The 137,123-nt window shown below is 43.5% G+C and overlaps 3 protein-coding genes and 1 pseudogene across 3 annotated transcripts; all 4 read right to left on the bottom strand.

Moving 5' to 3' along the window:
- Positions 1–12,933: 12,933 nt before the first annotated feature.
- LOC124014329 (amphoterin-induced protein 2-like) lies at positions 12,934–16,373 on the bottom strand. Its single transcript, XM_046329187.1, has 2 exons — positions 15,924–16,373; positions 12,934–15,141 (listed from the first exon to the last, which is right to left on the bottom strand). Exon 2 carries the CDS (start codon positions 15,050–15,052, stop codon positions 13,508–13,510), a length of 1,545 nt encoding a protein of 514 aa, XP_046185143.1. The 5' UTR covers positions 15,053–15,141; positions 15,924–16,373; the 3' UTR covers positions 12,934–13,507.
- A 20,819-nt stretch (positions 16,374–37,192) lies between these two features.
- On the bottom strand, positions 37,193–105,243 carry LOC124014226 (anoctamin-4-like). The gene is made up of 29 exons (XM_046329022.1): positions 104,760–105,243; positions 103,397–103,477; positions 92,590–92,827; positions 69,517–69,712; positions 63,207–63,343; positions 62,738–62,890; positions 61,663–61,763; positions 61,016–61,060; positions 60,780–60,911; positions 60,220–60,326; positions 59,827–59,882; positions 59,223–59,344; positions 58,847–58,981; positions 58,448–58,544; positions 57,480–57,540; positions 50,459–50,541; positions 47,715–47,855; positions 47,268–47,432; positions 45,961–45,997; positions 45,646–45,757; positions 45,494–45,551; positions 44,858–44,955; positions 44,617–44,759; positions 41,103–41,255; positions 40,574–40,730; positions 40,356–40,475; positions 40,149–40,257; positions 39,841–40,044; positions 37,193–39,465 (listed from the first exon to the last, which is right to left on the bottom strand). The coding sequence occupies exons 4-28, from the start codon at positions 69,692–69,694 to the stop codon at positions 39,853–39,855; spliced, it is 2,892 nt and encodes a 963-aa protein (XP_046184978.1). The 5' UTR covers positions 69,695–69,712; positions 92,590–92,827; positions 103,397–103,477; positions 104,760–105,243; the 3' UTR covers positions 37,193–39,465; positions 39,841–39,852.
- Positions 105,244–113,376: 8,133 nt separating this feature from the next.
- On the bottom strand, positions 113,377–114,999 carry LOC124013793 (annotated as a pseudogene).
- Positions 115,000–123,979: 8,980 nt separating this feature from the next.
- On the bottom strand, positions 123,980–127,487 carry LOC124014377 (normal mucosa of esophagus-specific gene 1 protein-like). The gene is made up of 4 exons (XM_046329281.1): positions 127,261–127,487; positions 126,884–126,972; positions 126,576–126,636; positions 123,980–125,283 (listed from the first exon to the last, which is right to left on the bottom strand). Exons 1-4 carry the CDS (start codon positions 127,300–127,302, stop codon positions 125,215–125,217), a joined length of 261 nt encoding a protein of 86 aa, XP_046185237.1. The 5' UTR covers positions 127,303–127,487; the 3' UTR covers positions 123,980–125,214.
- Between the last annotated feature and the right edge of the window lie 9,636 nt (positions 127,488–137,123).

Here is a 137,123-nt window from a genome sequence, read left to right as displayed (position 1 = left end):
AACTAATTCCACTCGTAGTGACGAGGACAGACTGGAGACTCGACCATAAACTGTAGGTTGCCTCGGGAAGGCACCGACCGTAGCAGACTCAGACACCTGCTCACACGCAGCATCTGAGGGAAACACGACACGACAGGGCGAGACAAAGACACAGCACGGTGAACAATATACAAGGATCCGACAGGACAGAAACGGAAGACAAGGGGAGAAATAGGGACTCTAATCAGAGGGCAAGATACGGAACAGGTGTGAAAAGATTAGATGATTGATTAGGGGAATAGGAACAGCTGGGAGCAGGAACGGAACGATAGAGAGAAGCGAGAGAGGGAGGGAGAGAGAAAAAGGGAACGAACCTAAAAAGACCAGCAGGGGAAAACGAACAGAAGGGAAAGCAAAATGACAAGACAATATAAGACAAAACATGACAGTACCCCCCCACTCACCGAGCGCCTCCTGGCGCACTCGAGGAGGAATCCTGGCGGCTACGGAGGAAATCATCAATCAGCGAACGGTCCAGCACGTCCCGAGACGGAACCCAACTCCTCTCCTCAGGACCGTAACCCTCCCAATCCACTAAGTATTGGTGACCCCGCCCCCGAGAACGCATGTCCATGATCCTACGTACCTTGTAAATAGGTGCGCTCGACAAGGACGGGGGGGGGGACGAACTGGGGTGCGAAGAAAGTGCTTGACACAGGAGACATGGAAGACAGGATGGACGCGACGAAGATGTCGCGGAAGAAGCAGTCGCACAGCGACAGGATTGACGACCTGGGAGACACGGAACGGACCAATGAACCGCGGAGTCAACTTACGAGAAGCTGTCGTAAGGGGAAGGTTGCGAGTGGAAAGCCACACTCTCTGGCCGCAACAATACCTAGGACTCTTAATCCTACGTTTATTGGCGGCTCTCACAGTCTGTGCCCTGTAACGGCAAAGTGCAGACCTCACCCTCCTCCAGGTGCGCTCACAACGTTGGACAAACGCTTGAGCGGAGGGAACGCTGGACTCGGCAAGCTGGGATGAGAACAGAGGAGGCTGGTAACCCAGACTACTCTGAAACGGAGATAACCCGGTAGCAGACGAAGGAAGCGAGTTGTGAGCGTATTCTGCCCAGGGGAGCTGTTCTGCCCAAGACGCAGGGTTTCTAAAAGAAAGGCTGCGTAGTATGCGACCAATCGTCTGATTGGCCCTTTCTGCTTGACCGTTAGACTGGGGATGAAACCCGGAAGTGAGACTGACGGACGCACCAATCAAACGACAGAACTCCCTCCAAAACTGTGACGTGAATTGCGGGCCTCTGTCTGAAACGGCGTCTAACGGGAGGCCATGAATTCTGAACACATTCTCGATGATGATTTGTGCCGTCTCCTTAGCGGAAGGAAGTTTAGCGAGGGGAATGAAATGTGCCGCCTTAGAGAACCTATCGACAACCGTAAGAATCACAGTCTTCCCCGCAGACAAAGGCAGACCGGTAATGAAGTCTAAGGCGATGTGAGACCATGGTCGAGAAGGAATGGGAAGCGGTCTGAGACGACCGGCAGGAGGAGAGTTACCTGACTTAGTCTGCGCGCAGTCCGAACAAGCAGCCACGAAACGGCGCGTGTCACGCTCCTGAGTAGGCCACCAAAAGCGCTGGCGAATAGAAGCAAGAGTACCTCGAACGCCGGGATGACCAGCTAACTTGGCAGAGTGAGCCCACTGAAGAACAGCCAGACGAGTAGAAACAGGAACGAAAAGAAGGTTACTAGGACAAGCGCGCGGCGACGCAGTGTGCGTGAGTGCTTGCTTAACCTGTCTTTCAATTCCCCAGACTGTCAACCCGACAACACGCCCATAAGGAAGAATCCCCTCGGGATCAGTAGAAGCCACAGAAGAACTAAAAAGACGGGATAAGGCATCAGGCTTGGTGTTCTTACTACCCGGACGGTAAGAAATCACAAACTCGAAACGAGCGAAAAACAACGCCCAACGAGCTTGACGTGCATTAAGTCGTTTGGCAGAACGGATGTACTCAAGGTTCTTATGGTCTGTCCAAACGACAAAAGGAACGGTCGCCCCCTCCAACCACTGTCGCCATTCGCCTAGGGCTAAGCGGATGGCGAGCAGTTCGCGGTTACCCACATCATAGTTGCGTTCCGATGCCGACAGGCGATGAGAAAATAAGCGCAAGGATGAACCTTATCGTCAGACTGGAAGCGCTGGGATAGAATGGCTCCCACGCCTACCTCTGAAGGCCAACCTCGACAATGAATTGTCTAGTGACGTCAGGAGTAACGAGGATAGGAGCGGACGTAAAACGTTCTTTGAGAAGATCAAAAGCTCCCTGGGCGGAACCGGACCACTTAAAACACGTCTTGACAGAAGTAAGAGCTGTGAGAGGGGCAGCAACTTGACCGAAATTACGAATGAAACGCCGATAGAAATTAGCGAAACCTAGAAAGCGCTGCAACTCGACACGTGACCTTGGAACGGGCCACTCACTGACAGCTTGGACCTTAGCGGGATCCATCTGAATGCCTTCAGCGGAAATAACAGAACCGAGAAAAGTAACGGAGGAGACATGAAAAGAGCACTTCTCAGCCTTCACGTAGAGACAATTCTCTAAAAGGCGCTGGAGTACACGTCGAACGTGCTGAACATGAATCTCGAGTGACGGTGAAAAAATCAGGATATCGTCAAGGTAGACAAAAACAAAGATGTTCAGCATGTCTCTCAGAACATCATTAACTAATGCCTGAAAAACAGCTGGCGCATTGGCGAGACCAAACGGCAGAACCCGGTACTCAAAATGCCCTAACGGAGTGTTAAACGCCGTTTTCCACTCGTCCCCCTCTCTGATGCGCACGAGATGGTAAGCGTTACGAAGGTCCAACTTAGTAAAGCACCTGGCTCCCTGCAGAATCTCGAAGGCTGATGACATAAGGGGAAGCGGATAACGATTCTTAACCGTTATATCATTCAGCCCTCGATAATCCACGCAGGGGCGCAGAGTACCGTCCCTTCTTAACAAAAAAACCCCGCCCCGGCCGGAGAGGAAGAAGGCACTACGGTACCGGCGTCAAGAGACACAGACAAATAATCCTCGAGAGCCTTACGTTCGGGAGCCGACAGAGAGTATAGTCTACCCCGAGGAGGAGTGGTCCCCGGAAGGAGATCAATACTACAATCATACGACCGGTGAGGAGGAAGGGAGTTGGCTCGGGACCGACTGAAGACCGTGCGCAGATCATGATATTCCTCCGGCACTCCTGTCAAATCGCCAGGTTCCTCCTGAGAAGTGGGGACAGAAGAAACGGGAGGGATAGCAGACATTAAACACTTCACATGACAAGAAACGTTCCAGGATAGGATAGAATTACTAGACCAATTAATAGAAGGATTATGACATACTAGCCAGGGATGACCCAAAACAACAGGTGTAAAAGGTGAACGAAAAATCAAAAAGGAAATAGTCTCACTGTGGTTACCAGATACTGTGAGGGTTAAAGGTAGTGTCTCATATCTGATACTGGGGAGATGACTACCATCTAAGGCGAACATGGGCGTAGGCTTCTCTAACTGTCTGAAAGGAATGTCATGTTTCCGAGCCCATGCTTCGTCCATAAAACAACCCTCAGCCCCAGAGTCTATCAAGGCACTGCATGTAGCACCCGAACCGGTCCAGCGTAGATGGACCGACATAGTAGTACAGGATCTTGATGGAGAGACCTGAGTAGTAGCGCTCACCAGTAGCCCTCCGCTTACTGATGAGCTCTGGCTTTTACTGGACATGAATTGACAAAATGTCCAGCAAGTCCGCAATAGAGACACAGGCGGTTGGTGATCCTCCGTTCCCTCTCCTTAGTCGAGATGCGAATACCTCCCAGCTGCATGGGCTCAGTCTCTGAGCCAGAGGAGGGAGATGGTTGCGATGCGGAGCAGGGAAACACCGTTAACGCGAGCTCTCTTCCACGAGCTTGGTGACGAAGATCTACCCGTCGTTCTATGCGGATGGCGAGAGCAATCAAAGAGTCCACACTGGAAGGAACCTCCCGGGAGAGAATCTCATCTTTAACCACTGCGTGGAGTCCCTCCAGAAAACGAGCGAGCAGCGCCGGCTCGTTCCAGTCACTAGAGGCAGCAAGAGTGCGAAACTCTATAGAGTAATCCGTTATGGATCGATCACCTTGACATAGGGAAGCCAGGGCCCTAGAAGCCTCCCTACCAAAAACTGAACGGTCAAAAACCCGAATCATCTCCTCTTTAAAGTTCTGGTAATTGTTAGAACAATCAGCCCTTGCCTCCCAGATAGCTGTGCCCCACTCTCGAGCCCGGCCAGTAAGGAGTGATATGACGTAAGCAACCCGAGCTCTCTCTCTAGAGTATGTGTTGGGTTGGAGAGAGAACACAATATCACACTGGGTGAGAAAGGAGCGGCACTCCGTGGGCTGCCCGGAGTAACAAGGTGGGTTATTAACCCTAGGTTCCGGAGGCTCGGCAGACCAGGAAGTAACAGGTGGCACGAGACGAAGACTCTGGAACTGTCCAGAGAGGTCGGAAACCTGAGCGGCCAGGTTCTCCACGGCATGACGAGCAGCAGACAATTCCTGCTCGTGTCTGCCGAGCATGGCTCCTTGGATCTCGACGGCAGTGTTACGAGCGTCTGTAGTCGCTGGGTCCATTCTTTGGTCGGATCCTTCTGTTATGCAGGTGAATGAGGACCCAAAAGCGACTTGGCGAAAACAGAGTCTTTATTCCAGTAAAGGAAATATGCAATACTCCTAGACAAATCGGAGCGGTAAACAAAGCATAAAAACTAATTCCACTCGTAGTGACGAGGACAGACTGGAGACTCGACCATAAACTGTAGGTTGCCTCGGGAAGGCACCGACCGTAGCAGACTCAGACACCTGCTCACACGCAGCATCTGAGGGAAACACGACACGACAGGGCGAGACAAAGACACAGCACGGTGAACAATATACAAGGATCCGACAGGACAGAAACGGAAGACAAGGGGAGAAATAGGGACTCTAATCAGAGGGCAAGATACGGAACAGGTGTGAAAAGATTAGATGATTGATTAGGGGAATAGGAACAGCTGGGAGCAGGAACGGAACGATAGAGAGAAGAGAGAGAGGGAGGGAGAGAGAAAAAAGGGAACGAACCTAAAAAGACCAGCAGGGGGAAAACGAACAGAAGGGAAAGCAAAATGACAAGACAATATAAGACAAAACATGACATTATTACCTTCCAGGGCAGCCGGTAGCATAGCGGTTACGAGTGTTGGGCCAGTAACCGAAATCTGTTGATGTGCCCTTGAGCAAGGCACTTAACCCTAATTGCTCCTGCAAGTGGCTCTGGATAAGAGCGTCTGCTAAACAACAAAAATGTGGTTAGTGTCAGCACTGAGATTGACAAGGTCACAGAGTTGGTATACAGAATGGACTCATCGTGTATCTGTGTCAATTCTCAGAATGTGAATACATTGGGAGTATATTCTTGTGTTACGGACGTCCTTATATTTTTCCTTTCACAACTTTGTCCAGCTCTTATCATTTGATCCATGTCCATTTCTTAGTATTTTCTGTGTCATGTAGATAGCAACAGACAACATGAGTAAAAAAAGTTATACATAAACATTTTGAGAACATGTTACACGTAGCAGGATGTTGGATGTATGCTGATTTGGTGTTTGGCGGTAAAGTTTACGGTCGCGGTGAATGATTTGGTTTCCGTGATGGCAATCATTAGCAACCATGAACAGAGATGATCACAATTATGGACTGTCTTGTGATGCTGTAACTGGCTTGCATCTCAATATGTACAACCTCCTCTTGGCCCCAAAATAGCAATCTGTAATAGTGTTACTAATGTAGCACTGAATTGGTAAGGCATCTGACTTCTTGTAAATGCTTGTTTAGGTCTCCGGCTTACAGTTGGCTACATTAATATTTGGAATCTGAAATGTTGACACAAATAACCATTTTTAACCTGATTAACTGTGCTAGGCTGGACCATTTACTGGAAGCGTGCATGTCACAGGTGAGTGAAGTTGTAGATCAGAAAGCTTGTCAGTCATTCTTGATTGTACAGTATAGAGTATAAAAGCTTGCTCCCATTCAAAGTAGTGTACACACATCCAACCAATTCCACTTACACCGGCGCAGAGTACAAAACAAGGCCTTGGAAAATATGCTTGACATTTAATTATTAGAATTAGAAAGCTACTTCTGAAGAAAATAATGGCTCCTTAGTTCTTGTCAAGCAAACAACCTTCTGAGAGAGACAGGGAACCCATTATAAATGCCATGGAAATCACTTGCCGCATTGACAAGAACGCTCATGTTCTCCAACTCAACACGTTTGATCTCCTAATGATTCATATTTTATTTTATTTGACCTTTATTTAACTAGGCAAGTCAGTTAAGAACAAATTGTTATTTTCAATGACAGCCTAGGAACAGTGGGTTAACTGCCTGTTCAGGGGCAGAACGACAGATTTGTACCTTGTCAGCTCGGGGATTTGAACTTGCAACCTTCCGGTTACTAGTCCAACACTCTAACCACTAGGCTACCCATGCCTAATGAAAACTAAATCAATGAATATTAAATGATCACTGACGTATGGGCACTATGTCACCGTCACAGCCTGCGCTTGAACTGCACATAAAAACACTGACATCTACTGTAGCAAACCCCTGATTTCTACAATGTGCAGAGTGTGATAGATCTAGGAAGTTTACTAGCTCCATCCAGTGGCTACTCACAACCGTTACACAGAGGGCCCTATTCTAATGAAGCTGCTGCGCTGCCTATCTTGTGTTATGATAATGATCATTTAGAATCAAATCAATAAAACAGTGTTTTGATGTTGAAATAAAACTGATGTTTTATAAAACACATTCTCTTTCTGCACAGAATGTGGTTTAAGTGCACACAGTAAATGTCAAAATACCAATTGGGATCCAACAGGGCTTTCACCCTGGTCCTGAAGAAAGGTGGTAGGATGACAAACCATTACCATCTCATTCATTTAAGTTAGGAATTGAAATGTATTTGATGTTACCCTCTGGCCTGGACTGAATCGACTTGAAATAGAATGCTCTTCAATTTTCATAAAGTTGGTATACAAATATATTTACAGTACATATGGAATTGTATTGCCATTACCCAATTGCTATTCATTATTACCCAATAATAGCTGTAACTCAAACCCTAATGTTGTTGTGGTGTGTAGCCTACTATTTAGTGTGCTTGTTGCATTTATATGTTGTAAGGAATAAGCATAACAGTACATCTCTCAGTCAGAACGTGTGGCACAATCAGTTAAAGCACGAGGGCACCATTTCTCTACTGTACTAGGCTATGAACAAAACGCATGCCACCAGAGGTGTAAAGTACCAGAAAATACCCAATGTTACCACATGATTTCCTATCAAATACCAGGTAAATACCAGGAAAAACAGCAGTGGTGGATAAAGTACTCAATTGTCATACTTGAATAAATGTCAAGCTAAGCCGCCTGCCATCCAGGACCTCTACCTACACCAGGCGGTGTAAAAATTGTAAAAGACCCCAGCCACCCCAGTCATAGACTGCTCTCTCTACCACTGCATGGCAAGCGGTACCGGAGTGCCAAGTCTAGGACAAAAAGGCTTGTCAACAGTTTTTACCCCCAAGCCATAAGACTCCTGAACAGGTAATCAAATGGCCCCCCCAACCCCTCTTTTTACGCTGCTGCTCCGCTCTGTTTGTCATATATGCACAGTCACTTTAACTATACATTCATGTACATACTACCTCAATTGGCCCGACCAACCAGTGCTCCTGCACATTGGCTAACCGGGCTATCTGCATTGTGTCCCACCCACCACCCGCCAACCACTCTTTTACACTACTGCTACTCTCTGTTCATCATATATACATAGTCACTTTAACCATATCTACATGTACATACTACCTCAATCAGCCTGACTAACCGGTGTCTGTATGTAGCCTTGCAACTTTTACAGCCTCGCTACTGTATATAGCCTGTCTTTTTACTGTTGTTTTATTTTTTTTTAACCTACCTATTGTTCACCTAATACCTTTTTTGCACTATTGGCTAGAGCCTGTAAGTAAGCATTTCACTGTAAGGTCTACACAGGTTCTATTCAGCGCATGTCACAAATCAACTTTGATTCGATATAGCTTAATAGAAAATGACTCAAGAAAAAAAGGGAAAGTCACTTGAGTAAACATATTTGGTTTTAAATATACGTAAGTATCAAAAGTGAATGTAATTGCTAAAATATACTTAAGTATCAAAAGTAAAAGTATAAATAATGTAAAATTCCTTATATTATGCAAACCAAACTGTACCTTGTGTTTTTTTAAATGTACTTACAGAGAGCCAGGGGCACACTCCAACACTCAGACATAATTTACAAACAAAGCATGTGTGTTTAGTGAGTCCGCCAGAGGCAGAAGGATGACCAGGGATGTTCTCTTGATAAGTGAGTGAATTGGACCATTTTCCTGTTCTGTTAAACATTCAAAATGTAACAAGTACTTTTGGGTTTCAGGGAAAATATATGGAGTAAAAGTGGAAATAGTCAAAAATATAAATAGTAAAATACAGATACCCCCAAAAACTACTAAAGTAGAACTTTACACAACTGTAAAACAGTACTGTTCATTTTTTGTGCTACAGAGAAAATATGCCTACTGTACACATACAGAAGGTAGAATCATTGAGATATGATGCACTCATTACTCAAGTGCTAATAATTCATTGATATCAACAGGAAATGTGTCATTTCAGATTTGCATATCTCAAATTGGGATTGAATAGTACACTAAACAGTGTGACATGACAGAGTTACACAGGAGTGTAAAACCTTCCCAGTTTGAACAAAACAGAGGGAGAGAGCAAACCACCCACAGGGCATACACTGGTTGAATCAATGTTGTTTCCACGTCATTTCAATGAAATTAGGTTGAACCAACGTGGAATAGACGATGAATTGATGTCTGTGCCCAGTGGGCATTGTAAAGGGCAAACTTTCATGTAGTAGACATCAAGAAACCCAGTTCTGTTAAGAGGAGCTCAGGTAGGTCACACCACAGACATGCATTAGCTGAAAATAGAGAAAGAGGGAGTGTTCTATGAAATGGAATGTACTGGATATTCGGAAGTGTTGTCAATTCCCTCTTTGTAGTGCTTTAATAGAATGGAAATTCAGTGGTGGTTATTTTCATGGGCCACAATAAAAAAAAAAAATCCAGTCAGACACACTCTCCAAACAGCCTACCCGACCGCTCGCAGGTGTCCGCATGGTCTTAAAGCACACCATTGCCTCTTTTTGTATCGCATTCCAATGACAAACCTGGGGGGGGGGACAAAAATGCAATTTCAGACTGTGGGGGAAAAATGTCCCCCATACCCCTCCCCAGTGAAAGTTGCACCCCTGGATATTTTGAATGATACATTTTTTTTTAAATTGCCTTGAAATGAAACATAGGTATTCTGGAATAACTACCTTCTCTGTTATATGCATTTGGGCTCCAGATCCACCTAGACCCAAGTAAGCTTTATGCAGAAACAGCACTCAAATTATTTTCAGTTTCTGCAAATGGAAATTACATCACTTGTAATTCTTAGAAATACACCACTAATATATTTAGATTACATGACATCAGTGTTTTCCCAGGAAGATTGCATCAAATGGGCATCAAACAACTATTTCAATAATTGTTTTATTTATTTAACTAGGCAAGTCAGTTAAGAACAAATTCTTATTTACAGTGACGACTCACGAATGGCGCGCTGCATCTCAGTGCTAGAGGCGTCACTACAGACCCTGGTTTGATTCCAGGCTGCATCACAACCGGACCACGCTGGGCCAATTGCGTGCCACCTTATAGGACTCCCGATCATGGCCAGTTGTGATACAGCCTGGGATCAAACCTGGGTCTGTAGTGATGCCTCTAGCACTGCGATGCAGGGCCTTAGGCTGCTGTGCCACTCGGGAGGCCATTCATACTTTTCCTATGGAAATATTTCCTCCTTCACAATATAATATTTCTGTTTTCTATCAATTACTTTATAAAGGACATTTACTCCAAGCATATGAAGTGTCAGTGACTCAATGCGTCAGTTTTCAATTTCCTGTTCACTTACTTATAGCCAATGTGCTGCTACACTGCTAATGTTGAGAACCTTAACATTGGACTGACTGAGGGAAAAGTTGGCTTCAACAGTTACACGTATTACTTAGTTATTACATATTAACACTTACATGTCAACATGCCAATTTAACACATGTACATGTTTAACAAAACTTGCCTTTTGTGTGTGTGATTGTAGTATATCATACAAATATGCTAATAAACCTAACAGGCTCATCATAGCATCCAGTCATTGACCAATGGGCACACATACTAAACATCTCTGAGTTGTCATTATTACATAAGCCAGGCCTATAGTCCGTGTGGTGGTAGCTCCCTGCCATTGCTGGGAAAATGTTTCCTTTTCTTCTGAGGAGAAGACATGAATTGCCATTTTCACATCAGTTTGTGGGCTATGTGTGTTTTAGGGAGGACTTCAAAAACAAAAAACGACACAGTTCAGAATATAGTACCCTATGGCCATACTGTGCACTAATCTAAACTATGTAATTGCATGAGAAAAATATTTTTTGAGTTGCTGTACACAAATGCTCGCCTTGTCTTGCCCCTTCATCAATGATATAACTGTCATGGAGGCGGAGTTTCATCCTACGTGTTCCTCTAACTCCCGTACAGTTATGGTAATGACAGCAAAGAGATCTGTTGTTGACATGGATTTCCTGTTAGTTAGTAAGACAGCACAATCTGAAATCAGATACAGCTCTGGGATCCCTGTGGTTTCAAGCATCAAATCAAGAATCGTCTGTTCCGTTCCTACAGTACAAACAAACTACAACACATAAAAGCATGAATGTCATTTTTATAAAGATCCTCTTTTCCTTTGTTGGCTGAAAGGACTTTTGAAAGCGTTGTTAAAGGATACATTGGGTGTAGCCTCATTTTTTAATGGGACCACATTTCCATATAATAACTTGTCTTTTCATCTACTTTATGGGTGGTTTGTGGCGTAGCTTATTGATGACCATTCCCCTGTCACATGGATGGCAAATGAGCTGAGGTTTACTTAACGTGGCAATGTCAATGACCAAACAAACACTTTGCATTTAGTGAGCAGGAAATCCTCACAACTCTCTCAAATGTTGTTCTATTCCATGATTTCATATTTAATAAATTCATACCTCTAAATATTGCAATATATTTGATAACATTTTGCCATGTTAGGAGAATGACAACTTTTGTATACATTCTGTGACAAATGAGAACAGCGTTACTAAGATTAATTAAACAAAAATCCTTCAGGTACATAGACAGCTTTCATGACAAGTTTGATTCAAAACCTTTCTATATAATGCAAGCCTGGCAGCATTGCTTGCATGGGAATGAGCTTGGAAATGGCAAAACATACTTAGCACACAGGAAATGCAACTAACAATATTCATACCTGGAGAGTCAAGGACAAGAACATTGGTGAAAGGGCTCAGGTCATGGTTGTAAAAACTAGGGCTCAGATACTGTAGCTACTAGCTGGAGGTGAGAAAATACCCAGGACATAATTAAAGGGGAGGACTGAGTCTTGGGAAATGGTAGTTAACATTCCATTTGACAAAACATTCTATAAAAAACTGAATGAAATACTATGAGTAGACTGAAAACAGCTCCTAGACCATCATTGTTTGCAGATCCCATGAAACCGGATAGGTGTTAACAATATGGCGGAAGCTCTCCTAGCCTTTTCAATGGGCTTTGATGGTGCCGTCACCATTATTGCTTACATATATCCAGCTCATTCAGATCTGTAAACACAGAAGGAATAGGGGTTAGGGGCTCAGATCAAACTTGTACAGTTGAAGTCGGAAGTTGACATACACCGTAGCCAAATATTTTTCAACTCAGTTTCATAATTCCTGACATTTAATCCTAGTAAGAATTACCCTGTTTTAGGGCAGTTAGGATCACCACTTTATAAAAAGAATGTGAAATGTCAGAATAATAGTAGAGAGAATGGATTTAATTCAGCTTTTATTTCTTTCATCACATTCTCAGTGGGTCAGAAGTTTACATACACTCAATTAGTATTTGGTAGAATTGCCTTTAAATGATTTAACTTGGGTCAAGGTTTCAGGTAGCCTTCCACAAGCTTCCCAGAATAAGTTGGGTGAATTTTGTCCCATTCCTCCTGACAGAGCTGGTGTAACAGAGTCAGGTTTGTAGGCCTCCTTGCTCGCACACACTTTTTCAGTTCTGCCCACAAATGTTCTATAGGATTGAGGTCAGGGATTTGTGATGGCCACTCCAATACCTTGCCTTTGTTGCCCTTAAGCCATTTTGCCACAACTTTGAAAGTATGCTTGGGATCATTGTCCATTTGGAAGACCCATTTGCGACCAAGCTTTAACTTCCTGACTGATGTCTTGAGATGTTGCTTCAATATCCACATAATTTTCCTGCTTCATGATGCCATCTATTTTGTGAAGTGCACCAGTCCCTCCTGCAGCAAAGCACCCCCACAACATGATGCTGGGGGGGCGGGGATCTCAGCAATCAATTCATGTCCACTCCATCACCTCTAAGGACGTGAAAATGCTTTATTCCATTACGGCCTAACGCTAATATACAATTAAGTGATTTCTTTCTATTAAAATGGTGTATAAAAGCAGGTCTCTTGCACCGTTTCGAGATCATTGTCAGATAAAAAAAAGCCTACTCATCTGAAATGCATATATACTTAAATGAAGACAACATTGAGACAATGGAATTTAGTTATTCTAAATGAATGTCAATTTCCAAGTTAGTTCAATATATTAATACCAGCAGTAACATATCAGTCCCTTCCTCACCTTGAAAAACTCTATTCACGGTCACACCTGCAAAAATAACTGAGAACAACAATAGTATGTAGGTCATGGGAGGCTTGGGGCTAGAGCTGGCTAGTCCCCAGACACTGATCAGGGTTGACTGACATCGTTGTCTGAATGCATCCATTCAACCTGCATATAATACATTAAGAATACATTTACAGTGTTCGCCCTGTTATGATCATTCATAATAGCGCATGGCACCTTATGACAGACTAGGAACCTGCAAGTAATTATTTGGATGGACAGTGTATACCATGTGTATCCTGAAATAACATTATAGATCCATGAATGCCTACATAAAGCATTTCACACTGTTGTTCCACAGAATGGATTTTGTTTGGAACCATTTCTTTATCTGCAAGTTCATGTGTATAAAACTTTGACAAAGAAACCAACTACTGTTTCCATATCTGTCCACACAGTAGGTATAACATAAAACAGCAGTCTGATCACTGTTGTGAAATAAAAGGTGTTAAAACTACTTTCATGTATGGATTCTCAAAGCGAGGTTTCAATATTTTACATTTTGAGAACCATGAAAGCCCGGTGGGGCTTTAAGGACAGACCCTGAATGCTACACAACGTGTTCTTCGTGGACCTGCTCCAAGGCCCTGCTTCCGTTCTTCAATATGCCATCTGTGGCTGCAGTGTCCATTACTGGGTGCTTGGCACTGCATTTGTGGGGGATGCTCGCCCCCCGTTTCGAGGAAGGCCACCCTCTTTCCACCGGTGACCCTTCGGTCTGCGAGCTCCGCCTCTCTGGGGTCTGCACAGAGGAGCATGGCTCTCCCGCCACACCCACCAACAGCCCCGGCCTTTCCACCATGGCAACGGCAGGGAGTGAGGTACAGGTAGAGGAGCACCAGGACGATGCTGACCACACAGGATGCCAGCGTGGTAAATGCCGTGTTAAAATGCTCCCCACCGCTGCTACGTACCTCCCCGCTCTTGCCTGGTCCGCTGGGGTTACCTACAGCGATGGTGACCTCCAAAGTCTCGTTGGAGCTCCGGTGTCGACCACGGACTGCCACGCATGAGTAAGTCCCTGAATCCCCACGGAGAGCCCCTCGGATCTCCAGCGTACCATTGGCGAGGACCGTGAGGCGGCTGCTCTGATCGTCTGTTACGCCCAGTGCCGGGGATCCATCGCCTGGGGTCACCCAGAACACAACCACCTCTTCCTGGAAGGGGAGAGAAATGCCAGGGCACGGCACCATAAGCCAATCACCAGGCTCTGCCTGGTAAGACACTTCTACAGTTCCATGGAACCCACCCTGAGGGTTGCCAGAACAATTCAGCCACTCCTCCTGACCGAGACTGCATGGATACTCCTCCCTGAAGTCTAGTAGGGGACAGTACTGCCTCCTCTCCCAGTACTCCAGCATGGCGCGCAAGGCACAGTCACACACCAACGGGTTACCCTGCAAATAGATGCCACCCTGCTGCCAGGTGGCCAGAGAGAGTAGGCTCTGTACGGGCACCTGCCTCACCATGTTCGTCGACAGATCCAGGAAACGCAGGCGTGGCAGAGCCCCATTTCGCTGGTAGAGCTCCAGGGGGAAGGCAGTCAGTCGGTTCCCGCCCAGATACAGCCTTTCCAGGCTGCTCAGCCCCTCGAAGGCTCCTGCCATGGTCTGACAGATGCGGTTTCCAAACAGAAGCAGCACTTCCAGTTCCCCGAGCCCATGGAAGGCAGATGCATTGAGCCGAGACAGTCCATTGGACGAGAGGTCCAGGTGGCGAAGGTGAGGGGTGGGGGCAAAGGCGTCCGGTGCCAGATGGATAATGGCATTTTGGCTGAGGACCAGTACGGTCAGCCTGTCCAGACGCCGGTCTGACCAATCCAAGAGCAGAGCAGTGAGGACATTGTGGCCGAGGTCCAATCGGGTGACATAGCCAGGGAGGTCAGGGGGAACGGTTGACAGATTGCGACCACTGCAGGAGACGATGTCGCTGGCACACAGGCAGGGTGGTGGGCAGGCGGCCGTGAACGTCATACGGGACAGACACATGGACAGGAGGAATGCCAAGGTAACCCTAAAGCCATGTAAGTGCCCGTCAATAGACACGCACAGTGGTCGTGGCACAACGGGACACATTCTACTGTTTGACGGCTGAGTCTCAGGTTGTTGGTGAAGAAGTTGCAAACAGCTTATGAGCCACTCTTAAGCGTCCCATTCAAAAAGAGCTGAGAGAGGAGACACACACACAGAAAGAGAGTTAAAGATGGGTACTGGCATCCAATACTGTCATATGACAGTTAAGGTTATTTTGCAGAGAAAACAAGTGAAGAGTCCTTAATTAAAACAATAAAGAAGCAGCCATCCCACCTCTTTTGATAAAAAAAACTGAGGGATGGACATGGAGAAATGTAACCACTCAAATTCATAGACATAATGGAGTCAGTCCTTGCATCCACAGCTCTATCATAATGATAGTTTTAACCACGTTGAGGCTTTACAACAGGGCTGCCCAACCCTCTTCCTGGAGATCTACCTTCCTGTGGGTTCTCAGTCCAACCATAAATGAACACACCTGATTCTACTAAATTAGCTGCTCAACAAGACCTTAACTAGCTGAATCAGATATGCTAAATTAGGGTTGGACTGAAAACCTACAGGACAGTTGATCTCCAGGAAAAGGGTTAGGCAGCCCTGCTTTACAGTTCTTGTTTACATTTACAAACATAAAATATATGTTGACATTTTGGATTCTTATGTTGTTTGTTGAACTAAACTCATGAGGCATTAGCTATTCAATTAGATAACCCATCTGGATTTTGGTCGTTTAGTGGTCTACTTACAGTGGAATAGCTTGAACCACCATGTAGTTTAGAACTACCAGTGAAACTGTTATTTTACCAGCTGAAAATGAGGCTAAAAGGGAATAGATTGAGTCTCATTGAAAAGACTCCCAGAGAGCTGCCAAACAAAAGGTCCATGCAATAGAACGTTTAACATAACCACTTACATTTCCAAACGATGAAGATCCTCAAAATAATGCGACATCGTTTTCTTCGTATTGTGACCAAAACCAATGAACGTATTTCGCTCTCTGGAACTGTTTTCATCTCACACAAGATGCGTAGGCTATATTCCGTAAAAAAAATTATAACCAATACTTCATACAATAAAATACAATTTCAAGCAGAATGCCACATGATTGCGCAGTTCAAAAGCGGCGTTGTCATCTCTAAACAGACTTCAAAAGCGTCCGAATGAAAGCAGAGCTTTCAGGACTCATGAAGCGTGTTGTTCAGTTCACCTTTTTGTGGTAGCGGTTGCGCACAAAATACGTATGGCACATCGATAGTAGGCTATTAAACCAATTAGGCGACTTGTTTCCTCGTGTCCCCAACAAATACAAGCGTTGCTTTTTTCTCTCAAATGTTGTGCTCCAATTTGTTTACATCCCTGTAAGTGAGCATTTCTCATTTGCTAAAATAATCTATCCCCCTGACAGGTGTGGCATATCAAGACGCTGATTAAACAGCACGATCATTAAACAGGTGCACCTTGTGCTAGGGACAGTAAAAGGCCACTAAAAATGTTTTGTCACACAACACAATGCCACAGATGTCTCAAGTTGAAGGAGCATGCTCACTGTAGGAATGTCCAATAGAGCTGTTGCCAGAGAATTGGATGTTCATTTCCCTACCATAAGACACCCAGTCATTTTAGAGCATTTGGCAGTACATCCAAAAGGCCTCACAACCGCAGACCACGTGTAACCCAAAAACCCATTCTGATTGGCTGCGCCTGGCTTCCCTGTGGGTGGACATGGCCCTCAAGTGGGTGGGCCTATGCCCTCCCAGGCCCATCCATGGCTGTGTCCCTGCCCAGTTAGGTGAAATCCATAGATTAGGGCCTAATTTATTTATTTCAATTGACTGATCTCATTCTATGAACTGTAACTCAGTAAAATGTGGTGTTTATATTTTTGGTCAATATAGATAGGCTAACCTACCCCGGTAGAAGATTATGGCATAGGGTTTCACACAAGTGTGTTAAAATCCATTTAATCAGTTTTATTTAGAAATTATTTAGTAAGTAATACTGAAAAGCTAAGTCTAGTTGTCTTATTTTAATTATTTTAATTAAATATGAGGGGATGATGTTGCACATGTCACCATTAATACCTGCACTATGAGGATATTTGATGTAAAGTCCCTCTTTTTAGCTCACCCGCACATTCCTTTTATTTGTTCTTTCTTTGTTGTTCCCTTTCCATACAATCCATTATGTACCATTACACTAAATATGATTTGAATAATGCAAGATCTTAAATCCCAGCAGTCTTTAAAATGACATTCGGGAGCAAAAGTTTTTCAATAGTGTTTTTAATTAATTAAAAAAATATTCATTGGAATATAATATTATAATGAAATATAAATAACATTGGAATATAACATTTAATAACAGTAACTTAACTAATTAACTCAGTGTAACAATGTGGCAACTCTCTTATGTTCTGCTATTGCACAATTCTAATTAGAACATGTAGGTCACAAATACAGCTATCCCTAGTAAAATTGGAGCACAACTCATGAGCCCACCTCCTGCACTGCTTGCACCTAAATCCCCACCTGTGACTGAAAACAGGGGGAGAGATACAAATTGAAAAGCTCTCTCTTAGCTATCTACGTTTTTTTCTAGCTATATGACATAAAAAGCTGCGTAAAATAGCTAAAAGGCTATAAGGTTGAATTAACAGTAAAGCTATCAGTCACTAGCATTTAGAACTGAAATTAAGCTATTGTCACATCTGCTCCTGCCACGCCCTCTACTGCTCATCCTGTGTCTCCTTGACCTGCCGCCACTCCTCCAGTACTCTCTCCCACTCCCTCTCTCTCTCTGTGTGTGTGTGTGATTGTGTGGGCGGAGACAGGTGTGCTGGATTCAGAGCAGATCCCCACCAGCTGCAACCTATTCCACAATCAAGACTTTTACAAATACTCAGCCCTGCCACTGCCAGATTGTAATATCTGCTCAGTCAGTCTACACGACTAGCTATTTGTTACTATTCAGCTCCTGGTTTCCTTGCCTGATGCTATTTTCCTCTCTGCTACAATTCTGCCCGCTCTGACTCTGGTGCCTGTCCCACGTCTGGTCATCCTACTACTCTGTCCTGGAGTCCCCACTCTATTACTCTCTTGGATTCCCCTCCTGACCTGCTTACCCTGTCTCAACCCTTCTCACTCCAGCCACAGCCTCCGCACCTGGTTTCCAGCAACCCGCACAAGCTTTCCCTGACCTACACTCCATCTCCCCCCTGGGTTTCAATAAATACCTTGGTTACTTCATCCCACTCTCCTTGTCTGAGTCTGCTCTTGGGTTCCCCTGTTCCACTCCGCATAACAGTTATGTTATCTTTTTAAATATATATTTTTTTACCTCAAACGATCTGGTAGTGAGATTGCTAGCTAGCACTCCTAGCAGCTTATGCTAACTAGCTAGCTGGCAAGCATTTAATGCTAGTGAAGTTGCTAGCTAGCATAAACTAGCACTAACTAGGCTAGTCATTGTCTAACTGACAGGAATAAACACATTCATAACCATAAAGGGGTAACAAGCCCCCAGAGGTCAGTTACCCCCTAGTAGGGGGGAGAGTTGCCCCAACACACTCATCAAACATACTCAAACTCTCAACATGTTTCTCTCTAAACAAGTTGTTTATTTCTAAGGCTTTCCTACTTGAATTTTTAACAAAAATATATAGATCTAACATCATTGGAATATATCTACAACTTTTTCTAAATGTAAAAAAATTAGATCAACTTACCACAAAATCGTTTTGTTGAAATATCTCAAGGTTGTAATGACACAGGACATTTTTTGTTCAGCAAGAACAGTGACAGCCAGGGAAAGTGTTGGAAAAATAATTTGACATCTTGTGGTCTTTATGTGAATTACAGGGGGGCAGTTACCCCAGGTGGCTACTACTACCCTATTTACAATTATTGTTGCTAAAGGCTAATCAAATTCCATTTGTAATATACAAGTCTAATCAAGAAATGTAGGCTATGAAAGCGAAGAGAAATCACGGATATTGATAAAATCCATAATCAGTAAGTGCAATCAAAGGTTTTTTCTTGAATTATGTAGGCTACATTCCACCGGACACAGACGTCAGTCAGTTCAACGTCTAGTTTTGATTTACATTTGTTGTCAACTAAATTCAATACAGCAACAAAAAACGAACCATGTCATTGGATGTATGTTTAAAGTTAGGTGAAAACACCCCTTATGTTGATGATTTTTGAAAAATCCAATAATTTCCCCAAATTGATTCAACGTCATCAACGTTGAATCAACTCAACCAGTTTTTGCCCAGCAGGATGTTTCTTTTGCCAACCACGTTATTGCATTGCATTCTCTGTTGTTAATGTTATAAAATAATTGAAAGGATCCTGCACAGACACAATTAGGTGGCTTATCCCATATCTCTCAAGTCTCCACTTAAAGGGCCAATCCGCTGCTGAAACAATAACAAAGCGTCAACCCTGCTCTCTTTTGGTAAAACGCTGAGGGATGGGCCTGGAGAAATGTAACCATTTCAATTCATAGACAGAGGACTGACCATGCATTATATCAAAGGTGTTGTTTTAACCAATAATACCATGTTTTAACTATGTTTTTAGGCTATACAGTGTTGAGGCTATACATTTACAACGTTTACAATCATTGTAGTAAAACCAGCTTATATTTTGGGTTCAGATGGGGTGTGACAGTTGAACTAAGCTCATGAGGCATTACGTTATATTCTTCAAGAATGGGTATATATAATTAATTTACAAGTCCAAAAATGGATGTAGCAACTGCAGTTTGCCCTTCATTCTGTCCCTGAGCAAGGCAGTTAACCCACTGTTCCCCGGGTGCCAATGACGTGGATGTTGATTAAGGCAGCCCCCAGCACCTCTCTGATTCAGAGGAGTCGGGTTAAATGCATAAGACACATTTCAGTTGAATGCATTCAGTTTTACAACTGACTAGGCATCCCTCTTTCCCTTCAAGTCATACGAAGACAGTGGCCTATTGAAATCGGAATAGAGAGTAGCATGGCTATGGAAATCACCATATGTCTTCTACCACAGTCTTTAGCGGAGAAGAATTTCAACAGACATACACTGTAACAAACTGGTGCATTGAACTGTATTTGGCACCTGGAAAAGGGAACAATAGATTGATTGTATAAGAAGGTAATTATAGGCCTACAGTATATATTTATAAAATAATCAACACTTGAACTTGTCTACTTTGGATAAAACATAATATATTTCATAACTGAATATGAGGTACTCTTACTGACACAACAAAGGACATACTGTATGCCATGTCTATTGAACAGCAGTTATTAGGCTAATCCGGCAACGTTTCAAGTCTTTTGGGACAATCTAAAGACCATGGAGCTTTAAATTCAGCCCATACCCCTGACTCATGTGCCTCATTTCCTGTGACTGTGTGCTTCGAAAAGGTCCCGCTGACATGACCAATGCCTGGTGGTGTTATATTGATGTTATATGCCTCCCACAGGGTAGTATTACCCACATATCCTATGAGGAATAACATTATATTAACAAATTCAGTGCATGGTATAAATCTAACTTTGAAGGGTTTGATCAGCATAACCAACATGAAACACTTCTCACCCACCTAACAGCTTTTAGCATTGAATAGAAAATATCTGATTAGCTTGAATGATACAACCCATCCTACACAGATTCCCTCCCTAAATAGGACATTATGTGAATCGCTGTAGGCAGTGGTTAAGTGGTGCCTGGAGAAGTGGATATACTCTAATTGTGAGAAGAAACAAAAATGGCCCACCCGGCAACAGAAAGGCACCCTGTGTGAAAACGTCTGAGAAATAGTGACACACTCTGAATGACCTAAAATTATAAATCCCATATTTGGTCTTTCGCAGTCAGGCCTCCCCAAGCTGTACTGTGTAAGTAGGCTAATAGTAGGCCTTCTATTGAAACAGATAAATGAGTCTGTCAACTGAGTCAGAAATTTACAGGTTTCTTATTTATATATTTTCTAAGGTTTTTAAGTCACTTTTTGAATATTATAATTTTTTAAAATGGAAAGTTCTAAGTCACACTTGTCAAACTCATTCCACGGAGGACTGAGTGTCTGTGGGTTTCATTCCACGGAGGACCGAGTGTCTGTGGGTTTCATTCCACGGAGGACCGTGTCATGCAGGTGAAAGAGGACCCAAAAGCGACTTAACAGAAACAGAGTTTATTTAAGTCCAAACAGGGAATAACAGAAATCCTCTAGTCTGTAGAGGGGAATAACTGGAGAAGCGGCCACAGACTGCAGGTCGCTTCGGGTAGGCGCAGGCCGTAGTAGACAGAGACACCTGCTCACACGCAGCATCTGATGAAGGCAAAAAACACGACAGGACAGGGCGATACACAATCACAGCAAAAACACGACAGGACAGGGCGAAACGCAATCACAGCATGGTGAATACTAAACAAGGAACCGACGGGACAGGAACGGAACACAAAGGAATAAATAGGGACTCTAATCAGGGGAAAGGATCGGGAACAGGTGTGGGAAGACTAAATGATGATTAGGGGAATAGGAACAGCTGGGAGCAGGAACGGAACGATAGAGAGAAGAGAGAGCGAGAGAGTGAGAGGGAGGGGGAGAGAGAGGGATAGAAAGAGGGAAAGGACCTAATAAGACCAGCAGAGGGAAACGAATAGAATGGGGAGCACAGGGACAAGACATGATAATAAATGACAAACATGACAGTACCCCCCCACTCACCGAGCGCCTCCTGGCGCACTCGAGGAGGAATCCTGGCGGCAACGGAGGAAATCATCGATGAGTGAACGGTCCAGCACGTCCCGAGACGGAACCCAACTCCTCTCCTCAGGACCGTAACCCTCCCAATCCACAAGGTATTGGTGACCCCGTCCCCGAGAACGCATGTCCATGATCTTATGTACCTTGTAAATAGGTGCGCTCTCGACAAGGACGGGAGGGGGGGAGGGAAGACGAACGGGGGTGCGAAGAAAGGGCTTAACACAGGAGACATGGAAGACAGGATGGACGCGACGAAGATGTCGCGGAAGAAGCAGTCGCACAGCGACAGGACTGACGACCTGGGAGACACGGAACGGACCAATGAACCGCGGAGTCAACTTACGAGAAGCTGTCGTAAGAGGAAGGTTGCGAGTGGAAAGCCACACTCTCTGGCCGCAACAATACCTTGGACTCTTAATCCTGCGTTTATTGGCGGCTCTCACAGTCTTCCCCGCAGACAAAGGCAGACCGGTAATGAAGTCTAAGGCGATGTGAGACCATGGTCGAGAAGGAATGGGGAGCGGTCTGAGACGACCGGCAGGAGGAGAGTTACCCGACTTAGTCTGCGCGCAGTCCGAACAAGCAGCCACGAAACGGCGCGTGTCACGCTCCTGAGTCGGCCACCAAAAGCGCTGGCGAATAGACGCAAGAGTGCCTCCAACACCGGGATGACCAGCTAACTTGGCAGAGTGAGCCCACTGAAGAACAGCCAGACGAGTGGAAACAGGAACGAAAAGGAGGTTACTAGGACAAGCGCGCGGCGACGCAGTGTGCGTGAGTGCTTGCTTAACCTGTCTTTCAATTCCCCAGACTGTTAACCCGACAACACGCCCATAAGGAAGAATCCCCTCGGGATCAGTAGAAGCCACAGAAGAACTAAACAGACGGGATAAGGCATCAGGCTTGGTGTTCTTGCTACCCGGACGGTAAGAAATCACAAACTCGAAACGAGCGAAAAACAACGCCCAACGAGCTTGACGGGCATTAAGTCGTTTGGCAGAACGGATGTACTCAAGGTTCTTATGGTCTGTCCAAACGACAAAAGGAACGGTCCCCCTCCAACCACTGTCGCCATTCGCCTAGGGCTAAGCGGATGGCGAGCAGTTCACGGTTACCCACATCATAGTTGCGCTCAGATGGCGACAGGCGATGAGAAAATAAGCGCAAGGATGAACCTTATCGTCAGACTGGAAGCGCTGGGATAGAATGGCTCCCACGCCTACCTCTGAAGCGTCAACCTCGACAATGAATTGTCTAGTGACGTCAGGAGTAACGAGGATAGGAGCGGACGTAAAACGTTCTTTTAGAAGATCAAAAGCTCCCTGGGCGGAACCGGACCACTTAAAACACGTCTTGACAGAAGTAAGAGCTGTGAGAGGGGCAGCAACTTGACCGAAATTACGAATGAAACGCCGATAGAAATTAGCGAAACCTAAAAAGCGCTGCAACTCGACACGTGACCTTGGAACGGGCCAATCACTGACAGCTTGGACCTTAGCGGAATCCATCTGAATGCCTTCAGCGGAAATAACGGAACCGAGAAAGGTAACGGAGGAGACATGAAAAGAGCACTTCTCAGCCTTTACGTAGAGACAATTCTCTAAAAGGCGCTGTAGAACACGTCGAACGTGCTGAACATGAATCTCGAGTGACGGAGAAAAAATCAGGATATCGTCAAGATAGACAAAAACAAAGATGTTCAGCATGTCTCTCAGAACATCATTAACTAATGCCTGAAAAACAGCTGGCGCATTGGCGAGACCGAACGGCAGAACCCGGTACTCAAAATGCCCTAACGGAGTGTTAAACGCCGTTTTCCACTCGTCCCCCTCTCTGATGCGCACGAGATGGTAAGCGTTACGAAGGTCCAACTTAGTAAAGCACCTGGCTCCCTGCAGAATCTCGAAGGCTGATGACATAAGGGGAAGCGGATAACGATTCTTAACCGTTATGTCATTCAGCCCTCGATAATCCACGCAGGGGCGCAGAGTACCGTCCTTCTTCTTAACAAAAAGAACCCCGCCCCGGCCGGAGAGGAAGAAGGCACTATGGTACCGGCGTCAAGAGACACAGACAAATAATCCTCGAGAGCCTTACGTTCGGGAGCCGACAGAGAGTATAGTCTACCTCGAGGAGGAGTGGTCCCCGGAAGGAGATCAATACTACAATCATACGACCGGTGAGGAGGAAGGGAGTTGGCTCGGGACCGACTGAAGACCGTGCGCAGATCATGATATTCCTCCGGCACTCCTGTCAAATCGCCAGGTTCCTCCTGAGAAGTAGGGACAGAAGAAACGGGAGGGATGGCAGACATTAAACACTTCACATGACAAGAAACGTTCCAGGATAGGATAGAATTACTAGACCAATTAATAGAAGGATTATGACATACTAGCCAGGGATGACCCAAAACAACAGGTGTAAACGGTGAACGGAAAATCAAAAAGAAATAGTCTCACTGTGGTTACCAGATACTGTGAGAGTTAAAGGTAGTGTCTCAAATTTGATACTGGGAAGATGACTACCATCTAAGGCAAACATGGGCGTAGGCTTGTCTAACGGTCTGAAAGGAATGTTATGTTTCCGAACCCATGCTTCGTCCATGAAACAACCCTCAGCCCCAGAGTCAATCAAGGCACTGCATGTAGCACCCGAACCGGTCCAGCGTAGATGGACCGACATAGTAGTACAAGATCTAGATGAAGAGACCTGAGTAGTAGCGCTCACCAGTAGCCCTCCGCTTACTGATGGGCTCTGGCCTCTTACTGGACATGAATTAACAAAATGTCCAGCAACTCCGCAATAGAGGCACAGGCGGTCGGTTCCTTCTGTCATGCAGGTGAAAGAGGACCCAAAAGCGACTTAACAGAAACAGAGTTTATTTAAGTCCAAACAGGGAATAACAGAAATCCTCTAGTCTGTAGAGGGGAATAACTGGAGAAGCGGCCACAGACTGCAGGTCGCTTCGGGTAGGCGCAGGCCGTAGTAGACAGAGACACCTGCTCACACGCAGCATCTGATGAAGGCAAAAAACACGACAGGACAGGGCGATACACAATCACAGCAAAAACACGACAGGACAGGGCGAAACGCAATCACAGCATGGTGAATACTAAACAAGGAACCGACGGGACAGGAACGGAACACAAAGGAATAAATAGGGACTCTAATCAGGGGAAAGGATCGGGAACAGGTGTGGGAAGACTAAATGATGATTAGGGGAATAGGAACAGCTGGGAGCAGGAACGGAACGATAGAGAGAAGAGAGAGCGAGAGAGTGAGAGGGGGAGGGGGAGAGAGAGGGATAGAAAGAGCGAAAGGACCTAATAAGACCAGCAGAGGGAAACGAATAGAATGGGGAGCACAGGGACAAGACATGATAATAAATGACAAACATGACAGACCGAGTGTCTGTGGGTTTCATTCCACGGAGGACCGAGTGTCTGTGGGTTTCATTCCACGGAGGACCGAGTGTCTGTGGGTTTCATTCCACGGAGGACCGAGTGTCTGTGGGTTTCATTCCACGGAGGACCGAGTGTCTGTGGGTTTCATTCCACGGAGAACCGAGTGTCTGTGGGTTTCATTCCACGGAGGACCGAGTGTCTGTGGGTTTTCGCTACACCCTTGTACTTGATGTATGAATTAAGGTCACTAAGGAACTTCTTCCCAGAAAGTCTGGGAAAAATCAAATAGATGTATTTTTTATTGTAGTTACCCTTTGATTCAAGTGTGCAAGCACATAGCACTGTTGTTTGGTTAGTGGTGTTTCTGTAGCACATGAGATGGAGTTTACAAAACAAATAGGCACTGGATTGATGCAAATAATCAGTATATCATTCAGCCAGGTAGGCTACTTTGTAGCTGGTTAACATTTAATTGAGAAGGTTTTGGGAAAGCCTTTCCATAAACCAGAAGGCGGTTAGTCCCATCAATTGGCAGCAATTACATTATAAAATACTTCCTCTTATCCATTCTCCTGTTTTATTGGTTTTCTTTCAACTTTCTTTCATTGTCTAGCCACCAAAGGCATAATCCTAGTCATATTAGCAACCCATGATGTTGCATCTTTAGATCTACCCTCTTTTAAAATGTCTAATAGATATTTAGATCTCTGTCCATGAAACATGAAGGTTTTCCCGCAAATTGCATTTTGTAACATTTGCGAGTAGGCCTATCACCATGTAGCCTCTGCTGAGTCCCCAACAACTGGATGTTCAGTTTTGAGGGAAATAGAGCCTGTGATGCAACTTTTTCTATTGAATTTTAATAAGGTGATGCTCCAGCTTAACTCCTCCTCCACATGTACTGGATTGGTTGAACAGTGCAGAAGAGAACCTCCCCGACAGCTTTTTCCCTTTCTCGTCAAGAGCAGTATGTAGGGGATCTAGTTTCAGGCATTTCTTTTACGCCTGCAACATTAGGTTAAAATCCGTGTGCACATTTGTGCGCTTAAAATGTGAAGAAATAATAGTTTATCAACATTTTAAGATGTTGATTCAAAATGGTCTGTTCCATCAGCCTTATTGATTTATACGGCGTACACTGTACCTCCACTACACTAGTCCTACTTTGATATGCATCGTGGGGATTCAAGTGAGTATACTTAATGCCCACTGAAAAATAAGTAGGTATACGGGGTATACATGCGTATACCCTCCACTACACCACTGACTGTAGGTTGATTTTACCGTAACAGCCAAGATAATATCTCCATGTGTGAAGTTATATCATATACTGTAGCTTTGTTTAATCCATCACATAGCCTTTAAATGTATAACTAACTTGGTAGCTTTCATTGCTTTCCATAATGATTGTCTTAACTTTTCAGAGGTTTTGAACAATGTTACAAAGAGTTAAGGGTGAACTCCTTGCCCGCTGTAAACTTGAATGCAGCCTACATCCAAATTGCTGCTAGCTTTCCGGGCAATCAGATCAGATATTCATTTAGATCAATAGCAAAACAGATCCTACTATATAGGTAAACTGGGAAACAACATTTTTGATAGCAGGCCTCTATTTTGGATAAAGACATGTTTAGTCACCACACCCATTGCATGTGTACTGGCACACCTGACACCGTTATAGCATCACAAGTGATGCTTTAGGAAGCAGAGACAATAGTACCTGATGAAACTACAGAGCAGTTTGAGTCCATTTAATTCCCACACCCAAAGTGAAGTCAATTCAATTAGCCATACGGGAATTGAATGGGAGGCCTACAACGTAATCCAGACTTCCTCTATAATTATGAGCTTCCCATCCCGGGCACTGTGACAGACACACTCTGCCTTAGGGACGGTTGCCATGGAAATCATCATCAAAAGAGATGGTCTCAAGAGCCCTGCAAAAGTGTCCAACCACCACGACACATCAAGGATTGTATGATAGAAATGGGATGGTTTACCCCAGACACCTTGCTGTATTTACCCTCTGGTAGGGGCGTCTCACTGAACTGAACCTGTATAGCTTATCTTTTGTCAGATATAACAGCTTTTTGGAAGCCTTGCTATTTCAGATTAAGTTTTATCTTTTTTTTTGCAGAACTTCAAAACTTTGGTGATGCTAACTGTACCAATATGATATAATTTCAGGGAAATCCTAATTTTTGACTGGACAGGACCTGATTCATTGAATCTGTTTCTCAGTTGCCCAATGAAAGATTATTCTGAGTGCCAAGAGGCATTCACTCACTCACTAGGAACACCTATGTGAGAATGCTGTTCATTGACTACTATAGGGAGGAGGTCAGAGACCTGGCAGTGTGGTGCCAGGACAACAACCTCTCCCTCAACGTCAGCAAGACAAAGGAGATGATCGTGGACTACAGGAAACAGAGGGCCCAGCACACCCTGTTCACATTGATGGGCTGTAGTGGAGCGGGTCAAGAGCTTCAAGTTCCTTGGTGTCCACATCACTAAGGATCGATCATGGTCCACGCACACCAACACAGTCACGAAGAGGGCACGACAACGCCTCTTCCCTCTCAAAAGGCTGAAAAGATTTGGCATGGGTCCGCAGATCCTTAAAAAGTTCTCCAGCTGCACCCCCAAGCTAAATAGCTAGCCAAATAGCTACCTGGACTATCTGCATTGACCCTTTCTGAAATAACTTTGACTCATTACATAAGCTGCTGCTAATGTTTATACGATTTTTTAAAACCTTTATTTAACAAGTCAAGTCAGTTAAGGACAAATTCTTATTTTCAATGACAGCCAAGGAACTGCCTGATTCAGAACATCAATTTTGACCTTACCAGTTTGGAGATTCGATCTTGCAACCTTTAGTTTTTATGTCCAAAGCTCTAACCACTAGGCTACCTGCCACCCCCATTATCTGTCACTTATTCCTAGTTATACCATATGTACATATCTACCTCAAATGACCTCGTACCCCTGTATATCGAATTGGTACTGGTGCCCTGTGTATCAAATCAATCTTTATTTGTTACATGCGCCGAATATAACAAGTATAGACTTTACTGTGAAATGCTTACTTACAAGCCCTTAATCAACAGTGCAGTTCAAGAAGAGTTAAGAAAATATTTACCAAGTAGACTAAAATAAAAAGTAATAACAAAAGTAACACAATAAGAATAACGAGGCTATATACAGGGGGCTCCGGTACCGAAACAGTGTGCGGGGGGTACAGTTAGTTGAGGTAATTTGTACAAGTAGGTGGGGGTGAAGTGAAGTGACATAGATAATAAACAAAGAGTAGCAGCAGTGTACAAAAGAGGGGGGGGGGTCAATGTAAATTGTTGTCCGGTGGCGATTTTATTAATTGTTCAGCAGTCTTATGGCTTGGGGGTAGAAGATGTTGAGGAGCCTTTTGGTCCTAGACTTGGCGTTCTGGTACTGCTTGCCGTGCGGTAGCAGAGAAAACAGTCTATAACTAGGGTGGACGGAGTCTCTGACAATTTTATGGGCTTTCCTCTGACACTGCATATTGTATGGGTCCTAGATGGCAGGGAGCTTGGCCCCAGTGATGTACTGGGCCGTTCGCACTATCCTCTGTAGTGCCTTACGGTCAGATGCCGAGCAGTTGCCTTACCAGGCGGTGATGCAACCGGTCAGGATGTTCTCGATGGTGCAGCTGTAGAACCTTTTGAGGATCTGGGATCCATGACAAATCTTTTCAGTCTCCTGAGGTGGAAAAGGGTTTGTCATGCGCTCTTCACGACTGTCTTGGTATGTTTGGAGCATGATAGTTCGTTGGTGATGTTGACACCAAGGAACATGAAACTCTCGACCTGTTCCATTACAGCCCCGTCGATTTTAATGGGGGCCTGTTCGGCCCACCTTTTCCTGTAGTCCATGATCAGCTCCTTTGTCTTGCTCACATTGAGGGAGAGGTTGTTGTCCTGGCATCACACTGCCAGTTCTCTGACCTCCTCCCTATAGGCCGTCTCATCGTTGTCAGTGATCAGGCCTACCACTGCTGTGTCGTCAGCAAACCTAATGATGGTGTTGGAGTCGTGTTTGGCCATGCAGTCATGGGTGAACAGGGAATACAGGAGGGGACTAAGTACACACCCCTGAGGGGCCCCAGTGTTAAGGATCAGCGTGGCAGACGTTTTGTTGCCTACTCTTAACACCTGTGGGAGGCCCGTCAGGAAGTCCAGGATCCAGTGGCAGATCCAGGGCAGTGTGGAGTGAGATTGCATCATCTGTGGATCTGTTAGGGATGGTATGCTAATTAGAGTGGATCTAAGGTGTCTGGGAGGATGCTGTTGTGAGCCATGACCAGCCTTTCAAAGCACTTCATGGCTACCGACGTGAGCGCTACGGGGCAGTAATCATTTAGGCAGGTTACCTTCACTTCCTTGGGCATAGGTACTATGGTGTTCTGCTTGAAACATGTAGGTATTACAGACTTGGTCAGGGAGAGGTTGAAAATGTCTGTGAAGACAGTTGACAGTTGGTCTGTGCATGCTTTGAGTACATTGTATATAGCCCAAGTTATTGTTACTCACTGTGTAATTATTATTACTTGTTTTACTTTTCTATTATTTTTTAACTTGAACTTTTCTATTATTTATCTGATTTTCTTTCTCTCTGCATTGTTGGGAAGGGTCTGTAAGGAAGAATTTCACTGTTAGTTTACGAAGCATGTGATGAATAAACATGTATTTGGTTTATGCTACTAACTCTTTCGAAGTTTATGGTCTCCCAAGTTGTCCCTCTTTAAACATTTGTGCCCAAATACTACTTCCCTAAATCAAACTGCCCGCCATCTTTCCCACCTGGCTCTCCTTCTTCCTCTTCCTGTGTAACACTTTTTAAAATCTTCCATGCCAAAGAAACCATATGTCAATCAAGCCTGATTGATTGCACCTGCTGCTCATTCCTGGTACATAGATATTTAAGTTAGTAAGGAGCTAGGTTTCCATTCAATTGGCGACAGATTTTCATGTTGATATTCTAAAATCTGCATATTTTCCAACAGTGGTGTTTCCACCAAACTGAATAGTTGTGGATTAAAATCAGTGTGTGATGATGTAGTGCACACAAAATGTACTTTTTCGCCTTAGTTTTCACGTACAAAATAAAAATCTACTGTTCAATGAATTCCATCACATTTTCAACTCTACCAATAGTTTTGTCACAAAAAAAGTGTTTTTAAACGCGCTAAATAAACAATTAGCCTACTCTGGTCTTGGCACGTGCACTCTAGCCAACAGCCAGCAGATACAGTGCGGGTAGGCTCTGCGGGTATGTTAGTCTGCAATGCATGAGATTATTTTGGATAAGAGCGATAATATTTGTATTTGTCAAATAGCAGTCCATCATTGATAATCATGTCAACAGAACTTGACATGTTTGTGCCAGCAGCATACCACTGCTGGCTTGCTTCTGAAGCTAAGCAAGGTTGGACCTGGTCAGTCCCTGGATGGGAGATCAGATGCTGCTGGAAGTGGTGTTGGAGGGCCAGTAGGAGGCACTCTTTCCTCTGGTCTAAAAAAATATCCCACTGCCCTGGGGCAGTGATTGCAGGACACTGCCCCGTGTAGGGTGCTGTCTTTCAGATGGGATGTTAAACGGGTGTCCTGACTCGCTGAGGTTATTAAAGTTTATTGTAGGGGTGTTAACCCCAGTGTCCTGGCTAAATTCCCAATCTCGCCCTCAAACCATCATAGTCACCTAATAATCCCCAGTTTCCCAGGTTGTTGCTGTAAATGAGAATGTGTTCTCAGTCAACTTACCTGGTTAAATAACAGATGAATAAGACCAACGTTAAAGGCGTTTCCACTGCCACTTCTCACACAAAAAGAAAGAACAAATGATCTCTTAGAAGTTATAAAAATGTACCAAAACCTGTTTCCATCACAGCTGTTGTTGTTTTCTTATATATGATGTGGATGGAAACGCGGTTACTGTTATGAATTGCAACACTGTCAACTTTTTCAATACAGCACCTTTGGGCTCCCGAGTGGCGCAGAGGTCTAAGGAACTGCATCTCATTCTTAGAGGTGTCACTACAGACCCTGGTTTGATTCCAGGCTGTATCACATCTGGGTGTGATTGGGAGTCCCATAGGGCAGCGCACAATTGGCGCAGGATCGTTAGGGTTTGGCCGGGCTGTCATTGTAAATAAGAATTTGTTCTTAACTGACTTGCCTAGTTAAATGAAGGTTAAATAAAATACAAAAATAAACTTTACATGGCTGAATTACCATAGTGAAACACATGGGAGATTTTGAAAACACAGACAGAGAAATACTGGCTGATTATGATTAACAGCTGACTGCACGTGTACAAATCCCTAAGGTAGATGCTTGGCTAAGTGCTTGTGTGTGTGCACGTCTGTGCGTGTGTATACAGTGGGGAGAACAAGTATTGGATACACTGCCGTTTTTGCAGGTTTTCCTACTTACAAAACATGTAGATGTCTGTAATTTTTATCATAGGTACACTTCAACTGTGAGAGATGGAATCTAAAACAAAAATCCAGAAAATCACATTGTATGATTTTTAAATAATGAATTTGCATTTTATTGCATAACATAAGTATTTGATACATTAGAAAAGCAGAACTTAATATTTGGTACAGAAACCTTTGTTTGCAATTACAGAGATCATACGTTTCCTGTAGTTCTTGACCAGGTTTGCACACACTAAAGCAGGGATTTTGGCCCACTCCTCCTTACAGACCTTCTCCAGATCCTTCAGGTTTCGGGGCTTTCGCTGGGCAATACGGACTTTCAGCTCCCTCCAAAGATTTTCTATTGGGTTCAGGCTAGGCCACTCCAGGACCTTGAGATGCTTCTTACGGAGCCACTCCTTAGTTGCCCTAGCTGTGTGTTTCGGGTCGTTGTCTGAAGACCCAGCCACGACCCATCTTCAATGCTCTTACTGAGGGAATGAGGTTGTTGGCCAAGATCTCGCGATACATGGCCCCATCCATCCTTCCCTCAATACGATACAGTCGTCCTGTCCCCTTTGCAGAAAATCATCCCCAAAGAATGATGTTTCCACCTCCATGCTTCACAGTTGAGATGGTGTTCTTGGGGTTGTAGTCATCCTTCTTCTTCCTCCAAACACGGCGAATGGAGTTTAGACCAAAATGCTCTATTTTTGTCTCAACAGACCACATGACCTTCTCCCATTCCTCCTCTGGATCATCCAGATGGTCATTAGCAAACTTCAGACGGGCCTGGACATGTACTGGCTTGAGCAGGGGGACCTTGCGTGCGCTGCAGGATTTTAATCCATGACGGCATAGTGTGTTATTAATGGTTTTCTTTGAGACTGTGGTCCCAGCTCTCTTCAGGTCATTGACCAGGTCCTGCCGTGTAGTTCTGGGCTGATCCCTCACCTTCCTCATGATCATTGATGCCCCACGAGGTGAGATCTTGCATGGAGCTCCAGACCGAGGGTGATTGACCGTCATCTTGAACTTCTTCCATTTTCTAATAATTGCGCCAACAGTTGTTGCCTTCTCACCAAGCTGCTTGCCTATTGTCCTGTAGCCCATCCCAGCCTTGTGCAGGTCTACAATTTTATCCCTGATGTCCTTACACAGCTCTCTGGTCTTGGCCATTGTGGAGAGGTTGGAGTCTGGTTGATAGAGTGTGTGGAAAGGTGTCTTTTATACAGGTAACGAATTCAAACTGGTGCAGTTAATACAGGTAATGAGTGGAGAACAGGAGGGCTTCTCAAAGAAAAACTAACAGGTCTGTGAGAGACGGAATTCTTACTGGTTGGTAGGTGATCAAATACTTATGTCAAACAATAAAATGCAAATTAATTACTTAAAAATCATACAATGTGATTTTCTGGATTTTTGTTTTTGATTCAGTCTCACACAGTTGAAGTGTACCTACGATAAAAATTAATACATGCTTTGTAAGTAGGAAAACCTGCAAAATCGGCAGTGTATAAAATACTTGTTCTCCACACTGTATGTGTTAGTGTTCATAATTGTTACAAACCCTATTACTAGCCTGTTCAACCTCTCTTTCGTATCGTCTGAGATTCCCATAGATTGGAAAGCTGCCGCGGTCATCCCCCTCTTCAAAGGGGGAGACACGAGACCCAAACTGCTACAGACCTCTATCTGTCCTTTCTAAGGTTTTCGAAAGCCAAGTTAACAAACACATTACCGACCATTTCGAATCAAATCAAATCAAATGTATTTATATAGCCCTTTGTACATCAGCTGATATCTCAAAGTGCTGTACAGAAACCCAGCCTAAAACCCCAAACGGCAAGCAATGCAGGTGTAGAAGCACTGTGGCTAGAAAAAAACTCTCTAGAAATGCCAAAACCTAGGAAGAATAACACCTTTCCTTCTCCGCTATGCAATCTGGTTTCAGAGCTGGTCATGGGTGCACCTCAGCCACGCTCAAGGTCCTAAACGATATCATAACCACCATCGATAAGAGACATTACTGTGCAGCTGTATTCATCGACCTGGCTAAAGCTTTCGACTCTGTCAATCACAACATTCTTATTGGCAGACTCAACAGCCTTGGTTTCTCAAATGACTGCCTCTCCTGGTTCACCAACTACTTCTCTGATAGAGTTCATTATGTCAAATCGGAGGGCGTGTGGCCTGGCCCTCTGGCAGTCTCTATGGGGGTGCCACAGGGTTCAATTCTCGAGCCGACTCTCTTCTCTGTATACATCAATGATGTCGCTCTTGCTGCCGGTGATTCTTTGGTCCACCTGTACGCAGACGACACCATTCTGTATACCTCTGGCCCTTCCGTGGACACTGTGTTAACTAACCTCCAGATGAACTTCAATGTCACATAACTCTCCTTCCGTGGCCTCAAACTGCTCTTAAATGCAAGTAAAACTAAATGCATGCTCTTCAACCGATTGCTGCCCCTACCCGCCTGTTCGTCCAGCATCACTACTCTGGACGGTTCTGACTTAGAATATATGGACAACTACAAATACCTAGGTGTCTGGTTTGACTGTAAACTCTCCTTCCAGACACATTAAGCATCTCCAATTCAAAATTAAATAGAATGGGCTTCCTATTCGCAACAAAGCATCCTTCACTTATGCTGCCAAACATAGCCTCGTAAAACTGACTATCCTACCAATCCTCGACTTCGGCGATGTCATTTACAAAATAGCCTCCAACACTCTACTCAACAATATATATATATATATATATATATATATATATATATATATATATATATATATATATATATATATATACTACCCACAACTGCAACCTGTACACTCTTGTTGGCTGGCCCTCACTTCATACTCGTCGCCAAACCCACTGGCTCCAGGTCATCTACAAGTCTCTGCTAGGTAAAGCCCCGCCTTATCTCAGGTCACTGGTCACCATAGCAGCACCCACCCTTAGCATGAGCTCCAGCAGGTATATCTCACTGGTCACCCTCAAAGCCAATTCTTCCTTCGGCCGCCTCTCCTTCCAGGACTCTGCTGCCAATGATTGGAATGAACTGCAAAAATCACTAAAGCTGGAGACTCTTACCTCCCTCACTAGCTTTAAGCACCAGCTGTCAGAGCAGCTCACAGATCACTGCACCTGTACATAGCTCATCTGTAAATAGCCCATCCAATCTACCTCATCCCCATACTGTATTTATTTGTCTATCTTGCTCCTTTGCACCCTAGTATCTCTACTTGTACATTCATTACATTTACATTTAAGTCATTTAGCAGACGCTCTTATCCAGAGCGACTTACAAATTGGTGCATTCACCCTATGACATCCAGTGGAACAGTCACTTTACATTCATCTTCTGCACATTCCACCATTCCATTATTTAATTGCTATACTGTAATTACTTCACCACTTCACCACCACGGCCTATTTATTGCCTTACCTCTCTTATCCTACCTCATTTGCAAATGCTGTATATATATTTTTACTACTGTATTATTGATTGTATGTTTGTTTATTATTGATTTGTAATGTTTTATTTGTGCTTCCCGTTACAGTTTTTTGGGTGTTTTATTGCATGTATAATGTGTATATTTATGTTGTATTATACAGGGCACATCTTCCATGTTAAAATAAAGGTTAAAAAAATAAAATAATACAAAAAACATTCAGCAAGAAGGAGATGTACGTTTGGAAAGTAAACAAGTCAATTAACAGGTTAGGTTAGCAGGAGCTTGTGAAACAAGACAAATACATTAAAAGAGATAAGAGTTCTTATGATGGGTCTGCATTAGCAAATTTAGCCAGATCCAATTTGTAAGTCGCTCTGGATAAGAGCGTCTGCTAAATGACTTAAATGTAAATGTAAATGTATATTTATTCACTTAGATTTTTAACATGCCTCCTCTGAAAGCTTTCACGTTTGACATTTGATCCTAATCTCTAAATGATATTCAGTTACATGCAAGAAAAGGTCAAACATGATTGGCTATGAAACTATTAAGCAGCATTTCAAAAGGTTTGTCTTAGAGATGCAGCACACACTAAATGATTGTTTATTTATTAAATATGAAACTAATTTCATTATTTGTTTTTATCATCAATTTATAAGAATTTTATGTGTTCTTTCAGAATGAATTCATTCGTATGGCCGGTGGACCTATTAAAGTGATTGGAATAAGACTCTTGTTGTGACACTATTTCCTGGTAAAATGGTGGTAAAATGGTTGTCATAACATTTCATATAAACAGAAATGGATTCCATAGACAAGTCAATAAATAGAACGTGGTACCTTTGACACAGTTTCTTGTGTGCGGAAGGTGAAGAGTGGTGCACTGTTGACATAATTGCCACTTTCACTGGGACAAAGGCTGACAGATTCACTCTTAAAAATGGTCCCTTTCAACGCATTGGGTGCACGCATTGGGGTCACGGTTTGGACTGGATGAGAGTAGCTTTCCACATCATCAACCGTGTTATTAGACTACATTATTATCTATCCGCTGTTACAAGGGTTGTAGGTGCACTTAAGTGTGTGTGTGTGTGATGGAACAGGCTGTGTCGTTCCAGGCAACCAGTGAGTGGTTCTTTCTCTCCCTGTAGCAGGGACAGAGGAAGACAGTCATACATCTAATCTGTTTGTGCAAACAGCCTGCGAGGAGGGCTCTTCATCAGCAACGTTAGGGCCGACAGCTGGGGCCCTGACATTCAAGGACGTGCACCATGGCACTGTCGCCACGGGAGTGCTGAAATCATTTATGACATATGATAAAAATACAAGACCATGTTAGAAACATCAGTTGTGTGTTGGTGCTTTCTGTTGCTCAAAGGGCCTATGCATTATTCTGGAAAAGCTCTCACTGGGGTTGGGAAATGCCTGTGGGACCATCACTGTGTGATTCAGGTGTGCTAGAGCTTTTTCACCCTCACATTGAAGTTCCGGATCCTGACAAAATAGCTTTTACCCGTGAGCCTCGATCTTGGGCTATACAAATTTGACCAGTATCAAACCCAAGTTGTCCGGGGTAGCCCACCGAGCTAAAGCCTTAGAATTAGCTCTAGGAGCTGACATGGGTTTTCAAGTATCAGGCATGGTTGATCATGAGGCAAGTAACATTCAAGGAACCACACAATGCAGGGGTCTCTTCAATTAAAATCTGAAAGTCTATATTTGAGAACTCCTATTAAATCATATTGAACAACAATAGGTCTGGGTATAACATGAGACATTGTGTTTGATGTCGGAATCGTGGCTGAGACAGACTGGAGAGGTAGACTGAGTAGTTCTGCATGAATAAGTATTAGAAAATGAGTTGGATTAATTAAAAATACTAGCGAGGGATACAAATTTAAGGAGAAAAACCCAGACGGGTCAAGGAACACTGGTCACTGGTCTGAACAAAATGGATGAAAACTCAAATGAATCTTACATCCCATCAAACATGAACCTGTACATATAAATATAACCTATTAATTCATTCTATGTTCCCAGGTCCCTACCACTTTGTAGTGGACATTTCTGAAAAAATACAGGATATGAGGCCATGGCTGATATGATCGCAGATTCCCAGGATAGCCTTACGCAACTCAAAGCCGGTGTCAGGGATAATCCTCTTAGAGGAGAACATTTGCCTTAATAGGAAACAAACACGCCATGTTTCCCCTCTCCTGTTTTTCATTCTCATAATGGAGAGTTTACGTGTGGATGTGCACCCTGCGCTAACTCCTCCACCACACCGCAGTAACCAACCTGAAGGACATGGCACTGGACTACATAGAATTTATAGCCTCCAATTTATAGCCTCCATGTATAAGAGAAAGTAAAAAATGTGAACGGTAGATTACAAGCATTTTCCAAGGGTCAGGAGGATTTAGCATGCTGATGTGATTTCCAACAGCTTTCAGCTCCACATGTATCAGTTCCAGTCAAGGTCAGACCGTTAGACTAAGAAGGGATACTTAACCTCAGAATGGCTTTATAATGCTCACACAATATGACCATAGACAACATACTGTAAAAGTGGTTTTCATATAACATACAGAATGGTTTGGAACTTCCCAACTTCCCAGACAGTTGCAAGATGGGTGTGATTCCGTTGTCAAGACAATCAACTTCCAACCAAAATGCTGTCTCTCTTCAATGACATTCAGCCAATAAATTCCCCCCAACATTTGTGTATTTTGTGCTCAAACAGGAACATGCGATTTCGGCTTGAATCCAGCCATGTGGTTGCTGCTGAAAAGGCCTTTCAGTGTGCTCTGGTTGCCAACACGACCTTGACTGGCCACTTCAGCCATCTTCTTGCTTTGTCTTATTAGACCCCTGAAAGTCAATCATGAATAGGAGCTGTAACAGTTATAAATGATGTCTTATCCTCAATGTAACTGTTACCTATCACAGAAAGGAATAACAAGCTAGTTCACCTTGATAGGCTGTTATAGTGCCAAATGTGTGAAACGAGTCTGACAATTCCTACGGATATGAAAGAAAGTGGTCGATATTGAGGCGGTGTTTGGGGAACCAACTGCTGCCCTTGGCAAAATGTGTATTACTATTACATAGACGTGTAGACACTAGGAATTATATAAACGTACAGGAGAAAGCTGCCAACAGTAGAGAGCATTTAAATAAACATAAAGCTTTAAGGATTTGACAGATATTTTACACCAATAATGGTGTAAACCAAACAAGAATTCCTCCAGGGACACAAAAAAAACACCATACAATAAACAAAAATAAAGATACTTCTCATCTTCAAAGTATCAGAACATGACTGTGTTTATCTTTGGACACCTGACAAAAAAATGTGAGAACTGTGCACCTATTCCCTTCTCTCTCTCATTGTTGATGCCTGTGGCTGCATCAGAAGATAGGTGTATTGGCGCCCCTTGGTGGCCAAGTAGGGAACTGCAGAGGGGGTATCAGGTGTTACCACACTAGACACTAGAGGCAGACAGTAGCTACAGTTACTTGGTGGGCAGCCTCTAAACGAGCTGGAGGAGACATCAGTGTTAGTGATGCATACTGTGCTCTGACAACCTGACCTACCCGGTAAGGATGTGCTAACCGCCATGGAGATTCTCGTAGTGGCACATTCTGTCAGATGGAAACATGTTGAAATTGTTTTAAAATGACAGCAAAGTGCAAATGGGACAATTACAAAACCGGTTTGTAACAAATACAAATTTTTATTACTCTTATTAGTATCCATTGTAAAGGAAGGCATTGGATGTCTGAGCAGTCTGCGTCCACTAACACAGATCTGCTGGAACGTTTCAAAATAACATTGTAAGCAGCACACAACGTAAGCAGAGAACATGGCCGAAGGTTTACAACCTTGTAAAAGCCATTGATCATGATTCCTCATGAATTTGTCCTCAAAATGAAAAGGCTAGGATTGTAAACAGGGTTTGTCATTCAACCGCACAGATGACAGAATATTTCTTTAAGTTGTGACAACAGAACTGCAAAAGTTAGTTTTTTGTGTTTCTTTGAAATCTACATTCAGGTTTTCAAGAAATGTACAGTTGAGAGTCCAAAGTGGAAGGAGCAATCTGGGGGAAAAAGTAGTAAACCCATTGTAAAATGTTCCAACGTATGTCCTCTTTTTTCCCCCTCACCCACTGGCCTCTCGGATTCAGAATGACGTACAGTACGTTTGAACACCATGGTGAGGAGCATGCTGACGGTCCTCTTGGGGGCGCTCACCAGGTCCAGTGGGAGACGCAGACAGGCAGGACAGTCCCTGGCGTGCATGCAGCCAGTTCTCTGTCATTCCCACTCCCAACACCACTGAGCAAAAATGGACACCAGTATGACCTGTGGAGTCATAGAGAGAGTGTCAGTAGATAATCACAACAGTAGTGGAACCTCTAGACAACAGGAACAAAAGGGACATTACTTTTTTATTTTATTTACTTATTTCCCTTCCTTGCACAACCTGGTCCCTTGTCGTCCCGTGCTTCAATTGGCAAATCTTACTTCGATAGCTGATGTGTGTTGAGCGTTCAGGCATAAAATGACAGCCGTGCTTCACCCAGATGAGTGGTGCAACACATTGGTCATACAGGTGAGTTATTCTTCCTATATATAAATGTAATTCCTATGCGCCACACTCTGCAGCCTGCAAACTGTTATAGATTGTCTGTCTGTATTCTGTGCTGGTCCCTTCAGTGCAGTGTAGTTATTTATCACCTGTTTGTGCATTCAGGGCAATGCGTTATGATGGGCCCTGTAATTCTTCTTCTTCTCGTTCTTCTCCTTCTGCAGTCTCTCTAGCTCGGCCTCGTACATCATCTCCTGGATCAGGTACTTCTCCCGCCTCATGCGGTCCCGCAGGTCCTTGGGCAGGTCTGGGATCAGGTAGGCGATCAGGTTCTTGATGGTGAAAACCATGTGCTACAAAAAGAACACAACACCAATAGTACAGAAATTACAGAATGTCATCTCGGCTGAATATTGTGTTATGGTTTTGTTGAATGGAATGAATTGTACAAACTAACCTCGAAGACTATGATGAAGGCCAGCCGTGCGGCCAGGACATGCCAGAACTGCAGCGTGTAGGAGTATGGTTCACCGGGCGAGTCTGGGGGCTCTCTGTAGTCACGGTACCTGGGGGGGTCAAGCACAGGGTCGAAAGGTCAAAGGTTATGACTTTTCTGTAAAAAAAAAACAACCATACCAAGACTCTCTTTGGTCACCAAACCTACCTGCAGTACTTCACTGCTTCTCCAAACGTATCCGATCCATCTGTCCTGGGCACCGACGTGTTCTCAAAATCAGACACTCTGAACATCGATAGACTGGCGTTCACATATCCCATCATGCACCTGGACAGGAAACATTAAAATGTCAGTGGTTTGACGTTGTGATGCCAGAAAACATGTCAAAGGCAGACACTTTGCCTGTGTGGTCACTGTGGTCAGGCTCGCTCACCTCTCCCCCGGCCCGGCCCTGCCCGGCACACGGGCCGTACTTGTATGCGTAGACAAGGCGTGGGATGAAGTCGGAGGTGACGGCGATAACAAAGGCGTTGGTGATGACGGACAAGATACCGATGCCCTCCAGGATGCCGTACCAGATCCCTGGAGAGAAAATAAAATGATGTTCTTGCTCCGATGCAAATTATTTATTACAGTTCACCAGCAAGCAGCCTGTCAGGACTTATTCAAAGAATACTTATTACATTTTACATTTAAGTCATTTAGCAGACGCTCTTATCCAGAGCGACTTACAAATAAAGGTGTTTGAGAATGATTCCAAAAGTATAAAGTATAACAGACTGGTCGTCTAAAATGGTCTGTCTGTGCTGAAACTAATGAAATAGGGTTCCATTGAGTGAAAATAGTTGAGGCACGATTGTTGGCGTAAAACAATTACGTCTATACGGCATGTTTTGCGTTCCTTTGAAATTGGCCCTACAGTAGGGGATTGTCAGACCGGAAGTTGAGCCTAACCTATGTCTTTGGCTTGAGAGGGCAGGGGTCTCCGCCACTGGGTGACAAACTTGTAGGCATCCAGGCGGATCTCGATGATGTTGTTGAGGAGGGCCAGGAGCGGGGCCAGGGGGAAAGCTGCCACAAATATGGTGGTGAAGCCAAACTGTAAGACTGAAACACACAGACACAGGGAGTAAAGCGCCAGTAGTCCTATTCAAAACCCCATTCAAAAACCCCATTACATTTTGTACAGATGGCCACCCCAAAGCCATATTCACTCAGAAAGGGCAATATGATTTGAGGTTATACCATTCAATGTCACAATTGTTACTGTATGTCAGTGCGTGTGGGCATTGCACAGGACAAAGTTAGCCATTAGATTTTGTGCTTCGTGAAGAGCCTCGCCAAGGAAGTCACAGACGGTAGTACATCAAGCGTAATTACAAATCAGCATTCAAAAAGCCTACAGAGACCCCACATAATGGATCTATGCAGCATTATGAGTTAAAATAGCATTATGGGTTAAAATAGCATTATGGGTTAAAATAGCATTATGGGTTAAAATAGCTTAATGGGTTAAAATAAACAGTGACACATGCATGTGGACATAGCTGCATGCAACCACGGAATCCTAGCCTAAGCGTTGCACTGATCTGTCACTGTCATAAATGTCACGGTCATCTGACATTGTCACACATAAATCTGTCTACACCAAACACATGTAGGAGAAACGCTTCAAGTAACCATTGTGTGATTAACACATGGCATGTGCCTGCTTTATGTATACCTCACATAATCATACTTAAAGGACAACTCCACCCCAAAAACTATCTTTTGGTATTTGTTTCATTAGTCCATTGTTTTGCCAAAATGTTTTGCTTGTCAGCACTCAAGTTTTCAAGATACGTAACTTTCAAAACACAGAAATCATCCCCGTATGATGCAAACCGCAGCCTCATATAATGCAAAATGCATCATACAGTGATGATTTCTGTATTTTGAAAGTTACGTATCTTGAAAACTTGAGTGCTGACAAGCAAAACACTTTGGGACTATGTCAACAATGGACTAATGAAACAAATACCAAAAGATAGTTTTGGGGCAGACTTTTCCTTCAATATACACGTGGAAAATCTATGTAGACGTTAATTATTCACATTTACCAGCATTTACATTGATGGTAAATAAATGTAAACATGATATATACAGTACATGGCTTGTATATAATGGTTTACATGAGCAAACACTGTACGAGTGCTAGTTTATGGTTGACCTTCGACCTCCAGCTCCCCAGGGGGGCAAAGAGTATAAATCAGTCATGTAGGTCAACGTATTCTAGAATGTAACAAGAGCAGTTTAGAGATCTTACTGTCCAAACATGTTCCGGTTTTTACTCAACAGTTCTTAAATATCAGACTGTATTAGAGGATTATAAAATAGTGAAATGATGACGTTTCAATAATGATCTCTCCTAGGTAGTGAAGTTGGCAGAGGCTGCATGCCATTTTAGAGGATGTCATTCCTGTAAAGGTGAAGAGCTTACAGATTGATATGGATATTTCACATGGAGAAATGCATAGCATTATACTTCAGTTAACTTTTCAATAATGACATCATACCCAGGTCATAACCACTCATCTTTACACCAGTGTTTTCTTGGTAAATTACATTCCCGGGTTATTTGTGATACTGGTATAAATGGTTAGAACTTCTGTATTCTTATGACAGGTGTTTTCAGCCTTATGTGGGACCTGTGACGTTTCATCTATGAACTGGCCACTTATTCAAGTAGGCTGTATTTCAGTCTGGAATCTCTCAGACAGAAAGGTCATTTCCACCACCCAGAAACTATCTAGGTTAATCAACCCCCTCTGAGGTGATTTATAGTCATCAATAGACTGTTGTCAGGTGTGTTATTGTCTTGGCAGCCTGGAGAAAAAGTTGGCACTAACACCAGCACTTTGTCCACCACAGAACCAGCCCCTCAAAGAACACTGTTGTGCCCAGTGGAAATCGGTTTTCTATAGAAGTAATTAGATCCTTAGCTAATATTCATGGCCTTTCTCCTCTCCATGTGCAGTTTGCCTGGCAAAGCAGAATATGATGGCAAGGAGCGCAGTAAACATATTTGGCACATGCATTCATGACCTAACTAGTAAACAACATTTCGTTTCTACAGTACCTTTCATGTTCACTGCAAGCAATCAGGCAATCAGGGAAAAATGACAACGGAGTTGGTGTCCCACATCTGACCAATAGGTTCTCTCAACTTATTAACAATTTACATTACACTACTCTTATTACTGTTGAATTATTATTGTAAGCGGTGCAAAAATAATTGTAATTAGTCATTGCTACACTGTACTTACTGTTAGCGTAACTAACGGTTACGTCTAGGTGCTGCTAGGGTTAGTTGTGCTGCTCTAAGTTGGAGTGTAACAATGAGTAATTAAAATTCTTGTAACACTGTACTCACAGGAATAACTACAATGTACTCACAGGAATAACTACACTGTACTCACAGGAATAACTACACTGTACTCACATGAATAATTACACTGTACTCGCAGGAATAATTACACTGTACTCACAGGAATAATTACACGGTAATAAGAACCCCTTGTAAAGTGTTACCCAAATTGTTTTCCTTACCCTGTAAGACATCTAGAGAAAAGGTTAGACATCAATCCATCCTTTGGTTGTATATACCTGGCCAGTGGCCACAATTCCCAAATTATAACACTGTTGTTTTATTGTCCAAAGACCAGTGTAACTCAATATCCCCAAAATTAACATGTTTAGCATTTCATGTCCAAATCATTCCAAAGTGTCTACAATTGAGCCATTTCTAGTCAAAGCGTGTGAACATAACAAACAGAACAGTATAAGCACCACTGATGGGAATGGGACAAACAGAAAGGGGATCTATCGATGACAACACCAACACATGTTTACACCCATCTTACACAGAGGAGTTAGCTATGTTTTCTGACTTGTGTATTAACTGTGTACAAGATGATGACGGCAATGACTCTCAGTGTTCTCAATGCAGAGCAGTGGCTTACTTGGTTGCTCACTCAGGTCTATATCGCTGGAGCCACACTGATTTCTTCTGATTGGTCAATTGATTGATAGTGAGATAGACATGATTTGCATTTTAATGTAACTGTCCAGTGTTTCCAGATTTCTATGGAATATAACCTAGAACTAATTACAATTTTTCATCCAAAAAATGGTACTTAAGTATGTTAAAAAACAGCTTTTTTTTGTATTGGAACGTTGTAGCCCAACAACAGAAAGGTGTGGGTGTACACTGGTAATTAAAAAAATATATATGAGTAGACCAACTGATTGGCCAGGAGGATGACATCATCCTCTATGTGGAAATAGCAAGCATTTTTAAAACGGTCTGTTTGAGGTGTTTAAAAAAAAAGTGTTTTCCTCCAATGTATGCTTTGGCCACAAATACGAGTATAGGATGAGTCATTGGACAGTTGCTTTAAACGTGGGCTCAGGGTCAAAGGGCACATACTCATCTCCAGGTATTCGTCAAACAGTCCGTAGGCATTCATGGGCTGCAGGTTGTAGTCCCTTTCCCACTGCGGGAAGCTGGCCTTGGCATTGGGGCCGTGCTCCTGCCTCAACCTTCGCCGCGTCCACCAGTTCTGGATCAGCCTGACAAACAAGCAATTATAAAGTCACAGGGGGTGACTGGTGGAGATGACACGATAGGCGCTAGTTGCGTCTAATTGGCTAAGCCAGGGCATACTCACGGGTAGCCCAGCTCCATGAAGTTGTTCCAGGTCTGCTTGAGCACCATGATGATACCCATCTGCATGCAGAGATCTATCAAACAACCACTGGGATGGCACTACACAGAAAGGGGATACAGTGCCGACACTTTATTCAATCATAACTCTTCAACTAACTATCCAGTAACCCTAATTATCTGGTTCATAACACAGAGGTTTGAGTGAGAATACAGTGTTCCAAGCTACTTTCCACTTAATCTGGGACACCCAGAACAAATTTTGTTGGTATTTGTGGCATAAACTCAATTCAGTTCTGGGTAGAGACGTGTTATGAAATATACTAAAGAGACTAGTGAAGTCTCCACCCCTCTAAACTGAAACTCTCAAACAGTTTCTGGCAAGTCCACGGGACAAAATGTCCACTCCACTTCCTAAATTCGAAAGATGCGAGCAACTGCGAAATTGGGATGTGATCAGCGATGAAAAATCGACGTACTGGAACAAAGTTCCTAATTCGTAGTGGCATCCCACAGTCTGTCGACAGATGCTACTACCATTTATGTTATGTGCATCTGTCCGCGAGAGTACTTTCCACTATAACCTTTCCACGTTGAACACATTTCAAAATCCCAATGAAAAACATACAAGTTCACTCACCTCTTCCAGTTTCCAGCGGTTAATGAGGCGGATATAGGCTCCTGGCCGACCAGTGAACCTGACAAAGGTGGTCACATCATTTTACTAACTAATCTCTATGAAATATAGCCGGGTATTAAGATTTACACCATGAAGTAGAGAGGTTTCCTCACCTGCCCAGGAAAAAAGCTATGTAGAAGGTAGAGCTGTTAAGATTGACAAACTGAAACAGGAACATCTTCAGGGTGAAGCTGTTCTCCCACTCGGACTCAGTCCTCGGCTGCTCTGTGGACACAGAGCCAGAGGGAGAGGCAGAGAAACAGAAAGAGAGAAAATAGAGAATAAAAGAGAAAGAAGAATAAAGAGAGGGCGGCAGAAGGAGAGAGGGTGTGTATAAAACCACAGCCCCTGCATTATATTGACTGTAATTACCTCTGAGGATGGCATGTTACAGCATGATGACAGATGGAGGAACAGTTGTAGCTTACCTAAATTGGTGAGCAGAAGGGCAACTTTTTCATACAACTGAAAAGAAACAAGGTTATCAGTTAATATGGTTTGTTTTCTATGACTCCCTTGACTCTCATGCGATTGTAGCTAAAAATCCGATACGTCATGAGATTGAAGGGCGCTAGGATCCATTTTTATCAACATTTTGAGCACAACTGTAGTTAACTGAATCAAAAAGCGCTACACGACATTAGGGTTTCACCGTTGATAGACAATATACACTGAGTGTACAACATTAAGAACACCTTCCTAATATTGAGTTGCACCCCCCTTTGCCCTCAGAACAGCCTCAATTCTTCGGGTCATGGACAAGGCATTGAAAGCGTTCCACAGGGATGCTGGCCCATGTTGACTCCTATGATTCCCCCATGAATTGCTGGTAGTGGATCTCTACTCCAAATAGCTTGTTCCATCTCATCCCACAGATGCTCAATTGGATTGAGATCTGATGACTGGGCAGGCCACTGCATTAAGCTGAATTCATTCATGTTAGTGCAACCATTTCTGGACAATCCTAGCCTTGTGTCATGGGGCATTATCCTGCTGTTAAAAATCTATTCGCAGACAGATACACTGCTGCCATGAAGGGATGCACCTGATTGGCAATGATGTTCAGATATCCTTTGCCATTCAAATGTTGCTCCACTTTTATCAAGGGGCCTAATGTGCCATGAAAACACACCCCACACCATCACCACTAGGCTGCAATGTTGACACACATCAATGTGAAAAAGCAGAAACCAGGATTCCTCAGACCAGGCAATGTTTTTCCAATTCTCCAGTGTCTTCGTTGCTTAGCCCATTGCAAACGCAGTTTCTTGTTTTTAATGAAGGAAGTGGAACTCTGTAAGGTTGTCGGCTGCCATACCCCATTCGTGTCAAGGTATGACGAGTTGTGCATGCTTTTGTGCGTTTTTGGGCACCAATGTTGTACTGGACTGTCAGTTGACTAACTGTAGCACGTCTGCTGCTCAGCACAATTTGTGTCAGCCTCCTTTGTCCCCTTTCATCAATTACCCGTTTTTAACCACTGGTTTGCCAGATGTCCTTTTGGTGGAGCAGGTGTTCCTAATGTTGTGTACACTCAGTGTGTGTGTGTGTGTGTGTGTGTGTGTGTGTGTGTGTGTGTGTGTGTGTGTGTGTGTGTGTGTGTGTGTGTGTGTGTGTGTGTGTGTGTGTGTGTGTGTGTGTGTGTGTGTGTGTGTGTGTGTGTGTGTGTGTATATATATATATGCCACTTTTTTAATCTCATAATCCTAAATGCATTTCTCAACAAAGCCCTTACCACATTGAGGAGCATGATGATGCAGAAGTTGATGCACACGGCTGTGCCGGTGGTGGCCACCTGAGAGTTATTCCTGATGAGAGCCCAGCCGAAGGCGGCAAAAGTGCTGACTGTGATCACGCGGTAAATCACGATGCCGAAGACGGCAGCGATCACCACCAGGATCTGAGTAGGTCAATAAAACATTCTGGTCAGACACACTGATAGCACCAAGGTAAATCTGATTGATAGCTCACTGGCTTGTGTTGGCTTGCTTGCAACGTCACAGTGGTGGGTTTGATTCCTGCATGGGCCACTTACTGAAGATTTGAATGAATTCAAACAAAACCCAGTGGGAAACTGGTTTTGCGGCAAGCACGAGGCAACATGCAAATCATTTTAATGAATCTGTCCCTACTCAAATGAATTTATTATGAAATATTCACTATACCTACTCCAGGGACTTACCATAAAGAAGATTCCAGAAGCTGAGACGATGAGTCGGCTGTACTTGTCTGTAAAGGCCTGGTACGGCTCAGGTTTTCCAGATATGGGGTTCATCCTCTCCTTTTTGGAATATTTGGCCTCAAACTGGGGGCGGATTTCCTCCTGCAGCACACAGAAAGCTGGCTTAGCCACAAACACTCCCAGAATGTTCTGCAAACGTCTGCAAAATGTTCTAGGAACGTGATCATGACACGTCTCCTTGGCTTTCTTGAAACAGCTGTAGAACGCATAACTGTGGGTATTTCAAGAACACAGCAGAGTGTCATAACCAAGGTTGAACATTTTCCTGGTATTTTACAAATGTTCCATCCCGAGAAAAAAAACACTTTTCTTCCGGGTAACCCAGTACTTCCCACCAAAACTGGAAGTGTCATTCAAAGTGTTTCATTTTTGGAGTGTGGACTGTGTCACTGTATTATGTGGACATCGCTCAAACCATGACGCTGGGAGAGAAGCTGTTATGCTGGTGCAGGACATGCGGCCTACAAAGCTACAATTATAGGCAAGTAAATTTGATTGAAAAAATGTATGTAGTAAGGCCTATTTTACATTTCTATAATTAGTAGGCTTACACCTATATATACACAACTTTCATAATATTTCCCCTAATGTTGTGTGACGTGTGTATTAGCGTATAACCCTCCCTTTTTGTAATATTTAGATATGTGCAAAACTGGCAAACACATTTGGAAGGAAAATAAGTGGGCAGAATGTATATATTTTTTATTAAATGTAAAACCCTAATTTTAGAAAGGTGGTGTTTAAAAAAATATATTACATGAATGTACCTCAACATAAAAATAATTGTAAAAATTCTGTGCTCCATACTGAGGTGGGCTGTCTGTCCTCAATGTGAGCATTGATGATTGATCATGGAGATACAGTGGGGCAAAAAAGTATTTAGTCAGCCACCAATTGTGCAAGTCCTCCCACTTAAAAGGATGAGAGAGGCCTGTAATTTTCATCATAGGTACACTTCAACGATGACAAAAAAATGAGAAACAAATCCAGAAAATCACATTGTAGGATTTTGAATGAATTTATTTGCAAATTATGGTGAAAAATAAGTTTTTGGTCACCTAAAAACAAGCAAGATTTCTGTCTCTCATAGACCTGTAACTTCTTCTTTAAGAGGCTCCTCTGTCCTCCACTCGTTACCTGTATTAGGCACCTGTTTGAACATGTTATCAGTATAAAAGACACCTGTCCACAACCTCAAACAGTCACACTCCAAACTCCACTATGGCCAAGACCAAAGAGCTGTCAAAGGACACTAGAAACAAAATTGTAGACCTGCACCAGGCTGGGAAGACTGAATCTGCAATAGGTAAGCAGCTTGGTTTGAAGAAATCAACTGTGGGAGCAATTATTAGGAAATGGAAGACATGCAAGACCACTGATAATCTCCCTCGATCTGGGGCTCCACGCAAGATCTCACCCCGTGGGGTCAAAATGTTCACAAGAACGGTGAGCAAAAATCCCAGAACCACACAGGGGGACCTAGTGAATGACCTGCAGAGAGCTGGGACCAAAGTAACAAAGCCTACCATCAGTAACACACTACGCCGCCAGGGACTCAAATCCTGCAGTGCCAGACGTGTCCCCCTGCTTAAGCCAGTACATGTCCAGGCCTGTCTGAAGTTTGCTAGAGAGCATTTGGATGATCCAGAAGAAGATTGGGAGAATGTCATATGGTCAGATGAAACCAAAATATAACTTTTTGGTAAAACTCAACTCGTTGTGTTTGGAGGACAAAGAATGCTGAGTTGCATCCAAAGAACACCATACCTACTGTGAAGCATGTTGGTGGAAACATCATGCTTTGGGGCTGTTTTTCTGCAAAGGGACCAGGACGACTGATCCGTGTAAAGGAAAGAATGAATGGGGCCATGTATTGGGGCCATGTATTGTGAGATTTTGAGTGAAAACCTCCTTCCATCAGCAAGGGCATTGAAGATGAAACATGGCTGGGTCTTTCAGCATGACAATGATGCAAACACACCGCCCGGGCAACGAAGGAGTGGCTTCGTAAGAAGCATTTCAAGGTCCTGGAGTGGCCTAGCCAGGCTCCAGATCTCAACCCCATAGAAAATCTTTGGAGGGAGTTGAAAGTCTGTGTTGCTCGTCAACAGCCCCAAAACATCACTGCTCTAGAGGAGATCTGCATGGAGGAATGGGCCAAAATACCAGCAGTGTGTGAAATCCTACAATGTGATTTTCTGGATTTTTTTTCTCATTTTGTCTGTCATAGTTGAAGTGTACCTATGATGAAAGCCTCTCTCATCTTTTTAAGTGGGAGAACTTGCACAATTGGTGACTGACTAAATACTTTTTTGCCCCACTGTATGCGATAGCAGAGAGAAGGACTAGAAATTATTTACAGGTTTCTTGCTGTTATTTATCCAGAGAAAAGAGATTTGGTTCGGGTGGAAAATCTCAGTAACCCAGTTCCCACTACTCATAGCTAGTCATAACCCGAGTGGGAATCTCAAGGCAATGCTCCCTCTTGTAATATTTTGTATATTTCAGCAAAGTGGAACGTCCCTAGGACCTTCATGGTATGATTGTTAAAATCTTATAAGAAATGTATTTTTAAAAAATCACTAAAAAATCTGAAAAATTCTTCTTGCCAGAAACACACACAAGTTTTGCCTGGGAGATTATTTCTAATTTGATGATGCGGATCATAATGAAGATATATTTACCTCCTCTTCCTCCCAGTCAATTAGGTCCCAGTCATACGCAAGGACCGCTCGCCGCCTCTTCCAGAACTCGAGAAACACGGTTGCTAAAATACACAACTAGGTTAGTGTTTGAGGGTTGTTAGGACTAGGTGAGTATGTGTCATATTCAATGTGGGACAAATATGTACACTTGTGTTCAAGCTATAAAACAATGTTGGCAATGTATTACAAACAGAATCATTTAAATTCAACCATCTCTTGCAATGCTGCCAAAAACAGGAACCCTTTAAATTCAACCATCGCATTCTTTGTCGAAGGAAGGTTGTTTTGCATAACTTAAAATGATTAGAAGTTCTACACATTCAGATAAGACAATAATACAAGTATTTTGCAGCAGGGTTGCTGGGTGCCAGGATACATACTGTTACTTCAGTTATCTAAAATCGTTCACTAGTTTAGCTATTTAGGATGGTCACAATAGGTCATTTCACCAACAAGCCATTGCTGCCTTTAAAGCACTGAAGAGAGAGAGGAAAGGTTCTCCTGAATAAGGTCATTTTGATGCCAACCTGTTTACCAGTGTGTCACTTGACAATCAGAGCAATATCTCTTTGCAGAGGCTGGACTAAGATCAGTTAAACTAGTAGCTCTGAATGGAAAGGCACATGTTTTAGTAGTTCCAGACAGTTGCACGAGGCCGGCCAGTGACTAGCGGTCTCTTTTGGTGGAAAGGCACATGTTTCTGCAGAGCCAGCAGCAGGGGAGCACACTTGAGAGGAATGTTAATGAAGTGATTTCAATGGGTATTCTACTGTAGGTGAATGCCAAGAAATAGTCAGTGTTGGACAACAGCAAGGCCCTGCAGCAAGATCCCCTGCTCTCCAGACAAACCCAGGTAGGTTGAGTTGTATACTTATTTACAGGCAGTCCAACGATACTGTATTGAAGGGATCATCAACTAGATTCAGCCGCGGGACGTTTTTTTCTTGAGCGGATGGTTAGGAGGTTAGAACATAACTACAAATAATTTGTAGACTGCAAAAAGACTGCCCAAACAGATTATGTTTGACTAAAACAATCATTTCAAACCTTGCTTGCATTTGTATATGATAACGTCCTGCCTCTCTATTATGCGTGAGAATACTTGGAAACAGATTTCTTAAATTAAAGTCACTTAAAGCTGATGAACTGTTTTCTTTTTTACAGTCTCATGTCCAACAATGAAAATTCACCACAAAAAAAAAGAAAACGTTTTTGCTCAGAAAACTTTGGGGGCCAAAAAAAAGCACCAGCGGGCCAAATTCGGCCCAAGGCCCGCCAGTTGGGGAACCATGCTGTATTAAGTATCTGAGGGCCTATGCAGTTATTTAGCCTTGATTAATCCCAAATGTATTTTGAAATGTTTTGCTTTATTGTCATACTTTTATACATGTGGTTGGTTCCACTTGTATGCACTTACATGATTATAAGTGTGTCTGGATATTGTGTCAGATAAATGACTAAAATGTAAATGTAATTGCACTACAGAAAACGATTGCAATCTACCAGTTGAAAGAGCACCGAATGCAGTTAGGTTGTTTATCACCTGTAGATTTTCCATAATTTGCTCTAGCAACAAAAACAACAAAAAGACTAAAAAGGTGAGTAGGCTATGGGATTGTTACAAAATAGTAGTGTGCTATTGAAGTGTAGCTAACATGTATTACTTACATGTTTCAGGTTTCAGGTTCATTTTTGCTACCTACTGTAACTGTTTCACGTTTTCAGCTGATCTACTTTGTTGCATGAAGTTGAGTGAAGCAGAGTTCACGCAATATATTTGTGTCACGCCCTGACCGTAGAGAGCTTTTTAATGTCTCTATTAGGTTTGGTCAAGGTGTGATTTGGGGTGGGCATTCTATGTTTCGTTTTCTATGATTTGGTGTTTCTATGTTTTGGCCGGGTATGGTTCTCAATCAGGGACAGCTGTCTATCGTTGTCTCTGATTGGGAACCATACTTAGATAGCCCTTTTTCTCTCCTTTCTTGGTGGGAAGTTGACTTTGTTTAGGGCACATAGCCTTTAGCTTCATGGTTTGTTTTTGTAATGGTTGGTGTTTTTGTTCGGCATCTTTTTTCCAAATAAAGAGAAAATATACGCTAACCACGCTGCACCTTGGGCCTCTCCTTTCAACAGCCGTGACAATTTGACCATTGAAGTACTGTAACTTTGTACCAAGGAGATGAAATCGCCAATTTGTAACTAATTAATTAAAGGCAGGGTTAGATCAAATATTTTTAGTAGACATTGCACTCAAGAGAATGATGAATGTTGGAGATTTAACCTAAATTTGACCCCATTATCCTACACATGAATCTCGCTAACACATTAGGGAAGAAATCCGCAATTGGCGAAACAGCACCACTGGCACCCCACCCGTTCTTGTTTTGAGGAAATAAGCATCCAGCATCGTACATACTCTGCTGTTCTCTCGCGCATGCAAAGATGTCCGAGGGGGGAAAAACAGTTTGTTGTTTTAAGTAACGTCTTCGTTGTTGTAATATCGCAAACAGATGTGACAGTTTCACTGCTGGATTCAAGCTTTAAGTACACGATGCCTAACATGCTGACCAGACCGGACACGTCGCATGCGCGAGTGTCGCAAAATAAATGTAGAAATCCATGTTATTCAATTATTGCACCCGCACTGCTCGCACGCGCCAACGAGCATCTGCGTTGCCAAGGGCTAAAATAGAAATCATTCCTATTTCTGACGCAGATCGCGCTGAAAGTCCTGCCTCTCTCATCTCCTCATTGGTTTATAGAAGCAGGTACCCACGTGCCATCTCCTCATTGGTTGTACCCAATGAGGGTATAACCAATGAGGAGAAAAGACAAAATGTACCCAAAGACAAAATGTTTTGCCGGTCATTGTGGTAAAAGTGAGTTAGATGCCAATCACCATATAAGTTCAAAGATGAAAAAGCCTGTAAGGAGGAGAGATGACTAGAAACGATTCGGCTAGCTAATTAACATTAACATTAGCTAGCAAGTGCAAGCTAACTAGCTAAATTGCCATGTTTAATGCTTTTCGACCTGTCCCCAAATTAATGTCAAAAGGTTCAGAGTTTGTTTTGATATTTTAACCTGTGTGTCGTGATCGCGTTTGTGGTGGGGGGGGGGGGAAATACATCTATGCACGATATCGCACGTGCGCAGCCGTTTTGGGTTCCATGTTAGTAAAGCCATCACAAACAACGACCACTGATCAACACGTGACCATTCAAACAGTGAACAGTATGACAAAAATCTTGACTCATGAAGTATGCAATCAGTAACCATAACGTGCATTGAAGAAACATGCAAACCCTACTGTCACAAGCTCTTATGAAGAATTATGACAGCCTCTGTCAAGTCCAAGTTGTTGTTATCTAAAGCAATATGTGGTTGACGCTACATGCTAATGTCTCCGTCTTGTCTAGATTGGTCCTGGTCCGGTGTAAAGGAGTAGAGCGATGGGCCGTCCCCAGAATGACAGCTTCTCTCTGGACCTTTCCCAGTCAGACGTCTGGGTCTGGCAGCCAGAACCCACGCCAACGGCGGGTGAGTGAATCACATACAGCTGAAGTCGGAAGTTGACATACACCTTAGCCAAATAAATTTAAAGTCAGTTTTTCACAATTCCTGACATTTAATCCTAAAACAAATTCCCCGTTTTAGGTCAGTTATGATCACCACTTTATTTTAACAATGTGAAATGTCAGAACAATAGTCGAGTGATTTATTTCAGCTTTCATCACATTCCCAGTGGGTCAGAAGTTTACATACACTCAATTAGTAGCATTGCCTTTAAATTGTTTAACTTGAGTCAAACGTTTTAGGTAGCCTTCCACAAGCTTCACACAATAAGTTGGGTGAATTTTGGCCCATTCCTCCCGACAGAGCTGGTGTAACTGAGTCAGGTTTGTAAGCCTCCTTCCTCGCACACGCTTTTTCTGTTCTTCCCACAAATGTTCTTTAGGATTGAGGTCAGGGCTTTGTGATGGCCACTCCAATACCTTGACTTTGTTGTCAACTTTGGAAGTATGCTTGGGGTCATTGTCCATTTGGACGACCCATTTGCGACCAAGCTTAAACTTCCTGACTGATGTCTTGAGATCTTGCTTCAATATCCACATGATTTCCCTTCTTCATGATACCATCTATTTGTGAAGTGCACCAGTCACTCCTGCAGCAAAGCACCCCCACAACATGATGCTTCCACCCCCGTGCTTCACGGTTGAGATGGTGTTCTTCAGCTTGCAAGCATCCCCCATTTTCCTCCAAACATAACGATGGTCATTATGGCCAAACAGGTCTATTTTTGTTTCATCAGACCAGAGGGCATTTCTCCCAAAAGTACGATCTTTGTCCCCATGTGCAGTTGCAAACCATAGTCTGGCTTTTTTAAGGCGGTTTTGGAGCAGTGGCTTCTTCCTTGCTGAGCGGCCTTTCGGGTTATGTTGATGTAGGACTCGTTTTACTGTGGATATAGATACTTTTGTAAATGTGTCGTCCATTATCTTCACAGGGTTCTTTGCTGTTGTCCTGTGATTGATTTGCACTTTTCACACCAAAGTACGTTCATCTCTAGGAGACAGAACGCGGCTCCTTCCTGAGCGGTATGGAGCCTGCGTGGTCCCATGGTGTTTACACTTGCATACTAATTGATTGTACAGATGAACGTAGTAACTTCAGGCGTTTGGAAAATGCTCCCAAGGATGAACCAGACTTGTGGAAGTCTACAATGTTTTTCTGGGGTCTTGGCTGATTTCTTTTGGCACTTCTTTTGTACACCTACGATTGACTCAAATGATGTCAAGTAGCCTATCAGAAGCTTCTAAAGCCAAGACATCATGTTCTGGAATTTTACAAGCTGCTTAAAGGCACAGTCAACTTAGTGTATGTAAACTTCTGACCCACTGGAATTGTGATACATTGAATTATAAGTGAATAATCTGTCTGTAAACAATTGTTGGAAAAAAATGACTTGTGTCATGCAAAGTAGATGTCCGAATCCATTTGCCAAAACTAGTTTGTTAACAAGAAATTAATGACTCCAACCTAAGTATACGGTAATGTAAACTTCCTACTTCAACTGTACATCAAGTGCTATATATTGCATGTGAAAATGGCCTAGAATGCACCTTGGAGCATTGCTCCGTTGTTTGTGTTGGTCAATTCATTCTTCTTGGATAAACTGAATTTAAATTGCTGACTTACAGTACAGTATTATATGTAGAGTGTGTAATGTATGTGGAAGTTAAATCCCTCTATACCATAAATTGCTCACCATAATAGATGAACGACAAGGAAATGTATAAGAGTGGTTTCCATTAGCCCCGAAGACAATGTCTGAATTTGCAGTGCAATCAATAATTGAAAAACTAAGAGTTACAGCTATTTTAATATGAGCACAGTCTGGCAGTGCACTCACCACCTCAGCTTTGGAAGTCACCTGAGAAGAATAGAAGATACATCACACAACTTGTATTTCTCATTTGAACTATCTGGAAAATAGAGGACTGGTAATATGGATTAGTGTTTGGGCAGCTGACAGTCAGGTATCTACAGTGTATTAAAGCCATTGTTCATGCCTATTGTTCAATTGTGTACGTTTCTGGAAAACAGATGGAAGAGGACTGGTGTGGAAGAGGAAATTCAATTTTTAATTTTACATGACCTGAACATGTCCTTGATATGATTGGTCTTTCTCAGAGTCTACTATCTGTGGTGATAAGCAGAAGTACCGGACTCATTTGAAGTGCATGTGAAACACCCCACCCATCCTTGGTCTGTATAAAATGTCTGTGGAGAACAAATAGCGAGTCAAATTGGTTTCCCCTTGCATGCATGCTCGTAATAAAGCTTTTTATATTGAGATCGAACTGCCTTTTTCCACCACACTGGTTACAGTCTACAACTTCTGTATGGTTACTTTGCTATACGTTGCAAAGGGCTTTGCCCTGGCCATTAGGAGCGCTTGTCCAAAGGGCTTGGCCCTGGCCATTAGGAGCGCTTTTCTAAAGGGCTTGGCCCTGCCATTAGGAGCGCTTGTCCAGAGGGCTTGGCCCTGCCATTAGGAGCGCTTGTCCAGAGGGCTTGGCCCTGCCATTAGGAGCGCTTCTCCAGAGGTGCTTGGTCTAATCTGGGTCCATTTCCCCAGGGACATTTTGGATAAACTGTAGACATTTGATCATCCCTTCCTCCATGTCAGTCTACCAGCTTTGCTCTCTTCCTTTATCTCACTCTTTCTCTTCCTAACTCTTTTTCCCCACCTGCCTTCTCACACAGCCACCCAAGTCTTCATTTGGCTGGCGCTTCTGTTGGCTTTTGGCCTGCAGTTCTACCTAGCTGTGTTCTGCCTGCTGAAATGCTGGAGTTTTGACACGAGGCTAAAGCAGGCTCTTAAAAACCTGCTCTCTACGGGGAAGCTCCTCACAACAGGTAGGTCTATTCCAGGGATGTTGCCTTGACAGTGCAGTGATCCATGAACTGACCAAGGCAAGTATGTAGTTTGACAAAAACTTTTGTTTTTGTTTTATCAAATCCACTGAGCACTTTCGATCTCACTACATTCTGAAAACAAAAGTTAAGCAGGTTGAAATGTGACCTTTCATTTGACTAAACAGGAGGCAATGTTAATAACACCTGTCTTCCATATGTTTCAGTCCCTTCCTCCATCATTCAACTTCCAGAGGACTTGAAGAGTGTGAAACCACCGGCTTACTGTCGTTATGACGTAGAAGTGGCTGAATCCTCCCTGCCTAGACCCTGCTGCTATGACGATGAGGAGGCCCGGCCCTGCACTAACTCTCCCTATACACCCTTTCCCTGGGATCTTGTGCAATGCTGAGGAGGACCCTGTAACACTTCGCTGTAAATACTGACACTTAAATATAGTGAGCATGGAATGCTGATCCATAAAACTGTTGAGTAAGTTACTTCTTAAACTTTATTTTTCAATACAATTAGATGTTTTAAATTGAACCTATCATATTTATACTAAATGATAAAAACTCACCCCACACAGCCATGAATACTGCAAAGAAAACTGTTGCTCCGTTGTCAAACAGATGGGTGACCTAAAGCCAAGAAACACATCAATAGCAATTGCTTAGAGAAATGATTTCTGAAAACATGAATTCAGTGCAAACACAAAGTAGTCACATTTGTATAGAAAGATATAGAAAGTCCTGTGTAAACTCAGTTGGTAGAGCGAGACGCTTGAAACGCCAGGGTTGTGGGTTCGATTCCCATGAGGGACCAGTATGAAAATGTATTCATTCACTACTACAAGTTGCTCTGGATAAGAGCGTCTGCTAAATGACAAAAATGTCAAGTAAAAAGGTTACCTTGCTAAATGTGTTATACTTATGTTACTGTGGCACAGCTCTGGAGTAGATGTGTTATACTTATGTTACTGTGGCATAGCTCTGGAGTAAATGTGTTATACTTATGTTACTGTGGCATAGCTCTGGAGTAAATGTGTTATACTTATGTTACTGTGGCATAGCTCTGGAGTAAATGTGTTATACTTATGTTACTGTGGCATAGCTCTGGAGTAAATGTGTTATACTTATGTTACTGTGGCATAGCTCTGGAGTAAATGTGTTATACTTATGTTACTGTGGCATAGCTCTGGAGTAAATGTGTTATACTTATGTTACTGTGGCATAGCTCTGGAGTAAATGTGTTATACTTATGTTACTGTGGCATAGCTCTGGAGTAAATGTTTGTCAAAAAATGCAATATTGTTTTAAAAAGTATATGACAAAAATCACTGTTCCTGGAGTGCTGCAGTGTACGCAGGCTTTTGTTTCAGCCCAGCTCTAACACAAAATAATTGTGGTCTAAATTTATGACCATTATTAGTTAATCATTTGAATCACACAGTGGCTCTCCAGGATCAGAATTAGCCACAACTGCCCTGATGTTTGCCAGCAGTGCTCAGTCTGGGGCAAACGTTTAACATGGTAGTACGGAAGTCACCTTGGCATAGATGCAGCTGTCTGAGAGTCTCAGGTAGGGGCAGTACTCGTCACATATGGGGCACATGATGATGTCAGTGGCCTGGCAGATTTCTTTACTGGAGAATCACAGACAACCTTTAGCCTGGTTCCATACACTCATCAATTCTTAGTGCATTTATCAGCCTGTGTCAGTGTTGCCACACGACTAAGGCATTGATAGCATTGGTAATAGACTTCTACCAGACTAAGGCCAAATATACACCAGTGTAAAGCATGCGTCTGTTTGGTATTTTTTCTAGTGGAAGAACAGAAGACCAAACATAGTGTTTTATACATATTTTTATCCTTCACTAAGGTAAAACAATGAGGTAAAACCTAATTAAAGAAGACCAATGAGTATTAGGTGAGCTCACATTACCTGACCTGGCAGTGGTCTAAGGTGAACCAGCCGTAGAGGAAGACCATGAGCCCAACCAGCGCCGCAGGGAACAGCATCCCAGTGTACCAACCCAGCCAGGCAAAATAGAGACCAATTTTCTCCCCAAAGTACCGCCTGACAACAACGCCAGGAGACAAACATGTCATTATGTACCACCACTGCAATGATGTGGCTTCATACGTTTTTAATGATCTAGTAAATTCACTCCTTCATTGATTAATTAATGTGGCTTTAATACACGTGGCTGGTGAAGTTGTGCTTGCAGGATCTAGGGACAACCTGCAAGGTCCAGATAATACATTGTATTAGACCCGTGATGTCCTTCTAGAGCAGGAGTGTGAACACAGTGTTGTACCTTATGAGGTCCAGTGGCTGGTACTTGTACCACACACCCCACCAGGCCCAGCATTCATACAGCAAGTGTCTGTGGTTCTCTGCCCCATGCGTCCGGATGGAGTTCTTACTTCTGTAGCTCCCCTGTTAACACACACACACACACACACACACACACACACACACACACACACACACACACACACACACACACACACACACACACACACACACACACACACACACACACACACACACACACACACACACACACACACACACACACACACACACACACACACACGTAATGTACCATCATAACTACAGATGTAGGATCTTAATTTGATCACTTTTTTTGTTGCTGACAGGAAATGAGAACTTGTAGCGTATTTGAGTTTTAAAAATGCTTCTAAAGTTGGTAATTTCCACTTTGAAATATCAGACTTGATTTGTCCCAATGAAAAATTTATCAACCCCTACAAAAATGTCCATTAAATAAATCAAATAATAATTCACATTTCCCGTTGCTGCAGGATTATTTTCCTGCTGTAGTGAACAGACTCAAATGAAGATCCAACACGTGATATTTCTCTTCCAAGCCAATGTGTGAAGTGTCATTGCATTACCTCATGAAGGGGAAAAGCTGCTTCGTATGAACTATTGCTCAAAAGACGATTCAGACCTGTAGCATAAACAAGAACATGAAGACACCGTCAATAACTCACCAGAGACATGCTGTATCTCAAACGTGGAACACATCTAGCATTGGACTTGTACTACTTGGAGAGGTGCCAGGAAGCCTACCGGTTAGGAGTGTTGGGCCAGTAACTGAAAGGTTGCTGATTCGAATCCCTGAGCCGACTAGGTGAAAAATCTGTCAATGTACCCTTGAGCAAGGCACTTAACCCTAATTGCTCCTGTAAATCACCCTGGATAAGAGCGTCTGCTAAATGATTACAGTGTAAATGTATTATCCAGAGGCCATTTGTAACTGTGTTAGACGATGATGACAATCTCACCCATTTTGTCTTTGCCCTCCTCATATTTGACCCTTTGCAAGATATGATGGACGATGCGACTCCTGGTGGCGTTGTTGAAGAACGTGTCTTTGTTGTGAATGGTGAAACTGTAACATAATATAGATACAGAAAAGGATCCTAGATCATATTTCTTCTAGACCTTTCCAGTCTGTTGGATTGATTGAGCTTTTGAAAAGCACACCATTTTGGCCTGATGTCATCTCAGTGCATTCTATACCAAAAAGGCCCCTAAAATTGGACCACACCCACAAGGAAATTTTGTTCATTTGTTTACATCGCAAAAATGTGGTACCCAAAACTAAGAATTGTCGTTTAAAGATGGAAGACATTGATTAATTTTCACCTTTAAGTTAGTAAGGAAAAAACATATACCAGACTGGTGGTGGTGGACACACACACACACACACACACACACACACACACACACACACACACACACACACACACACACACACACACACACACACACACACACACACACACACACACACACACACACACACACACACACACACACACACACACACACACACACTCACTGATGTATTCTGGAGCGACTGAAGGGGGCGGTAAAGCTCTCGTTCTCCTCCAGGTCAGGGAGGGTGTTGTTGTCAAACTTCATGGGTTTGCGAGGCAGCCATCCTCGAAATCTGTTGATTCTCTTCTCCATCCTGGATGGTGACAGAAAACCCCAAACCATATCACACACAGCCAGAGACCATTAACATTAGGGTTGTGCCCCAAAATTCAAATCAATAAATCAATTCGCACTCACCTACTCATGAACTTGTACCGTCGATGCATGTAGTAGATTTTCCTCCTGAAAACTCCCACAACATTATCAACTATTAAAAATCTCAGTGCATTAATGCATTGCAGTGGCCTGGGGTGGTCTAGCAGTCTAGGTCACTTAAGCCTCTGGAACACATGTACCGGTGCTCATATGTGTTAGAATGGTGAGAGTGCTCTAGAGGGGTCAGATTCTATCTAACAATCATGAAGAAGTACAGAAAATAAAAGTGCATTGCAAATAATTGTAGATTCATAGTATGAGAGCAAGAGAGAGCGAGAGAGAGCGAGACAGAGAGAGTCAGTGAGAGAGCGAGAGAGAGCGAGAGAGGGAGAGAGATAGAGACAGAGAGAGTCAGTGAGAGAGAGTGAGAGAGCGAGAGAGAGCGAGACAGAGAGAGTCAGTGAGAGAGAGAGAGAGAGAGCGAGACAGAGCGAGAGAGGGAGAGGGAGAGAGAGAGGGAGAGAGAGAGGGAGAGAGAGAGAGAGGGAGAGAGAGGGGATAGAGAGAGAGAGCGAGACAGAGAGAGTCAGTGAGAGAGAGAGTGAGAGAGAGAGACAGGCAGTGTCTGTCGATGTGATTTATGTGTGTGAGTGTCTGGAACTACAGAGGCTGTGTGTTCGTCTCCCCACCTGAACGGCATCCGAATGTTCATAAGCTCTGCGTAGCGACACAGCACCTCCCAGGGAGCATGCAGCTTCAGGAAGATCACATCACTGTTGCACACAGACAACTGTTTAAGGGGAAAAGACATTAGAAGTATTACGTCCTGTTGATAATATTTCTTAGAACAGTTTCTTAGCACGTGAAAAAATGTGAATAATATCAAATCTAATGTTTTAAATGAAAATGTTTCTATTCTATTCTAAATCATGTTGCCACACATGTATCGAGCTTCAGTAGATTTGACTTTATTTGGATCTCTTTTAGTCCTCATTTGGACTAATCTTCAAGAGTAGAGGTTTATGGACTTCATACCTGGACGTAAAGAGGAAAGGGACAGTTGAAATATTGATTTTCTTTTCTCTCTCATCATTTCCTGTGACATCAATTTCCTGTGACTGTTCTCAGAACAGTTAACGGGCCTTCACTGTCATGGCTGTGGAATAGTTTTTACTAGGATCTTTTTACTAGGATACCAAACTATGTGAGTTTGATTTCTTCAAAATCCCAGTAGCACAGTTATATAGTCAGTACTGCATTCTCTGATTATTTCAAGCAGAATTCTGCCTTGCATCTTGTTGTCATCCTAAGTAGTCTGACAGCAAATGATGCTGTTAAAAGAGAGAAGAAGCATAGTCTCTTTGAATGCTCCATATGATGACCTTGATGCTACTGCGTCAGCACACTAGGCATCAGCCACTCACACACATGCAAAAGCGCACACACACACATACACACACACACACACACACACACACACACACACACACACACACACACACACACACACACACACACACACACACACACACACACACACACACACACACACACACACACACACACACACACACACACACACACACTCTCAGCACAATTGCTTACCTGCTCCTTCTAAACAGGATTGAGGATGAAACTTGCCATCAGCACATTTGTATTGGTTTATGAGTGACAGGCAGAGCTTCAGTGACTATTGTAATACTGTCATACTATAATATACTGTTACTGTAGTAGTATGTTACTGTAATACTCCGTAGTACTCGCCTCCTTCTCCATCTGCAAGCCCTCGGCCCGGATGTTGCGCTCAAATATTTCCCTCTTCTCCGACTGTGGACCAGACTTCCTGTAAACCAGGATGTAGTCGATGTGGCACTTGCCATCGCTGAAGCACAAGCCACTGGACCTACTTCTCCCTACCTGGGGAGAGAAACAGAGGGAGGGAGTAACCACTATAAGGTTGTTTTGACCCAAAGTGACTTTAATATATTTTACCATTAGCACTGCTTAACATTTACAGAGCTAAAGTGCTTTGCTCATAAGCACAAGATCTAAATATGCCCTTCCAAGGGTTATATATCACACTACCGTAGTAAGAAACCAATGAGCTCACCCTAAGAAGACTAAACGTCTTTACAGATCCCCCAAGGAGGATAAGAATAACACTGATAGCAGCCAGCTCCAACCCACAATGACCATACGTGGTTTATGGACACACCTGTATTTGACCTCTCACCTCTGGTGCCGGGTCAGTCCTGGTGTTGTCGTCCAGGATGCTACTGGTCCCGGGGTCGAGCAGGGTCGAGTCGCAATCTTTGGACGGAGTGCTCAGTCCCTCCAAACTCTCCATGAACAACTTCACATCCTTCAAAACTGGTCAGAACATCAGCAGAAAACTCTGCGTCATTGGTCAAACCCTCAATATGTTTCTGATTCTGTAGACACCTACATTACTTCCTAAATTACTTAATCTCACAAAAAAATTAACAAAGACAAAAATCTTTAAAAAAATGTTTTTAAAAATGAAGTGCATGACTACCACTCAGATTTCAACTTCACAAAAGTTTTTTTTGTCTCATAAAATTTGCTCTTAAAAAATATGCTGGGGCCTCCCGGGTGGCACAGTGGTCTAGGGCACTGCATCGCAGCGATAGCTGTGCCACCGGAGACTCTGGGTTCGCGCCCAGACTCTGTCGCAGCCCGGCCGCGACCGGGAGGTCCATGGGGCGACACACAATTGGCCTAGCGTCGTCCGGGTTAGGGAGGGTTTGGCAGGTAGGGATATCCTTGTCTCATCGCGCACCAGCGACTCTCGTGGAGGGCTGGGCACAGTGCACGCTAACCAAGGTAGCCAGGTGCACTGTGTTTCCTCCGACACATTGGTACGGCTGGCTTCCGGGTTGGAGGCTCGCTGTGTTAAGAAGCAGTGCGGCTTGGTTGGGTTGTGTTTCGGGGGGACGCATGGCTTTCGACCTTCGTCTCTCCCTAGCCCATATTGTCATGTTTGTCATTTATTGTCATGTCTTGTCCCTGTGCTCCCCATGCTATTCGTTTCCCTCTGCTGGTCTTGTTTGGTTCTATCCTTCTCTCTCCCCCTCCCTCTCTCACTCTCTCGCTCTCTCTTCTCTCTGTCGTTCCGTTCCTGCTCCCAGCTGTTCCTATTCCCCTAATCATCATTTAGTCTTCCCACACCTGTTCCCGATCCTTTCCCCCTGATTAGACTCCCTATTTATTCCTTTGTGATCCGTTCCTGTTCCGTCGGTTCCTCGTATTGTATTCACCATGTTGTGATTGCGTTTCGCCCTGTCCTGTCGTGTTTTTTGCCGTGATTGTGTATCACCCTGTCCTGTCGTGTTTTGTGCCTTCATCAGACGCTGCGTGTGAGCAGGTGTCTCAGTCGACTACGGCCTGCGCCTACCCGAAGCGACCTGCAGTCTGTGGCCGCTTCTCCAGTTGTTTTCCCCTCTACAAATCTAGAGGATGTCAGTTATTCCGTTTTGAACATTATTAAACTCTGTTTCTGTTAAGTCGCTTTTGGGTCCTCTTTCACCTGCATGACAGAAGGAACCGACCAAGGAATGGACCCAGCGACTTCAGACGCTCGTTACACTGCCGTCGAGTTCCAAGGAGCCATGCTCGGCAGACACGAGCAGGAATTGTCTGCTGCTCGCCATGCCGTGGAGAACCTGGCCGCTCAGGTTTCCGACCTCTCTGGACAGTTCCAGAGTCTACGTCTCGTGCCACCTGTTACTCCCTGGCCTGCCGAGCCTCCAGAACCCAGGGTTAATAACCCACCTTGCTACTCCGGGCAGCCCACTGAGTGCCGCTCCTTTCTCACGCAGTGTGAGATTGTGTTCTCTCTCCAACCCCACACATACTCTAGAGAGAGAGCTCGGGTTGCTTACGTCATTTCACTCCTTACTGGCCGGGCTCGAGAATGGGGCACAGCTATCTGGGAGGCAAGGGCTGATTGCTCTAACAGATTCCAGAACTTTAAAGAGGAGATGATTCGGGTTTTTGACCGTTCAGTTTTTGGTGAGGAGGCTTCTAGGGCCCTGGCTTCCTTATGCCAAGGTGAACGGTCCATAACGGATTATTCCATTGAGTTTCGCACTCTTGCTGCCTCTAGTGAGTGGAACGAGCCGGCGCTGCTCGCTCGTTTTCTGGAGGGACTCCACGCAGCGGTTAAGGATGAGATTCTCTCCCGGGAGGTTCCTTCAGATGTGGACTCTTTGATTGCTCTCGCCATCCGCATAGAACGACGGGTAGATCTTCGTCACCGGGCTCGTGGAAGAGAGCTCGCATCAACGGTGTTTCCCTGCTCCGCATCGCAACCATCTCCCTCCTCTGGCTTTGAGACTGAGCCCATGCAGCTGGGAGGGATTCGCATCTCGAATAAGGAGAGGGAACAGAGGATCACCAACCGCCTGTGCCTCTATTGCGGAGTTGCTGGACATTTTGTTATTTCATGTCCAGTAAGAGGCCAGAGCCCATCAGTAAGCGGAGGGCTACTGGTGAGCGCTACTACTCAGGTCCCTTCATCTAGATCTTGTACTACTATGTCGGTCCATCTACGCTGGACCGGTTCGGGTGCTACATGCAGTGCTTTGATTGACTCTGGGGCTGAGGGTTGTTTCATGGACGAAGCATGGGCTCGGAAACATAACATTCCTTTCAGACCGTTAGACAGGCCTACGCCCATGTTTGCCTTAGATGGTAGTCATCTTCCCAGTATCAAATTTGAGACACTACCTTTAACTCTCACAGTATCTGGTAACCACAGTGAGACTATGTCTTTTTTGATTTTCCGTTCACCGTTTACACCTGTTGTTTTGGGTCACCCCTGGCTTGTATGTCATAATCCTTCTATTAATTGGTCTAGTAATTCTATCCTATCCTGGAACGTTTCTTGTCATGTGAAGTGTTTAATGTCTGCCATCCCTCCCATTTCTTCTGTCCCTACTTCTCAGGAGGAACCTGGCGATTTGACAGGAGTGCCGGAGGAATATCATGATCTGCGCACGGTCTTCAGTCGGTCCCGAGCCAACTCCCTTCCTCCTCACCGGTCGTATGATTGTAGTATTGATCTCCTTCCGGGGACCACTCCTCCTCGAGGTAGACTATACTCTCTGTCGGCTCCCGAACGTAAGGCTCTCGAGGATTATTTGTCTGTGTCTCTTGACGCCGGTACCATAGTGCCTTCTTCCTCTCCGGCCGGGCGGGGTTCTTTTTGTTAAGAAGAAGGACGGTACTCTGCGCCCCTGCGTGGATTATCGAGGCTGAATGACATAACGGTTAAGAATCGTTATCCGCTTCCCCTTATGTCATCAGCCTTCGAGATTCTGCAGGGAGCCAGGTGCTTTACTAAGTTGGACCTTCGTAACGCTTACCATCTCGTGCGCATCAGAGAGGGGGACGAGTGGAAAACGGCGTTTAATACTCCGTTAGGGCATTTTGAGTACCGGGTTCTGCCGTTCGGTCTCGCCAATGCGCCAGCTGTTTTTCAGGCATTAGTTAATGATGTTCTGAGAGACATGCTGAACATTTTTGTTTTTGTCTATCTTGACGATATCCTGATTTTTTCTCCGTCACTCGAGATTCATGTTCAGCACGTTCGACGTGTTCTACAGCGCCTTTTAGAGAATTGTCTCTACGTAAAGGCTGAGAAGTGCTCTTTTCATGTCTCCTCCGTTACTTTTCTCGGTTCCGTTATTTCCGCTGAAGGCATTCAGATGGATTCCGCTAAGGTCCAAGCTGTCAGTGATTGGCCCGTTCCAAGGTCACGTGTCGAGTTGCAGCGCTTTTTAGGTTTCGCTAATTTCTATCGGCGTTTCATTCGTAATTTCGGTCAAGTTGCTGCCCCTCTCACAGCTCTTACTTCTGTCAAGACGTGTTTTAAGTGGTCCGGTTCCGCCCAGGGAGCTTTTGATCTTCTAAAAGAACGTTTTACGTCCGCTCCTATCCTCGTTACTCCTGACGTCACTAGACAATTCATTGTCGAGGTTGGCCTTCAGAGGTAGGCGTGGGAGCCATTCTATCCCAGCGCTTCCAGTCTGACGATAAGGTTCATCCTTGCGCTTATTTTTCTCATCGCCTGTCGCCATCTGAGCGCAACTATGATGTGGGTAACCGTGAACTGCTCGCCATCCGCTTAGCCCTAGGCGAATGGCGACAGTGGTTGGAGGGGGCGACCGTTCCTTTTGTCGTTTGGACAGACCATAAGAACCTTGAGTACATCCGTTCTGCCAAACGACTTAATGCTCGTCAAGCTCGTTGGGCGTTGTTTTTCGCTCGTTTCGAGTTTGTGATTTCTTACCGTCCGGGTAGCAAGAACACCAAGCCTGATGCCTTATCCCGTCTGTTTAGTTCTTCTGTGGCTTCTACTGATCCCGAGGGGATTCTTCCTTATGGGCGTGTTGTCGGGTTAACAGTCTGGGGAATTGAAAGACAGGTTAAGCAAGCACTCACGCACACTGCGTCGCCGCGCGCTTGTCCTAGTAACCTCCTTTTCGTTCCTGTTTCCACTCGTCTGGCTGTTCTTCAGTGGGCTCACTCTGCCAAGTTAGCGGGTCATCCCGGTGTTCGAGGCACTCTTGCGTCTATTCGCCAGCGCTTTTGGTGGCCGACTCAGGAGCGTGACACGCGCCGTTTCGTGGCTGCCTGTTCGGACTGCGCGCAGACTAAGTCGGGTAACTCCCCTCCTGCCGGTCGTCTCAGACCGCTCCCCATTCCTTCTCGACCATGGTCTCACATTGCCTTAGACTTCATTACCGGTCTGCCTTTGTCTGCGGGGAAGACTGTGATTCTGACGGTTGTCGATAGGTTCTCTAAGGCGGCACATTTCATTCCCCTCGCTAAACTTCCTTCCGCTAAGGAGACGGCACAAATCATTATTGAGAATGTATTCAGAATTCATGGCCTCCCGTTAGACGCCGTTTCAGACAGAGGTCCGCAATTCACGTCACAGTTTTGGAGGGAGTTCTGTCGTTTGATTGGTGCGTCCGTCAGTCTCTCTTCCGGGTTTCATCCCCAGTCTAACGGTCAAGCAGAGAGGGCCAATCAGACGATTGGTCGCATACTACGCAGCCTTTCTTTCAGAAACCCTGCGTCTTGGGCAGAACAGCTCCCCTGGGCAGAATACGCTCACAATTCGCTTCCTTCGTCTGCTACCGGGTTATCTCCGTTTCAGAGTAGTCTGGGTTACCAGCCTCCTCTGTTCTCATCCCAGCTTGCCGAGTCCAGCGTTCCCTCCGCTCAAGCGTTTGTCCAACGTTGTGAGCGCACCTGGAGGAGGGTGAGGTCTGCACTTTGCCGTTACAGGGCACAGACGGTGAGAGCCGCCAATAAACGCAGGATTAAGAGTCCAAGGTATTGTTGCGGCCAGAGAGTGTGGCTTTCCACTCGCAACCTTCCTCTTACGACAGCTTCTCGTAAGTTGACTCCGCGGTTCATTGGTCCGTTCCGTGTCTCCCAGGTCGTCAATCCTGTCGCTGTGCGACTGCTTCTTCCGCGACATCTTCGTCGCGTCCATCCTGTCTTCCATGTCTCCTGTGTTAAGCCCTTTCTTCGCACCCCGTTCGTCTTCCCTCCCCCCTCCCGTCCTTGTCGAGAGCGCACCTATTTACAAGGTACATAAAATTATGGACATGCGTTCTCGGGGACGGGGTCACCAATACCTAGTGGATTGGGAGGGTTACGGTCCTGAGGAGAGGAGTTGGGTTCCGTCTCGGGACGTGCTGGACCGTTCGCTCATCGATGATTTCCTCCGTTGCCGCCAGGATTCCTCCTCGAGTGCGCCAGGAGGCGCTCGGTGAGTGGGGGGTACTGTCATGTTTGTCATTTATTGTCATGTCTTGTCCCTGTGCTCCCCATGCTATTCGTTTCCCTCTGCTGGTCTTGTTTGGTTCTATCCTTCTCTCTCCCCCTCCCTCTCTCACTCTCTCGCTCTCTCTTCTCTCTGTCGTTCCGTTCCTGCTCCCAGCTGTTCCTATTCCCCTAATCATCATTTAGTCTTCCCACACCTGTTCCCGATCCTTTCCCCTGATTAGACTCCCTATTTATTCCTTTGTGATCCGTTCCTGTTCCGTCGGTTCCTCGTATTGTATTCACCATGTTGTGATTGCGTTTCGCCCTGTCCTGTCGTGTTTTTTTGCCGTGATTGTGTATCACCCTGTCCTGTCGTGTTTTGTGCCTTCATCAGACGCTGCGTGTGAGCAGGTGTCTCAGTCGACTACGGCCTGCGCCTACCCGAAGCGACCTGCAGTCTGTGGCCGCTTCTCCAGTTGTTTTCCCCTCTACAAATCTAGAGGATGTCAGTTATTCCGTTTTGAACATTATTAAACTCTGTTTCTGTTAAGTCGCGTTTGGGTCCTCTTTCACCTGCATGACACATATGGGAGTTGTAGCGATGAGACAAGATAGTAACTACTAACAATTGGTGAGAAAAAATAAATAATAATAAATAAAAAAAGATGCTGCACAACAGTTACATTATGGTAATGTTATTTGGTTGAGGTACCCCTTGAAGGAGGTGCCAAATGGCTTACCGGGGGATGGCACGTTGTCCTGTGTGCTGGGGGAATCAGGAGCCCCAGCCAAGGACACCTCCATTCTGACTGGTGACCTGTTGGGGGGGGAAGGAGAAATCCGCAGCCTCAACCCCAGGGGCCGGGGGCCGCAGAACTCTGCGTCTGTGGGGGCTCTGCCACTGGAGCTCAGCCCCATGTAGAGAGAAACTCACACCTGGAGTTGAGAAACAGAGAGAGAGAGAGAGAGAGTGAGCGAAAGAGAGAAAAATAGAGAGAGAGGAGAGGGAAATAAATCAGTAAAGACTGAGGCCCCACATTTAGTGGAAAACAGATGACAGAAGAGAGGGTGAGGGGTATTATCAGAGCTCAGTAAATAACGTCAAATAAAACCCACATAGTTAAATAAAAGGTTCAATAAAATACAAATAAAATAATCTAACCGTAAAGGGAGCTGGAACATTTACATTGTAACTTTTGAGACCTTCAGGAGACAACCTCTGTTGGTTAAGAAATGGGAGATAGGTGAATCCAGAGGCTTTATATAGCAGGGCTGGGAAATGCCAGGGAGTTCACGATATTATCATCTCCATACTTAGGTGTCGATATGATAATGTATGGCAAATCTCACGATTTACATTTACATTTACATTTCATATGTATGGTGATTCTATATGCAGTGTGATTCTATATGCAGTGTGATTCTATATGTATGGTGATTCTATATGTATGGTGATTCTATATGCAGTGTGATTATATAGGCAGTGTGATTCTATATGTATGGTGATTCTATATGCAGTGTGATTCTATATGCAGTGTGATTCTATAGGCAGTGTGATTCTATATGCAGTGTGATTCTATATGCAGTGTGATTCTATAGGCAGTGTGATTCTATATGTATGGTGATTCTATATGCAGTGTGATTCTATAGGCAGTGTGATTCTATATGCAGTGCGATTCTATATGCAGTGTGATTCTATATGCAGTGTGATTCTATAGGCAGTGTGATTATATATGCAGTGTGATTCTATATGCAGTGTGATTCTATAGGCAGTGTGATTCTATATGTATGGTGATTCTATATGCAGTGTGATTCTATATGCAGTGTGATTCTATATGCAGTGTGATTCTATATGTATGGTGATTCTATAGGCAGTGTGATTCTATATGCAGTGTGATTCTATAGGTAGTGTGATTCTATATGCAGTGTGATTCTATATGCAGTGTGATTCTATATGTATGGTGATTCTATATGCATTGTGATTCTATAGACAGTGTGATTCTATATGCAGTGTGATTCTATAGGCAGTGTGATTCTATATGTATGGTGATTCTATATGCAGTGTGATTCTATATGTATGGTGATTCTATATGCAGTGTGATTCTATATGTATGGTGATTCTATATGCAGTGTGATTCTATATGTATGGTGATTCTATATGCAGTGTGATTCTATATGCAGTGTGATTCTATATGCAGTGTGATTCTATATGTATGGTGATTCTATAGGCAGTGTGATTCTATATGCAGTGTGATTCTATAGGTAGTGTGATTCTATATGCAGTGTGATTCTATATGCAGTGTGATTCTATATGTATGGTGATTCTATATGCATTGTGATTCTATAGACAGTGTGATTCTATATGCAGTGTGATTCTATAGGCAGTGTGATTCTATATGTATGGTGATTCTATATGCAGTGTGATTCTATATGTATGGTGATTCTATATGCAGTGTGATTCTATATGTATGGTGATTCTATATGCAGTGTGATTCTATATGTATGGTGATTCTATATGCAGTGTGATTCTATATGTATGGTGATTCTATATGTATGTTGATTCTATATTTATGGTGATTCTATATGCAGTGTGATTCTATATGCAGTGTGATTCTATATGTATGGTGATTCTATATGCAGTGTGATTCTATATGTATGGTGATTCTATATGTATGTTGATTCTATATTTATGGTGATTCTATATGCAGTGTGATTCTATATGCAGTGTGATTCTATATGTATGATGATTCTATATGTATGGTGATTCTATATGTATGATGATTCTATATGCAGTGTGATTCTATATGCAGTGTGATTCTATATGTATGGTGATTCTATATGCAGTGTGATTCTATATGTATGGTGATTCTATATGTATTGTGATTCAATATGTATGGTGATTCTATATGCAGTGTGATTCTATATGCAGTGTGATTCTATAGGCAGTGTGATTCTATATGTATGGTGATTCTATATGCAGTGTGATTCTATATGCAGTGTGATTCTATAGGCAGTGTGATTCTATATGCAGTGTGATTCTATATGCAGTGTGATTCTATAGGCAGTGTGATTATATATGTATGGTGATTCTATATGCAGTGTGATTCTATAGGCAGTGTGATTCTATATGCAGTGTGATTCTATATGCAGTGTGATTCTATATGCAGTGTGATTCTATAGGCAGTGTGATTCTATATGCAGTGTGATTCTATAGGCAGTGTGATTCTATATGTATGGTGATTCTATATGCAGTGTGATTCATTTACATTTACATTTACATTTAAGTCATTTAGCAGACGCTCTTATCCAGAGCGACTTACAAATTGCTGCATTCACCTTATGACATCCAGTGGAACAGCCACTTTACAATAGTGCATCTAAATATTTTAAGGGGGGTGAGGGGGGGGTGAGAAGGATTACTTTATCCTATCCTAGGTATTCCTTAAAGAGGTGGGGTTTCAGGTGTCTCCGGAAGGTGGTGATTGACTCCGCTGTCCTGGCGTCGTGAGGGAGTTTGTTCCACCATGCAGTGTGATTCTATATGCAGTGTGATTCTATAGGTAGTGTGATTCTATATGCAGTGTGATTCTATATGCAGTGTGATTCTATATGTATGGTGATTCTATATGCATTGTGATTCTATAGACAGTGTGATTCTATATGCAGTGTGATTCTATAGGCAGTGTGATTCTATATGTATGGTGATTCTATATGCAGTGTGATTCTATATGTATGGTGATTCTATATGCAGTGTGATTCTATATGTATGGTGATTCTATATGCAGTGTGATTCTATATGTATGGTGATTCTATATGCAGTGTGATTCTATATGCAGTGTGATTCTATATGCAGTGTGATTCTATATGTATGGTGATTCTATAGGCAGTGTGATTCTATATGCAGTGTGATTCTATAGGTAGTGTGATTCTATATGCAGTGTGATTCTATATGCAGTGTGATTCTATATGTATGGTGATTCTATATGCATTGTGATTCTATAGACAGTGTGATTCTATATGCAGTGTGATTCTATAGGCAGTGTGATTCTATATGTATGGTGATTCTATATGCAGTGTGATTCTATATGTATGGTGATTCTATATGCAGTGTGATTCTATATGTATGGTGATTCTATATGCAGTGTGATTCTATATGTATGGTGATTCTATATGCAGTGTGATTCTATATGTATGGTGATTCTATATGTATGTTGATTCTATATTTATGGTGATTCTATATGCAGTGTGATTCTATATGCAGTGTGATTCTATATGTATGGTGATTCTATATGCAGTGTGATTCTATATGTATGGTGATTCTATATGTATGTTGATTCTATATTTATGGTGATTCTATATGCAGTGTGATTCTATATGCAGTGTGATTCTATATGTATGATGATTCTATATGTATGGTGATTCTATATGTATGATGATTCTATATGCAGTGTGATTCTATATGCAGTGTGATTCTATATGTATGGTGATTCTATATGCAGTGTGATTCTATATGTATGGTGATTCTATATGTATTGTGATTCAATATGTATGGTGATTCTATATGCAGTGTGATTCTATATGCAGTGTGATTCTATAGGCAGTGTGATTCTATATGTATGGTGATTCTATATGCAGTGTGATTCTATATGCAGTGTGATTCTATAGGCAGTGTGATTCTATATGCAGTGTGATTCTATAGGCAGTGTGATTCTATATGTATGGTGATTCTATATGCAGTGTGATTCATTTACATTTACATTTACATTTAAGTCATTTAGCAGACGCTCTTATCCAGAGCGACTTACAAATTGCTGCATTCACCTTATGACATCCAGTGGAACAGCCACTTTACAATAGTGCATCTAAATATTTTAAGGGGGGTGAGGGGGGGGTGAGAAGGATTACTTTATCCTATCCTAGGTATTCCTTAAAGAGGTGGGGTTTCAGGTGTCTCCGGAAGGTGGTGATTGACTCCGCTGTCCTGGCGTCGTGAGGGAGTTTGTTCCACCATTGGGGAGCCAGAGCAGCGAACAGTTTTGACTGGGCTGAGCGGGAACTGTACTTCCTCAGTGGTAGGGAGGCGAGCAGGCCAGAGGTGGATGAACGCAGTGCCCTTATTTGGGTGTAGGGCCTGATCAGAGCCTGGAGGTACTGAGGTGCCGTTCCCCTCACAGCTCCGTAGGCAAGCACCATGGTCTTGTAGCGGATGCGAGCTTCAACTGGAAGCCAGTGGAGAGAGCGGAGGAGCGGGGTGACGTGAGAGAACTTGGGAAGGTTGAACACTAGACGGGCTGCGGCGTTCTGGATGAGTTGTAGGGGTTTAATGGCACAGGCAGGGAGCCCAGCCAACAGCGAGTTGCAGTAATCCAGACGGGAGATGACAAGTGCCTGGATTAGGACCTGCGCCGCTTCCTGTGTGAGGCAGGGTCGTACTCTGCGGATGTTGTAGAGCATGAACCTACAGGAACGGGCCACCGCCTTGATGTTAGTTGAGAACGACAGGGTGTTGTCCAGGATCACGCCAAGGTTCTTAGCGCTCTGGGAGGAGGACACAATGGAGTTGTCAACCGTGATGGCGAGATCATGGAACGGGCAGTCCTTCCCCGGGAGGAAGAGCAGCTCCGTCTTGCCGAAGTTCAGCTTGAGGTGGTGATCCGTCATCCACACTGATATGTCTGCCAGACATGCAGAGATGCGATTCGCCACCTGGTCATCAGAAGGGGGAAAGGAGAAGATTAATTGTGTGTCGTCTGCATAGCAATGATAGGAGAGACCATGTGAGGTTATGACAGAGCCAAGTGACTTGGTGTATAGCGAGAATAGGAGAGGGCCTAGAACAGAGCCCTGGGGGACACCAGTGGTGAGAGCGCGTGGTGAGGAGACAGATTCTCGCCACGCCACCTGGTAGGAGCGACCTGTCAGGTAGGACGCAATCCAAGCGTGGGCCGCGCCGGAGATGCCCAACTCGGAGAGGGTGGAGAGGAGGATCTGATGGTTCACAGTATCGAAGGCAGCCGATAGGTCTAGAAGGATGAGAGCAGAGGAGAGAGAGTTAGCTTTAGCGGTGCGGAGCGCCTCCGTGATACAGAGAAGAGCAGTCTCAATTGAATGACTAGTCTTGAAACCTGACTGATTTGGATCAAGAAGGTCATTCTGAGAGAGATAGCGGGAGAGCTGACCAAGGACGGCACGTTCAAGAGTTTTGGAGAGAAAAGAAAGAAGGGATACTGGTCTGTAGTTGTTGACATCGGAGGGATCGAGTGTAGTTTTTTTCAGAAGGGGTGAAACTCTCGCTCTCTTGAAGACGGAAGGGACGTAGCCAGCGGTCAGGGATAAGTTGATGAGCGAGGTGAGGTAAGGGAGAAGGTCTCCGGAAATGGTCTGGAGAAGAGAGGAGGGGATAGGGTCGAGCGGGCAGGTTGTTGGGCGGCCGGCCGTCACAAGACGCGAGATTTCATCTGGAGAGAGAGGGGAGAAAGAGGTCAGAGCACAGGGTAGGGCAGTGTGAGCAGAACCAGCGGTGTCGTTTGACTTAGCAAACGAGGATCGGATGTCGTCGACCTTCTTTTCAAAATGGTTGACGAAGTCATCTGCAGAGAGGGAGGAGGGGGGGGGGAGGATTCAGGAGGGAGGAGAAGGTGGCAAAGAGCTTCCTAGAGTTAGAGGCAGATGCTTGGAATTTAGAGTGGTAGAAAGTGGCTTTAGCAGCAGAGACAGAGGAGGAAAATGTAGAGAGGAGGGAGTGAAAGGATGCTAGGTCCGCAGGGATTCTATTCTATTCTATTCTTGATTCTATAGGCAGTGTGATTCTATATGTATGGTGATTCTATATGCAGTGTGATTCTATATGTATGGTGATTCTATAGGCAGTGTGATTCTATATGCAGTGTGATTCTATAGGCAGTGTGATTCTATATGCAGTGTGATTCTATATGCAGTGTGATTCTATATGTATGGTGATTCTATATGCATTGTGATTCTATAGACAGTGTGATTCTATATGCAGTGTGATTCTATAGGCAGTGTGATTCTATATGTATGGTGATTCTATATGCAGTGTGATTCTATAGGCAGTGTGATTCTATATGTATGGTGATTCTATATGCAGTGTGATTCTATATGTATGGTGATTCTATATGCAGTGTGATTCTATATGTATGGTGATTCTATATGCAGTGTGATTCTATATGTATGGTGATTCTATATGTATGTTGATTCTATATTTATGGTGATTCTATATGCAGTGTGATTCTATATGCAGTGTGATTCTATATGCAGTGTGATTCTATATGTATGGTGATTCTATATGCAGTGTGATTCTATATGTATGGTGATTCTATATGTATGTTGATTCTATATTTATGGTGATTCTATATGCAGTGTGATTCTATATGCAGTGTGATTCTATATGTATGGTGATTGTATATGTATGGTGATTCTATATGTATGGTGATTCTATATGCAGTGTGATTCTATATGCAGTGTGATTCTATATGTATGGTGATTCTATATGCAATGTGATTCTATATGTATGGTGATTCTATATGTATGGTGATTCTATATGCAGTGTGATTCTATATGTATGGTGATTCTATATGCAGTGTGATTCTATATGTATGGTGATTCTATATGCAGTGTGATTCTATATGCAGTGTGATTCTATATGCAGTGTGATTCTATATGCAGTGTGATTCTAAAGGCAGTGTGATTCTATATGCAGTGTGATTCTATATGCAGTGTGATTCTAAAGGCAGTGTGATTCTATATGTATGGTGATTCTATATGCAGTGTGATTCGATATGTATGGTGATTCTATATGCAGTGTGATTCTATATGCAGTGTGATTCTAAAGGCAGTGTGATTCTATATGTATGGTGATTCTATATGCAGTGTGATTCTATAGGCAGTGTGATTCTATATGCAGTGTGATTCTATAGGCAGTGTGATTCTATATGCAGTATGATTCTATATGCATGGTGATTCTATATGTATGGTGATTCTATATGCAGTGTGATTCTATATGCATGGTGATTCTATATGCAGTGTGATTCGATATGTATGGTGATTCTATATGCAGTGTGATTCGATATGTATGGTGATTCTATATGCAGTGTGATTCGATATGTATGGTGATTCTATATGCAGTGTGATTCGATATGTATGGTGATTCTATATGCAGTGTGATTCTATATGCAGTGTGATTCTAAAGGCAGTGTGATTCTATATGTATGGTGATTCTATATGCAGTGTGATTCTATAGGCAGTGTGATTCTATATGCAGTGTGATTCTATAGGCAGTGTGATTCTATATGCAGTATGATTCTATAGGCAGTGTGATTCTATATGTATGGTGATTCTATATGCAGTGTAATTCTATATGCATGGTGATTCTATATGCAGTGTGATTCGATATGTATGGTGATTATATATGCAGTGTGATTCGATATGTATGGTGATTCTATATGCAGTGTGATTCGATATGTATGGTGATTCTATATGCAGTGTGATTCGATATGTATGGTGATTCTATATGCAGTGTGATTCTATATGCAGTGTGATTCTAAAGGCAGTGTGATTCTATATGTATGGTGATTCTATATGCAGTGTGATTCTATAGGCAGTGTGATTCTATATGCAGTGTGATTCTATAGGCAGTGTGATTCTATATGCAGTATGATTCTATAGGCAGTGTGATTCTATATGTATGGTGATTCTATATGCAGTGTGATTCTATATGCATGGTGATTCTATATGCAGTGCGATTCGATATGTATGGTGATTCTATATGCAGTGTGATTCGATATGTATGGTGATTCTATATGCAGTGTGATTCGATATGTATGGTGATTCTATATGCAGTGTGATTCGATATGTATGGTGATTCTATATGTATGGTGATTCTATATGCATTGTGATGCAATACTGTGATTGTATTGCGATGCGATACTGTGATTGTGTTGCGATTCGATACTGTGATATTATTGTGATTCGATGCTTCAAATATATTGCTCACCATATGTCTGATGCAGAGGGACGAGAGAGCCATGAGAAAATGAGTGTTGATCAGTCAGGGAAATAAAAGTGCTGAAACCATGTTGGCTTAATATTTAAAAAGAAGATGGAGAACAAGATATAGGAGGTAAATACCAGTGTTTTGGCGCAGGTAGGCCCACAGCCGATAGCGCTAGCTAACGCTACCAATAAAAAATAAAATATTTTGTGTCAAATATTGATATAATATTGTCCTAAAATAATACACCCCCCATCACTATTATACAGACATGCAAATCATGAGTAAACTTTACAGTGGCCCCAAAGAAGATGTATAGATATATCTATCTCTATACAGTCGGGCCTGAAATCATTGACACCCTTAATAAAAATGAGCAAAAAAGCCTGTATAAAATAAATAATACAAACACTGAGCTATATTGTTTGCACATTGTTGACACTAATGCAATTGATCAGAGAAATAAATTGTGTGCCCTGAAGTGATCCTGTGCACCCGCTGAGAGGAGCCATTATCTAACATGGCCTAGTGAGTAGGCTAACAACAACCCCTCTGAAGAGGTCTGTGACCCACTCGTCCATCTGACGAGGCTCTGGGGAAGGTCGTCGCTGGTCTGAAAGCTGAATTTCCCTTTGTGACAGCTCCGCGACTCAGCAAAATATTTCTGCTGAGCCCCAGACATACAGAGAAGGAGTGGGAGGGAGAACGCTCCCTTCCCGCAGTGGCTGAGGTATTGAAATAACAGCAGGTAATAAAACCACCACAAACTCTTTCTTCCTGGATGAAATCGATGGGCGGGTTCCCTCAGGGACTTCAGTTGTAATAAACGTTTCACTCAGCCATCAACTGCTAGGGGGTATTTTATAGCATGAGTAGAGGTTACTGCAGCCCCAGAGGAGATGTGAGTGATAAAAGCCAGGGCACTATAGAAATCCAATGATTCCATCATATTTGAAAGAGTTTTCTAACGCAGCTCTGCCGGTCTGAATTCACACATCAAAGCATATCATTTGCACACTTTAAAATTCCATCTGTGCTACTTCCAAACACAAGGTCTGTATCGTGCTGTTACCACAACTACCACAGTTCCCTCTAAGTTCAAGATTAAGCACAAGGTCTGTATCGTGCTGTTACCACAACTACCACAGTTCCCTCTAAGTTCAAGATTAAGCACAAGTCACAACATTGAGAAAATCCTTTACATTTAAGATATACTTTACATGATTTATATTAACTAGTCAGTAGATTAGACCCTGGAAAAGTATAAATACTGAACAAGATGATTGGCCCACTAATAGACCATTAGGTTGATCTAGGTTGGATGATTTGATATGATATCAGCATAGAAGCCTAGGTGTCCATAGAGAAACATAAAGCCAATCAATAATGAACAACAGTGGCTCTGTTGCCTCTGAGTGACCACTAGGTAGCAGCACACACACATTTTAGCCATTTAGTAGATGTTCTTATCCAGATCAACAGTAGTGAGTGTATACATTTTCCCATACTGGTTCCCCATGGGAATCAAACCCACAACCCGGGTGTTGCAAGCACCAAGCTCTACCAACTGAGACACACACACACAAACTGATTTACACCGAGTCAGACAGTCACAGTGCAGAGTCAATGAGCATATCGGCCAAAATCCTGACCCAAGGTACACACACAAAATGCCAATTGTCATGTGGTAATCCATGCCATAAGCGTGGAGGCCAAGCCAATGCTAACATGTTGCTATGCTAGCTATCGCAGGAGGATGTTCAGGCTAAGCTAGTTGGTTTAAGTAGTTTCCCCACACAAAACCATTGTACAGTCACAAACACATAGTACTATTCAGTGGAGAAGTGTATTATAGGAAACTTCTGATTGATAATGAGAAGTACATTACATTCAGGTGTGCTGCATCACATCACCAGCTAATTACAGGACAAATAGACTGGCTCATGGGAAAAGTCTAAATGATATCCTTGGGATTTCCCAACTCTGATGACACCCCATTGAAGTTGAAATTTAAAACGGTTAATGGTTAGAGTAAGGGCAGGGAAGTTCCAAGGATCCCAGATAGCACCAAACAGTGGCTCATGGCCTCTGCACATGAACAGGAAGCAGTCTTACCTGACAAGTTATTAAGTTAGTGATTGAGTCTGCCACATGGAGGGAAAAATAGGCTCTATTCCTCCAGGAATGGGGGCCATTACCAAGATGCAATGAAGTTAGCAGACAGCAAAACAAAGTATGAAGTTACATTCAGTGGATGTAATGAAATTACACTCAGGAAATGTAACATGGGACTACAGTGATTCTTAGGTGACTTTATTTGCTCATCTGTGAGTAAAGCTGCACCATTCAGCTACAGTGGTGACAAACATGGTATATTTTTGGTTTTATTACGTGAGGCAGCTCCAAAATGGAGGTGTTTCAGCCCAGCTCAGTGCTTTCTGTGGTTGTGGGGCGTGCCAGCAGAAAATATGAGCATTGCGCCGAGATTGGCTCAGTGTTCTGTCACTCAGGGGACACTATGTCATCGCCAAGTTTAAGTCCTTAGTAAGAGTAGACATCCAAAATTTCAGCCCTTTGGGTCCTGCCATAGAGTTATATTACAAGTCTCAAGATCATTGGCCACAGATAAAATGACGTCAAATCACGTTATATGTACAGTAGCTTTGATTGGACTGATCATGTCAACATCTTACTTAGTCTTAGCTAGCAAGTCATCACCATGAATTAAGTCAATCTGCTGGCAAATCATTTTTAATCCCTGTCATATATGAAGAGAAACAATGAATAGAAATGATAGATAAAACATATCGGTGCTCATCGGCCATTGGATATAAAGATTACACAACAAGTTGGAAATCATAAATTCAACAATGAGTGGTTTGTAAGAAATCAGTGGCTGACTACAACATTGCAAAGCAACCCCTGTTTTCCCCCAGTGTACCCACCATAAATCCAGAGAAAGCCAGACTTTGATGACTAAATTTGCCCACAAAGGACCACCGCGCCACCTTCACAAGGTGAGTCCAAAAATGTATTGTATGCTGCAGCATAAATGATGTAATATGCAAGGGAGATATGTATACTGTAGCTAAAAAAGTAATACTAAGTGTATGTTGTGTAGTAAGCTGTTAGTAGCCCATGTGCCTCATCTTAATATTTTGTTTAATTTTCACCAACGTGGTATTGTAAACACATCGTTTGTGGCAGGTGTGTGGCTATTTGCAAATTTGTTTTGTACAGTGCTACTAATAGTAGTGGTGGCGCTTGGCTTGCACGTGCAAATTCAGCACACACACAACATTCTATAATAGAATTGTGTAAGTTGACTTGTCAAATTAAAAGCTTATTTAATGCGTCAAATAGTGTTATATGACATGTATATTTTTGACACGCAAATACCCAAACGGCTATCAATGTGCCTCACCCTAATAATTTTGTCTATATTCACCTCTTAATTTTGTCTACTGTTCTAACTTGGTGGTGCACATGTAGCCTATAACCTGTTTTAGAGAAATGTAATAATTTAATATTGTAAGAGCTTTCATTGTCTGTTTATGTGCCTCCTTTATTTTTCCTACAGTTCTGACTTGTTGTACAGGGAGTACACTAAGAACGGCTCATGTTCTGAATTCTGTCACTGTACATTTCAAAAGTGCTGAACAAATAGTTATTGACTACGTCCGTCGTTGCTCGCTCATTAATCTAAATTATGGATTGCCTCTTATCCGCTTGTCGTCCTCTTATGCCATAGTTTGTACATCCCAATTGTCAGTAGAAACCACATTTTTTTAAGCAAGTCAGCCATATCAGCTATGTTTTTTTAAAAGGCAGTAAATGAGGCTGAATTAACTTTATTCGCTGCCAGACAAGCCTCCGCTGAAATCCAAGTGTAGCAGTGGTAAGGTGTTGGGACTCTGTTGTTGGGACAGCTTTATGTATGACAGCTTTATTGGGGCAGCAGGTAGCCTTGTGGTTAGAGCGTTGGGCCAGTAACCGAAAGGTTACTAGTTAGAATTGCCGAGCTGACAAGGTAAAAATCTGTCATTCTGCTCCTGAACAAGGCAGTTAATCCACTGTTCCTAGGCCATCATTGTAAATAAGAATTTGTTCTTTACTGACTTGCCTAGTTAAATAAAGGTTAAATACAAAATACATGTAGGCCCTACCAGTTTGTGGTCACTGTTATTGTCATGCTGGTGAAAGAGGACCCAAAAGCGACTTGGCGAAAACAGAGTCTTTAATCCAGTAAAGTAATTACAAACAAAAAAACACAACTTTCACTCGAAATGACGAGGACAAACTGGAGACTCGATCTTGAACAGCAGGTGAACAGCAGGTTGCCTCGGGAAGGCACTTGAACCAGACTGACTCAGACACCTGCTCACCACGCAGCATCTGAGGAAAACACGACACGACAGGGCGATACACAAACACAGCACGGTGAATTCTAGACAAGGAACCGACAGGACAGGAACGGAACACAAAGGAAGAAATAGGGACTCTAATCAGGGGAAAGGATCGGGAACAGGTGTGGGAAGACTAAATGATTGATTAGGGGAATAGGAACAGCTGGGAGCAGGAACGGAACGATAGAGAGAAGAGAGAGCGAGAGAGTGAGAGAGGGAGGGGGAGAGAGAGGGATAGAAAGAGGGAAAGAACCTAATAAGACCAGCAGAGGGAAACGAATAGAATGGGAAGCACAGGGACAAGACAAGATAATAAATGACAAAACATGACAGTACCCCCCACTCACCGAGCGCCTCCTGGCGCACTCGAGGAGGAATCCTGGCGGCAACGGAGGAAATCATCAATGAGTGAACGGTCCAGCACGTCCCGAGACGGAACCCAACTCCTCTCCTCAGGACCGTAACCCTCCCAATCCACTAAGTATTGGTGACCCCGTCCCCGAGAACGCATGTCCATGATCTTATGTACCTTGTAAATAGGTGCGCTCTCGACAAGGACGGGAGGGGGAGGGAAGACGAACGGGGTGCGAAGAAAGGGCTTGACACAGGAGACATGGAAGACAGGATGGACGCGACGAAGATGTCGCGGAAGAAGCAGTCGCACAGCGACAGGATTGACGACCTGGGAGACACGGAACGGACCAATGAACCGCGGAGTCAACTTACGAGAAGCTGTCGTAAGAGGAAGGTTGCGAGTGGAAAGCCACACTCTCTGGCCGCAACAATACCTTGGACTCTTAATCCTGCGTTTATTGGCGGCTCTCACAGTCTGTGCCCTGTAACGGCAAAGTGCAGACCTCACCCTCCTCCAGGTGCGCTCACAACGTTGGACAAACGCTTGAGCGGAGGGAACGCTGGACTCGGCAAGCTGGGATGAGAACAGAGGAGGCTGGTAACCCAGACTACTCTGAAACGGAGATAACCCGGTAGCAGACGAAGGAAGCGAATTGTGAGCGTATTCTGCCCAGGGGAGCTGTTCTGCCCAAGACGCAGGGTTTCTGAAAGAAAGGCTGCGTAGTATGCGACCAATCGTCTGATTGGCCCTCTCTGCTTGACCGTTAGACTGGGGATGAAACCCGGAAGAGAGACTGACGGACGCACCAATCAAACGACAGAACTCCCTCCAAAACTGTGACGTGAATTGCGGACCTCTGTCTGAAACGGCGTCTAACGGGAGGCCATGAATTCTGAATACATTCTCGATAATGATTTGTGCCGTCTCCTTAGCGGAAGGAAGTTTAGCGAGGGGAATGAAATGTGCCGCCTTAGAGAACCTATCGACAACCGTAAGAATCACAGTCTTCCCCGCAGACAAAGGCAGACCGGTAATGAAGTCTAGGGCGATGTGAGACCATGGTCGAGAAGGAATGGGGAGCGGTCTGAGACGACCGGCAGGAGGAGAGTTACCCGACTTAGTCTGCGCGCAGTCCGAACAAGCAGCCACGAAACGGCGCGTGTCACGCTCCTGAGTCGGCCACCAAAAGCGCTGGCGAATAGACGCAAGAGTGCCTCGAACACCGGGATGACCAGCTAACTTGGCAGAGTGAGCCCACTGAAGAACAGCCAGACGAGTGGAAACAGGAACGAAAAGGAGGTTACTAGGACAAGCGCGCGGCGACGCAGTGTGCGTGAGTGCTTGCTTAACCTGTCTTTCAATTCCCCAGACTGTTAACCCGACAACACGCCCATAAGGAAGAATCCCCTCGGGATCAGTAGAAGCCACAGAAGAACTAAACAGACGGGATAAGGCATCAGGCTTGGTGTTCTTGCTACCCGGACGGTAAGAAATCACAAACTCGAAACGAGCGAAAAACAACGCCCAACGAGCTTGACGGGCATTAAGTCGTTTGGCAGAACGGATGTACTCAAGGTTCTTATGGTCTGTCCAAACGACAAAAGGAACGGTCGCCCCCTCCAACCACTGTCGCCATTCGCCTAGGGCTAAGCGGATGGCGAGCAGTTCACGGTTACCCACATCATAGTTGCGCTCAGATGGCGACAGGCGATGAGAAAAATAAGCGCAAGGATGAACCTTATCGTCAGACTGGAAGCGCTGGGATAGAATGGCTCCCACGCCTACCTCTGAAGCGTCAACCTCGACAATGAATTGTCTAGTGACGTCAGGAGTAACGAGGATAGGAGCGGACGTAAAACGTTCTTTTAGAAGATCAAAAGCTCCCTGGGCGGAACCGGACCACTTAAAACACGTCTTGACAGAAGTAAGAGCTGTGAGAGGGGCAGCAACTTGACCGAAATTACGAATGAAACGCCGATAGAAATTAGCGAAACCTAAAAAGCGCTGCAACTCGACACGTGACCTTGGAACGGGCCAATCACTGACAGCTTGGACCTTAGCGGAATCCATCTGAATGCCTTCAGCGGAAATAACGGAACCGAGAAAAGTAACGGAGGAGACATGAAAAGAGCACTTCTCAGACTTTACGTAGAGACAATTCTCTAAAAGGCGCTGTAGAACACGTCGAACGTGCTGAACATGAATCTCGAGTGACGGAGAAAAAATCAGGATATCGTCAAGATAGACAAAAACAAAGATGTTCAGCATGTCTCTCAGAACATCATTAACTAATGCCTGAAAAACAGCTGGCGCATTGGCGAGACCAAACGGCAGAACCCGGTACTCAAAATGCCCTAACGGAGTGTTAAACGCCGTTTTCCACTCGTCCCCCTCTCTGATGCGCACGAGATGGTAAGCGTTACGAAGGTCCAACTTAGTAAAGCACCTGGCTCCCTGCAGAATCTCGAAGGCTGATGACATAAGGGGAAGCGGATAACGATTCTTAACCGTTATGTCATTCAGCCCTCGATAATCCACGCAGGGGCGCAGAGTACCGTCCTTCTTCTTAACAAAAAGAACCCCGCCCCGGCCGGAGAGGAAGAAGGCACTATGGTACCGGCGTCAAGAGACACAGACAAATAATCCTCGAGAGCCTTACGTTCGGGAGCCGACAGAGAGTATAGTCTACCCCGAGGAGGAGTGGTCCCCGGAAGGAGATCAATACTACAATCATACGACCGGTGAGGAGGAAGGGAGTTGGCTCGGGACCGACTGAAGACCGTGCGCAGATCATGATATTCCTCCGGCACTCCTGTCAAATCGCCAGGTTCCTCCTGAGAAGTAGGGACAGAAGAAACGGGAGGGATGGCAGACATTAAACACTTCACATGACAAGAAACGTTCCAGGATAGGATAGAATTACTAGACCAATTAATAGAAGGATTATGACATACTAGCCAGGGATGACCCAAAACAACAGGTGTAAACGGAGAACGAAAAATAAAAAAGAAATAGTCTCACTGTGGTTACCAGATACTGTGAGGGTTAAAGGTAGTGTCTCAAATCTGATACTGGGAAGATGACTACCATCTAAGGCGAACATGGGCGTAGGCTTCTCTAACTCTCTGAAAGGAATGTCATGTTTCCGAACCCATGCTTCGTCCATGAAACAACCCTCAGCCCCAGAGTCTATCAAGGCACTACATGTAGCACCCGAACCGGTCCAGCGTAGATGGACCGACAAAGTAGTACAGGATTTTGATGGAGAGACTTGAGTAGTTGCGCTCACCTGTAGCCCTCCGCTTACAGATGAGCTCTGGCTTTTACTGGACATGAATTAACAAAATGTCCAGCAACTCCGCAATAGAGGCACAGGCGGTTGGTGATCCTCCGTTCCCTCTCCTTAGTCGAGATGCGAATCCCTCCCAGCTGCATGGGCTCAGACTCTGAGCCAGAGGAGGGAGATGGTTGCGATGCGGAGCAGGGAAACACCGTTGATGCGAGCTCTCTTCCACGAGCCCGGTGACGAAGATCTACCCGTCGTTCTATGCGGATGGCGAGAGCAATCAAAGAGTCCACATCTGAAGGAACCTCCCGGGAGAGAATCTCATCCTTAACCACTGCGTGGAGTCCCTCCAGAAAACGAGCGAGCAGCGCCGGCTCGTTCCACTCACTAGAGGCAGCAAGAGTGCGAAACTCAATAGAATAATCCGTTATGGACCGTTCACCTTGGCATAAGGAAGCCAGGGCCCTAGAAGCCTCCCTACCAAAAACTGAACGGTCAAAAACCCGAATCATCTCCTCTTTAAAGTTCTGGAATTTGTTAGAGCAATCAGCCCTTGCCTCCCAGATAGCTGTGCCCCATTCTCGAGCCCGGCCAGTAAGGAGTGAAATGACGTAAGCAACCCGAGCTCTCTCTCTAGAGTATGTGTTGGGTTGGAGAGAGAACACAATCTCACACTGCGTGAGAAAGGAGCGGCACTCAGTGGGCTGCCCGGAGTAGCAAGGTGGGTTATTAACCCTAGGTTCTGGAGGCTCGGCAGGCCAGGAAGTAACAGGTGGCACGAGACGTAGACTCTGGAACTGTCCAGAGAGGTCGGAAACCTGAGCGGCCAGGTTCTCCACGGCATGGCGAGCAGCAGACAATTCCTGCTCGTGTCTGCCGAGCATGGCTCCTTGGATCTCGACGGCAGTGTAACGAGCGTCTGAAGTCGCTGGGTCCATTCCTTGGTCGGTTCCTTCTGTCATGCTGGTGAAAGAGGACCCAAAAGCGACTTGGCGAAAACAGAGTCTTTAATCCAGTAAAGTAATTACAAACAAAAAAACACAACTTTCACTCGAAATGACGAGGACAAACTGGAGACTCGATCTTGAACAGCAGGTGAACAGCAGGTTGCCTCGGGAAGGCACTTGAACCAGACTGACTCAGACACCTGCTCACCACGCAGCATCTGAGGAAAACACGACACGACAGGGCGATACACAAACACAGCACGGTGAATTCTAGACAAGGAACCGACAGGACAGGAACGGAACACAAAGGAAGAAATAGGGACTCTAATCAGGGGAAAGGATCGGGAACAGGTGTGGGAAGACTAAATGATTGATTAGGGGAATAGGAACAGCTGGGAGCAGGAACGGAACGATAGAGAGAAGAGAGAGCGAGAGAGTGAGAGAGGGAGGGGGAGAGAGAGGGATAGAAAGAGGGAAAGAACCTAATAAGACCAGCAGAGGGAAACGAATAGAATGGGAAGCACAGGGACAAGACAAGATAATAAATGACAAAACATGACAGTTATAGTGCAATAAATGTATTGTTTAGTGTTGTGTTGTGGCTTTGCTGGCATGCATCCCACATTTTATTTTGTTTGCCCCACTGAGATTTACATGCTAAAATCACCACTGTTTAGCTAACATTATTTAGCCTGGCTCACAATTCACAGCAAATCAAATCAAATTGTTTTGGTCAATTACACATAGTTGGCATATGTTATTGTGGGTGTAGCGAAATGCTTTTGTTCCTAGCTCCAACTGTGCAGTAATATCTAACCATTCAGAAAAGTAGTGTTTCCTACAAAATAATCATTCTGTCAAGAGTCAAATAGTTTTTCCCTCATTCCCATAAATGTTACCTCTTACATGATGAAAAAGAGATTGGCTAGTATTGATTCAGAATATTTATTTCACATTTCATGGTATTTATGACCACACAAATCTAGTGAGCTGAGCTCATAGAGGTTCTATAATTCATGTGATTCTGTATATAATTCTATGGCTTAAACAGTCGGCACTCATTTAATCTGTATCATTATAAGACTCTCTGTTACACCTGCATTTGAGTAATTCCATATGAAACCAGGACAAAATTTTATAAATGCCAACTTTTTTCTTTTTTTTCTCAATTATACTTTTAGATACAAATGTCAAATATGTCAACAATACCACCCCCAAAGAAAAATTATATGAATAAAATAGTGAAAATCCCCACAAATCATGGTATTTCTTTGTCCTGGTTTCATATGGAATCACCACTCATTTGTAACATAAGCTACTGGTGAGGTCACCTCAGCCTTGGCAGCAGAGGAAAACAGACAGAGCACCGAGATATTTTGGGATGGACGCCCATTTTTGGATCTGAATGTCTGGAAATGGTGAACTCGTCAAAAACTAGACCACCTACACAATATATTCATCATGGAATCTACAAGCAATCTAAAACTGTTGAACAGGACAGACAACAGCAAATGTTGCATGATACCCAGTCAGACACACCGATTAACCAACAATCTTGGCTACATGAGAATACTTAAAAATCAGAAGTAGGGTTCAAATAAATAGTCGAAGCTAGTTTCGGTTGGTTTTCAAATAGCTATTTCGCGGACTTCTCCACGCATCAAGGAAACAAGCCCAAGGCTTCCAGGCTCCCACTGATGTAACGATGGTGAGTTACATTGCCTTACATTCTTGGGTACAATAAAACTTTTGTTGAATATTAAGATGTTTTGCACCAAAGTGCATGAACTTCTAGTTATGCTGCGAAAAGGACTTTTGAATTAAATGACAAATTGCTACAGTATAACAGTATTGCTAGTTGATTTGTAACCCTGAATCATAAGCCACTGATGGATTGTCAGTAGAGAAATCTTTCTTGCAAAAAATGATTCCCCAATGAAATCGCTAGCGCCTCCTCCATATGACATAACCTTGCCTTAGCATGACAGCTCACAGTAGGCTAGCTGGTTGGGTAAGTGAGCGCAAAATAAAAAAAAGGGGGGGGGGTTGCCATGGGGACCAGGAAGACAGAGGAGGGTTCTGTACCACTACACCAGTACAGTCAGGGGACAACAGACCTCCAGGCTCCATCAGGCCCCGGGGCAACACAATGGCCGTTTCACACCTGCCAGATGGGAAACAGAGCTTGGACACACGGCGTCTCCACTGATCCCTGACCCACTTCTCCTTCCCTGAACCATGCATAATGGAGGAGTGCTACACTTTGGACACACAGCTCATTTACAACCCCCGGAGTGAAACCGTGTGGGAGGGAGGGCGATACGGGAGAGAGAGGGGGGGAATGGGAGCCAAGGAGAGATGGGAGAAAGAAGAAGTGAGGGTGTGTGTATGCGTGTGTGAAGGTCAAATGCCTGTACGGTTCTGGAACACAATAGTGTGAAAAGAGAACAGAGATGATAGACAGTAAAAGAAGAGGACATTTGGGTCATAGCATATGAGTGAGGGACAGAGAAAGAAATAGATTGAAACAGAGAGGGGGAGGGGGAGCGAGAGCGACAGAGAGAGAGAGAGAGAGAGAGAGATCACTGCAGCAAAACCACTACAGAGGGAAAAAACAACAACACTGCTGTGGGTCTAAAACAAGTTGCCTGCAGCACTCACCATGCAGGGTAGAGAGGGAGAGAGCTTCAACCCCTCAGAGGGCAAAAGGAGAGGACGACACAGCCCTGGGGCCGACCCAGCGGAGGTTCCGCAAGCGCTACAGTAGCTACAACTAGCTAAACTTGGCTCCCGTACTAAAGACCCCGCAGGGGGAAAAGGAAAAGGACCTTCTGCAGAGGCAATTAGCTGCATTCCTCATGTTTAACTCCACTCCCGAGCACCGCAGCGCTCTGCTCTAGCTTCTGAGCTCCCTCACACACACATACACACACACACCACTCTGCTCATCCCCAAAACATCCCTCAGATTATATAAACCTCTGTCCAGCCGGCACGAGGCAAAGCTCAGGAAGAAACAGATGCAGACCAGCTTAGATCTTCTCTCAGGGAAAAATACAAGCAGATTGTCTATGCAGAGAGAGGGAGAGAGTGAGGGGGAGTGCAAGAGAGCTGCAAGACAATCAGTATTCTTAATCAGTTATCCCCGTCAGCCAATCCGTGGGATAGGAGCTTTGAGGGTAGCCAATCGGAGCAGGGCTGGCTCTATCAGTGTGGTTGTTGACCAAAGGAATGACAGTTGCTGCTGCTCTGGGTGTCAATGTGTTTTTAAAAGCCAGCACCTCAGACACATGCACATAAACACATTGATGCACACACACAATTGTTGTATAGAGTGTGTATATTTTAAAAGGAGGAATCCCTTAGAAAATTATACCATTAGTTACCCTACTTGCATGCAACACTCAGAGTGAGTGTCACGCTACTGCAAATTAAACAAACCCTACATATATAATAGCTGGCTGCTTTCCAAAAGTGTGTTTTCAAGTCTGTTGTATGCTTTACCATGTTAGTAACATTATTTTACCTATTTGTTTTCAGGCAGGATCCAACTGGAACACTGGAACACAGTCTGCTAACCAGTGGTGTAAAGTACTTAATTAAAAATACTTTAAATGACATACCCAAATCTAACTGCCTGTAGCTCAGGCCCTGAAGCAAGGATATGCATATTCTTGGTACCCTTTGAAAGGAAACACTTTGAAGTTTGTGAAATTTTTTAAGGAATGTAGGAGAATATAACAATACATCTGGTAAAATACAAAGAAGAAAACAAAAACGTTATTTTGTATTTTTTTGTACCATCATCTTTGAAATGCAAGAGAAAGGTCTTGATTTTGGCCACTAGATGGCAGCAGTGTATGTGCAACGGTTTAGACTGATCCAATGAACCATTTCATAATGTTTATTAATAACTTTTCATGTTCAAAATTGTGCACTCTCAAACAATAGCATGGTATTATTTCACTGTAATAGCTACTGTAAATTGGACAGTGCAGTAGACTAACAATAATTTAAGCTTTCTGCTAATATCAGATATGTCTATTTCTTGTTACTTACAACCTCAAGCTATTCCCATTAGCCTCAACCGTCCTGTGGAAGGGACACCGATCCCAAATACTTTTTTTGAGGGTATATGTATTCTCTTTTTTTTGTCAACTTTTACTTCACTTTCCTAAATAAAATAAATGTACTTTTTATTCCATACATTTTCCCTGACACCCAAAAGTACTTGTTACATTTTGAATGCTTAGCAGGACAGGAAAATGGTCAAATTCACGCACTTATCAAGAGAACATGTGGTCCTCCCTACTGCCTCTGATCTGGCAGACTCAATAAACACAAAATACATCATTTGTAAATTATGTCTGAGTGTTGGAGTGTGCCACTGTCACGACTTCTACCGAAGGTAACTCCTCTCTTTGTTCAGGCGGCGCTCGGCGCTCGGCGTCGCCGGTCTACTAGCCGCTACCGATCCCTTTTTCTTTTTCTAGTTGTTTTGTCTGCGTTCCTTTCACACCTGGTTTTCAATTGCTTTGATTTCTGTGGGTATATAGGGCACCTGTTACCTGCCGTAATTCGTGCAGGATTAGATTCGTGTGTATTGCGCTCGATTGTATTTGATGTTTGTTGTTTTTTCGCTATTACGCACGTGTATGTAAAGTGTCGGAATTGTGGTTGTTCCTCCGTGCGTTTGCACGAGTTTCTGAGTATTCGAGAGCGTAGTTTTGGGATTTTTGTCTGTGCCGTTTTGTATTGCCTACACTTCTCACCAAGACGCATGTTATCACAGCCACTGGCTATCTGTACATGTTTAAAACAATAAAAGGGTGCCATCTAGTTTGCTTAATATAAGGAATATGAAGAGATTTATACTTTTACTTTTGATACTTGAGCATATTTTAGCAATTACATTTACGTGTGATACTTAAGTACATGTATATTTAGAACCAAATACCTTGACTTTTACTCAAGTAGTATTTTACTGGGTGACTAACTTTTACTTGAGTAACTTTCTGTTAAAAGGTATCTGTACTTTTACTTTAGCATCACAACTGGGTACTTTTTCCCCCACGGGTACTAACCAGAAATAGACTGTGTGTATGCTTATGTAACAACCATATTTGTTTCAAGCACTGAATTTTTACACCCACCATCTCAGATTGTTCGGAAATTCTTTCTGTTGTTAGAAACATAAGATTATAATTCCTGCTAAATTATTTTGTTGAGATATTAAGCTAATTTATTGCACCCAAATTTGCCATTTTAAATGTATAGGGTTCATATAATATTCAATAAATATAGTGCCTAACATCCAATTTGGACCAAACTTTTTTCTAACAATGAGTTAGACATGAGGAATCCAGAGAAATTGTCAAAAGCCACTCACAGACAACCAACGCCCCACGGTAATTTATTTATTGAGTATTATATGAATCCTATAAATTATGGATGCAATCAATTAGCTTAATTTCTCAGAGATCAAATTATATTTCAACAAATTATATTTCAACAAAATAATGCTGCAGGACATCTTATCTGTTTCTAACTACAGAAATAATTTCAGAACAATCTGAGATAGTGGGTGTCATGACTTGGTGAAATGATATGGAACAATCCAGGTGTGTTCACACTATAATGTGATTCCAGGATACTCTCTTCTGTGCAACTCAGAACCAATTTACCCCGAACGCCAAAGGTTCTGAGCTTAGGCAGGATAAAGCCGTTTCTAGGCTGGAGTTTTAGTGACCAAACCACAGAGCTGAGATTAGAATGAAGTCAGGGTTCAAAGTTGAAAGGTGAAACCTTACTTGTGCTGCTGTCGCTGATGGTCTCCTGGCTGGCGCTGCAGTGGGATGATATAGGGTTGATTGACAGGGAGGCAGGACAGGACACTGGCTCTTGGTACTCAGGGAGATGCGGGGCTGTGGCAGCAGAGGCCTCGGAGCGAACCCCATCAGGACTGTCACACAGGGGGTGACCTCTAGGAGGGAATGGACTCTTCCAATGAGAGATGCCAATGGCCACTTGGCCCCCCGAGATCAAACCCTGTAGGGAATATTAATATCTCAGAAAGAGTTTCTCAAAACATGGACTCCCTTCCTATAACACATAACCCTGGAAAGCATATGAATGTGAACACTTGTCCTTGCAACTTGCATACTTAGTCTATTTCTCTTACAGCAATGTCATGGTTCTTTGAAAATCCTTGTTATTGAATAGATCCCAGAAAGTCAGACATTGCAGAAAAATCCCATTGCTTGAATAGGGAAATTAGTGATATTATTCAAATAATTTCCTGTTTCATAATGAAACTAAGGTTGTTGCTCTCTGGAGGATTGAGTTTTCCACTTATGATTACATTTCCCATATATCAGAAATTCAGGGTTCCGCTTCCCTAGTTGGACCAATTAAGCAAAATGCTGACATATTTCGCACTCCCAGTTCAAAAGAAAAAAAGTAGGTGCTATGTCCATAACAATGCTGCTCTCTAGTGGTTGATGTTGCTCCATGACTGTCCTTTCCCTTGTTTGATGAGTCAAATCTTCGTTTCTCGTTTGTCAGTGGTCTACTTACACATACATCTTGGGAAGTATCATAACTAAGTATGAGGAGGCTATTTATGATAAAAGTATTTTTTGACAGTTGACAACTAAATCTTTATTAAAAAGGTATGTTGTGAAACATTTCCAACTGCAAGCACCTTTGTGGAAGTCTGTCAATTCTGTAAAATCTGTAGAATTAAATAAGAAAAATATGGTAACATTGATAGCATGCTGCAGAGTGTACATTTAACTTGAATTGATTTTAACAGAGTTTACATTATGCATTTGACTTTCCTTTTGAAGCATACCACATGAAGGTTGCCAACACACCCAACAATCCTAAAGACATTGCATGAACGCAAATATCTGCATCCACGCTCAACGGGCATCACACCAAAGAGCAGAGAGCCTTCTTTAGCTTTTCTGGAAACACAACCCCAGCACATTATAAGATACACTTCAAATGAGTGGATTTGTCCATTTCAGCCACAACCGTTGCTGGCAATCTCCATAGACAAACATTGACAGTAGAATGGCCCATACTGAAGAGCTAGTAGCCTTCTTATTAATGCTGTGTAAAGCATCAGTAGACAGTAATACATAATTTATTGCATTTTTGATTAGGCTATATATTACACTGAAGCAAGCAGTAAAATGGAGTTAAGAATGTATCGCCTCTTCGGGTGGCAACTTTATTACTACTCTTTATTCATGAACATAAATCTTTATTCCTATAATTGCAAATGTAGTGGATCCCTGGGAAATCTCAACCTCCATTGCAACTGTATGCTACTTGAAATGCTATAGCATACAAGGTAATCCACACCTGTGTGTGCTTCAGGGTGCCCTCTAAAACCATCTATGCAATGAGCTGCTTGAACGATACAGTGTGTTCTAAGCAACATCTCTGTCGCAGTCATCATAAAAAAAATTGCCCTGCCTAGCTCTCTGAGGAATGTCAGGCCCAGATCACCACCGCCAGCACTTCCTGCCTCTTAGAGGGACCAAGGTACACTACAATGCAGGTGCCTAGAATTGGGCTAGATTTGTATTATTTTGTATTTATTAAGGAACCCCATTAGGCAGCAGCTACTCTTTCTGGGGTCCAGCAACATTCAATCAAATCTAATTGTATTGGTCACATACACATATTTAGCAGATGTTATTGTGGGTGTAGCAAAATTCTCGTGTTCCTAGCTCCAACAGTGCAGTAGTATCTAACAAGACATTACATTTCATAACACTTTTCACAACACATCAGGCAACTACTCTACTACCACATATCTATAATACAAAATCCATGTGTACTTGTGTGTAGAGGGGGTGTATTATCATGTGTAGGCGTGTGTGTGTGTCTCGTCACCATCCCCGCTGTTCCATAAGGTGTATTATTATCTGTTTTTTAAATCATCAGTTACAGCGCATTCGGAAAGTATTCAGACCCCTTCCCTTTTTATACACTTTGTTACGTTACAGCCTTCTTCTAAAATGGATTAAATTAAATGTTTTCCTCATCAATCTACACATTGTAGCCCATAATGACAAAGCGAAAACTGGTTGACATTTTAGCAAATGTATTAAAAATAAAAGCAGGGGTCTCCCGTGTGGCACAGCGGTCTAAGACATTGTATCGCAGTGCTGGAAGTGTCACTACAGATCTGGGTTTGATTACGGGCTGTGTCGCAGCCGGCCGCGATCAGGAGTCCCATGAGGAGGCGCACAATTGGTTCAGCGGCGTCCGGCTAGGATGTCCTTGTCCCATCGCACTCTAGCGACTCCTCGTGGCGGCCAGGCGCATGCGCGCTGACTTGGGTCGCCAGGTGTACAGTGTTTCCTCTGACACATTGGTGCGGCTGGCTTCCAGGTTAAGCGAGCAGTGTGTCAAGAAGCAGTGCGGCTTGGCAGGGTCGTGTTTCGGAGGACGCATGGCTCTTGACCTTCGCCTCTCCCGAATCCGTACGGGAGATGCAGCGATGGGACAAAACTGTAACTATCAATTGGATATCACGAAATTGGGGAGGAAAAGGGGTAAAAAGTACAAACAATTAAAATATATACATATTACTAAAATAAATAAATAAATAAATAAGACCCTTTGCTATGAGACTCAAAATTGAGCTCAGGTGCATCATGTTTTCATTGATCATCCTTGAGATGTTCCTACAACTTGGAGTCCACCTGTGGTCAATTCAATTGATTGGACATAATTTGAAAAGGCACACACCTGTCTATATACAGTTGAAGTCAGAAGTTGACATACACCTTAGCCAAATACATTTAAACTCAGTTTTTCACAATTCCCGACATTTAATCCTAGTAAAAATTCCCTGTCTTAGGTCAGTTAGGGAAACCACTTTATTTTAAGAATGTGAAATGTCAGAATAATAGTAGAGAGAATTATTTATTTAAGATTTTATTTCTTTCATTACATTCCCAGTGGGTCAGAAGTTTACATACACTCAATTAGTATTTGGTAGAATTGCCTTTAAATTGTTTAACTTGGGTCAAACATTTGGGGTAGCCTTCCACAAGCTTCCCACAATAAGTTGGTTGAATTTTGGCCCATTCCTCCTGACAGAGCTGGTGTAACTGAGTCAGGTTTGTAGGCCTCCTTGCTAGCACACACTTTTTCAGTTCTGCCCACATATGTTCCATTGGATTGAGGTCAGGCTTTGTCATGGCCACTCCAATACCTTGACTTTGTCCTTAAGCCCTTTTGCCACAACTTTGGAAGTATGCTTGGGGTCAATGTCCATTTGGAAGACCCATTTTCGACCAAGCTTTAACTTCTTGACTGATGTCTTGAGATGTTGCTTCAATATATCCACATACTTTCCCATCCTCATGATGCCATCTATTTTGTGAAGTGCACCAGTCCCTCCTGCAGCAAAGCACCCAAACAACATGATGCTGCCACACCTGTACTTCACGGTTGGGATGGTGTTCTTCGGCTTGCAAGCCTCCCCCTTTTCCCCCAAATATATCGATGGTCCGTTATGGCCAAACAGGTCTATTTTTGTTTCATCAGACCAGAGGACATTTCTCCAAAATGTACGATCTTTGTCCCTATGTGCAGTTGCAAATCATAGTCTGGCTTTTTTTACGGAGGTTTTGGAGCAGTGGCTTCTTCCTTGCTGAGCGACCTTTCAGGTTATGTCGATATAGGACTCGTTTTACTGTGGATATAGATACGTTTGTACCCGTTTCCTCCAGCATCTTCACAAGGTCCTTTGCTGTTGTTCTGGGATTGATTTGCACTTTTCGCACCAAAGTACGTTAATCTCTAGGAGACAGGCGTCTCCTTCCTGAGCGGTATGACGGCTGCCTGGTGCCATGGTGTTTATACTTGCATACTATTGTTTGTACAGATAAACATGGTACCTTCAGGCATTTGGAAATTGCTCCCAAGGATGAACCAGACTTGTGGAGGTTTACAATTTTTTTCTGAGGTCTTGGTTGATTTCTTTTGATTTTCCCATGATGTCAAGCAGAGAGGCACTGAGTTTGAAGGTAGGCCTTGAAATACATCCCACAGATACACCTCCAATTGACTGAAATAATGTCAATTAGCCTATCAGAAGCTTAACCGACTTGCCAAAACAAAACCAAAACTATAGTTTTGGCAAGTTAACATTGTCCGTAGAGCTCCCAGACAGGATTGTGTCAAGGCACAGATCTGAGGAAGGGTACCAAAACATTGAAGGTCTAAGAAAGTCCAATCAAATAAATAAAATTGTATGTCACATGCGCCGAATACAACAGTGAAATGCTTACTTACAAACCCTTAAACAACAATGCAGTTTTAAGAGAATACCCCAAAAAGTAAGAAATAACAATAACAAATGATGAAAAGGCAGCAGTAAATAACAATAGCGGGGCTATATTCAAGGGGTACCGGTACAGAGTCAATGTGCGGGGGCACCGGTGTCGAGGTACATGTACGTAGAGTTATTCAAGTGACTACGCATAGATAAGAGAGTAGCAGCAGCATTCCAGTGGGGGGGGGGGCAATGCAAATAGTCTGGGTAACCATTTGATTAGTTGTTCAGGAATCTTATGGCTTGGGAGTAGAAGCTATTTAGGAGCCTCTTGGACCTAGACTAGGCACTCCGGTACCCCTTGCCATGCGGTAGCAGAGAGAACAGTCTATGACTAGGGTGGCTGGAATCATAGACGATTTGTAGGGCCTTCCTGTGACACCGCCTGGTATAGAAGTCCTGGATGGCAGGAAGCTTGGCCCCGGTGATGTACTGGGCCGTACGCACTACCCTCTGTAGTGCCTTGCAGTCGGAGGCCGAGCAGTTGCCATACCAGGCAGTGATGCAACCTGTCAGGATACTCTCGATGGTGCAGCTGTATAACCTTTTCCACTACAGCCCCGTCGATGAGAATGGGGGTGTGCTTGGTCCTCCTTTTCCTGTCGTCCACAATCATCTCCTTTGTCTTGATCACGTTGAGGGAGAGGTTGTTGTCCTTGCCCCACACGGTCAGGTCTCTGACCTCCTCCCTGGCCATGCAGTCATGAGTGAACAGGAAGTACAGGAGGGGACTGAGCATGCACCTTTGAGGGGTCCCTGTGTTGATCAGCATGGCGGATGTGTTGTTACCTACCCTCACCACCTGGGGGCGGCCCGTCAGGAAGTCCAGGATCCAGTTGGAGAGGGAGGTGTTTAGTCCCAGGGTCCTTATATTAGTGATGAGCTTTGAGGGCACTATGGTGTTGAATGCTGAACTGTAGTCAATGATCAGCATTCTCACATAGGTGTTCCTTTTGTCCAGGTGTGAAAGGGCAGTGTGGAGTTCAACAGAGATTGCATCTTCTATGAATCTGTTGGTGCGGTATGCAAATTGGAGTGGGTCTAGGGTTTCTGGGATAAAGGCGTTGATGTGAGCATTGACCAGCCTTTCAAAGCATTTCATTGCTTCAGACATGAGTGCTACGGGTCGGTAGTCATTTAGGCAGGTTACCTTAGTGTTTTTGGACACAGGGTCTATGGTGGTCCGCTTGAAACATGTTGGTATTACAGACTCCAACAGGGAGAGGTTTAACATGTCAGTGAAGACACTTGCCAGTTGGTCAGCACATTGCTCGGAGTACACCTACACTCGATCCCTCCGACGTCAACAATTACAGACCAGTATCCCTTCTTTCTTTTCTCTCCAAAACTCTTGAACGTGCCGTCCTTGGCCAGCTCTCCCGCTATCTCTCTCTGAATGACCTTCTTGATCCAAATCAGTCAGGTTTCAAGACTAGTCATTCAACAGAGACTGCTCTCCTCTATATCACGGAGGCGCTCCGCACTGCTAAAGCTAACTCTCTCTCCTCTGCTCTCATCCTTCTAGATCTATCGGCTGCCTTCGATACTGTGAACCATCAGATCCTCCTCTCCACCCTCTCCGAGTTGGGCATCTCCGGCGCGGCCCACGCTTGGATTGCGTCCTACCTGACAGGTCGCTCCTACCAGGTGGTGTGGCGAGAATCTGTCTCCTCATCACGCGCTCTCACTACTGGTGTCCCCCAGGGCTCTGTGTTAGGCCCTCTCCTATTCTCGCTATACACCAAGTCACTTGGCTCTGTCATAACCTCACATGGTCTCTCCTATCATTGCTATGCAGACGACACACAACTAATCTTCTCCTTTCCCCCTTCTGATGACCAGGTGGCGAATCGCATCTCTGCATGTCTGGCAGACATATCAGTGTGGATGACGGATCACCACCTCAAGCTGAACCTCGGCAAGACGGAGCTGCTCTTCCTCCCGGGGAAGGACTGCCCGTTCCATGATCTCGCCATCACGGTTGACAACTCCATTGTGTCCTCCTCCCAGAGCGCTAAGAACCTTGGTGTGATCCTGGACAACACCCTGTCGTTCTCAACCAACATCAAGGCGGTGGCCCGTTCCTGTAGGTTCATGCTCTACAACATCCGCAGAGTACGACCCTGCCTCACACAGGAAGCGGCGCAGGTCCTAATCCAGGCACTTGTCATCTCCCGTCTGGATTACTGCAACTCGCTGTTGGCTGGGCTCCCTGCCTGTGCCATTAAACCCCTTCAACTCATCCAGAACGCCGCAGCCCGTCTGGTGTTCAACCTTCCCAAGTTCTCTCACATCACCCCGCTCCTCCGTTCTCTCCACTGGCTTCCAGTTGAAGCTCGCATCCGCTACAAGACCATGGTGCTTGCCTACGGAGCTGTGAGGGGAACGGCACCTCAGTACCTCCAGGCTCTGATCAGGCCCTACACCCAAACAAGGGCACTGCGTTCATCCACCTCTGGCCTGCTCGCCTCCCTACCACTGAGGAAGTACAGCTCCCGCTCAGCCCAGTCAAAACTGTTCGCTGCTCTGGCCCCCCCAATGGTGGAACAAACTCCCTCACGACGCCAGGACAGCGGAGTCAATCACCACCTTCCGGAGACACCTGAAACCCCACCTCTTTAAGGAATACCTAGGATAGGATAAGTATTCCCTCCCCCCCCCCCCGCCCCTTTAAGATTTAGATGCACTATTGTAAAGTGACTGTTCCACTGGATGTCATAAGGTGAATGCACCAATTTGTAAGTCACTCTGGATAAGAGCGTCTGCTAAATGACTTAAATGTAAATGTACACGTCCTGGTAATCCGTCTGGCCCTGCAGCCTTGTGAATGGAAACCTGTTTAAAGGTCTTACTCACATTGGCTGCGGAAAGTGTGATGACACAGTCGTCCAGAACAGCTGATGCTCTCATGCATATTTCAGTGTTACTTGCCTTGAAGCAAGCATAGAAGTTATTTAGCTCGTCTGGTAGGCTCGTGTCATTGGCAAGCTCTCGGCTGTGCTTCCCTTTGTAGTCTGTAATAGTTTGCAGGTCCTGCTACATCCAACGAGCGTCCGATCCGGTACAATTCGATCTTAGTCCTGTATTGACGCTTTGCCCGTTTGATGGTTCATCTGAGGGCATAGCCAGATTTCTTATGAGCTTCTGGGTTAGAGTCCCACTCCTTGAAAGCGGAAGCTCTACCTTTTAGCTCAGTGTGAATGTTAATTGTAATCCATGGCTTCTGATTGGGGTATGTACGTACAGTCACTGTGGAGACGACGTCCTCGATGCACTCATGTGGTGTACTCCTCAATGTCATTGAAAGAATCACGGAACATATTCCAGTCTGTGCTAGCAAAACAGAACACAGTGTCCTCCATCATTCTTAAATAGAAGAAGTTTGGAACCACCAAGACCCTTCCTAGAGCTGGCCGCCAGCCAAACTGAGCAATCAGGGAAGAAGGGCCTTGGTCTGGTAGGTGACCAAGAACCCGATGGTCACTCTGACAGAGCTTCAGAGTTCCTCTGTGGAGATGGGAGAACCTTCCAGAGAAGGACAACCATCTCTACAGCACTCCATCAATCAGGCCCTTATGGTAGAGTGGCCAGACGGAAGCCACTCCTCAGTAATAGGCACATGACAGCTCGCTTGGAGTTTGGCAAAACACACCTAAAGGACTCTCAGACCATGAAAAACAAGATTCTCTGGTCTGATGAAACCAAGATTGAACTCTTTGGCCTGACTGCCAAGCGACACGTCTGGAGGAAATCTGGCACCATCCCGACGGTGAAGCATGGTGGTAGCAGCATCATGCTGTGGGAATATTTTTCAGAGGCATGAACTGGGGCACTAGTCAGGATCGAGGGAAAGATGAACGGAGCAAAGTACAGAGAAATCCTTGATGAAAACCTGCTCCAGAGCGCTCAGGACCTCTGGGGTGAAGGTTCACCTTCCAACAAGACAACAACCCTAAGCACACAGCCAAGACAATGCAGGAGTGGCTTCGGGACAAGACTCTGAATGTCCTTGAGTGGACCAGCCACAGCCCAGATTTGAACCCGATCTAACATCTCTGGAGAAACCTGAAAATAGCTGTGCAGCGATGCTCCTCATCCTACCAGACAGACCTTGAGAGGATCTGCAGAGAAACTCCCCAAATACAGTTGCGCCAAACTTGTAGCGTCATCCCCAAGACACAATGATGTTATCGCTGACAAGCGTGCTTCAATAAAGTACTGAGTAAAGGGTCTGAATACTTATGTAAATATGATACCATTAAAAAAACATGTTTTTTTTAAAAATAAATGTCCCCCAAAAAGGAAAGTGTTTTTTGCTTTGTCATTATGGGGTATTTTGTGTAAATTGATAGGGGGGAAAACTATTTAATCAATTTCAGAATAAGACTGTAATTTAACAAAAATGTGGAAAAAGTCAAGGGGTCTGAATACTTTCCGAATGCGCTGTACCTGACGTGGAATAGAGTTCCATGTAGCCATGGCTCTACATAGTACTGTGCACCTCCCATAGTGTGTTCTTGACTTGGGTACTATGAAGAGACCTCTGGTGGCATGTCTTTTGGGGTATGCATGGGTGTCTCAGCTGTGTGCTAGTAGTTTAAACAGACACCTCAGTGCATTCAGCATGTCATGGATATTATTAATGTTAGCTCCCTGTGTACATTTAAGGGCCCTGTTCTGAGCCAATTGTCATTTTCCGAGGTCCCTCTTTGTGGCAACTAACCACACGACTGATCAGTAGTCCAGGTCGATCAAACTAGGGCCTGTAGGACCTGCCTTGTTGATAGTGTTGTTAAAAAGGCAGAGCAGTGCTTTATTATGGACAGACTTCTCCCCATCTTAGCTACTGTTTTATCAACATGTTTTGACCATGACAGTTTACAATCCAGAGTTACTCCAAGCAGTTTAGTCATTTCAACTTGCTCAATTTCCACATGATTTATTACAAGATTTAGTTGAGGTTACGGTTTAGTGAATGATTTGTCCCAAATACAATGCTTTTAGTTTTTGAAATACTTAGGACTAACTTATTCCTTGTCACCCATTCTGAAACTAACTGCAGCTCTTTGTTTAGTGTTGCAGTGATTTCACTCACTGTAGTAGCTGGCGTGTATAGTGCAGAGTCGGGGGTGTAAAGTCATAACACATGTGTTTTTCCCGGCAGCAGACTAAGATCGATAACGTCAAACGCTGCACTGAAGTCTAACAAAACAGCTCCCACAATCTTTTTATTATCAATTTCTCTCAGCCAATCCTCAGTCATTTGTGCAAGTGCTTGTTGAATGTCCTTCCCTATAAGCGTGCTGAAAGTCTGGTCAATTTGTTTACAGTAAAATGGAATTGTAGGGGGATTCATCATGGGCTGTGATCAGCTGGCCTAGTCAATAAGTGAATTCAAACAATGGTGAGTGCAGCAATCAGTATTTTTGACCAGGCGAATATTCTGCATCAATAAATCAATTCAATACATTTTATTAGATGTAGCTCATCACATTAGAACACCCTTTGCTTGTAATCCAGGAATTCTCCATGGTTATAATACGCTTATTCATTTCCAATATTCAACAGCACTTACTAGGGTAAAGACTACAACAAACCAATAGGGTTGAATTAGGGGAGACTGATCGCCCATTAGCACTTTAGGGGACCCATAGTGATGCAGAGTACCCTATCCTGGCCAAACAATGGGGAAAGATTTTAAAATCACACTCATCCAGGGGGTATATTGACTCCCTTGAAGGCATCTTATTGAGAAAGGCTATTGATTTGTCATTTTCTGAAGACTAGAGGTGGCTCGAGGTAAAGCATGTGGACTACATTTAGAATGATTTACATTTACATTTAAGTCATTTAGCAGACGCTCTTATCCAGAGCGACTTACAAATTGATCAATCTGTGGATGACTTGTGCCTGGTCAAAAACTCATCCATGCATCCATTAAACATTAGCTTTTTATCTAGGCTACTCTATATCAATTTCATTTGTCAAGAACTCCACATACAGCACCTGAGGAATTGTTCATGTGCAGGTGTAAAAGATGCATGATATTGGATCTGGTCGACTTTTACCTGATAAAGGATAGACTCATTTTTTAAAAGTCTCATTTCTTGGCGTGGTCAGCGTTTTCACACAGGGTCTATTTTCCAAACATTTCTGAAAGTTTCAGCGTGACTTTTTCCCACCAAACCAAATATTGGCCTCCCCTTGGGGTCTCTTTTGGATATAGAGTAAGACATTCTGTAAAGTACAATTACCGATGGTGATCTGACTGACGCAGCTGTAAAAGGTTCCCGTTCCAGTGGAGACGTTGTAACTGCCACTGCTTGGTTCACGGTCTGGAAAGACAACATTATCAGTGGTTGCCCTTGATCAGAGCCACTCTCACATCACACTCAGCCTTCAAGAACATGTTTATTTCCCCCAGATAACCTGGATCTATCCCATGCAAGGTCACACACAGTAGTTGATTTACTGCGTTGGAGTTTCTTGGAGGACATTTTTTTGTGTTTTAGAACAGAAGACAAAAACGCCCCCATTAGTTCGATTAGCTTTAATGGAGGAGCTAAATCTGGCCAGAGGCTGCTGAAACTTACTAAATAAATAACGTCTGTTTTTGGATGGACTTTTGTGTCTGTGTTGGGGAAAGTGCTGCAATATAATCAATACTCTACTCAGAGATGCATGTTTCCTTTAATTCAGGAGGATGTTTGTTGTCGCCACTCTGAAAATGAACTGAAAACATTTGCGCCGAACTACTATTTAAAGTAAAGGCCCACTAAATAGGTCCTAAATTGCAATACTGTCTCCACGTACACTACAAGAGTCAGACTGCTCAAAAGATGCAATGGATGCATTCATTAGCCAAAAATGCATTAACATTTTGGAAACATTTTGGAAACGTTACTAATTATAGTGGTTAGAGCGTTGGACTAGCAGCTGAAAGGTTGCAAGTTCAAATCCCCGAGCTGGCAAGCTACGAATCTGTCGTTCTGCCCCTGAACAGGCAGTTAACCCACTGTTCCTAGGCCGTCATTCAAAATAAGAATTTGTTCTTAACTGACTTGCCTGGTAAAATATTGAAGGGAAAGGGTGCCAACGTTTACGAACAATCACGGAAAAAGTGGAAAAATGCAAACATTTTTCCACACTTGGTGTGCATGCATGTCAATGACTCTCCATAATGGGTGAGCAGTTTTGCTGGCTACGATTATGAGGGTCATCCAGTCAAATAAAAAATTAACCTTGAAAACTATGGTTGATGAGCTGAGAAATAACCAATTAAATCTGGGTCATCAAGGGAAATTAAAAAGTTAATGTTTAATAACTCTGAGTTGGCCTATAGAAAAACAATCACATTTAGGCTTCATCAGGACTATACATGATTTATATTAAGCACCTTAAATTGTTAATTTAAAGTTAGTGTGGGATGTTAGTGTAAATTGTAGCGCACTGTACATTTTGCTACATTGTATCACCATCCATGCACCAACACTTATCTACATAATCAGATATACTAGCTCCTATGTAAAGGGATAATTCATTTGTTTTCATTAATCTCGTGTCGCCTACTTTGCAAACCTTACAGAAAAAATATACAATGCGTTCTTTGGACTTTACCTGCTGTGGAACAGGAGGATAGCCGCGTGTCTGTCGCCAGTGCTGGGCTTCCAGGACACACCCGTCCCGTTTCATCCTGAGATTGCAGACAAACAAGATTTTCATTGACATCTCCGGTTTTACATCCCCGTTGCTGCTCGGTCCCTCCGCTGCATATCCCTGGTTGAATCCTCATACCCTTGTTGAGCTGACGAACCAACCGAACATCAGTCCCAGAACAGTCATGATCCACGAGCATCATCACCAGCAAGTTCAATTCCTGGGATATGTTAACCTGCCTACATGTCTCGAGCACAAGTGTAGCTAATATTTTAATGACGATAAATAAATACAGAACCTAGCCTACAACTACTCCGGATGTATAACGTCTTTTTTATGGATCATTTGGCTTGCCATTCTGTTATCGGCCACCCTGACTTCGTCCTTCCAGGAAGCTTGGAGAATAAGGTCGATGGATTTAGCAGTGGGCGAAGAGTTTGGGACAGGCGAGGTTTTCATGCACGTCATCTAGGTGGCACCCTGCCATACTCTCCTGGCTGATCATAGGCTGCAGATCAATAGATGGACGTGATCCTACAGCTAGAGACTTGCAAAATACGCATCGTTATAAGTTAACCATGAGTGTAGCATATTGCTGTAGCCTAAGCCCATTAAATATATTTGAACCTTAGAGGTATTTTCTGATTTAAGCACACAACCTTTTAACACAGATAAACAGCTAGGTGCAGAGCTGGTCCACAGCATCTTTCAGCACTGTCAGATTCTGCTATAACCTTCAGTCTCAATATTTTAGTCAGGATTTCACATTGGAGGGAGCTCTTTTTTATGCAACTGTTCCAAAACACGCATGCAATCAAATTCTCAGATGATTCTACCCAATGAGGAATACCAGTGTTTATCGACCTGTGGAGTGGTGTGATGAAAATGGTATAATCCGGGATCACCAGGAACTGATCATTGGTGTTCAACAGGATATCTACAACACACCTGTCGCGATCAAACCAAATCAAATTGTATTGGTCACATACACGTGTTCAGCAGCTGTTATTGCAGGTGTAGCGAAATGCTTGTAAGTTTGATATGATCCACAACCAATCCATTCAAATCATGGGGCCATATCCTAAAATGTCCCTGTGAATTTAATTTGCAGTAAGAGGTTCATCAGCAAATCTACTTATGGCATGTAGGCTAAGGTCAATGTCTTTTGGGTCAAGAAGACAAATATGTTTTTGCTCCACCATTCAGTTTCATGTAGTACAGAATGACAGTTTGATATGATATAGCAGCTTCTGCCACCATGTACAGCTTAAAAACACGATGTTGACTCCTTCAAGTTTGTTCAAAAAAAATGTTGGTCACTTGCACTGAAAGAGTCCTTTAAAAACAAGGAGAAAACTTTTCGGTGCAGCGGATGAAAAGTATGTGCGCTATACATTATATGCTTGCTCAGATGCTGTGAAGTGGAATCTCAGCTAAATCGGTGTCTAAAACGAACATGGAGGTATCTAAAATGTATTTTCAGCATGGGCATAACATTTCTTTTTATAGGACACAGTTTGCATTGCAACATCTTAAAACAGGAAAATACTGGAAAAATGTGGAGCATGTTTCATAATTTCTTTGTGTGCGTGTTTATCAACTTTGGGTGGAAAAGCTCCTCAGCAAAGCACAGCACGGTGGAGGAAGGCCCTGTGGCCCAGGGGAAATAGCCCAGATCCGTCAGGTCATTACTCATAGGCCGATATCCTCAATGCCGTGTTCTACATTCACAAACATAAGATGAAGGACCTGGGGACTTGAAGTTAGGGTTTCGCCTTTGCAGGGAACTTCTGCAAGTATCCCTCGCTTTACCTTCACATCTTTCAATGTAAAAGGGGGAAATATAGAAAGTTAGAGCTGGGCTGTTTTAAAGGGCCAGTGCAGTCAAAAACCTGATTTTCCTGTGTAAAGTACTTTTTAAATTCAGGACTAGTAGGCTCAATCTTTGGCTGGAAAACTGTTTTTTAATGTTTGGCAGATTTTGCTGCCATATGCTTTGCTTCTCTTATGCTGAATTCAATCAGTACTTCACATATCAGTGTCTACGCTCTTCAAAAAAAGAACCTAAAAGGGTTCTTCAGCTGTCCCCATAGGATAACCATTTGAAGAACCATTTTGGTTCCAGGTAGAACCCTTTGAGTTTAATGTAGAACCCCCTTTTCACAGAGGGTTCCCTTTTGGAACCCTTTTTCTAAGAGTGTATTTCACACAATTACATTCAATGTTATTATTCACCACGAAACAGTTATCTCTCTTCAAAGTACATTTTGAAGAAACTTTTTGGGGTCACTAGCAGCTGCACTGTTGCACCATCAGACCCATAAAGAGTTGGAGAAGTTTACCTCTAATCTCTGTGAAACACAATACATATTTTCTGATGAGCTACAACGTTATCATAGTCATTTGATATGAACGAAACAAGACCATGGGTTCCTCTTATGTCGAAAAGGGACATCAGTCAGTCACTTTTATCTGGCATCCTGCCTCTTCCCAGGGGTACAGATTCAGTAAAAGGCAACCTGACACTAAATGTGTGTGTATGTGTGTATGTGTCAAAGTGAGAAACAATCCATGTCAGTTGCCTCACACCAATCAGCTGTATGATACACAGCAGTGTCTTTTGTTTGCTTGAGTAGTGTTAGGCCTCACTACACAGCAGTACGTCTTCATTTCACTCACCAAGTAGCCAACAGTGCCTCCTTGCAGCCAAAGAGTATAGTCTAGATACAGAAAGAGGCCCAGAAGCTGTCATCCTTGGAGCTGGAAAAGTACGTAGTCACAGCTTCTTTGGCTAGCTCAGCCAAACAGTACAAAAACATGTGACCATGTCAAGCTACAGAACATGTGTAATACAAGTTGTTGTGTTGGAAACTTTGACAAGAAACTTTGTTGTAGTTATTGTGTTTGAATTGAATCTGAATCTTATTAGCCACATCAACACAACACTTGTGAAAGCCATCCGTCAGGAGGGAGTAGCCCACACACATCAAGCAGGAACCTGTTTGTTACCTAAGAAGAGACAGAGACGTGGACTCATCGTTGCCTTTCTATCTGGGTTCACGTGTCTGCAATATGAGGGCTAGTTCCACTAAGGCTGCGCGTAGTGCTGACTCAGAGGCTTCCTTCCTCAAACTCTCTCTCTGGCAGCAGGGGGTGGGGGGACGCCAGTGAGTAGATGCATAAATAGGCCATGTGCATGACTCCCACTTAACAGATCTCAAAGGCTATCTGTAGCATGACAGATTCCCACTAAACAGATCTCCAAGGTTATCTGTAGCATGACAGATTCCCACTAAACAGATCTCCAAGGCTATCTGTAGCATGACAGATTCCCACTAAACAGATATCCAAGGCTATCTGTAGCATGACAGATTCCCACTAAACAGATCTCCAAGGCTATCTGTAGCATGACATATTCCCACAAAACAGATCTCCAAGGCTATCTGTAGCATGACAGATTCCCACTAAACAGATCTCCAAGGTTATCTGTAGCATGACAGATTCCCACTAAACAGATCTCAAAGGCTATCTGTAGCATGACAGATTCCCACTAAACAGCTCACCAAGGCTATCTGTAGCATGACAGATTCCCACTAAACAGATCTCCAAGGCTATCTGTAGCATGACAGATTCCCACTAAACAGATCTCCAAGGTTATCTGTAGCATGACAGATTCCCACTTAACATATCTCCAAGGTTATCTGTAGCATAACAAATTCCCACTTAACAGATCTCCAAGGTTATCTGTAGCATGACAGATTCCTACTAAACAGATCTCCAAGGCTATCTGTAGCATGACAGATTCCCACTAAACAGATCTCCAAGGCTATCTGTAGCATGACAGATTCCCACTAAACAGATCTCCAAGGCTATCTGTAGCATGACAGATTCCCACTAAACAGATCTCCAAGGCTATCTGTAGCATGACAGATTCCCACAACAGATCTCCAAGGCTATCTGTAGCATGACAGATTCCCACTAAACAGATCTTCAAGGCTATCTGTAGCATGACAGATTCCCACTAAACCGATCTCCAAGGCTATCTGTAGCATGACAGATTCCCACTTAACAGATCTCCAAGGCTATCTGTAGAATGACAGATTCCCACTAAACAGATCTCCAAGGTTATCTGTAGCATGACAGATTCCTACTAAACAGATCTCCAAGGTTATCTGTAGCATGACAGATTCCCACTAAACAGATCTCCAAGGTTATCTGTAGCATGACAGATTCCCACTAAACAGATCTCCAAGGCTATCTGTAGCATGACAGATTCCCACTAAACAGATCTCCAAGGTTATCTGTAGCATGACAGATTCCCACTAAACAGATCTCCAAGGCTATCTGTAGCATGACAGATTCTCACTAAACAGATCTCCAAGGCTATCTGTAGCATGACAGATTCCCACTAAACAGATCTCCAAGGCTATCTGTAGCATGACATATTCCCACTAAACCGATCTCCAAGGCTATCTGTAGCATGACAGATTCCCACTAAACAGATCTCCAAGGCTATCTGTAGCATGACAGATTCCCACTAAACAGATCTCCAAGGCTATCTGTAGCATGACATATTCCCACTAAACCGATCTCCAAGGCTATCTGTAGCATGACAGATTCCCACTAAACAGATCTCCAAGGCTATCTGTAGCATGACAGATTCCCACTAAACAGATCTCCAAGGCTATCTGTAGCATGACATATTCCCACTAAACCGATCTCCAATGCTATCTGTAGCATGACAGATTCCCACTAAACAGATCTCCAAGGCTATCTGTAGCATGACAGATTCCCACTAAACCGATCTCCAAGGCTATCTGTAGCATGACATATTCCCACTAAACCGATCTCCAATGCTATCTGTAGCAAGTAAATGCTGTGTGCCATAGGTTATGAACACACTTTTGCACATAGCCTACCACCATGTACTACAGTATAACACTCGTGCCTCTTGTATTGTCATTCAGCAGAGTGATCTTAGAGTGGAATAGGTCCATTTGTATTTCTGAATGTCTATTACTCAATGTTCAGATGGGAGCTCGCATTTGTATGTGTTAGCAATAGTGTTTTTTTACATTCATGCTGAAGACGCAATCATTACCTTGCTCAGTTTGTCTATAAAACATGGTTTAGTTTGTAACATCTCTACCGTGTCACCATCTTGAAAGTCTCACGTTCGGTGTTCTCAAAAGCGCTCTCATGCACTACTTTACCTGTATTTTTTGGGCTAAGTTTTGTGTTAATTAAAATTCATTATACTAATTCAATGACCATTATACACTGAGTGTACAAAACATCAAATCTTCGGGGCATGGACTCTACAAGGTGTCAAAAGCGTTCCGCAGGGATGCTGGCCCATGTTGACTCCAACGCTTCCCACAGTTGTGTCAAGTTGGCTGGATGTCCTCAAGTTGGCTTGATGTCCTTTAGGTGGTGGACCATTCTTGATACACACAATTTGTGGTCTCTTCTGCTTCTATGGAAGACTAGAGTGGTGAGATCCTGTTTGTGCTGTTGTATTACACTAACACCACTAGATGGCGTAGTTACCAGCAGTATGGTGTGTTCTGTCCAGACTTGAGCCTAGGTGTCACAGTCAGGAAGAAGTGAAGCATGCACACACGCTGATAACCAAAACACTTGCCTGTTTTTCTTCTATACTAATAACCACCACACGGTGACTAGCCTGGTTGAGAACTTTAGTACTACACTCTGCTCTTGGCCTGGGTGATCAGTTTAGAAAGGATACAAACCCTGCCTATCCCAATAAGCAAGGGGAAACACAGTCAGTGTTCTGGTTACGGAGTGGAGTGGACGCCTAAGTCACAATGAGCTAGACTTCCTGATCACAAGACAGGGGTGTGAGGGGCAGGATGTGGGTATGTGAGACTGTTGTCACATACACACACTGACCCTATTCAAACCCTTTACATGTGCAACTGTAATTTCTTTCCTCTTTCCTCTAGGTAAGTGTAGATCTCACACAACCGAATGGGTGTAAACAAGGGTTCTGTTGTATAGCATTCACCCATCCAGTCATATCAGATCATTGATTACCTCAAAGAGAGGAGGATGGACTATTTAGTCTCTGTGGTAATAAAGAGTCTTTTTTACTTGAGATATCAAATTGATATGGTTATAGAGCAATATCTGTTGATACAGTTGAAGTCTGTTTACATACAAGTTTGTTTACATACAAGTTTACATGCACTTAGGTTGGAGTCATTAAAACTATTTTTTCAACCACTCAACAAATTTCTTGTTAAACAAACTATAGTTTCAGTTAGGACATCTATTTTGTGCATGACACAAGTCATTTTTCCAACAATTGTTTACAGACAGATTATTTAACTTATAATTCATTGTGTCACAATTCCAGTGGGTCAGAAGTTTGCATACACTAAGTTGACTGGGCCTTTAAACAACCTGGAAAATTCCTGAAAACGATGTCCTGGCTTTAGAAGCTTCTGATAGGCTAATTGACATAATTTGAGTCAATTGGAGGTGTACCTGTGGATTTATTTCAAGGCCTACCTTCAAACTCAGTGCCTCTTTGCTTGACATCATGGGAAAATCAAAAGAAATCAACCAAGACGTTCATCTGTACAAACGATAGTAGGCATGAATAAACACCATGGGACCACGCAGCTGTCCTACCGCCCAGGAAGGAGAAGTGTTCTGTCTCCTAGAGATTAACGTACTTTGGTACGAAAAGTGCAAACCGATCCCAGAAACAGGTACAAAAGTATCTATATCCACAGTAAAACGAGTCCCACATAACATGAAAGGCCGCCCAGCAAGGAAGAAGCCACTGCTCAAAAACCGCCAAAGCAAGACTACGGTTTGCAACTGCACATGGACTCACTCTGTGTGCAATAATAGTGTTTAACATGATGTTGAATGACTTCCTCATCTCTGTACCCCCACATACACTGAGTGTACAAAACATTAGGAACGCACCCCTTTTTTTTACCCTGGAACAGCTTCAATTCGTCGTGGCATGCACTCTACAAGGTGTCGAAAGCATTCCACCGGGATACTGGCTCATTTTGACTCCAATGCTTCCCACTCATGAATGATGAGTTGTGCATTCTTTTATAAGTCCTTGGGCACCAATGTTGTACTGGACTGTCAATTCACTAACTGTAGCCTGTCTGTTGCTCTGCACAATTTGTGTCACAGTCTCCTTTGTCCTCTTTCATCAATGACCACTGGCCTGCCGTTGGCTGGAAGTCCTTTAGGTGGTGGACCATTCTAGATACACACGGGAAACTGTTGAGCATGAAAAACCCAACAGCGTTGCAGTTCTTGTCACACCCAAACCGGTGCACCTGGCACCTACTACCATACACCGTTCAAAGGCACTTAAATATTTTGTCTTGCCAATTCACCCTCTAAATGGCATACATGCACAATCCATGTCTCAATTGTCTCAATTAAAAATCCTTCTTTAACCTGTCTCCTCCATCTACACTGATTGAAGTGGATTTAACATTTAATCAATAAGGGACCATTCACCTGGATTCCCCTGGTCAGTCTATGTCATGGAAAGAGCAGGTGTTCCTAATGTTTTGTACACTCAGTGTATACGTGTAGTAAGTGGTGATATAATAATAACGCTTTATGAGAGGGACATGTAGGTGTTATTGCTCCACCAACCAGTAAGAGGACTGTCTCTGAATGCCAAACACAAGGAGAGCATCACAAAGGTGCATGCACGCGGACACAACAGACACACGCAGTGTCCTGAAGGCAACTCTATCCCCATCCTGCTCTCCCTCTGCCTCAGTGTAATCAGTAATCATGTTAAGAGAGGGATTGGCTCCAAGCGGCCCAGTCTGGTGCATTAGGACTGTTCCATCAGTCAAGACAATGCATGGCCGGTAGTGTTTTCTGAATACTAATTCTAGACTGACATTTTGGGACACAGACAGAAGCCAGACAGAACTATGATGTCACCTTATGGACAGTTTGGCACAAGGGCCTTCGTTACACAGGTTAATGTCTCCATCAGACACACTTATGGGGACAGAGACAAGCCAGACAGAGCTGTGATAAAGTTACCTTGATGACAGTTGTGGACACAAGCTTTTGAAAGCAACCACCAGAATTGACGTACTTAACTCCATGTAGACACTCCTCATTAATAACATGAGCAATGGTACAATTTTAATTGCAATACTTATTATTTCACACACTAATACGGTTTCTTTCACAAACAAACAGCTTTGGTCACATTTATAGTCAGCTATAGTGCAGTACAGTGTAGTTACATCACTGGGACAGACAGACAGCTGGTTTACAGTGAAGACAAAAGCTTTTACTCTTTACAGCCTGGCGATGTAAGTAACACTACAGCTGTGGACATCCTCAGTCCTGGGGACAGTATTGAGCACAGTTATACCCCACCAGCATAGCAGAAGCGTTTCCGCACACTAAGTATCAGAGAAACTAGTCATGGCAGAAAGGATTCTGCTAGACTGGGAGGGTGTGCAGGGAAGGGCAGGGAGGCAGCTCTCATTCAGGATGGAGGGGGGAGGAAGGGGAGAGAATGGAGATAAATTGAAAGAGAGATAGATTACTTGGTCATACTCTTCATCTTCTCCAGCTCTTCAATGGGCCTCCATTTCTGGTTGATAGTGACCAGCTGCACAACACCAACAATAACACTACTGGTCTTGTGTTACTACAAATACTCACCAGCGTTGGAGTCAATTCCATCTCGATTGAATCCATTGACAAAGTAAAGTAAAGTTCAAGCTCCAGTTTTCCTCATTGCTTGATTACAATTACAGTTGCAGTCAACTTCCTGAATTGACAAAATTGAAATGGAATTGACACCAACCCTGCTGCTTCACACTACATCCACAGTCAATCAATCCCACAGGGCATCAACTCATCCCCACTGCATCTGCCTCCTTTATCAATAGGTCCCCATGCAAAGAATCAACTGTGAATACAGATGTTAAGATAACAGATTACATTACTTTTAGATGACAGTAGAAATAGGAGACGTCCCACCCCCCGATGGGTGCCCAGCTGTTTATGGTAAGTTATAGTCCTACTTGGCAACGTTTCTCTGTTGTGTGAGTGACTCAGGAGAATAGAGGAGGAACCACTGCACTGGCACACAACCTATACCCATAACGTTAACCACAGAGTGGTCTCAATACCCATACCAATATCAACTTAGAGTGGTCCTCTATCAGAAATAACGAGGCATATGAAGTGTGTTTATAATGTAAAGCATACACAGCACACTAATTAAGCAAAAAAAAAAGCTAGACATCTCAATACCAACATAGACAGGTAATACATAGACAGACATAAAAAAGTGTTTATAATGTTATCAATCACCTTCTGTGGTTTAGATGGGTCCAGTCTCTCCCAGGGTTCAGGGTTTTTGCTTTTATTTAAACTGAAAGTAAGTTGAAGACAAATGATTAAAACAGAATATATCTCTGCCTGCTATGCCAGGGCTTGTCTTTATCAAAATATAAAGTTAAAGGGGCAGGCCTGTCAGAGACTGATAAACAAATGTGGAAATCAGCATGGGGCTACAGTTAGAGCAAAATCATACCAGGTTAGTACTTCATGTTTCTAATCGTACCCATTACTAGAAACACAATGGAATAACCAGACAAGGAAATATAATGCACATGCAATAACAAAACATGTGGATTCCCCAGACCCAGATTTAATCTTACCCTGGACTAAAAATGCTTTGTACAGTACTAGGTTCATTTGGGTCCAGGAAATCAGCCCTAAAAATATACAGCAAATACATGATAAAATACATCAAATCTCACATGACATCATTCTTGTAAATAGGAAGTAGAGGGAGGCACAGGTGACTCCTACAGCAACCAATGCCACGAAGCCAATCAGAGGATCAGCTGGGGGAGAGAAACATGTAGCTGTCAGGATAAGGGCCTCATACCCTTATACGTGGATAGCATGGTTGGTCCTAACTCCATTTGAGAATTGGGGTCTACATATTTTAATTCAGGAAGCAAGGGAAATGGAATTCCCATAAATAAATACAACTTAAATTATTTGAAGGGAATAACCTTGCTAGGATAGGAAGAATGAATAACCTTCATCAGAAACCATAGGAACACTGATCCAAAACAAGAAATAGACAGAAACTCACCTCTTTCCTCTTCCTCAGCATCAGCATAAATCCATACTACATTTTGATTGTCAAATTCCGTTCAGGTATTTAAAAGAAAACACATAGCATTGTTTTAAATGATTGAGTGGAATATTAATTTGGTAAAAAGTATTATTCTGTCTAGCAAATCTTTTTCTGTGGAGGTCCATCCTATAAGGCAACAGGTCTATACAGTAGATGCTGACTGTCTCACCTGCTGACAACAGAGTCCCAAGGTCCTTGTGAGCAGAGCATAATGATCATCTATTGAAGTAGGCTACTATCCGACCAGAGGTGATACGAGTTGTAAAGCACGTAGACATATTCACTATCGAAATCCTTCACAGCGTTTCAATTGAGCCGGCGGTTGATCAACTTTCCTCTGTGAGTGTGAGCGCATCGCCCCCGGTGGCTTCAAATGTTCAAGGTGAAAATGCCAAGTGCATTTCTGTTGCATGTTTTCTGAGCATCTCGAAAGCAGAGAATTCTTTCAAGTAAATATAATTGTTAGAACCATCTTGATAGAAAATAAAAATGTGTTTAAATGGTTGGAATGTAAAGAGACTATTATTTAGGGAAAACAAATATGTTTAGAAAACTTTTCTATTTTGTTTCTTGTGACACCTGGTGTTTACATGTATTGGACCAGCAAATTAATATGGTGCAGTCAGTCATTGATAGACACCAAGCAAACACATTGTTTTCAACTACACTGAACGAAAATATAACCGCAACATGTAAAGTGTTGGTCCCATGTTTCATGAGCTGAAATAGGAAATCCCAGAAATGTTCTATATGCACAAAAAGCTTAATTATCTCAAACTTTGTGCACAAATTTGTTTACATTCCTGTTTGTGAGCATTTCTCCTTTGCTAAGATAATCCATCCACCTGACAGGTGTGGCATATCAAGAAACTGATTAAACTAGCATGATCATTACACAGGAGCACCTTGTGCTGGGGACAATAAAAGGCCACTTTTTTATGCACCATCACCCGACCTCAACCTAACTGAGTTGGACCGCAGAGTGATGTAAAAACAGCCAAGTGCTCAGCATATGTGGGAACTCCTTCAAGACTGTTGGAAAAGCATTCCAGGTGAAGCTGGTTGAGAGAATGCCAATAGTGTGTAAATCTGTCATAAAGGCAAAGGTTTGCTACTTTGAAAAATCTAAAATCTAAAATATATTTTGATTTGTTTTACACTTTTTTGATTACTCTATGATTCCATATGTGTTATTTCATAGTGTTGATGTCTTCATTATTATTCTACAATGTAGAAAATAGAAACATAAAGAAAACCCTTGAATGACTAGGTGTGTCCAAACTTTTGCCTGGTACATACATACATACATACATACATACATACATACATACATACATACATACATACATACATACATACATACATACATACATACATACATACATACATACATACATACATACATACATACATACATACATACATACATACATACATACATACATACATACATACATACATACATACATACATACATACATACATACATACATACATACATACATACATACATACATACATACATACATACATACATACTGTCATGTTTTGTCTTATATTGTCTTGTCATTTTGCTTTTCCTTCTGTTCGTTTTCCCCCTGCTGGTCTTTTTAGGTTCGTTCCCCTTTTTCTCTCTCCCTCTCTCTCTCTCTTCTCTCTATCGTTCCGTTCCTGCTCCCAGCCAGCTGTTCCTATTCCCCTAATCAATCATTTAGTCTTCCCACACCTGTTCCCTATCTTTTCCCCTGATTAGAGTCCCTATTTCTCCCCTTGTTTTCCGTTTCAGTCCTGTCGGATCCTTGTATATTGTTCACCGTGCTGTGTCTTTGTATCGCCCTGTCGTGTCGTGTTTCCCTCAGATGCTGCGTGGTGAGCAGGTGTCTGAGTCTGCTACGGTCAAGTGCCTTCCCGAGGCAACCTGCAGTTTATTATCGAGTCTCCAGTCTGTTCTCGTGATTACGAGTGAAATTGTTTTTATGCTTTATTTACCGCTCCGATTTGTCTAGGAGTATTGCTATTTCCTTAAACTGGATTAAAGACTCTGTTTTCGCCAAGTCGCTTTTGGGTCCTCATTCACCTGCATAACAGAAGGATCCGACCAAAGAATGGACCCAGCGACTACAGATGCTCGTAACACTGCCGTCGAGATCCAAGGAGCCATGCTCGGCAGACACGAGCAGGAATTGTCTGCTGCTCGCCATGCCGTGGAGAACCTGGCCGCTCAGGTTTCCGACCTCTCTGGACAGTTCCAGAGTCTTCGTCTCGTGCCACCTGTTACTTCCTGGCCTGCCGAGCCTCCGGAACCTAGGGTTAATAACCCACCTTGCTACTCCGGGCAGCCCACGGAGTGCCGCTCCTTTCTCACCCAGTGTGATATTGTGTTCTCTCTCCAACCCAACACATACTCTAGAGAGAGAGCTCGGGTTGCTTACGTCATTTCACTCCTTACTGGCCGGGCTCGAGAGTGGGGCACAGCTATCTGGGAGGCAAGGGCTGATTGCTCTAACAATTACCAGAACTTTAAAGAGGAGATGATTCGGGTTTTTGACCGTTCAGTTTTTGGTAGGGAGGCTTCTAGGGCCCTGGCTTCCCTATGCCAAGGTGATCGATCCATAACGGATTACTCTATTGAGTTTCGCACTCTTGCTGCATCTAGTGACTGGAACGAGCCGGCGCTGCTCGCTCGTTTTCTGGAGGGACTCCACGCAGTGGTTAAAGATGAGATTCTCTCCCGGGAGGTTCCTTCAAGTGTGGACTCTTTGATTGCTCTCGCCATCCGCATAGAACGACGGGTAGATCTTCGTCACCAGGCTCGTGGAAGAGAGCTCGCGTCAACGGTGTTTCCCTGCTCCGCATCGCAACCATCTCCCTCCTCTGGCTCAGAGACTGAGCCCATGCAGCTGGGAGGTATTCGCATCTCGACTAAGGAGAGGGAACGGAGGATCACCAACCGCCTGTGCCTCTATTGCGGACTTGCTGGACATTTTGTTAATTCATGTCCAGTAAAGCCAGAGCTCATCAGTAAGCGGAGGGCTACTGGTGAGCGCTACTACTCAGGTCTCTCCATCTAGATCCTGTACTACTTTGTCGGTCCATCTACGCTGGACCGGTTCGGGTGCTACATGCAGTGCCTTGATAGACTCTGGGGCTGAGGGTTGTTTCATGGACGAAGCATGGGCTCGGAAACATGACATTCCTTTCAGAGAGTTAGACAAGCCTACGCCCATGTTCACCTTAGATGGTAGTCATCTTCCCAGTATCAGATTTGAGACACTACCTTTAACCCTCACAGTATCTGGTAACCACAGTGAGACTATTTCTTTTTTGATTTTTCGTTCACCTTTTACACCTGTTGTTTTGGGTCATCCCTGGCTAGTATGTCATAATCCTTCTATTAATTGGTCTAGTAATTCTATCCTATCCTGGAACGTTTCTTGTCATGTGAAGTGTTTAATGTCTGCCATCCCTCCCGTTTCTTCTGTCCCCACTTCTCAGGAGGAACCTGGCGATTTGACAGGAGTGCCGGAGGAATATCATGATCTGCGCACGGTCTTCAGTCGGTCCCGAGCCAACTCCCTTCCTCCTCACCGGTCGTATGATTGTAGTATTGATCTCCTTCCGGGGACCACTCCTCCTCGGGGTAGACTATACTCTCTGTCGGCTCCCGAACGTAAGGCTCTCGAGGATTATTTGTCTGTGTCTCTTGACGCCGGTACCATAGTGCCTTCTTCCTCTCCGGCCGGGGCGGGGTTTTTTATTGTTAAGAAAAAGGACGGTACTCTGCGCCCCTGCGTGGATTATCGAGGGCTGAATGACATAACGGTTAAGAATCGTTATCCGCTTCCCCTTATGTCATCAGCCTTCGAGATTCTGCAGGGAGCCAGGTGCTTTACTAAGTTGGACCTTCGTAACGCTTACCATCTCGTGCGCATCAGAGAGGGGGACGAGTGGAAAACGGCGTTTAACACTCCGTTAGGGCATTTTGAGTACCGGGTTCTGCCGTTTGGTCTCGCCAATGCGCCAGCTGTTTTTCAGGCATTAGTTAATGATGTTCTGAGAGACATGCTGAACATCTTTGTTTTTGTCTATCTTGACGATATCCTGATTTTTTCACCGTCACTCGAGATTCATGTTCAGCACGTTCGACGTGTTCTACAGCGCCTTTTAGAGAATTGTCTCTACGTGAAGGCTGAGAAGTGCTCTTTTCATGTCTCCTCCGTTACTTTTCTCGGTTCCGTTATTTCCGCTGAAGGCATTCAGATGGATTCCGCTAAGGTCCAAGCTGTCAGTGATTGGCCCGTTCCAAGGTCACGTGTCGAGTTGCAGCGCTTTCTAGGTTTCGCTAATTTCTATCGGCGTTTCATTCGTAATTTCGGTCAAGTTGCTGCCCCTCTCACAGCTCTTACTTCTGTCAAGACGTGTTTTAAGTGGTCCGGTTCCGCCCAGGGAGCTTTTGATCTTCTAAAAGAACGTTTTACGTCCGCTCCTATCCTCGTTACTCCTGACGTCACTAGACAATTCATTGTCGAGGTTGACGCTTCAGAGGTAGGCGTGGGAGCCATTCTATCCCAGCGCTTCCAGTCTGACGATAAGGTTCATCCTTGCACTTATTTTTCTCATCGCCTGTCGCCATCTGAACGCAACTATGATGTGGGTAATCGCGAACTGCTCGCCATCCGCTTAGCCCTAGGCGAATGGCGACAGTGGTTGGAGGGGGCGACCGTTCCTTTGTCGTTTGGACAGACCATAAGAACCTTGAGTACATCCGTTCTGCCAAACGACTTAATGCTCGTCAAGCTCGTTGGGCGTTGTTTTTCGCTCGTTTCGAGTTTGTGATTTCTTACCGTCCGGGTAGCAAGAACACCAAGCCTGATGCCTTATCCCGTCTTTTTAGTTCTTCTGTGGCTTCTACTGATCCCGAGGGGATTCTTCCTTATGGGCGTGTTGTCGGGTTGACAGTCTGGGGAATTGAAAGACAGGTTAAGCAAGCACTCACGCACACTGCGTCGCCGCGCGCTTGTCCTAGTAACCTTCTTTTCATTCCTGTTTCCACTCGTCTGGCTGTTCTTCAGTGGGCTCACTCTGCCAAGTTAGCTGGTCATCCCGGTGTTCGAGGCACTCTTGCATCTATTCGCCAGCGCTTTTGGTGGCCGACTCAGGAGCGTGACACGTGCCGTTTCGTGGCTGCTTGTTCGGACTGCGCGCAGACTAAGTCAGGTAACTCTCCTCCTGCCGGTCGTCTCAGACCGCTCCCCATTCCTTCTCGACCATGGTCTCACATCGCCTTAGACTTCATTACCGGTCTGCCTTTGTCTGCGGGGAAGACTGTGATTCTTACGGTTGTCGATAGGTTCTCTAAGGCGGAACATTTCATTCCCCTCGCTAAACTTCCTTCCGCTAAGGAGACGGCACAAATCATCATCGAGAATGTGTTCAGAATTCATGGCCTCCCGTTAGACGCCGTTTCAGACAGAGGCCCGCAATTCACGTCACAGTTTTGGAGGGAGTTCTGTCGTTTGATTGGTGCGTCCATCAGTCTCTCTTCCGGGTTTCATCCCCAGTCTAACGGTCAAGCAGAGAGGGCCAATCAGACGATTGGTCGCATACTACGCAGCCTTTCTTTCAGAAACCCTGCGTCTTGGGCAGAACAGCTCCCCTGGGCAGAATACGCTCACAACTCGCTTCCTTCGTCTGCTACCGGGTTATCTCCGTTTCAGAGTAGTCTGGGTTACCAGCCTCCTCTGTTCTCATCCCAGCTTGCCGAGTCCAGCGTTCCCTCCGCTCAAGCGTTTGTCCAACGTTGTGAGCGCACCTGGAGGAGGGTGAGGTCTGCACTTTGCCGTTACAGGGCACAGACTGTGAGAGCCGCCAATAAACGTAGGATTAAGAGTCCTAGGTATTGTTGCGGCCAGAGAGTGTGGCTTTCCACTCGCAACCTTCCTCTTACGACAGCCTCTCGTAAGTTGACTCCGCGGTTCATTGGTCCGTTCCGTGTCTCCCAGGTCGTCAATCCTGTCGCTGTGCGACTGCTTCTTCCGCGACATCTTCGTCGCGTCCATCCTGTCTTCCATGTCTCCTGTGTCAAGCCCTTTCTTCGCACCCCCGTTCGTCTTCCCTCCCCCCTCCCGTCCTTGTCGAGAGCGCACCTATTTACAAGGTACGTAGGATCATGGACATGCGTTCTCGGGGACGGGGTCACCAATACTTAGTGGATTGGGAGGGTTACGGTCCTGAGGAGAGGAGTTGGGTTCCGTCTCGGGACGTGCTGGACCGTTCACTGATTGATGATTTCCTCCGTTGCCGCCAGGATTCCTCCTCGAGTGCGCCAGGAGGCGCTCGGTGAGTGGGGGGGTACTGTCATGTTTTGTCTTATATTGTCTTGTCATTTTGCTTTTCCTTCTGTTCGTTTTCCCCCTGCTGGTCTTTTTAGGTTCGTTCCCCTTTTTCTCTCTCCCTCTCTCTCTCTCTTCTCTCTATCGTTCCGTTCCTGCTCCCAGCTGTTCCTATTCCCCTAATCAATCATTTAGTCTTCCCACACCTGTTCCCTATCTTTTCCCCTGATTAGAGTCCCTATTTCTCCCCTTGTTTTCCGTTTCAGTCCTGTCGGATCCTTGTATATTGTTCACCGTGCTGTGTCTTTGTATCGCCCTGTCGTGTCGTGTTTCCCTCAGATGCTGCGTGGTGAGCAGGTGTCTGAGTCTGCTACGGTCAAGTACCTTCCCGAGGCAACCTGCAGTTTATTATCGAGTCTCCAGTCTGTTCTCGTGATTACGAGTGAAATTGTTTTTATGCTTTATTTACCGCTCCGATTTGTCTAGGAGTATTGCTATTTCCTTAAACTGGATTAAAGACTCTGTTTTCGCCAAGTCGCTTTTGGGTCCTCATTCACCTGCATAACACATACATACATACATACATACATACATACATACATACATACATACATACATACATACATACATACATACATACATACATACATACATACATACATACATACATACATACATACATACATACATACATACATACATACATACATACATACATACATACATACATACATACATACATACATACATACATACATACATACATACATACATACATACATACATACATACATACATACATAACATATACAGATACAGATAAATAAATACAGAAAAAAAGAACCAGAGGGCATTTGAACCCAATCTGGCACAAAGAGAAGATTCACATGGGAGTCAAGCCTATACACAATCTATATACTGTACACATGCATTGACCACATGTAGAAGCTAAATATTTTTTACAATTTAATGCTAGGTGTCCCCTTTTATTTTATTCCAGGCTTTATCTAAACATTCCACAAATTGAAATAAACAATGGACAAAAAAACATTACAATTGAAAAGGGCAGTAACTACACGTTTGGTCAAAATTTAGTTAAAATTGAAATCAGGCTTGGTAGTATCGGTTTATCTTGTGTCAAATTTGCTGTAACTACAAAATCCAAGTAAAAACCAAGGCAAAAAGCAGTAAATGAAGTAACTAAGTGCACTCTGGCTTTGTTCCACCATGTTTTCACTGAAGTTACTGTGATTTGCCTTGATATTCTATCGGGCCCTGAGTTCAGGCTATCCCAATCATGACTCCCTTACACACACACACTATGAGAAAGCCAAGAAAGTTGGATAAACACATTTAGATTTTAAATAGTGCACTTTGCTTTTGCATTACCAATATAAACTCAGCAAAAAAAGAAACGTCCCTTTTTCAGGACCCTGTCTTTCAAAGATAATTCGTAAAAATCTAAAATAAATTCACAGATCTTCATTGTAAAGGGTTTAAACACTGTTTCTCATGCTTGTTCAATGAACCATAAACAATTAATGAACATGCACCTGTGGAACGGTTGTTAAGACAAGGCAATTAAGGTCACAGTTATGAAAACTTAGGACACTAAAGAGGCCTTTCTGCTGACTCTGAAAAACACGAAAAGAAAGATGCCCAGGGTCCCTGCTCATCTGCGTGAATGTGGCTTAGGCATGCTACAAGGAGGCATGAGGACTGCAGATGTGGCCAGGGCAATAAATTGCAGTGTCCGTACTGTGAGACGTCTAAGACAGCGCTACAGAGAGACAGGACGGACAGCTGATCATCCTTGCAGTGGCAGACCACGTGTAACAACACCTGCACAGGATCGTACATCCGAACATCACACCTGCAGAACAGGTACAGGATGGCAACAACAACTGCCTCCATCATTGCTCAGACTGTCCACAATAGGCTGAGAGAGGCTGGACTGAGGGCTTGTAGGCCTGTTGTAAGGCAGGTCATCACCAGACATCACCGGCAACAACGTCACCTATGGGCACAAACCCACCGTCGCTAGACCAGACAGGACTGGCAAAAAGTGCTCTTCACTGACGAGTCAAGGTTTTGTCTCACCAGGGGTGACGGTCGGATTCGCGTTTATCGTCGAATGAATGAGCGTTACACCGAGGCCTGTACTCTGGAGTGGGATTAATTTGGAGGTGGAGGGTCCGTCATGGTCTGGGGCGGTGTGTCACAGCATCATCGGACTGAGCTTGTTGTCATTGAAGGCAATCTCAACGCTATGTGTTACAGGGAAGACATCCTCCTCCCTCATGTGGTACCCTTCCATCAGGCTCATCCTGACATGACCCTCCAGAAAATAACATTTGATTTGATTTGAGCATGACAATGCCACCAGCCATACTGCTCGTTATGTGCGTGATTTCCTGCAAGACAGGAATGTCAGTGTTCTGCCATGGCCAGCGAAGAGCCTGGATCTCAATCCCATTGAGCATGTCTGGGACCTGTTGGATTGGAGGGTGAGAGCTAGGGCCATACCCCCCAGAAATGTCTGGGAACTTGCAGGTGCCTTGGTGGAAGAGTGGGGTAACATGTCACAGCAAGAACTGGCAAATCTGGCGTAGTCCATGAGGAGATGCACTGCAGTACTTAATGCAGTTGGTGGCCACACCAGGTACTGACTGATTTCTGTCTGTGGAACTTGTTCAGTTTATTTTTGAGTTGTTGAATCTTGCTGTGTTCATACAAATATTTACACATGTCAAGTTTGCTGAAAATAAACGCAGTTGAATAGTGAGATGAAGTTTCTTTTTTTGATGAGTTTAGTTGTTGAAGGTCATACAAAGGCAGAGTGCAGTATCGGCATTTTAGGGGTCATAGGTCAGATCAGTGGTCATAGTTGTTTTAATTAAACAATTATTTTATAATGAGATAATACAGTGCCTTCAGAAAGTATTCACACCCCTTGACTTTCTCTACATTTTGTTGTGTTACAGCCTGAATTTAAAATGTATCAAATGTATATATTTTTTGTCACTGGCCTACACACATATAATTTTAAAGTGGAATTTTGTTGTATGAAAGTTTTGCAAACGAATAAAACATGAAAAGCTGTAATTTGCTAAACAATTCACATAATAAGTTGCATGGACTCACTGTGTGCAATAATAGTGTTAAACATGATGTTCTGTACCCTACACATACAATTATCTGGGTCCCAAACACTGAATTTCAAAAATAGATACAGCCACAAAGACCAGGGAGGTTTTTCAAAGCCTCGCAAATAAGGACATAGATGGGTAAAATTTTAAAAAAGCAGACATTGAATACCTGTTTGGGTATGGTGAAGTTATTCATTTACATTTTTAATTCAGGCTGTAACACAACAAAATGTTGCTTAAGTCAAGGGGTATGAATACATTCTGAAGGAACTATCAGTGCATTATTATAGTACAATATATTTAGCTGAAAAGACCACCTTTTCTAAAGCAATTTTTCTGATGGTGGCATTGTCATCCTACAGCCATTGCTTTAGATTGGATCACACAGGCATACACTCCTCATGAATCATTAATAAGACAAGCCATGCCCATTTCCACTTATTTCACCCTCACACATACATCATGTTTCACAAACAAATAGCTTTGGTCACACTTATAGTCAGCTATTGTGCAGTATTAGAGAATCTAGTTTGTGTCGAAATGATTCCGCTCGACTGATGGAAGGGGAGGCAACTTGGTGGGCTCCCAATCAGGATGGAGGGGGAGGGGAAAGGGAAAGGGAAAGGGAGAGGATGGAGAGAGAGAGAGAGAGAGAGAGAGAGAGAGAGAGAGAGAGAGAGAGAGAGAGAGAGAGAGAGAGAGAGAGAGAGAGAGAGAGAGAGCCTGCACGTGCAAGATCACTTGGTCATGCTCTTCACCTGTTCCAGTTCTTCAATCGGCCTCCACTTCTGGTTGATAGTGACCAGCTTCAGAATAGGAACAACACAGTCACTTACACAACAACAAGCACCACTACTGATAACATTTTACTACAAATACTCACCAGGGTTGGGGTCAATTCCATTTACATTTGGTCAATTCACAATGCAAAGTGACATTTTTCCTCATTGCTTGATTAGAATGTCAGTTTGCTGAATTGACTGAATTGAAATTGAATTGATACCAACCCTGTTAGTTTCCAGTGTTGGGGAGAACTGCACTACATGTACTTTGTCTATTTAGATGTTTCTATTAAGTAGATAACAACTGTTTTACCATGTAGTGATGTAGCTGACTACTGGAACTACACAATACTTCTTTACCATGTAGTGGTGTAGCTAACTACTGGAACTACATACTACTTCCTTACCATGTAGCGGTGTAGCTAACTACTGGTACTACACACTACTTCTTTACCATGTAGTGCTGTAGCTAACTACTGGAACTACACACTACTTCTTTACCATGTAGTGCTGTAGCTAACTACTGGAACTACACACTACTTCTTTACCATGTAGCTAACTACTGGAACTACACACTACTTCTTTACCATGTAGCTACCTACTGGAACTACACACTACTTCTTTACCATGTAGCTAACTACTGGAACTACACACTACATCTTTTGCAGAAAGAAAATTAAATATGGGTGAAATAATAATTTCCTTTCCTTTCCAGAATAAGACTTAACTAATTCTCACTTGAAACATAATTTTTGTGTTTAATAGGCTAAATTACCTACCTATAATTCAGATTTACATATGATCATTTTTCATGAAGTAGTTACGATGTAGTTATGTAGTCATGAAGTAGTTATTCAACGTAGCTTTAGTTAAGTAAATTATATTTTTCACAGGGGTACCTTTAGAGTAGCTTAACTTCTTTCAGTGTGAAGTAATTGGTAGCTTGGTAAAATTTATTTTCAGAGTAGCTTCCCCAACACTGCTAGCTTCTCACTACATCCACAGTCAATCAATCACCCATCATGTAACACTACTGGCGCCTGCCTCCTTCACCAATAGGTGCCCATGCAGAGAATAACCCATGAATACAGACGTGTAGATTAAAGTTTAAATGACGTTTAGATGACAGTTAAAATGGGATAGATTCATCCTGCCCACGATGAGTGAGTTATAGTTATACTTGGCAATGCTGCTCTGTTTGTGTGACTAAGCAGAACAGAGAAGGAACCACTGACACAAATGGCTACTGATGCCAATGCCAGTGTAGAGAGGACAGAAATAGACATAGAAATAGTGCTTATAATGTTATAAATCACCTTCTGTGGTTTAGATGGGTCCACTCCCTCCCAGTTTTCAGGAATTCTACTTTTATTTAAACTGAAAGAAAGTTGAAGACAAATGATTAAAACAGAATATATCCCTGCCTGCTACGTCAGGGTTTGTCTTTTATCAAATGAGAAAGTAAAAAAAGGGCAGACCTGTCAGAGACTGATAACCAAATTCACTTTAGATAAAAGTTTTTTTTAAATGTCAGGTTAGTACTTCTAGTTCACATTACTAGAAACAAAACAAATGCAAGACAAACAAATATAATCCATATTAAATAGTATACATTAAATCTCACATGACATCATTCTTTGTAAATAGGAAGTAGAGGGAGGCAAAGATGGCTCCAGCAGTAGACAATGCCATGCAGCCAATCAGAGGAATCACCTGGGAGAGAGATGTCAGGATGAGGGCCTTATACTTCTTATAGTGGATAACTGGGTTGTTCTTAACTCCTTTTGAGAATTAAGGTCCTCATACAGTATTTCAATCAAGGTAGCTTGGGAAATGAATTTCCATAAATAAACCTGATAGTAAAGACAAGCTTAAATTCTCTATTTGGAATTTCCTTTAAATTCCTGAGCGGAATAACCTTGCTAGGAAAGGAGGAAAGAATTAACTTCATCAGAAACCATAGAAACACTGATCCAAAACAAGAAATAGAGAGAAACTCACCTCTTTCCTCTTCCTCATAATCTGAATCAATCCAAACTTCATTTTGTTTTTCAAATTCCATTCGGTATCAATCCTTACTGTGTATAGTAAATCCTTAATCTGTGTAGGTCTATCCTATCCTCTATCCTATAAGGCAACAGGTCAATAGATGCTGTCTGTCTCACCTGTTACTGACAGAGTTCCAAGGTGCTTGTGAGCACCGTCTGTCTGAAGTAGACTCTTAGCCGACTAGAGGTGATATGAGTTGTAAAGCACGATATGAGTTGTAAAGTACGTAGACAGATGCACATGATCAAGTCTGAGCACACCTCCCCCCTGTGGTTTTAAATATTCAAGGTGAAAATGACATGCATTTATTTGTACACGTTTTCTTAGCATTCAGACAGCAGAAAAATATTTTAAGTAAATGTTGTTATAGTCACTGATAGATAGAAAATAAAAGGTGCTGAAATTGTGTATGGAATGTAAATGGCTTAAGGACAACAAAGTCAACAAAGTCAAGCTATTGGAGTGGCCATCACAAAGCCCTGACCTCAATTCCATAGACAATCTGTGGGCAGAACTGAAAAAGCGTGTGCTAGCAAGGAGGCCTACAAACCTGATTCAGTTACACCAGCTCTGTCAGGAGGAATGGGCCAAAATTCACTCAACTTATTGTGGGAAGCTTGTGGAAGGCTACCCAAAAGGTTTGACCCAAGTTAAACAATGTAAAGGCAATGCTACCAAATACTAATTGAGTGTATGTAAACTTCTGACCCACTGGGAATGTGATGAAAGATATAAAAGCTGAAATAAATAATTCTCTCTACTATTATGACATTTCACATTCTTTTTATAAAGTGGTGACCCTAACTGACATAAGACAGGGAATCAAAAAGTCAGGAATTGTGTATGTAAACTTCCGACTTCAACTGTGCATACTGTATACCATCTACTGTGCATACTGTATACCATCTACTGTGCATACTGTATACCATCTACTGCACCTTGCCAATGCCGCTCATCCATATAATTACAGTGAGGGAAAAAAGTGCTTGATCCCCTGCTGATTTTGTACGTTTGCCCACTGACAAAGAAATGATCAGTCTATAATTTTAATGGTAGGTTTATTTGAACAGTGAGAGACAGAATAACAACAAAAAAATCCAGAACAATGCATGTAAAAAAAATGTAAAAAATTGATTTGCGTAGAGCTTCCTATTGGTTGATTCTGAAATTTCCCAAGTGGGAAACTTGGGCCTCATCTTTCTAAAACAAGTTTCCAAGTTCAAAATGTCTGAGATTTTTAGTTCCATGTTGTCTTAAACATGGCATTAGATGATACCCGAGTTTCTAACTTGTAATTGTTGGATGACCGTTCAAAACAATGTTTCCCAGACGAGGTTGTTTTGTCCAAGTTCCGAGTTCCCTTGAATGCACCATTACATTTGGTGGGTAACATAAACTTGAGTTTTCATGGGCTCCCGAGTGGCGCAGCACTCTAAGGCACTGCATCTCAGTGCTAGAGGCGTCACTCCAGACCCTGGGTTGATTCCAGGCTGTATCATAACTGGCTGTGATTGGGAGTCCCATAGGGCAGTGCACAATTGGCCCAGCGTTAGTGTTAGGTTTTGGCAGTGGTAGGCCATCATTTGAAATGAGAATTTGTTCTTTTTAACAGACTAGGTAAATAAAGGTTAAATATATATATTTTTAAATACAGTTGGAAGAAGCATGAATGGTGTTGGAAGTTCTCAATAACCCTCTCCAGCGGGGCTTCCTGCTGTAACTTCAAAGGCAGGCCTTTCTAGCACATAGCAGGATCAGTAAGTTTGTCAGTTTACATCGTTAAACATTAAGATTTAGCTCTTGCATTTCGGGTTCCTTAATATGGGTTGTTCAATGTCGAGTTAGGTAGGCCTACAGGTGTAGGATATTAATTTGACCTATATTGTCGCAGCAAAAATAATCCTGCAGCAACAGGATTTGAACATTTGGTTCAAAATGTTGCTTGATTGGTGGTTAAGTTATTAGCTGGTCAAAATTAGGCTACATGAAAAGTGGGAAACTGTTAATATAACCTCAGTAATTTATGTAAATCCCAAAGAGTGATCAAATTAAGATCATACATCTGTATAGCCTACAGTACATACACATTTCAAGTGTCTCTAACTGTTTGAACTCTGAAGTATACAGTTCTCAGAATATTATCTGTCCAGCGTTGTGGCATAGGCTATCCCTGGCTGTCACGATCGTCGTAAGAAGCGGACCAAAGGGCAGCGGTGTGAAAGCATCATTTTAATGGATGACGAAAACACAAAGTAAACTGAAGAAAACCATAAATGAACAACGACCGTGACACTATATACGAACTGTGCTGACACAAACACGACACATAGACAATCACCCACAACCCAAAATGACAAAACAGGCTACCTAAATATGGTTCCCAATCAGAGACAACGACTAACACCTGCCTCTGATTGAGAACCATATCAGGCCGAACACAGAAACAGACAAACTAGACATACAACATAGAATGCCCACTCAGATCACACCCTGACCAAACAAAACATAGAAACATACAAAGCAAACTACGGTCAGGGCGTGACACTGGCGTAATGCACGGCCAGCAGACCAGTCAATAAAATGTTAGTCTGTGTACACCTTAATACTCTAATGTGGCACAAGCATGCCTATGCACTGCTGTGTGATGTGCTGGAGTTGTTTTAAGCAGTACATTTTGGAACAGCTCAGCTGTTGTGATATTGCTTGTTGATCAATGCTCTGTTTTAGACCGTTTGATCAACAATCACAGTAGAAGTTGTGTAGGCTTTTTGTGTGTGTGTTGGGTTGTGCATAATGTGTGTCCGTTTGTACTTCTGTTGTCTATTTCAGTGCTTCTTAAACCTCTCCTCAGGGACCCCCAGACATTTCAAAACAATTATTTTTCTGAACTAGCTCACCTGATTCAACTAGTCAAGGACTTGATGATTAGTTGACAAGCTGAATCAGGTTTGCTGGCTCTGGAATAGATGAATACATGGAACGGCTGGCGATCCCTGGGGAGAGGTTTGAGAAGCACTGGTCTATTTGATGCACAATACTATAGTATATTTTCTGAGGTTCCTATGTAGTGCTCTGACAGGGCTTACTTTTACCCGTAATCACCACCAGAGAGAGACAAATACCATGGTATAGAGAGGATGATATGGTCTGTGGCAAGACGACTTGGGATGGACATTTTTATTTATTTATTTATTTATTTTATTGAACCATTATTTCTACTAGGCAAGTCAGTTCTTATTTACAATGACGGCCCATCCCGGCCAAACCCTAACCCAGACAACACTGGGCCAATAGGGCCATATGGAACTCCAAAATGACGGCCGGTTGTGATACAGCCTGGAATCAAACCAAGGTCTGTAGTGACGCCTCTAGCACTGAGATGCAGTCCCTTAGACAGCTGCGCCACTCAGAAGCCCATACATTCATACAGCTAAAATCAAATCAAATGGTATTTGTCACATGCGCCGAATACAACAGCTATACTGTATTTGTCACACACCTTACAGTGAAATGCTTACTTACAAGAACATTGCTACTAGTGATAACATTGTTACACGTTACAGAACCCACACAAGTTAATAGGATAATCACTTTGAACAGTCACTTTTGAAAGAGATAACTTTGTTAAAAGATGGAACAGAGCATCTAACACTGTTGACACGTTGGCTCGTCCATGAAAGGATTTGTAGTCACATATTCAGTGAATTACTATGAATGTCTTGGTTTTGCCAGCTATTTCAGATTCATGAGTTATGTTAGATTGGTCTATGTGTTTCATAGATCAGTATTCGAGTAGTGTTGTCAGTTTGCAGACCTACCGTCAACCTGTGTGTCTGACTCATGTTCCCATCTCAATTGATTGGGGTTATAATTGAAGCGATGAGACTAAAGAAAGAGATCGGTCTCAATACTCAAACAATTTAACCAGGGGTGGACAGATCACAAGGGCAGGAAGAGCGAGAGACGAACCTGAATGCCTCATTAGGCAAAATGTCTCAAGGCCTCCAAAGGCTCATTAAATTTGTTTAAAAACCTGTTCTATTTTGTCCTCATTTTATGAAATGGTCATGTAGTGTTCCATAGTTAGAAGTGTGACATTTGATAGAAAATGGGAGAAAGTCCCACCTAAAAAATAGTTTAATTAAATGTACAGGATTCTAATGAAATACATTTCACAATTGTGAAACTGGTAGAGGATTTTCAGCCACACCACATTACGTTGGGGACATTGAGGGAATTTTCAAAAGAGATAATATCAAAGTCTAAATTAAACTATAACAAATTAAATGAATTACATTATTATTGTTATTTTATTGTTACCTTTTTGTATTGTATTTTTTACTAAATATTTTCTAAACTCAATTTTCTTAAAAAGGCATTGTTGGTTAAGGGCTTGTATCACCTGTTGTATTCGGCACATGTGACAAATAAAATTGGATTGATTTGATTCAACATACCAGTAGTGAAATGAGTCAGAAATTATAATACAAAACAAGGCCACTATTCAATATACACCAATCTAGTTGTTAATTAATTTGATTATTTATTTAACAGGACAATGTGTCATTAGTAATCTTTCGACACATTTGTTCATTGTCCAGGGGCAGTACCAATATGTTGCCTAAACTACAGCATGGCATTAGATGATGTTGTATGTTGTAATGAAGGACCCAAGCTACAGGCCTAGCAGTAATATTTTAGAACCCAGAATCCCAAGTTTGGTTGATTAGGACCTTATGACTTCAAATGAGTCACCATAGACTTAAACAGGAGACCATTCTCCCGATTGCACAAAGGGCTATTGAATTACTGACAGGGCTGTCTAGATTAAAACACTTTCTGTCTTTCTACATGTCAGGAAGCCAGCAGAGTTGGGTCTTTGCGCTTTGCCGTCAATCAATCTCAGGTAAAATGATAAGCTGCGGTTTATCTCGCCCAGGTCACTGGGATGAAAATAGGTCATCGATTCCCTTGTCGGCCACAGTAGATTGCAAACAGCCGCTCTGCCCTAGTGCCCTCTTGAACATTGAGGACATTTCAAGCCAATCAAAGAGTGAGATCTTCTGTGGCTGACCATGACGGTTGTAGGGGGAGGAGGTGCATTAGGATGCAAGGGAATCATTCCTTGTGCTACAGGCAGATTCAGAAACCTTTTTAACTTCCTGCTAAAAGAAAGCAGGGCTAAAACACAGTTTTACATACAGTTTTTACATACAGTAGGAGACAGAAAATTATATCCTGATATCAGAATAACTCCTTTTTGGTAACACTAGTAACAACAATGAATGTAGGCATATTAACATATTGTTTAGTAATTGTATAGCAATTGAGTTGAGTGTTTTTTTAATCACAGAAGATGAATAGAGATTATAATTAAAGTGTTACTACGCAAGCATTTGTCTGTAAACGGGATGGGGTGTATAGCTGGAGGGGGGAAAGAGACATAAGGATGACTGAGACTGTGTTAGTGTGTGTGTGTGTGTGTGTGTGTGTGTGTGTGTGTGTGTGTGTGTGTGTGTGTGTGTGTGTGTGTGTGTGTGTGTGTGTGTGTGTGTGTGTGTGTGTGCGTGCGTGCGTGCGTGCGTGCGTGCGTGCGTGCGTGCGTGCGTGCGTGCGTGCGTGCGTGTGTGTGTGTGTGTGTGCATGCGTGCGCGCACAGGTTGTTTTTTTTTGGCAAAAGGAGTGCGATGAGGCAGGCTGGTGCTCAGCCAGCCAAAATCCTATTGCATTCCCAGAGTTGGAGTGTGGGGGTCTGTGCAGTAATTACTTTGGGGGAGTCGCTGTGCTGGGGTGGAGGGAGCTTGGAGCGCGTAGCTGTGCAGCTTTGTAGCCGTGATCTTTCCATCTCATCTCATCACCTTCGTCTGGCAAATTCCCTCGACGGCTCTGTGAAGCCTGCTGCATTCAGCGCTGTCAGTCTGGGCCGTCAACTAAAAAAAAAATCGATGCCCATCTCGTCCACTTCTATATTTAACCAGGTTCAACGACTCAGGCACTGATAGGGAGCCTCCCTCCTTGCCGCTCCACTCCCTCTCTCTGAGGTTAGATAAGCAGCAGCTCCAGACTGATCAATGCAGGATAATACACTCTGCAGTCAGATCAGATCAGGCTGAAGCTCTGAGATGCCTTCTGTTACTAAACCAATTTTAATTTGAATTATTTTGTATGCAGTGTCGACCCGTCATTCAGCGCAGTTGGGGCACCTGTTTTGCATGTTACTTTTGCATCATTATGTGTCACATATCAGTTTGTAAACAATGTAAAAAAAATATATTAAAAAAACATTCATTGAGTTAATAAAGCTGCATACACACTTGGTCTCTTTTTTGCTTTCTTGAGTAAGGCAGCTTCAAAATGCAGGTGTTTCAGCCTAGCTCAGTGATTTCTGTAGTGGTGGGGCAGCCAGCGGAGTATAGGTGTTGGTAATGTTCTCTAGTTGTGCCATGATTGGCTCAGTGTTGGCTCTGTCACTTATGGGGATACTAAGTCACTGAAAAATATACGGTAGAGCTCAAAACTTCAAGCCCTTTGGGTGCTGCCATAGAGTTACATTAGAAGTGCCCATCCAAGAAAGCTCAAGGTCATTGGCCACAGCTAAAATGATGTCAAATCACATTATATCTACAGTAGCTTTGATTTGACTGACATGTCATTTGACTGACATGTCATAGCTAGCAAGCTAGCAGTCATCATCAGGAATCAAGTCGACAATCTACTGGCAAATCATTTTTAATCCTTGTCATATGAAGATAAATAATGAAGAGAAATTATAGATAAAACGTATCGGTGCTCATCAGCCATTGGACATAAACATAACACAAGAAGTTTGAAATCGCTAATTCAACAATGAGTGGTTTGGAAGGAATCAGTGGCTAACTGCAAGCATTGCAAAGCAATCACTAGCCTGCTATTCAGTGGAGTGTGTGTGTGGTCCAAGTCTGGGGTTAAGGGTCTCTTTTCCAAGTTAAAAAATATAAACCTTCAACATTGGCCATGCTGTCAATCCAGCATGACTTCAGCCGCACTCAAAACAACTAGAAACTCAGAACTGGGACATCTCAGACTTCAGTACGTTCAAGACAACTGTGGAAAAAACAAGCTCAGACTGGGAAAATAGGTTTTGAACGGTCATCCAACTTGGAATTGCAAGTCGGGAACTCAGATCTCTTTCTAGAGCTCCGACCTGAAGATCACTGACGTCATCATGATTCAACTTTGTTTTTTTCAGAGTTCCTAGTTGTCTTGAAAGTGCCATAAATCCAGAAAATGCCAGACTTTGATAACAAAGTTTGATGACAAAATTTACCCACAAAGGACCGCCGCGCCACATTCCTGTTCAAGTGAGCACAGCAAGGTGAGTCCAAAAATGTATTGTATGCTGCTGCAATAAATGATGTAATATGCAAGGGAGATACAGTGGGGAGAACAAGTATTTGATACAGTACCTATTTTGCAGGTTTTCCTACTTACAAAGCATGTAGAGGTCTGTAATTTTTTTATCAGAGGTACACTTCAACTGTGAGAGATGGAATCTAAAACAAAAATCCAAAAGATCACATTGTATGATTTTTAAGTAATTAATTAGCATTTTATTGCATGACACAAGTATTTGATCACCTACCAACCAGTAAGAATTCCGGGTCTCACAGACCTGTTCGTTTTTCTTTAAGAAGCCCTCGTGTTCTCCACTCATTACCTGTATTAACTGCACCTGGTTGAACTCGCTACCTGTTGTTTAAAAGGCAATAAATTAGGCTGAATGAACTGTTTCACTGCTAGACAAGGCTCTGTTGATAGCCAGGTGTAGCAACGGTAAGGTGTTTGGACTGCTGTTGGAACTCTGCTGTTGGGACAGCTTTATGTAGGCCCTAACAGTTTGTGGGCACCGTTTATCACTGCTAAAGTGCAATTAATGTATTGTTTAGTGTTATATTGTGTAGTGGCTTTATTGGCATGCATCTAAAAACAATTGGTGGGAGTTTGCCCCACAAAGATATACTTGCTAAAATCACCACTGATTGTATGGACACTTTAACGTTGTGCAAAAAGAATCAACTAAACTATAAGCTAATGACAATACAGTTTCCTCCAAAGACACACTTGAGATGTTTGTCAGGACATTTAGAATGAAAGAGCCCAGAAGTCAAACTGTAATAAAGGACTTTATCATTATCAGTCAATGGAACATTTGTCCGTTATATTCAAACGTGCCATACTGCTGTAATTGCACACGGTAACGTTTGACATTTCCCTCATTAACGTGACCGAGTGTCCTCAGGAAGAATGAAAGCATATGAACAAGGTGGATTTACATCTTACGTTTAACCCTGTCGCTAAGCGATGGTGAACCCACCTGGATGAAGGGTGGCTGCTAAGTTAATGAGTAAGGAATGGGGGAATGAATGAAAAGCGGAGGAACGTGGTGAAGAAGCATATTTGAGACAGGTGGCACAGCCAACTTCATCAAGGGATGAAGCTTTCTCTGGCAAGAGCTGGGCCGATAGTGCTGTGCTAATTAATCCTTGGCATCATGGACACGGCAACAGTGTGTGTGTGTGTGTGTGTGTGTGTGTGTGTGTGTGTGTGTGTGTGTGTGTGTGTGTGTGTGTGTGTGTGTGTGTGTGTGTGTGTGTGTGTGTGTGTGTGTGTGTGTGTGTGTGTGTGTGTCAACTAGTTCTCACAGTCTCACGTCAGAATTAGACGTTCGTCAATGTTTCTCAAAAATCACATTTCGAAGTTGTTCCAAATGTCACATTTCAAAGTGTTTAAGGTTATGTTTAGGCATTAACTCCGAAATCTTAATGTTAAGCATTAACTCCAAACGGTCAAGGTAAGGGTTAAAGTTCGGGAAAAGCTTTTAAAAAATTTAAAAAACAACTTTCTATTGCTGGTTTTAAACTTGCAACCTTTTGGTATCAGAGGCAGATGCTTCAAACGTGCAATCTTTGGAATCAGAGGCAGATGCTTACGCCAATCCACCATCCCCGTCCACAACGCCCTAGCAAAACCAAAACCTACTTGAAGATAACAGAGCTCACTGCTGCCCCTAGTGGCCGGTTTCCACATAATCTCCCGACATCCTCAGACATGGGTGGACGTTGAATACTGACTTGTATGACAGGTGACCTGGCTGGTGTGTGTGTGTTTGCACTGGTGTGTGTGTACTGTGTTGCTGGTTGTTCTGAAAGCCTGTTGCTATCTGAACATAACATAGGCTTCTTTTTAGTGTCTTTTGTTCGATGAGGCCCTCCAATCTACTTTTGTTAGGCACTTTTTATAGGCTTGGAGTAAGAGAATGAGGGAAGAAATATACTTATTGATTACCAATAAAATTAAAAGATAATGTCTTTGAAACCAGGCAACGGAAATTATGAGTTTACAAGTAGGCCTATTTCTGTGTTCACGTGCTAGTCGGAACTATAGGAAACTCAGAAATGTCCGACTTGCTAACTGGTTGTAGTTCTACACCTGCCGCGTTCAAACATTTAGTAAGTCAAAAATATCTGAGTTTTATAGTTCCGACCACGTGAACTTGACATATGACTGCATTCTTGCGTCAAGAAAGCATCTGGCTCGTTGTCAAAAAATATTTATAATAAAAAAACAGTCTGATAATATAGAATGAATGTTTGAGAATATAACTTTAACTTATTGTTAGTATTCTGAGGAAGCACCACGTCTGTCATTTTATAAATTGGTTTTCCATGAACAGACAGTAAATTTGGTATAACAATTTTACAAATAACTTCCTCTATGTCCTTGGCTGCACACCCAGTCAGTGCTCCTGCAGGCATTCCCATAATGATACCAATCAG

This window comes from Oncorhynchus gorbuscha, linkage group LG25, assembly GCF_021184085.1.
Source record: "Oncorhynchus gorbuscha isolate QuinsamMale2020 ecotype Even-year linkage group LG25, OgorEven_v1.0, whole genome shotgun sequence".
Classification (NCBI taxonomy): domain Eukaryota; kingdom Metazoa; phylum Chordata; class Actinopteri; order Salmoniformes; family Salmonidae; genus Oncorhynchus; species Oncorhynchus gorbuscha.
The sequence above is the reverse complement of the archived record's forward strand: the minus strand, read 5'-3'. Positions and strand labels throughout refer to the sequence as shown.

Coding starts and splice junctions, on each gene's coding strand:
- LOC124014377 (XM_046329281.1), bottom strand. CDS start 127,302: ATGAAGTTTGGATTGATTCAGATTATGAGGAAGAGGAAAGAG. Junction 126,973..127,260: donor TTATGAGGAAGAGGAAAGAG/GTGAGTTTCTCT, acceptor TCTCTCTCCCAG/GTGATTCCTCTGATTGGCTG. Junction 126,637..126,883: donor TTTACAAAGAATGATGTCAT/GTGAGATTTAAT, acceptor ACTTTCTTTCAG/TTTAAATAAAAGTAGAATTC.
- LOC124014329 (XM_046329187.1), bottom strand. CDS start 15,052: ATGTGTCCCGTTGTGCCACGACCACTGTGCGTGTCTATTGACGGGCAC.
- LOC124014226 (XM_046329022.1), bottom strand. CDS start 69,694: ATGGGGCTGAGCTCCAGTGGCAGAGCCCCCACAGACGCAGAGTTCTGC. Junction 61,764..62,737: donor GCTTGCAGATGGAGAAGGAG/GCGAGTACTACG, acceptor CCCCTTAAACAG/TTGTCTGTGTGCAACAGTGA. Junction 45,758..45,960: donor CCTTCTGCTCACCAATTTAG/GTAAGCTACAAC, acceptor CTGTGTCCACAG/AGCAGCCGAGGACTGAGTCC.